At 44.3% G+C, this 124,006-nt stretch overlaps 3 protein-coding genes across 5 annotated transcripts in view; 1 reads left to right on the top strand and 2 right to left on the bottom strand.

The window, feature by feature from the left end:
* Window positions 1–14,301: 14,301 nt before the first annotated feature.
* Window positions 14,302–41,822, bottom strand: phf5a (PHD finger protein 5A). The gene is made up of 4 exons (XM_067974641.1): window positions 41,737–41,822; window positions 36,564–36,587; window positions 17,520–17,686; window positions 14,302–16,880 (listed from the first exon to the last, which is right to left on the bottom strand). Exons 1-4 carry the CDS (start codon window positions 41,786–41,788, stop codon window positions 16,791–16,793), a joined length of 333 nt encoding a protein of 110 aa, XP_067830742.1. The 5' UTR covers window positions 41,789–41,822; the 3' UTR covers window positions 14,302–16,790.
* Window positions 41,823–42,222: 400 nt separating this feature from the next.
* aco2 (aconitase 2, mitochondrial) lies at window positions 42,223–97,046 on the top strand. The gene is made up of 18 exons (XM_067974638.1): window positions 42,223–42,310; window positions 50,215–50,354; window positions 51,635–51,893; window positions 52,450–52,542; window positions 54,953–55,111; window positions 57,029–57,179; window positions 59,106–59,210; window positions 65,591–65,682; window positions 69,817–69,922; window positions 77,931–78,088; window positions 81,089–81,162; window positions 82,347–82,458; window positions 85,222–85,344; window positions 88,673–88,828; window positions 90,205–90,396; window positions 91,071–91,203; window positions 94,801–94,922; window positions 96,448–97,046. Exons 1-18 carry the CDS (start codon window positions 42,275–42,277, stop codon window positions 96,580–96,582), a joined length of 2,346 nt encoding a protein of 781 aa, XP_067830739.1. The 5' UTR covers window positions 42,223–42,274; the 3' UTR covers window positions 96,583–97,046.
* A 7,905-nt stretch (window positions 97,047–104,951) lies between these two features.
* Window positions 104,952–124,006, bottom strand: part of LOC137305711 (GATOR2 complex protein WDR24-like) — a 44,404-nt gene continuing 25,349 nt past the window's right edge. For all 3 annotated transcript variants that reach the window (XM_067974637.1, XM_067974636.1, XM_067974635.1), the window contains 6 exons: window positions 120,381–121,157; window positions 117,729–117,853; window positions 116,112–116,216; window positions 114,654–114,991; window positions 109,471–109,655; window positions 104,952–108,371 (listed from right to left, as the gene is read on the bottom strand). In XM_067974637.1, coding sequence (XP_067830738.1) covers window positions 108,203–108,371; window positions 109,471–109,655; window positions 114,654–114,991; window positions 116,112–116,216; window positions 117,729–117,853; window positions 120,381–121,157 — 1,699 coding nt within the window. In that variant the 3' untranslated portion in view covers window positions 104,952–108,202. The remainder of the gene's footprint in view (window positions 108,372–109,470; window positions 109,656–114,653; window positions 114,992–116,111; window positions 116,217–117,728; window positions 117,854–120,380; window positions 121,158–124,006) is intronic.

Here is a 124,006-nt window from a genome sequence, read left to right as displayed (position 1 = left end):
AGCCCCCGAACCCGTCATTGGGGGGGTCTAGGCACGGTTGCGATCGTACGGTCAGACCTGGGGGTGTTCGCTGATGATTGCACAGTGTTCAGCTCCATTCGCAACCCCTCAGATAATGAAGCAGTCCGAGCCCGCACGCAGCAAGACCTGGACAACATCCGGGTTTGGGCTGATAAATGGCAAGTAACATTCGTGCCAGACAAGTGCCAGGCAATGACCATCTCCAACAAGAGAGAGTCTAACCACCTCCCCTTGACATTCAACGGCATTACCATCGCCGAATCCCCCACCATCAACATCCTGGCGGTCACCATTGACCAGAAACTTAACTGGACCAGCCATATAAATACTGTGGCTACAAGAGCAGGTCAGAGGCTGGGTATTCTGCGGCGAGTGACTCACCTCCTGACTCCCCAAAGCCTCTCCACTATCTACAATGCACAAGTGTGATGGAATGCTCTCCACTTGCCTGGAAGAGTATAGCTCCAACAACACTCAAGAAGCTCGACATCATCTAGGGCAAAGCAGCCCGCTTGAATGGCACCCCATCCACCACCTTAAAAATTCACTCCCTTCACCACCGGCGCACTGTGGCTGCAGTGTGTACCACCTACAAGATGCACTGCAGCAACTCGCCAAGGCTTCTTCGACAGCACCTCCCAAACCGGTGACCTCCATCACCTAGAAGGACAAGGACAGCAGGTGCATGGGAACAACACCACCTGCACGTTCCCCTCCAAGTCACACACCATCCTGACTTGGGAATATATCACCTTTCCTTCATCGTCGCTGGGTCAAAATCCTGGAGCTCCCTAACAGCACTGTGGGAAACCTTCACCACATGGACTGCAGCGGTTCAAGAAGGCGGCTCACCACCACCTTCTTAAGGGCAATTAGGGATGGGCAATAAATGCTGGCCTTGCCAGCGATGCCCACATCCCATGAATGAATTTTTAAAAATGATGTTAATGCAATCATCCACAATAAGCTCATGGATGGCAAGGACCTTGTTCACCAGCGAATGGACATTCTGGAGGGACAGTGATAGTTGATCCGCTGGCAGAGTCCACAGGGTCAGCGCTGGGAGGGGGGATTGGGACAGGAATGAGATTGGCAAGAATAGCCCCCAGTTGGCGTGCTGGGCGGGAAAGTCAGTGAGAGAGTAGGATGGGGCATTTGGGGTTGCCGCTCGTAAGGAGGCAGCGACGAGTGCCTCGAAGGGCCCTTCGGAGGATGCCAAGAGAGGTACAGAAGGAAACTGTAGGCTTGTCTAAGAGGGAATCAAGCCTGGGACGGCGGCAGGAGAGTAGGAAGGTCAAGGATTGCTGAAGTGTTGGGGTAGAGATTTGGGGCGGCCGAGCACCCAATAGGGGAGAAATGAAATGAGGCATGATGACAGGGGAGAGGGGCCTAGGAGAAAAAAGAAAAAAGGGGGAAAAAGGGAATACAGAAGCGATGGGCTCGGGTCCAGAGTGGCAGCCAAAACGCACACATAAATGGACACAGGGAAACTCAAGTTACATAGGCGTGGTTACATAGCAAGATTAATATAGATATGTCCTGGTAATAAACAGGGAATAGAGAGGAGACAATAGGAGGGAGTCCAAAGTTAAAGTTAGAGTTCCCGTGGTGGGATAAAGTTGATGTAGATAAGATGGAGTCAGCTTGGAGCATCAACGAACTGATGTCTAGGTTCGGAGACAGGTGTGGAGCTCGAATGAGTCCAGAAGCTATTTGAAGGGTAGAGTATCGGAGGACACACTGCTGGAGGTATTTCTGTGGGAATGAAGAGCCAGGAGGTGTGGGGAATCAATTAAAGTGTTAAAGGTACTGTATAAATGCAAGTTGGCTACTTGAGTGAGGTGATGTTGAGGAAATGGTTTATCTGAAATCAGATCTGTCCCAAAATTAAGGATTACTCACAAATTGATACTATACTGTGAAGTAGCAAAATTAAACGGAAAAAAATCTTTATTTTAGAGAATAATAGTTACCTGGGACTGAGTTAGAGGATAGAATTTATTCAAGTGGTTCAGATGATTTATATATTTATGTATAGAATGTAATGAATATCCAGGAGTGAGTTACAAAGAATAATCTAACCAAGGTATTCAGATAAGTTATATACAGAAAGAATGATGCATATCCGTGAGCAAATAAAAAACAGTTCGCTAATTGTAGAGTTTGAGGATCTATAGAATAATCGTTATCTGGGAGTGACTAGACTGCGCTAATCTAATAGATGGTTTCAGGTACCATCACAAATCACAAAGCCAGAGATTGAACAAAGCCTTGTGATCACTCCCCGATATCTGTTAATTTTTATACTGCAGTATTAATGTTTCAATATGTGGGTTGTGCTGGATGTGGTTGGGAGATTACTGGGCCTCACAGCTTCTTGTTCCTCATGCAAAGTGAGTTTTTCTGCTTCTGTTTTCTCCATTTGTCTCGTCTCCTGAGTGCATGATCTCTTAGTGTGCTGGCTGTCCTCCAGTACCTCTCCATTCTTCATGTGAGCAATAAATGTGAACAAGCTAATCGACTGCAGAAGCATCTCAGCCAAGCCTGATCTGGACCTCACCGTACAACCATACACACACTTGCCAGCAGGTGTTAATGGGTGGCAATTGGGAATTGGGAACTCTGGTTCATTTCTCTCCTCTCTTTCCTATCCCAGGAGTTTTTACAATTGTAGCATTGCTACTACTGTTCCAGCTCAGCACAGACCAGGGGTTGGATCTTGTACCTTCCTAGCCTGTATAACTGTACAGCATATAAGCTGGTAAATGTACTCACCAAACCACCAGGGAGATTCTGATTGTATATAAATATTTAATATATATCCTAGTCTAACTCCCATAGCCTTGCATACAGGGAGTCGAGATCAAGCGCAGTCTCCAGGTGAAGCAGGGTCAGAGGCCAGGGGATAAATTGGACCAGACATAACTCAACCCTCATTTTACAGTCACACATTCTGTCCTTATTTTTATATATTTCCATTGTAAATTCCTATGTCCAAATTCATAATGGAAGCTGTCTATGTAAACTTGTCACGCTGTAATTACACCTTCCCACCAGTTGTGATGCTGCAGTGCTTCCACTGGGGCGGGTGCAATTACAGCATGACAAGTTTACATAGGCAGTTTCCATTATAAATGTGCACTTAGGAATTTATAATTGAAAGAAGTTGTCAGGAAGTACACAGACATAAGATTCTTAATGTAACTATCTATATAATTTGTTTTTAACATGAAAATTTATATCAAACGTGGTATAGTGACAACATGTGAATGGGACAGCCTGTATGATACTTGATTACGAAAAGAATATTTTGTTACAAAATCACACTGTCATTTTCTGTGACTTTGTGCATTTGGGGTGGGGAGGAACAGTGTGCACCTCTGCAGATAAAGCCCAAAATAGCAATAATTATCTTTTCCCAACTCCTTTTTCCAAATTCTTTTGAGTACGAGCTACAGGATTACAAGATGATAATGGATGAGGAAGGCCGTTCAGCCCATCCAACTGAAAGATCCCAGCGTCTCCCCCATTGCAGCAACCAATTGGTTCTTAAATGATTCAGGGTTTCTGCCTCCACTACTCTAACTGGAAGTCCATTTTTGTGTGTTGATCATTCTTAGTGTGAAGAAGAACTTCCTGATAGTAGACATAAATTTACCTTTTACAACTTTAAATCTGCACCCTCTTGTTCTACTCTTGCAATTTAATTTACATAGAATTACATAGAATCTACAGCACAGAAACAGGCCATTTGGCCCAACTGGTCTATACTGGTTCACACGAGCCTCGTCCCACCCCACTTCATCTAACCCTATGAGCATCACCTTCTATTCCTTTCTCCCTCATGTACTTATCTAGTTTCCCCTTAATTGCACCTATGCCATTCGCCTCAACTACTCCTTCTGGTAGCAAGTTCCACATTTTTACCACTCTTTGGATAAAGAAGTTTCTTTTGAATTCGCTAGTGGATTTATTGGTTACTATCTTATAGAAATGGGGATGTTCGCTGATGATTGCACAGTGTTCAGTTCCATTCGCAACCCCTCAAATAATGAAGCAGTCAGAGCCTGCATGCAGCAAGACCTAGACAACATCAAGGCTTGGGCTCATGAGTGGCAAGTAACATTCGCGCCAGACAAATGCCAGGCAATGACCATCTCCAACAAGAGAGAGTCTAACCACCTCCCCTTGACATTCAACGGCATTGCCATCGCCGAATCCCCCACCATCAACATCCTGGGGGTCACTATTGACCAGAAACTTAACTGGATCAGCCACATAAATACCGTGGCTACAAGAGCAGGTCAGAGGCTGGGTATTCTGCGGCGAGTGACTCACTCCCTGACTCCCCAAAGCCTTTCCACCATCTACAAGGCACAAGTCAGGAGTGTGATGGAATACTCTCCACTTGCCTGGATGAGTGCAGCTCCAACAACACTCAAGAAGCTCAACACCATCCAGGACAAAGCAGCCCGCTTGATTGGCACCCCATCCACCACCATTCACTCCCTTCACCACTGGTGCACAGCGGCTGCAGTGTGTACCATCCACAGGATGCACTGCAGCAACTCGCCAAGGCTTCTTCGACAGCACCTCCCAAACCCGCGACCTCTACCACCTAGAAGGACAAGAGCAGCAGGCACATGGGAACAACACCACCTGCACGTTCCCCTCACACACCATCCTGACTTGGAAATATATCGCCGTTCCTTCATTGTCGCTGGGTCAAAATCCTGGAATTCCCTTCCTAACAGCATTGTGGGAGAACCTTCACCACACGGACTGCAGCGGTTCAAGAAGGCGGCTCACCACCACCTTCTCAAGGCTAATTAGGGATGGGCAATAAATGCCGGCCTCGCCAGTGATGCCCACATCTCATGAACGAATAAAAAAATTTTTAAGGCCCCTAGTTTTGGATTCCCGCATAAGTGGAAACATCTTCTCTGTGTCCACTCTATCAAACCCCTTCATAATTTTAAAGACCTCTATAAGGTCACCCCTCAGCCTTCTCTTTTCTCGAGAAAAGAGCCCCAGCCTGTTCAGTCTTTCCTGATAAGTATATCCTCTCTGTTCTAAATAAATAATAAGTAAAGTAATATTTATATTTTCCATTCCATTAACTATCTTATGTAAGTTCACCTCTCAGATGCTTCCTTTGCAGTCTGAAAAAGATATGTTTCTCCAGTCTTTTCAGGCCTTTGATACTGTGAATCAGCCTCATGGTTCTTCTCTGCACTGCCTTCATGATGATTTGCTGCACCTTGTATTTTACTTGGCTTTGTGTTTTATTGAACACAATCTAAACAATTCAATTGAATGTGTCCTGGTTTGAGTATTGTAATGTTTTTCAAGGCCTATTATAATAGGATTAGCTAAATGCTGACTGCAATGTTAAATTTCTTTAAATGACTAAACAGTACCACAGAGGTTTGCTTAGTTGATAAAACGGTTCAGCACGACTGCCCCCAATGGTTCTGTGGGCACATGCAGTGCCCAGCTACACACTTGGCAAAGATCGCAGCTATAAGTACAGATGACAAAGCCTATTTGGCTCAACTAGCTCATCCTTTCATAGAAACCCAATGTCCCCATCATAGCGTTTAACTGTCTCTTGAATGATTTCAGACTGTTTGCCTGCATTACCCTACCTGGGAAATCTTTCCAGTTATTGATCACTTTTTGTATAAAGTGCTTCCTGACATCAGTTCTGAACTTTCCTTTTAACAACTTGTACCTGCAATCCCTGGCCCTGGAATAACTTAACTAAAAGTGCTACGGATTAACCCCTAGTATCTTACAGACCTCTATAGGGTCCTCCCTCATTTTCCTCCTTTCAAGGGTAAAGAGACTGAGTTCTTTTAATCAATCCTCAAGTCTCAGCTTTGTGGACATTCTCTGCACCACTTCCAGGGCTTTGATGATTCCCTTGGTGACTACAAGTGAACACAATACTCAGGAAGGACTTCAATTCTCCATCTGTGCTGAGTTTATGAATTTCAATGAACACAGAATTGGTGGTGGGGGTGGGGGGGACAATAATTGGCTTCAGCTCCCCCTGGGTTACGGATGGCCTAGGCCTAATTTTAAGATTATGTTTCTTTGTTCTTGATTCCCCCGCCAGAGGAAATAGTTTCTCTCTATCTTCCCTATCGAGTTCCTTTAATTTAAAACATCCCGATTAGATCACCCCTCAACCTTCTAAAGTCGAGCGAATACAAACCAAGTTTATGCAACCTGTCCTCATATCTTAACCCTTTAGGCCCTAGTATCATTCTGAATCTGCGCTGTACCCCCCTACAAGGCCAATATATCCTTCCTGAGGTCTGGTGCCCAAAACTGACCAAAGGTTCTGTACAACTGAAGCATCACTTCTTTATTTTTGTATTCCAACTCCCTTGATATAAAGGCCACATTCCATTAGCCTTTTTGACTACTTTTTGTACCAGCGTACTAGTGTTTACTAATTTGCGTACATGGACGGCTAAATCCCTTTACTCATCCACAGTTCCTAGCCTCTCACCATTAAGAAAATATTCTGATTTGTTCTTCTCTGATCCAAAGCTAATGACCTCACACTTCCCCACGTTGAACTCCATCTGCAATAGTTTTACCCTCTCACTTAGTTTGTCTATGTCCATTTGTACTTCCTGCTCCCACCCACACAACTTAATGTGCCTCCTGACATAGTGTCATCTGCAAACTTGGATATACAACTCTCTATTCCTACATCCAAGTTAGTAATATATACAGTAAAAACCTGAGGCCCCAGTACAGATCCCTGGGGAATCCCACTTGCCACATCCCGCCAATGTTCCATTCTCTGTCTCCTACCACCCAACCAATTATCACTCATGTCACAAAGTTGCCTCCAACTCTGAGCGCTTTCATTTTTGCTAATAATCTGTTGTGCGGAACCTTATCAAATGCCTTCTGGTAGTCCATATAGACAATGTCCATAGACACTTCCCTAATGACTGTGTCAGTGACCTCCCCAAAACATTCAACAAGATTAGTCAGACATGACCTACCCTTCACAAATCCATGCTGACTCTCTTTGATTAGTTCATATTTGTCCAAGTACTTGGTCACTCTATCCCTGATGATAGATTCTAGTAACTTCACCACAATTGATGTTAAACTGACAGGCCTGTAGTTACCTAGTTTCTTCCTCCCTCCCCTCAGTAACATTTATAACTTCATTGACAACTTTCCAATCCAAAGGCATAATTCTTGAATATCAAGAGCTTTGGAAAATTATGACTAACACATCTGCAACTTCCTCTGGTATTTCTTTTAATACCTTTGGGTCCTGGAGATTCGTCTATCTTAAGTCCCATTATTTTCTGCATTATCATTTAAAAATTTATAATAAATCTACTAAGTTCCTCCCCTTAACTTATTTTTAGGTTAGTGACCGTGAAGCTGTTGGATTGTCGTAAAAACCCAGCTGGTTCACTATTGTACTTTCGGGAAGGAAACCTGCTGCCATCGCCCGGTTTGACCTATGTGTGATTCCAATCCCACACCAATGCGGTTGATTCTTAACCGCCCTCTGAAGTGGCCTAGCAAGCCACTCAGTTGCATTGAAACAGCTACCAGTGGTTCAAGAAGAAGGTCCACCATCACCTTCTCAGGGCAACTAGGAGTGGGCAATAAAGTCCGGACTAGCCAGCGACGCCCACATGCCAAGAATTAATAAATAAAAAGAGTGATTAACACGTGAAATGGAATCCCGGATAGAGTACTGGAGGCAAAAACCTTGGAATCGTTTAAACACCAATTGGATGCTGCAATGAATGGGGTGGGGGATGGGGAACAACACTAAGAACTTTAGGTTGGATGAATTAAGATGAGCCAAATGGCCTTCCATAATTATTTTGTGATCTTGTATGGCTTAAAGGACACCTTGCAGTGCATTTAGGAGTGGAATCATTGAGGAGCCTCTGATCTAACCCAGTGTATGATTTATTATTTGCCCATTACCAACCTTAGCTGCAAAAATATTGCTGATCGCAGAATGCAAGACAGAGAGCCAAATGTTAATTCATGGTGTTGATCAGCTCAGTGTATTTTATAATTCAAGGTAAAGAATATTCCTGTAATTCATCATAAAAATGACCTGGGAATACTGCAGGTCTTAATCAACAAATCCAGTACACTTTCAGCGCCTACGCCATAAAATTGATATACCTTCAGGTCCAAGATTATGCAGCACCACAGTAATAAGAAAAAGAATTTTGAAGACAATTCACAATCCTCTACACATCTATCTATAATTTTGTAGATAATATTGTACTCATTTCCTATCCATTTTTAAGACATCATACGTTGTTTAAGGCACCATCGCATATTGTCAAATGTCACATTGGCATGGTGTCAGAGTTTGACTGATAACACTCCTTGGGACATTTTTACTACGTTAAAGGCACATATAAATGCAAGTGGTTGTTGTTGTCTATTGCAAATGTATAAAGAAATAAAAGCAGTCATTCAGAATGTGCAGAGAAATTCCAGCTAGAAAATACTGCAGCCAAAATGTCTGCAGCCTCTCAACTGAGCTGTGTGTGGACTTTGTGTTTAGGTATCAATTAGGCTGTGTAACCTTAAAGGGACACACAGCTACATTTTATCAGCAGAATAATACATTGTGTTTTACATGGTATAACGTTCCTGTCCTTATATAACATAATCTAGGCCGACAGTGTAGCACTTGAGGGAGTGCTGCACTGTTGGAGGTGCCGACTTTCAGAAGAGACATTGAACACTCTGTCCCTTCAGGTGGACGTAAATGATCCCATGGCACTATTGGAAGCTGTGCAGGAGAATTCTCCTGGTTTCCTGGTCCAATATTTACTCCTCAACAAACATCACTAAGACAGATTACTTGGTCACTTGCTTCATTGCTGTGCGCAAATTGGTGGCCACGTTTCTTACATTACATCAGTGACTACACTTCAAAAGGTACTTAATTGGCTGTACAGCGCTTTGGGACGTCCTCAGGTAGTGAAAGGCGCTATATAAATGCAAGTTCTTTCTTAGTGTACCACGAGCTGCATCACAGGAGATTTGCTATTATATGAATAAAGCACATTGAATGTCACTGAGTGAGCTGGTTGATCAATGGGACACAAAAGAAGCATTGACCAGTCTGGGAGTCAGGAGTGGTGTCACTCACTTTCCTGAGGGAGGCATTCAACAAGTAAAAGTAATTAAACCAGTGGTTTTCCAGCTTTCCTGTTAGGAGATTTCTGCAAAGATTGATACAATCCGAAGGACCCCTCCCCCACCCCCCCAGTCCTAACTTCTGAAAGTCAGCGTCAGCCATCTAAAGAGAAACAGTGTTAACATTGCAGATTTTTATATATTAGTATACAGCAACAGAAATAATGTTCTAAGATAACAAATAAGGAAAGATAAAGTAACCTGATGATCGAGGCATGGTAATCTGGTGCCCTTGTGGACCCTTAAGATCTGAGGAGCCCAGTTTGAAAATCAAAATATTATTACATATATCAGATTTTACCGGTCTAGAAATGACTCTGCTTCCAATCAGTTTCAGTTCTCGATCAGTGGATGTAGCTTGTCAGCAACCCATCCTCTTACCTTTCAATGTCCCTCTTCCATTATGATACCACGGCACCATATCGTATCATTCAAGGCAATCCAGCTTTTGCTGCAACACCTTTAATTCTTGTGAGAATATGTCTAGTCTGTACCCTAATCATCCAGAAGGTCAAGGGCAACAATGTTGTGGGAACACCATCACCTCTAAGACACACACCATCCTGTTCCTTCGTCAGCGCTGGGTCAATATCCTGGAATTCTTAGGAGCGCCATCAACACAAGGACAGCAGCAGTTCTGAGGGCAACAAATGTGGCCTTGCCAGCAGGGCCCACATCACTGGAACAAACAAAAAGTGTTTTAAAAACGCTTTCCAAGTTGCTTCAGTGTGGTGAGGCCATCCCATTAACATATATCGGTGTTTTGTTCCGAATGAACTGGACCACTCGTAACTCATAATGCTGCCAGGGGCGGGGTCATTTGGGGCTCAGCTCCCCTTCGCCTGAGTATAGAAAGAAAGAATTTGCATTTATATAGTGCCTTTCATGACCTCAGGACGTCCCAAAGCGCTTTACAGCCAATGAAGTACTTTTTGAAGTGTAATCACTGTTGTAATGTAGGAAGCGCGGCAGCCAATTTGCGCACAGCGAGGTCCCACAAACAGCAATGTGATAATGATCAGATAATCTGTTTTAGTGATGTTGGTTGAAGGATAAATATTGGCCAGCACATTGGGAAAAACTCTACTGCTTTTCTCCCAATTGTGGGATCTTTTATGTCCGCCTGTGACAGCAGACGGAATCTCAGTTTAATGTCTCATCTGAGAGTACTCTTGCTAGTCCATGTGCCCCAGGGCTCAACACTCATGGTCTGGCTGGCTGGCCAAGCTTTGATTCCCTTTACGCTTGTAGGAAAACGCAAGAGAATGCTAGCCGGAGGTACCTTCCATACAGCAAGAGAGCAGACCACATTAAAGTAGAACTTGTCTAAAGAAACTGGTTTCCGTTAGTATGGTGAAATGCAAGGCAGTTATTTGGCAACTACCGACGATGGTATGACTGCAATCAGGAACTAACTGCGTGGGGAATCAGAGGTTCAAATTTGTATCCCATTACTCCAAGGATGCTGCAACTCAGCATCGTGAGAGTGGCCATTGAAAAAGATGTGAATTGGAATTGTGGCCCTCAATTCAATGTTAGTGAGTAATACTCAGCGACAGAGTTGCATCTGGAGAAAATTCAAGTAAAACATCGAGCTCATAATGCAGCCTTCAGTCTGTCAGCTCCTTATTTATTTTAGTTTGTGAACAAAAACACTGTCAACATAATGCAATTCTTGACTGTACCTGGCAAAAGTCACTGACGTTCGTTCGCAGCTCTCAAGAGCAGAGTTGCTTTCAGCATTATGTACTAGGCCAAAGACAATGAAGTACATTGTGACGCTTTATGCAATAGGTCACATAAAGTTACAACTACAAGGCTTTGTAGCATTATTTGTCTTGGCACAAGGAAAGGGGGACATTACAAAATTGCACTGCAGAGCTGAAGGAACGTTTGAAGTTAATTGGTATCAGGCATACACGGGTTATTGTGACATCACTGCGACCAGCAAAACAAAACAGAACTTATTAATTTTGTAACTTCAGTTAAAGGATTGCGTAGAATCTATACTTTAAATGTAAAATTACTCCCCTATCCATGGGAGTTAAAGAAGGTTTTCAAGCTGTGAGGTTATACCTATTAGGAAAGATTGAACAGGCTGGGGCTCCTTCCTCTAGAAAAGAGAAGGCTGAGGGGTGACCTGATATAGATCTTTAAAGATTACGAAAGGGTTTGATAGGATAGACGTAGAGATGTTTCCACTTGTGGGGGAGACCAAAACTGGGGGGGGGGGGGGGCGGGGGGAAGGCAAAAATATAAGATAGTCACCAATAAATCCAATAGGGAATTCAGGAGAAACGTCTTTACCCAGAGAGTGGTTAGAATGTGGAGCTCGCTACAAGGAGCTGAAGCGGATAACATAGAAAGGAGTAAAAGGTTACGCTGATAGGGTGAGATGAAGTAGGTGGGAGGAGGCTCGTGTGGAGCATAAACACTGGCATTGACCAGTTGGGCCGAGGGGTCTGTTTCTGTGCTGTAAATTTTATGTTAAACTCAGGGGTTGAATTGGGGACAGTAGACAATCCCAGGAGGTCTGCGAGATTGTATTTTTTGACTTATGCTAATAAATAAATAAATGTTTTCTGCAATTATGGAACTGTTTTTCTGGTGGGGGGTGGGGGGGTTTATCCCCAGCAGTCCAGGAATATTTGCAAAGCATCACTCAGACAGAAAAGTTTGAAAAACAATGATGCAGGAGATCTACAAAAATTTAGTGCACTGTTTCCTTCTCCTTGATTTCCTGGTTTGAACATCTCCAGATTCTGCATTATCTTCTGCTGACAGGGCCTGCCCTACTTGACATCAATTGAGCAGCTCCCTGATAAATAAAATGGTGGAGAATAGAGGAGAAATTACACTAATTTTAAGTAGCTCCAGCAAGTCGGGTTACCAACCCTCCAGGAATTGAAGATTGATCTCCAAGGCACTGCTATAAGCATTCGTGAAGAAAAATTATGAAGACATTAAAAAAATTGTTCTTTTAATTTTCTTTTAACAACTTTTGCTGATCAGTTATTAAAAAAACTTTGAATTTGGGGAAAAAAGAGCTGTTTGACTGAGAATCATCCAGTTGGGTAATGAAGAGTCTGTTCACTTCTCAATTGGCCGTGGGAAGGCAATGTGCTGAGGACTGATGCCTTGATGGACCAACGATGGAGGCCGGTGCACTGGGAGACAGGAGGTCATGTGATGAAAGCTCCAGGAATACCTTCAACCACAGTTGGCAACCCTACCAGTAAGGTGGGAACAAGGCCACTGGATTACCTGGGATTCTGGAATCTTTACTGGTGTTTTGGGGATCATATACTGTGATGTCATCTGTCTTGCTATGAAAACCATAAACCAATGGCCTTGGGCTGGAGTTTAAAAAAACATACAGGGAGGCCTCCACATCAACTATACCTCCCCACACCTCTTTCCCCTTAAATATGCAATCTGTATCCCCACTCCTTTGGTCACCTTTTCCCCTTTGCCATGATGGTGCAGAATTCATCAGTGCTCAGCTAATTGACTGGGAAGTACACACCCATGGACAAACCTGATTAACAATGAGCTTCTGGCTTAGCAAATTATCCAGCCAGTAGCTGAGCCACAGACCAGGAAAGTCCCAGGTTCAGTTTTTGGCCTGTGCTGAGGTAATTGCTATTCGGTGAGGTGTTAGGGGTGCTACAACTGACCTCAACACCCCTTGGGTTAGGTTGGGGCAAAATGATAGAGCCAAATGCACCACCAAGCAATCAGGCTATTAACCTTCCTGGCTGGCACCTCGAGCAGAAACTGGTTGTATGCAACTTCGGTGCCCGGTCAACCCTGAGCTGACCGTTTATCCTACATCTGGTCAGTCGGTCAAAAGGTCCATATTCCAGAACATTTGCCTATTTGTGCTCTTACCTCTCTCCCAGTGGTATTGAAATTCTTAAATCAACACATTTAGCGCCTTGAGAATTGCATTCTGAAATGTTTACCACCCTTCACAAACTTCAGCTAATTCAGACCTCGGTAGTAAAGTTCTCTCCCACATAATGAACTGGATACCCAATTCCATTACCCTTTGATTTCACTCCTAAATTTTAAGGTTATGCCCCCTTATTCTGGATTCTTCCACCAGTGGAAATAGATCCTTTTTATTCACCCCATCAACTCCTTTCATCATTTTAAACCTTGATTAGATCACCCATCAATCTTCTGTACTCAAGGAAATACAAGCCAAGTTTATGCAACCTATCTGTATAATTTAACCCTTTAAGCCCTGATATCATTTTGGTGAATCTGTGCAGCACCACCTCCAAGGCCAATCTATCCTTTCAGGAGCGGTGCCCAAAACTGAACGCAGTACTTCAGATGTGGTCTGGCCAAGGCTCTATACAACTGAAGCATAACTTCCTCCCTATTTGTATTCCAGCTGCCTTGAAATAAAGGCCTATATTACATTAGTCCTTTTGACTGCTTCTTGTACCTGTCCATTAGCCTTTAGTGGTTTGTACATAGACACCAAATCTCTCCACTCCTCCAGTTTCTTACCATTTAGAAAATACTCCAATTTGTTTTTCTTGGATCTAAAGTGGATGAACTCACAATTCCCCGCACTGAACTCCATTTGCCAGTTTTGCCAACTCATTTAATCTGTCTATGTCCCATTGTAACTTCCTGCTACCATCTCCACTACTTACTGTGTCCCCCAACTTAGTGTCATCTTCAAACTTGGATATATACAAACTCTCTATTCCTTCATTCAAGCCATTGATAAATATGGTGAAATGCCAAAGCCCCAATATCGATCACTTGGGACTACCATTTGTCTCATCCCACCAATCAACTACTCTCTCTCTTACCTCCCAACCAAATACTAATCCATGTCACAAGGTTACCTCAGATTCATTTTTGCTAATAATCTCTTGTGCAGAACCTTAATAAAATGCCTTCTGGAAGCCCATGTAGACATCATCCATAGACACTCCCATATCCACCATGCTAGTGATGTAACCTCTTAACAGTCAACGTATGCCTTACATTCAATGTTCTAAAGTCATGATGACATTTGGAGAGTACAAGCAGACATGTAGAAAAAAAATTGGTTTATTTAAAAAAAACATATCTTGAAGAAATGGGAACAATCATAGCTCAATAATTGAAGTATTCAAACACAATCTTCAACTACAAGTGAAGGTGGAGACACTTCATTCAAAACGGCTGCTCATGCAGTCAATCTTTCAGGCTGGCATATAATCTCATTACTTTCCATCCAACAATCGAAACCTGTTTTTGGAAGGAGGCACGCTTACATTTATTTTTATTTGGTGATACAAACCAGTTACAATGAGGGGCAGTGTAATAGAATCAAACAACAACGATCTCCCGATCCCCAAAACCTCCTGGATATGGGCAATACAAGTATATTCTAAAAGGAACTCCTATGAAAAGATGAGTTTCCATTCTGGAATGATTTTGTACTGAGACGCACTTTTACTGTGGGTCAAACTCCCTTGAATTGAACCATTGGTTTTAATTACTCTTATTTCCTTGCACTAAAAACAGTACAAATGAGGCACAAGCTTAAATGGAGACAAAGTTACAATTAGCTTCTAATAAATTCCCAATCTATTTAAAAGGAATACTCCAGGATAAGGCCCCATGCTGGCCTCGTTTAAATATTTCAATAACCCTCCACCCCCTGGATAATTTATAAACTCGATCTGCTGAAAGGTCTCTACTGTGGCCCCACCTTAACTGGACCCTTGGTGCTGAAACAGGAGGTGACTTGTCCAAGCTTGGTTGCCAGTGCCTTCAGGATGAGGGACATGCTGGGATCAAATGCACATCATGTTTTAGCACCGAACTTTGGATCTATGACGCAGAGAAACCCTTCCTTCCTCCGGTTCCCTCGTTAAACAAGCTTTTTAACAAGTTAAATATTACATATGGTGAGGGATTAATAAGCCTTAACTCTGCCAAATCCTTCAACCAAGTAGAGCACAAAATAAGAAACCACAATTAACTGTCAGGAAGGCTGTTTCAAGAAACAAACACAGTTTGCTTACAGTGCTTAAAGATGGAGAGATCCAGCCCACACTGAGTCACCTCTGCAACGTGAGGAGTGATGGTTTCCCCAGGGTTAGTTCCCACACTGCACTGAATTTGATTCATTCCTTCAATTCTGGTTTGAAAGATGGGAACTATTTCCAACTGGTTTTGGGGCTGTGTTTTGCAACATCACCCGGCATTGCAACAGGCCAACGCCTGAATCACTTGGACTTAGCACCATCGCTCCTCCTCCCTCATAGGTGCTGACTCATGCTGTGCAAAGGTCATAAGAACTAAAAAAAAGCCCACCAAAGCTCATCAATCTGCTACTCCAACTCTTCCATAATAGCATCCAGCTGCATTTGGAATGTCCCAAGCATTTTTGTACCTACTGCCGTGCAGAATAGTCCATAATGCACTGGAAGCCCTTCAGCACCTCATTTAAGCCACCGTGATTTAGATGTAAGCCTAGACATCAAGTCTTGGAATGCTACTTGACCACTGTGGGTGGGTGAAAAAAGAATCACAGCGAAGTGTGATTCTGCCCCCACTCATCCACACACACACATGCAAACTTCCAGCAGGCATTACTGCATAGCAATCAGGAGTAGGAATACTAGCTGGTTTTCCCAATGTGTTCTGGCCAACTGTAGCACCCTAACCAAGGTTAGTTAATTCAGCACAGACTGGAAATCAACCTGGACTTTGTACAGCTCTGTACTGAAGTATGGTTACCCGCTGAGCCATTGGGGGAAACAGATGTTTTCAAAATACATGCGTCGTGCCACTTCTCAATGAGAATATCTTCTTATTACAAGTGAAAAGTAAAATGCATTTGTAGAACATTGTCAGCTAAACTGTCAGGAATTGTGTTGGAGGATCTGCATGAAAGATAGGTATCAGACAGCTCTCGCCTTATGAACACAGCTTTAGTGTCACTCACAAATAGTATTCAAACATGAAACCCAAAATAAAAATTAAACACCCAATCTTCTGCAAGAGTGAATCATCAGTACGCGGCAGGGCAAGGAGTCATCTGCATCCAGTGCTTAAATGTGAAATACACAGGATTTTGCAGACATGGTAAAAATGCAGTTATCAACACTAACTGACTCACTGAACAATAAATCCCTGGTTGCTGGGGATTGAACTCATAACCAACTAACAGTAGGTCCCACAATTCTTTTTAAAGGCTGCAAATAAACCAATGGATTCTGGACTTGTTCCTGTCCAGAAGGAGATCACTGGGGTTGTTGCTGCAGAAAGTTCTGGTCTTAGTTCCATTCCCAGAAGTACGTTACTTCAATTCCAAAATCACTTTGCTGGGAGAAAAAGAAAATATGCTAGCCACTAAAAAAATTGAACTCATGTGTACCCATCGCCCTCCTCCACATGCTGCCTGAATTGTGCCATCAAATACCATATTCCATACTGTGAAGCAGCAACGTTAAACATCCTATGCAAGGCCACTCCAGTGTCCCCACATTCAGTTGGAACATGAAAGATTCCCCGTAGCCATCCTGGGATCACCTCTTCTTAAAGCCGTACTTTTTCCTTTCGTAGAACAGGTCAGTTTTTGAGCTCCCAAGATTGACAATTTTCGGGCATCCATCTCTCTAGGAGGCAAAAAAAAAGCTATGTTAGCTATGCTGGAAAAAATCATCACCACAATTACTTCAGTAATCAGACAATCTCATTGCCAAATGTGCCATATATGGACCAGATTTGATCCCCAGTCTGTGTTGAGTTAGATACATCAGTTAGGGAAGCAGGTGGGACACTTCAACAAAGCTGGGCTAGGTTAGGAAATTAGGTAGAGCTCCTGTTTCTCATCATCTAATGACTGCTACTAGAAAGTGAAAACTGGGTGGGGACATAAGAAGGCTGTCTGCCAGCATTCTCCAGCTAAGCTCACTCATCACCCCTTGGGCAAGGCACCCGAGGCTGCTGGTGCCTGTACAACTGTACGCTTTTCAAAAGAATAAAGTTTCAAAAACAAAGATAAACTAAAAATTTGTTTCATAGATAAGAATGTATGACTCGAGTGGCCCTTCAGTTAATCAGATCCTAGAATTGGGGACTATTATCTGTAGTTGCATTTCTGATTGGTTGTCACATTCTACCGAAAACATTTTGTGTTTGTATACACACCATGGAAGTTCCACACATCCTGGCTACTACTGAACAGGTAGATCACAACACTATTTGATAGCTACGTTTCATTAGCTTCAGAAGAAAATTCTCTTCCAACTTACATCTTTTTCCTGGATAGTGCACTCTTTGCAGTAATAGGCATCAGATACACCTGGACCACCACAGATCACACAACGACCCTGGTAGGACCCATAGTTACACTCGTCACAGATACGGACTAGTGTGCACGGCCTGACATAGGAGTCACAGATCACACATTTACCATCACCTGAAAAGGAAGTCAATAAATAAATTCAAAAGAAATAACAGCAACACAAATAACAAACATGAATTTATGCAGGACATCCTCAGGACATTTCAAAGCGCTTTATAGCTAATGAATTGCTTTTGTAGTACAATCACTTATGTAGATAAACATGGCAGCCCATTTGCACACAGTAAGGTCCTCCAAACAGCGAATGAGATAAATGATCAGTTTTAGTGATGTTGGTTGAGGGATAAACATTCACCAGGAAACCAGAACTACCTGTTCTTCTTTAAATAGTACCGTGATGCAGGTTGGCATACGGGCAGCAGAGTTTTGGATGAGCTCAAGTTTATGGAAGATGGGAGGCCAGCCAGGATAGCATTGGAATAGCTGAGTCCGGAGGTAACAAAGGCATGGATGAGGGTTTCAGCAGCAGACGAGCTAAGGCAGGGGTGGAGACGGGCGATGTTACAGAGGTGGAAGTAGGTGGTCTTCATGATGGAGAGGATTATGGGGTTGGAAGCTCAGATCATGGACAAATAGGACGCCGAGGTTGCGAACAGTTTGGTTCAGCCTGAGTCAGTGGCCAGGGAGGAGGGATGGAGTTGGTGGCGAGGGAACGGAGTCTGTGGCGGGGGCCGAAGACAATAGCTTTGGTCTTCCCAATGTTTAATTGGAGGAAATTGCGGTTCATCCAAGACTGGATGACTGACAAGCAGTCTGACACAAAGCCAGCGGAGGGCAAGTTCCACTCACCCATTACCCCTGTGGTTGCTGATCTACATTTTAGAATTATCATCCTCGTGTTCAAATCCCTCCACCGACTTGCCTCTCCCTATCTCTAATCTCCTCCAGCCCAACAACTCTGGCCTTGTGCATCCCCCATTCTCTTCGCTCCCCCCCAACCCCACCATTGGCGGCTGTGCCCTCAGCCATCTAGGCCCTAAAGTTCTGGAATTCTGTCCCTAAACCTCTCCAACTCTCCTCCTTAAAACCTACCTCTTTGACCGAGCTTTATCACCCACCCTAGGCTCGGTGTCAATTTTTGTCTGATGACATTCCTGTGAAGCGTCTTGGGATGTTTTCCCACCTTAAAGGGCACTATATAAATGCAAGTTGTTGTTGTCATTGTAGACTACATGCTCAAGTCCTGCAGTGGGGCGTGAACCCAAGGCCTTTTGATCCAGAGGTGAATGCCATCAGTGCGCCAAGCTGACTCTTATAATCAAGGATTTGATGCTGAAAATAGAATTTAAGGTGGAAAACAGATGGAGCTACAGGTCCCATACCTGTATGAATTCTTCTCAGCATGTTTCTATAACACTAGACCAGTGTTGTCCAAATATGTTAGTTGCTCGCCACATGTGGCTAATTGGGAATCCAGATGTGGCTAATTCTATTTCTGATTGGTAAACAAAAACTTAACAATATTCACCATTGTTGGGCATGTGATCTCAATATTTAGTTTTGCACGGTGAAGGCATGCGTACGTTACCATTTTAAAATGTGTGAAAAGGATAAGATGAAACGCAGAGTGCGCGAGTGTTTTACTTCCTTGGTTATTAAACGGTGGTCGATGTTTGTTAAATAAATATACACGTGAAGTATATTTACCGGTATAGTGTGCAAGGCATTTTCTACTAAAATTAGGTTAAAATGTTATCACCATGGCCTCACCTGTGGCTCGTCAGCAATTTCTATTGGACAAAACTGCACTAGGCTATTTATGGAAAGGAAATCTGCTATTTCACTTACTGAGGATGAACACAAAATAGTAAATATTCCGAATGATTACTTCCTCCAAGTATTCACAAGGGAAGACATGAGCAACTTGTGCTCCCCAGTCACAGATAACTAAAGCATAATTAATGACTAATATAAATCAGCTGTAAGTTCTGGACAGGCTTGAAGGGTTCAAAACTAATAAATCGGCAAGGACAGATGGTATTTATCCCAGTGAGTGGCTGTGAGCATATTCGTAAAACACTGAATAATTTTGAGGGAATCACTTGACACTGGGAAGGTACCAGTAGATTGGAAACAGGCTAATGTGGTGCCCATATTCAAAAAGGGGAACAAAACAGACACAAGCAATTACAGACCCATTAGAAACGAAAACAGAAAATGCTGGAAATAATCAGGTCAGTCAACATCTGTGCAGAGAACAGATGAGTCAGCGCTGTGCAGAAGCTTTGTCAGGACTGGAAGAAATTACAGATCAACAACATTTTAAAAAGGAATACAACCAAGGGGAAGGGGAGGAAAAAAAAAATCACACACTCTTGTCTACAATTGGATTAAAAGAAACACAAGAGATAGTCAGATGGCCGAGATGATTTTTACATCAGACGACGGGAAGAAGTATGAAAGAAATAAGAGAAACAAAGATTGTGTGAATAGCTGAGGCAGCGAGAAGTAAATCAGGTCTGAACTGAAACTGGAGAATGTGACAAAACAAGGCGGGGTCCAATAGCCCAAGGAGAAAAGCAAGACAACAAGGGCACAAACTCCTCTGCAACGAGGTATTCTGACGAAAGGTCCTCAATCCAAGTGTCAACCCAGATCCCCCAGTTTCATTCCACATCACCAGCTTCCCCATATCAAAGAAAGTGGATGCTCTCGTTAAGGTCTGAAGTTATTAAAGATGTTTTTAAGGCCAGAGGGCTACAGATTTCTCAGTGGAAAGGTATGGTGCTGTTCCTTGAGCTTGTGTTGAGCTTAACTGGAACAGCATAGAATGCCAAAGACAGAGTGGGAGTTGAACAGGGAAGTAAAGTGGGAGCTCAGGTCACACTTGCAGACAGAATGGAGGCATTCAACAAAGTGACCAGCTCTAAGTATTCGCCAAGGAAGACAGGTATCTGCTTTCTTGAACACCGATGGCCTGTTGCTTGCCACTTCAATTCCCATTCTGACCTCTCCATCTTTGGCCATATAAATTAATTGAACTGAATACCTTCTAGTCATTAAACTCAAAGCTGCAGGGACCCAGGATAAATCTTGGTAACAGATAAGAAATTGGCTTAAGGATAGAAACCAGCAGGTACTTATGCTAGAGTGAGGCGGGGGGGGGGGGGGGGGGGGAGATTTGCATCAGTGACTTGGATTCAGAAACTCAATGCGAAGAAATCAAATTTGCAGATACCACCAATCTAGTAGAGGCAGTGGAATCAAAGGGTGCAGCTCAAACTACAGAATGATCTGGATAAAATATGTACATGGGCAGAAAATGGCAGATGAAATTGAATGTAGACGAGCGTAAAATGCTGCACACAAGGAAAAATGGCCGACATGTATTCCATGAATGGTGTTGAAATAACTGAGTGTGAAATTGAAAGAAACCTAGGATTAGAGAACTGTGTCCAGTTTTGGTTGCCAAGAAACATGCCATTATGACACATCCACTGGGTACCTCTGCAGAGACCTGGGGGAAGAGAGAGGAGGAAGAAAGCTACATTCTATTATTGCCGTGCTGCTCTGAGTTATTGCTCCAAAGCAGCACTCTAAAGGATGATATTCTCCCTCCCAATAGACTACATAACAATTTGTTAAATGCATGTCAGGGCAGTCGAACATTTGAGACCTAATTCCAAAAAGGCAGCATGGCAACTTTAGGAGAAGATATGGTAAATGAAGGGGATAAAATACTTGAAATTCCTCATCATTCTCAGAAACGTCCCTCTTCACCCATCCAATTTTCCTTCTCTTGCACAGTGCTTTGAGACCGAGTGCGCCTCTGCAGCTATCTCCTTTTTCCACATCAAGATTTGCTTCCAAAATCGGGAATAAGACGCCAAACCCTGCCCACTACACTCTCTGGAAACTTCAACACAGCAACTAGCCTAGGGCAAATTTCTTACTGGCTCTGTTGATCTGAAAGACAAAGCAATTCTTATGAAATTTAAAAGGCTGCTAACATTAATGCATTTTTCCCACCCACACTAGCAATGGGAACATAAGTTTTTTTTTATTCGCTCATGGGATGTGGGCGTCGCTGGCGAGGCAGGCATTTATTGCCCATCCCTAATTGCCCTTGAGAAGGTGGTGGTGAGCTGCCTTCTTGAACTACTGCAGTTCGTGTGGTGAAGGTTCTCCCACAGTGCTGTTAGGAAGGGAGTTCCAGGATTTTGACCCAGCGACAACGAAGGAACGGCGATATATTTCCAAGTCGGGATGGTGTGTGACTTGGAGGGGAACGTGCAGGTGATGTTGTTCCCATGTACCTGCTGCTCTGGTCCTTCTAGGTGGTAGAGGTTGTGGGTTTGGGAGGTGCTGTCAAAGAAGCCTTGGCGAGCTGCTGCAGTGCATCCTGTGGATGGTACACACTGCAGCCACTGTGCGCCGGTGGTGAAGGGAGTGAACGTTTAGGGTGGTGGATGGGGCGCCAATCAAGCGGGCTGCTTTGTCCTGGATGGTGTCGAGCTTCTTGAGTGTTGTTGGAGCTGCACTCATCCAGGCAAGTGGAGAGTATCCCATCACACTCCTGACTTGTGCCTTGTAGATGGTGGAAAGGCTTTGGGGAGTCAGGAGGTGAGTCACTCGCCGCAGAATACCCAGCCTCTGACCTGCTCTTGTAGCCACAGTATTTACATGGCTGGTCCAGTTAAGTTTCTGGTCAATGGTGACCCCCAGGATGTTGATGGTGGGGGATTCGGTGATGGTACTGCCATTGAACGTCAATAAAAAAAAACTTATGTTCCCATTGTTAGTGTGGGTGGGAAAAATGCATTAATGTTAGCAGCCTTTTAAATTTCATAAGAATTGCTTTGTCTTTCAGCTCAACCACCTCTCTTGTTGGAGATGGTCATTGCCTGGCACGAATGTTACTTGCCACTTATCAGCCCAAGCCTGGATGTTGTCCAGGTCTTGCTGCATGCTGCCTTGGACTGCTTCATTATTTGAGAGGTTGCGAATGGAACTGAACACTGTGCAATCATCAGCGAACATCCCCATTTCTGACCTTATGATGGAGGGAAGGTCATTGATGAAGCAGCTGAAGATGGTTGGGCCAAGGACACTGCCCTGAGGAACTCTTGCAGCAATACCCTGGGGCTGAGATGATTGGCCTCCAACAACCACTACCATCTTCCTTTGTGCTAGGTATAACTCCAGCCACTGGAGAGTTTTCCCCAATTCCCACTGACTTCAATTCTACTCTGGCTCCTTGGCGCCACACTCGGTCAAATGCTGCCTTGCTGTCAAGGGCAGTCACTCTCACCTCACCTCTGGAATTCAGCTCTTTTGTCCGTGTTTGGACCAAGGCTGTAATGAGGTCTGGAGCAGAGTGGTCCTGTGGAACCCAAACTGAGCATATGTGAGCAGGTTATTGGTGAGTAAGTGTCGCTTGATAGCACTGTCGACGACACCTTCCATCACTTTGCTGATGATTGAGAGTGGACTGATGGGGCGGTAATTGGCCGGATTGGATTTGTCCTGCTTTTTGTGGACAGGACATACCTGGGCAATTTTCCACATAGTCGGGTAGATGCCAGTGTTGTAGCTGTACTGGAACAGCTTGGCTAGAGGCGCAGCTAGTTCTGGAGCACAAGTCTGCAGCACTACAGCCGGGATGTTGTCGGGGCCCATAGCCTTTGCTGTATCCAGTGCACTCAGACGTTTCTTGATATCATGTGGGGTGAATCGAATTGGCTGAAGACCGGCTTCTGTGATGGAGGGGATAGCGGGAGGAGGTCGAGATGGATAAACCACTCGGCACTTCTGGCTGAAGATGGTTGCAAACGCTTCAGCCTCGTCTTTTGCACTCACGTGCTGGACTCCGCCATCATTGAGGATGGGGATGTTTACAGAACCTTCTCCTCCCGTTAGTTGTTTAATTGTCCACCACCATTCACGACTGGATGTGGCAGCACTGCAGAGCACTGATCTGACCAGTTGGTTGTGGAATCGCTTAGCTCTGTCTATAGCATGTTGCTTCCGCTGTTTAGCATGCATGTAGTCCTGAGTTGTAGCTTCACCAGGTTGGCACCTCATTTTTAGGTACACCTGGTGCTGCTCCTGGCATGCTCTTCTACACTCCTCATTGAACTAGGGTTGATCCCCTGGCTTGTTGGTAATGGTAGAGTGAGGAATATGCCGGGCCAGGAGGTTACAGATTGTGCTGGAATAGAATTCTGTTGCTGCTGATGGCCCACAGCGCCTCATGGATGCCCAGTTTTGAGCTGCTAGATCTGTTCTGAATCTGGTGGATTAACAAGAACAGAAAATGGTGGACACTTAGCAAGTCAGTCAGCATCTATGGAGAAAACAGACGAGTTAACCTTTAAGTGTAGACCCATCATTAGTTCGGACAAAGGATCTACATCTAAACGTCAACTCATCTTACTCCACAGAGGCTGACTGCCCTGCTGAGTGTTTCCAGCCTTTTCTGTTTTTGTTTGGGATTTTCAGCATCTGCAGTTTTTAAATTTTTGTTTAGGTTGATTCTAACAGTCGATTATTTTAATCTCAGATCTTTCAATTTCGAGCAAAGTTCACAGAGACTGGAAACCATTCACTCTCATTCAATAACACAAGTCCATTCAGGCAAATTCGAAAGGAGTCCGAAGTAGTGGCTAACTTGCTCCTTGAACTTTCTTCTTTTCTTCCTCTTAAGTTCCAAAAGTGCAGTTCTAAATTGCTCTTCCTGCCATGGGTTCATAGAATCTTATGGCACAGGAGGTGGTCTTTGAAAGAGCTATCCAGTTAGTCCTACTCCCCTGCTCTTTCCCCATAGCCCTGCAAATTTTTCCTTTTCAAGTGTATATCCAATTTCCCATAGAAAGTTACTATTGACTCTGCTTTCACCACCTTTCAGGTTGTACATTCCAGATCATAACAACTCGCTGTGAAATCAAAATAAATCTTGGTTAAATCAAGACACACTCCACCCTCTTGTATTTCTCAGGACCTCAAAACTGTGGCACTCCTTGCAGCCTTCATACTTACTTTCCTCCTCAATCTAGAAACTCTTAAAACCCAATCTCAGTGTCACCTAATCATTACTTGTACCTCATTTTTTCTCCTATTCTTTGCAACCTTGGTGCTGCCTTGCATAGCGGGCCTTGGCCCTTCACTTAGGTTTCTTAATTTTGTTTTGCTGTACTGAGTGCAATAGACGGTGGGTTATATGTGGCTGTGACATTTGTGGAAACCGCTGATCAGATTGACATTCCAGTTTCTAACCTGCCTGACTGGACCACTGCTATTGGGCTTCTGCCTCGGGCTGTTTGCAAGCTGCACAAGCATGCAGGAGCAAGTGTGCTAAAAGAACAGAAAGGACTAGCACTTAGATAACATATTTCACATCTTCAGGATGTCCCAAATTTCTTCAAAGGTAATTCATTGGCTGTGAAGTGTAGTCACTGTTATGTAGGCAAACAAGGGAGTCGATTTCCATACAGCAAGATCCCATGAACAGCAATGAGATGAATGACCAGCTAATAGGTTTATGGTCATGTTGGTTAAGGGGTGAATGTTAATGTCTTTATAATCTTTCTCCCCTTTATTCTATGGATAAGGGGACAAGCAGGTGATCTGCTCCAAAGCCTCTGCTGCTCAGAAATGTTCACAGCTAACCTAGAGTTACTTTTTTTTCCCCTCAGTAGCTGAATATTGGGAGAACACCCTGCTCTTCTTTGAATACTACCATGGGGTCTTTTACTTTGGCCTGAAAGCACAGATGGGACCTTGGTTTAATACCTCATCTGAATAACAGCACCTCCGACAATGTAGCACTCCCCCATTACTGCACTGAAGTGTCAGCCTCGATTATGTATTAAAGTTCTGGACCCACGACTTTCTAACTCAAAGGCAATAGTGCTACCACTGAACAAAGTAGACATTTGGAGTGAGAGGATGCAGGTTTATGCTGGTAATTCTCTACATGGTGAATTCTCAGTCCCAACTGTGTTACCAGGATGACACTGTCTGCAGGTCAGAGCTACTGAGAGAGAAAAAAACTCTAGGTTAGGTGCGAACATTTCTGAGCAGCAGAGACTTTGGTGCAGATCACCTGCTTGCCTCCTTATCCAGAGAATAAAGGGGAGAAAGATTATAAAGACATTAACAGAGATCAAACACTAACAATAGTTTCCTGATGTTCTGAGAGTCAGCTGGACAGTGTTTCTGAAAACATTGATGATAATAAAAAAAACATCAGCTCCTCCACCTAAAGATGAGTGGAATTTTCCATTACTGCATTCCAAGGATTTCCACAGATGGCCCCAGTAAGCAGAGTACTGCTCTTTCAATCACCGGCATCGCTGTTTAAACAGAACACTTCAGAACTCATGGGCACATCCTGCACAGAATTAGAGCTGTGGCAGTTTGTGTTTTTATTTTAAAAAACAAATGTTCCTTTCATTATGAATAAGAGCCAATTCTTCTGAAGAGGCACGTCCCCCTTCCTTGAGTATTTCAAATGAAAGTTAGCCCCAAGATCACGTAGCTTTGTACAAGCCCTCAATCAGAACACTGTGCTAGCAAGGCGGTCTGCTCCCTTGGTGTTAACCTGCTTTTTTTCCTCCTCCAAGGCTCCTAAAGCCTGTAACAGCTTTTTGTGCTTACATTTCTACCTGCCTCATCCGTCACCTACTTCAGCTATTCAGACGTTCTCCGCCTCAGATGCCTTTTATTTCTCTCTCTCCTCCTATGGTCTCACGCAAATATCATTTCTGCCATTTAACTATCTCCTGTTATCCACTTAAGCACTTTAGAGGTCATTCTATTTCTTTGTGCTCATGCGCGAGAGACGGAGACACAGAGTGAGAGTGCACGTATGTCTGCGCGCTCACGTGCATGTGTTTTCCCCTCACTTTTCCCCCTTGTTCTGTTCCTTCTTAAATGCTCTGCATCTGTAATATCCTCTAATTTCAATGAAGGGTCCACACCACACATTAAGTCATCTGTTCTTTCTGTAAGTGCTGCCTGACCTGCTGATTGTTTCCAGCATTTTGTTTTTCAGATTTCCAGCATCCGCAGTCTTCTGCTTTTTCCCTCTACAAGCCTTTTTTTCTTCCCCTCCTCCCATTGCTGCATTGTCAGATGTGTTGCCTTTTGGATGAGAGGTTAAACTGAGGCCCTGCCTGCCCGTTCAGGCGAACATAAAAGAACAAATGGCACTATTCGAAGAGAAGTAGGGGAGTTCGCCTGGTGTCCTGGCCAACATTCCTCCCTCAACCAAAACAACTGAAATGGGTCGTTCATCTCATGATGTTTGTGGGGCCTTGCCGTGTGCAAAGTGGCTGCCACATTTATCTATGTAATAGTTCAAAAAGCAATTCATTAGCTGTGAAGACATGAAAAGCACTATATAAATGCAATTTTTTTTTCTTTCTTCAATATAATCGGCCCTGGAGGGATCAACATCTGACTGCATTTGTGCTCTAATTTCCGTATACCTTATTTTAGTGAGTTGTGCTTCCAGAAATCCGCAATGTGTGCATTATGAAAATCCTCAAAAGTTTAAGAAATTTAAAACCACTGCTTCTCTGTTCAGTGCACAATTAGCACAAACAAGGAACCAGAGAAACTGCTGACTCCACCTATGACCCGCACCACTCAAATTCCACACAATGGTGGTGGTGCACCTGTTGCTCCAAGTCTCTTGTAATGGAATCTCATAAAAGCAAGTGACTCCACCCCAGTAGTGTGCTTCTGGACGTTTCCCTCCCATTTTGAAGTAATTTTCTTCAAATTTAGGCCCTTCACCCGACAAAAAATACCATAAAAGGTGACAGATATGCAAGGAGGCACATGATGATTTGCCCTCCAATTTTCGTTTTGCTTGTAAACTTGCCTCTGCTGTGAACCACTGCTTACAGAGAAAGCTGCGATCAGGGAGGTTAACTACTCCTACATTGAGCAGAAGGTTGCAGCAGACCTGTTCTGCCTCATTTGCCAGGGATTGCTGCATTGAAGTCGCATCTACAATATTTCTTACTCATGTGAAAACACTTGGGTTTGTAGAGCTGTTTTCCCTACACTAGAGAGCATGCGTAATGGTTAACTGCTAGGGGATAAAAAATAAAAACAGTTGATGAATACAGTCAGTGTGAGGGAAAAGATTAAGAGGGATAAGAGAGAGTCAGGAGAACGGGGTGTGGCGGTGCAGTCTCCAAAAATGAAAATGACCTTGAGCTCGACAGGCAGAAAGCTGTATCTGCATCAGTAGTTTGAGAGGTCAGGGGGTTGCAGCACGAGATGGGAGAGGAGCCAATGGTTGATAGAAGATAAAAGGGATGCAGAGGAAACGCTACAGTCTGATCTAACTAAGGTCAGCTCTTTTCTTTTGCATCTTTAAAAAGAGAAAAGCCTGCCTGTATCCTCTGCCCGTGAGACCGTCTTTATAGCCTGGATTCCCATGGTGCAGATACCGTCAGTGCCAGGCAGCCTGCATGCCAACCAATGCTTATTTCTAAAAGGAACATTTACTCAGGGACAGACTCAATCCCCACAGATTTATGTTTCAACAGTGGAATGCAGCCCAGTTTTTCCACAAAGTCAGCCTGAGCTTCAATTGCATCTTTAGAGGAAAATGGTAATCTATCTGGCTGTGGTACAGGAAGCAGTGAATCGAGCTTTCTGTGTAGTAATTAGATGAAGGAACTTGGAAAAATAAGAACATTGCTGGCTTAAATGAAGTTTTGTTTTCATTCACTGAACTCTAGTGACTGTAATACCTCACAAAAAGGTGACTTTTTTGGTCCAATTTTCAATATGTTTCCCTCCCTCTCTGCTCCACACAATAAGGAAACTGGAACACTCAATCACCATCGAATAGTCAAATACAGGTTGCCAGTCTATTTCTTTAAACAATGGGAGGAGGGAGGGAGGGAGGGAGGGAGGGAGGGAGGGAGGAAGAACAAACTTGCAGTTATACAAAAGAACTTAAGAAATAGGAACAGGAGTAGGCCATACGGCCCCTTGAGCCTACTCCGCCATTCAATAAGATTATGGCTGATCCTCGACCTCAACTTCACTTTCCCGCCCGATCCTTATACCCCTTAAAGTCCAAACATCCATTGATCTCAGCCTTGAACATACTCAACGACTGAGCATCCACAGTTCTCTGGGGTAGAGAATTCCAAATATTCACGACTCTGAGTGAAGAAATTTCTCCTAAATGTCCGACCCCTTATCCTGAGACTATGTCCCCTAGTTCTAGACAGCACCTTTCGCATCCTCATGACGTCCCAAAGTGCCTCATAGCCAATAATTACTTTTAAAGTGCAGTAATTGTTGTAATGTAGACAAACGTAAGGTACAACAAACAGCAATAAGATAAAAAAATAATAATCACCTGGTCATTTCAGTGGTGTTGACTGAGGCATAAATTTTGTCCAGGAACCGAAAGAACTGTCCTGTAGTCGAATAGTGCCATGGGATCTTATGTCCATCCGAAAGGACAGGTGGGATCTCAGTTTTAAAAAGTTTCATCTCTCAGCACTGCCCTGAAAATTCAGCCTAGATTACGTGCTCAAGAGTAGAGTTCGAATGCAGACCCTATAAAGGGTTACTCGGATAGTTGGTAAAAAGGAATGTCTCGGTTACTACCGATCATCCACACTAGAGCACTGAACAGGAGAGCCATGCAGAACAGAAGGTTCCATGCTAGGTCCCTGTATTGGATTAGCTGGGGTAGTGGGTGTGGCGCTACAACTGGGATCAATGCTGGGATGGGATAAAAAGAGAAACAAATAAACCAGTCATGGCTCTCGCTCTTAAATCACGATCCAGTGACTTCAACTTAAGTCAGGATTGAGTACCGCTGCAACGGCAGCCGTGGCTCAGTCGGTAGCTCACTCGTTTGAGTCAGAAGACTGTGGGTTCAAGTCCCGCTCCGGTGACTTGAGCACAAAAATCTAGGCTCCACTGCACTACTAAGGGAGTGATGCAATGTCAGAGGTGCCGTCCTTCGGATGAGACATTAAACCGAGGCCCCGTCTGCCCCCTCAGGTGGACGTAGAAGATCCTACGGCAGTATTTCAAAGAGCAGGGGAGTTCTCCCCGGTGTTCTGGCCAATATTTATCCCTCAACTGAGATCACTGAACGGATTAACTGGTCATTATCACATTGCTGTTTGTGGGATCTTGCGGTGTGCAAATTAGCTGCTGCATTTCCTACACTGCAACAGAGACTACACTTCAAAAAAGTAATTAATTGGCTGTAAAACATTTTGGGACATCCTGAGGTTGTGAAAGGGGCTATATAAATACAAGTCTGCCTGTGTTTGTTTCTTTCTTTAATGCCTTCTACAGGCTATCAAAACTCATCATCTAGGCTCACAGTTGAAGAATGTGCACTTGGGCGAGGCACTGGAGAGTGGCCAGTGTGTCCTAGTGGGCGTCAGTGTCTTCGAGAGAGCAAATTAGAGACACAAAAAAAAGAAAGCTTCCATTCAAACTATTTCAGACCTGTGGTTACCCGAGTTTCACTAGTCCTCTTATGTGACAAAGCTCACACTATCGAGTAGTACATGTGCAGAGAATAACTATATAAACACAAGCCAATTCACACAAAACAATCACTAAAGCAGATTAAACCTCATTTCCCCAAACAATTTAAAAAGTGTTGATTCCCTCCATTTAGGCTTGGACCCCTGCCATTCCCCAATTGGACAACCTGATTCCAGATCCTTTCCCATCACCATGGAACCAGTTGCTAACAAGTGTGAGGCAAATGAGGGCGGTCCAGTGTGCCAATTCTTCCGTCTACAGTCACAGAAAGCGCAGGAGGGATCAGGCCATTGTTACCGTTTTCTGTTCAGTATGCAATGAGTGTTTGGGATGGTCTGTCCAGGGAGTATAAGGCTGCTAACACCAGTAAGTCTAGGAGGAAGTTGGATAGGCATTTAGCAAGAAAATCAGTTGAGAGATATAGGGAGTGAATGGTTTATCCTGTTTTTGAACTCTGTGACCAGTCGGATGTACCAAAATGTTCATTTCTGACCCTATCCATTCCTATAAGAAGGAAAATGAGCAGGGACAGGAAAGAAAGGAAACAACAAAAAGAAAAAACTATGAAAGTTTCATGAACAGTTCTTTTACATTCTTGAGAGATTATATTGTAGGTACTGGGAATGTCCTTGGCTGTTTTTTTCTCTAACAGCAGAACAGTGCTGTGAAAATGTGGCAGTAGTTAAATAAAATTACATTTCTGTATAGACCAAATCCACTGTATAAATCAATGCTGTTACTAGGAATTTAGTAAAACTCCAAGCTTGTGGGAAGTGTTCATACGATATCTACCTGAACTGTGAAAAATAGCAGTACAATTAGATTACAGATATTTTCCTTCCAATCTCAGGTTGTATTTTTGAACTCGGGTGAGGCACTGGTGCTTATAGGTCTAGGGCTTTCACCGTTGGTGACAGCAACTGATCATGAATTAAGAGTGCTACACAAGAACCACATGTTTGACTTTTCCTACAGCATATTGGTATCAATCTATAAAATATTAAATATCAAGGCGTCAGTACTGCGCCCACTGGTATTTTTGATATATATTAATGACCTGGACTTGGGTGTGCAGGGCACAATTTCAAAATTTGCAGAGGATACAAAACTTGGAAAGGTAGTGAACAGTGAGGAGGATAGCGATAGACTTCAAGAGGATATAGACAAGCTGGTGGAATGGGCGGACACATGGCAGATGAAATTTGACACAGAGAAGCGTGAAGGATGCATTTTGACAGGAAGAACGAGGATAGGCAATATAAACTAAATGATACAATTCTAAAGGGGGTGCAGGAACAGAGACACCTGGGGGTGTATGTGCACAAATCTTTAAAGGTGGCAGGGCAAGTTGAGAAAGTGGTTAAAAAAGCATATGGGATCCTGGACTTTATAAAGAGAGGCATAGAGTACAAAAGCAAGGAAGTTATTTTGAACCTTTATAAAACACTGGTTCGGCCACAACTGGAGTATTGTGTCCAATTCTGGGCACCGCACTTTAGGAAGGATGTCAAGGCCTTAGAGAGGGTGCAGAAAAGATTTACTAGAATGGCTCCAGGGATGAGGGACTTTAGTTACGTGGATAGACTGGAAAAGATGGGATTGTTCTCCACAGAGCAGAGAAGGTTGAGAAAAATTTGATATGTGTTCAAAATCATGAAGGGTTTAGATAAAGTAAACAAAGGGAAACTGTTCCCATTGGTGGAAGTGTTGAGAACCAGAAGGAACAGGTTTAAGGTGATTGGCAAAAGAACCAAAAGGCAACATGAGGAAAAACTTTTTTTAAAAAACACAGCAAGTAGTTACAATCTGGAATGTGCTGCCTGAAAGGGTGGTGGAAACAGATTCAATCTGTTAAGAACATAAGAAATAGGAGCAGGAGTAGGCCATATGTCCCCTTGAGCCTGCTCCGGCATTCAATAAGATCATGGCTGGTCGTCAAACTTAACTCCACTTTCCCGCCCGATCCCCATATCCCTTGATACGCTTAGAGTCCAAAAATCTATTGATCTGAGTCTTGAATATACTCAATGACTGAGCATCCACAGCCCTCTGGGGTAGAGAATTCCAAAGATTCACCACCCCGAGTGAAGAAATTCCTCTTCTTCTCAGTCCTAAATCACCCACCCCTTATCCTGAGACTACGCCCCCTCGTTCTAGACTCTCCAGCCAGGAGTAACAGCCTCTCCGCACCTACCCTGTCAAGCCCTCAAAAAAGGAACTGGTTAAACACTTTAAGGGAAAAAATTTGCAGGGCTACGGGGAAAGAGCAGGGGAATGGGACTAACTGGATTGCTCTTACAAAGAGCTGGCACGGGCTCGATGGGCCGAATGACCTCCTATGCTGTAACCATTCCATGTACTCCTGTCAACTTTTTGCCATTATAAATGGCTGCTTATGTAAACTTGTCATGCTGGCAACACACCCTTCCCCACTGTGGAGGTGCTGCAGCGCCACCACTGGCAGGAGGGTGTCATTACCAGTTTACACAGACAATTTCCAATATAAATGTGGACATAGGAATTTATAACAGAAATACAAAATCAATGGTAGAATGCATGACTTGCTTCATCTGTGTGCAACACCACAGGAGATTGGCCAGTATATTAAATAAATCCAATGACAATACTGTAATTATCTTCTCTAGTCAGTGACAGCATCAACAAGAATGCTAACCCCTGATCACAATCCAGAGAACCTGACTGGAAAGCATGCATCTGTGTATACTGATAAGGGAGCAGGGAGAAGGAGAGGGTTGTCCCCCACTGTGGTTGATGAACCTGCCAACTGTCAGGATTCAGCTGTGGACAACAATCACTTCAGTGAGGTACCATCCGACTGCCACTACCTGTGGAACTGTACCCTGCCAGTGCAGTCAGATGACATTTTTTCTTTTAGTAAAATGCAATGCAGGATTAGGTTCAAAGAAGAAAGGCTTGCATTTATACGGCACCTTCTCACATTTCTCAGAAACTTCCCGAAGTGCCACACAGTGAATTATTTAGCAGTACAGTCACTGTTACATAGGTGAATGTAGCAGTCGTATGGTGCACAGCAGATTTAATAAAGTTAATCTGTTTTCGGCAGTTTCTGATTGATGGAATTTGGCCAGCACGTCAGGAGAGCACTCTGCTCTTCTACAAATGGTGCCATAAAATAGTCAACATTCACCTAAACAACTGGAACAGGCAGATTGAGCCTCTGATTAACATCTCATTGAAGAACAGCACCTCCAATAGTACACTACTACTGAAGTACTGCACCGAAACATCAGGATAAATTATTTGCTCTAGTCCTGGAGTGGGGATCTAACTCAGAGACGAGAGTGTTGCTAACTCTCAGTACCCAACCCTCACCCCCCCAGCTCATTGGAACAAGGAGAAGGCCATTTAGCTCCTCAAGACGACTCCACCATTTAATTAGATCGTGGCTGATCCGAACCTCCGTATCCCTTGATATCTTTAGCTAACAAAAATCTATCTATCTATCGCAATCATGAAAGGGCCAACTGTTCCAGCGTTCACAGCCTTTTGAGGGAGAAAATTCCAGATGTCTACTACCCTTTGTGTGAAAAGTGCTTCCTGATTTCCCTCCTAAATGGCTTAGCTCTAACTTTATTATGTCCCCTTGTTCTTGATTTCCCCACTAGAGGAAATAGTTTCCCTATATATACCCTTCTGAATCCTTTCAACATTTTAATTACCTCAATCAGATTACCAAACCTTCAATACTCAAGGGAATACAAGCCAATGTCATAATTTAACCCTCTAAGCCTTGGTGTCATTCTGTTGAATCTGCACTGTACCCCCTCGAAGGCCAATATATCCTTCCTGAGGCGCGATGCCCAAAACTGAACACAGTCTCCAGATGGGGTCTGACCAAGGCCCTATACAACTGAAGCATAACTTCGTCCCCTTTGTAACCCACCCCTCGAGATAAAGGCCAATGTTTCATTAGCCTTTTTAATTGTTTTTTGTACCTGTCTACTGGTTTAAACGATGTGTACTTGGACTCCCAAACCTCTTTGCTCCTTTACAGTTCCTAGTCTCTCACCATTTAGAGAGACTCTAAATATTGCTCAATATCTATCGCCTTATTTCTTCCCCGAAGAATACTCCTATTTATCTTTCTTAGGTCCAAAGTGGATGACCTCACACTTGCCCACATTAAACTCCACTAATTAAATGACATGGCCCTGATTGCAAAAAGGTGGTAGGCAGGCCAACCAGGGCTGAAAGGAACCAATACTGAAGCCTCATGAAACGGCTAAAAAAAAGTCAAGAAAAATGACAAATAAGCAAGCTGTCCCACAGAGTTTGAAGTGCTGGTAGTAAATAAGCAACCATCGTCCCGTGCTCCAACGGTGCTTTTTTTTAAAAAAAAGACATTAAAACAGTGCAACCCTGGTCATAATTTTTCCTCCTGAAAAATAGAAAGGGACTTGATAAATACTTCAAAAAATTAATTAAAGCCAGAGATTCAGCCAGAGCTACAACTCACCGTGGAAAAAAAGACAAGCTCAGCAAAGTCAGCTCTTTGCAGCTCCAGTTAAAACGACGTGCGTACATTATACAAATGTAATTAACACCGTAAACAAAGAACTATTGCAATAAACAACCTTTATAGGACTCTTCATTAAAACAGAGAAGGTTAAGAAGAGATCTGACTGAGGTGCTAAAAAATCTGGAATGGTTTTGATAAAGTAAATCAGGAAAATTTATTTCCATTGCTTGGTGAGTCTGTATTGAGGCATAAATTTAAAATCATCTAAAAGAATGACGCTACTTAAAAAATAGATTTGAGTGAAAGCTCCCAAGTTGCTTTACCTGGATGGAAGAGAAAGGGAAAGAAAGAAGGTGACAGAAATTGAGCAATATTAGGAAGAGTTGGGAGAGGTGACTGAAGGACGATTGAGTGGGTAGGTTTTGAAGAAGTTTTTGAAGGTGGTGAAAGATGTAACAAAGTGGAGGGGTTTAGGAAGAGAATTCCAGAGTGCTGGGGCCTAACGGCTGTAGGCACTGTCACCAATGGTACAGCGGAAGGAAGGCCATGGGGGATGTACAGCCGACCAGCAATGGATGAGCAGAGTAAATCAAGGAGGATACAGAAATCAGGTGGAGCAAAGCCATGGGAGGGGAGAAAAAAAAAGTTTGTAAACAAGGATGAGAATTTTGATGTCATTGTGCAGGAGCATAGAGAGCCAATGGATGGTGAGCAAAGGGGAGAAAGGTGAGCAGGGCTTGGTGTGGGCAGTAAAGCTCCGGATTACTTGGCGTTTGTAAAAGGCAGAACTCAAGAAGCTAGCAAGCAAAGTGCTGAAAAAGGCAAAGACTTAGAGGAGAGTTTCAGCCAGCCACACTTGGTTGTAGGTGGGGGGGGGGGGGGGGGGGGGCGGTGGGGTGGAGAAGATCACGAAGGTTATAACACTGAGGTAGAAATAGGTAGTCTTGGTAATGGCTCTCTTCCTGTAACTGTTTCTTGCCACGTCCCAATTCTTTTGGTGCTGTACTGTCCATCTTTGTTTGTATTGACTCCCCCCCTCTCTCATTATATCGGGGGTGTGGTGGGGTGCAAGAAGAGGGAACAGGAACAGAGGACAAGAAAATCAAGTCACTAAGGGGCACTAAGTGGTTGGCTTTGGGTTAGGAAAATTGTGCATCCACAGTGACCTCAAACAGTCAACGACAGGAGCTCTGAGAACAAAATACAAGGCTGAAGCTGGTAAGGATGACAGGGTTATGGGGCAGCTCGGAGAATGAAGGTTTGCAAACCAAATTTCCTAAAATGGCAGGAGCAGAAGACTCAAGAGAGAATTAAAAGAGGGGACACTTAAAACTGTCATGGTGTTCAAAGGCATTCTGTCCTGTTTTTTTTAAACAGAGAGAATGGGAAATTTGAGAGTTAATTAAAGACATTATGTATCTGAGAGTGTTTAAGTGTTTCTTTGATTGTAAAATTTGAGCCAGTCACTAAAAAGCAACATATCAGCACATTTCACTCCCTAACATCACGTTGGAAACTTTCCCACACCCCACAGACCTATGCCACATTCAAAAATCTACATATCGCACATTTTTCTAAAAGGGATATAGACCAATAATGAGACTTTATGTGGCTGTTTTCTATACCTCCCTTCCCTTTAATGCACAGTAAAACCTCACATTTTAGAACAAACTGAACTGTTACAGCTCAATAGTTGGGTCACCAATGGCTGTAATAAACTTTCCAGCAGGCTTATGCCAGATCAGGGACCTTGAACACTGAGCTGTGCCTTGTGCTTTAATCAGCACTTTGTCCTCTACTGCAGCTTGAAAAATACTCATTAGAACCATAAAGATCCAGTGACCCAGTTGCCAACTCTTCTAATTAGGAGAAAATATGCAGAGAAGTAACAGACTGCAAAAGAGATGGTTACGAAAATAATCAAGGCACAAAAATACTTACATTTCTCACACAATCGCCCAATAGCTGTAAAATAAAAAAAAGAACTCAAGTCAGATGAGGATTGATGCTTTGCAATAAAGTTTTTTTTGAGATACAAGCTGTGTTAGTGAAATGCACCAGAGACACTTTCTAACGTACGGGCACAGGTTCAGCCAGACAACCGGGGGTGCTGGGGGAGTAGAGAAAGAACGATTTCTGCTATTCACTTATTTACAGCATTACTAGTGAACAGTGGGAATTTTCCACTGGGTGAGGAGACCTATTTGCATTTCACACTCTCTTGAAACAGCATGATAGCACAGCATTCTGGAGTATTAACAGACCATATCTAACAGCAGCAGAATGAGGCTTTAACCAATGAACTTTTGCATACTAGGTGCCACTCTCAACTACATAACTGAATAGACACAAGGCACTCCCCAAGAGGGAAAGGAAAAAAAAAGTTCAGACAGAGCGACCCATATGAGGCTGTCCTTCAAAAGGTCCCAGGGGCCAGTTCAGAACAGAGCTGATGACAATATGGGAGCAAGATGGTACTTCAGGGAAGGAAAGGAATTGAAAATAGCAGGAATTTTAGTTTCAGAAACAAGCCAGAGTGGCATGGGTAGGGACATGGAGTCAGGCCAGCTGTTGAGCTCTCAGGAAAACAGCAGTTACCTTCAGGTGAGCTTCTGGTTCCTTAACCTTGTTCGATAACATACAGCCTTAAAACTTAGCACTTTCCAATGCAGACTGAATATAGTCTGACACATTTTCCACAATAATTCTGCAGCTCATCACGTGCTCACCATAACCACATAGCAGTCAGCATTCTGCAGTTATAGAACACAGACACAGCAGTTATATTACCAGCAACCTGCAGACAAACCCAGGTTATCATGTAGAACTGTTTAAAATATGTTGTATACCAGTGGTAGGACACAGCTTCATGAGACCACAGTTGAAGTACTGTGTTCATTTTTGGGCTCCACACTACAGGAGACAAGAGAGAGGGTAAGTGCAGATTCACTAGGATGCTGCCTGGTATAAAGAAATACATATACGAAGAAAGATTTGAAAAGCTGGGCTTGTTTTCAATAGAACAGAGGAGATTGAGGGGTAATTTGATTGAGGTGTTTAAATTTGTGATGGGATGGAGCAGAGTAGATAGAACTGTTTCCACTAATTAAATCCCTTCATGACCTTGCCCCTCCCTATCTCTGTTACTTCTTCCAGCCCTACAATCCCCAGACCCCTCTATTCCTGACTCTTGCACAGCCCCTTCCCTATGCCCCATTAGCAGTTGTGCCTTCAGCTGTCTATTCCCCGGTTTCTGGAATTCCCTGCTTCTCCATCCCTAATTCCTTAAAACCCATCTCTTGGAACTAGCTTTTAGTTTCCCCTCTTAATATCTCCTTCTTTGGCTTGATATCCATTTTTCGTCTGATTATGCCTCCGTGAAACACCTGCGATGTTTCTCTACATTAAAAAGGCACTATATAAATGCAAGTTGTTGTTACTGTTGATTTAGGGGTCAAGAATAAGGGGACATAAATACAAGATTAAATGCAAAAGATTTAGGACAGAGAGCGGAATAAACTTAAAGAAGAGGGATGTGAGGCTGTGGAATTCACTGCCAAGCTTAGTGATTGAAGCAGCGACCAAGCCAACATTTGAGAATAAGTTAGACAAGTGCTGAAGGAAAGGAGAATAAACAGATATGGGAACAGAGCTGGCATGGGGGATGAAAACTATTGCTTACAGGGAAAGAAGTTAGTGGAGACTTGGCACTTTCCAGCGAGAGAAAAAAACCTGGAGGAAAAGTGCATCTCCTGAAACCCCACTTGTTTGCCTCCTTGCACAAGCTCGAGCAGCCCCGAGAAAAGGTCTTGGCCAACGAATGGTCTTTGATATTTAAGCACACCAGGGTTAATTTACCGACTAAGCTACTACCTGATAGCCTTTCAAAAAGGAAAAGGACCTTTTATGATAATGTCAAAATGAACAGGTGTGTCCAAATTGTAGCCCAAGCCCTGGCAATCCAGCCCCTGAAGCCCAAGCAACTATGGCCTATTTGTGCTTACATATCTTATTCATTGATTTGTCCTGTTTGAATTTCACGGCTGTTCTTAGCATTGTCGCATTGGTGAATAAATCCAAAATCAGAACATCGAGATCCGTTACTTTCACCGACTTGACATCTATGCAAATTAATGGAAACGCTGGCCTAGATTTTCCTGGACCGGTGACCTACACTGTGAATTTAGCCGCCTGGCACGTGACCTCGAGAAGCTCCTCCATATTTTCTTGCATTACTAATTAGAATACGGTGCAGTGAAAATGGCAGCAAATCGGAAGTGGCGCGGACATTTGTTCCCAATATATAAACAGGGTGCCAACGTAAAGTCAAGACTGGCATTTGTGCAAAACTGAAATTGGCACTCATCAAAAGCGCTCTCACCAGGCAGGTCTCCTCTCAGTGGAATCGGTCAGGCCCGCTTCCGTTTGGACAACATTGTTAAAGTGTCGTGAACTTGAGTACGGAGATTCCAAGGGTGTGCTGAGCCTGATCTCCAGCCTCAGAACTGCTCATGTTTAATCGTGCAAGTAATAAAAAAAGATCAGCTATAAATCAGGCCACAAGTGTCATCAGCGGTGTGAAAACCAGCGATAATCCAGCAAAATTGTGATCGCTGTTGTTTATAGTGGGTGGGGTGGGGGGGTGCTTAGCTATGAAAATTTGCTTCCAATTGATTTCGGCAAGTCGAGTGGTGCAAAAGACCGAGGAAAACGTGGAGCGCCGTAACTGATGGCGTAAGTCACTTACTCCATAATTTCCTCTTTCTTTTGCACTATTCAAGGCTCTTGATGACGTAGATGCACCACTATAATGGCGCAAGTCCCCAGGAAAATCTGAGCCACTGATTTAAACTTGATACGTAGCCCCTGAAGCGCCACTGTTTACACCTATGCGGCGAAAGACAGAAACCTTGGACACCCCTGAACTAGAGAATGATAGTGATACAAGAGTTGTGAATTGGGACAAAACTGATCACAATTTTCGACAGAGGCTAATTCCAGTACTTATATACTCAACAAAAACACTAACTTCTGTTATTTTTAGAGCCATAAATAAAATACTGATGAATTCTAATGATGGTTACAGCTAAAACAGTAACTTTCCTTTCAGATGTTGATGAGCATTTCCAGCATTCTCTCTGTTTTATTGCCAACATTTAATATTTTTCTTTCTACATAGAATTTACAGCACAGAAACAGGCCACTCAGCCCAAATGGTCTACGCTGCCGTTTATGCCCCATAAATTATTTTCTACATTCGCCCCCCCCCCCCCATATGGTTTTAGAGCTACTACTTTAAATGGTGCAGCAGAACAATCTCTTAACGCCACTGTCCCCTGCACCATAACCCAGAAGCACACATTCATGGTGTGTCTCATCCCAAGAAAAATGTGATGGCAGCGACGACTCAGCCAAGAGTCAAAGGAGTAGCCCAAGAGCGGCTGTGGGCTCAGACACTGCTTTAGACCCACAGAAGTTGTGGGTGGTTATAAGTCATTAATTTATTTTCTTTGACATAAAATATATCAGTAAATTAAATGATAGCAACATAAGACTATTAACATTGGGAATAGGAGATGACCATTCAATCCCTCAAGCCTGCTCAGCCATTCATTTAGATCACGGCTGATCTGCACCTCAACTCCATTTTCCCACATCCCTTGATACCTTTACTTGACCAAAATCTATCTATCTGTCTAAGTCTTGAAAGCTCCAGTTGTTCTGGCATCCACAGCCTTTTGGGGGGGGGAGTTCCAGATTTCTACTTAGTGTCATCTGAGAACTTGGATACACAACTCACTATTCCTTCATCCAAGTTATTAATAACTAGGGTGAAAAGTTGAGGCCCAACAGATCCCTGGGAAACACTACTTGTCACACACATCCTGCTAATCAGAGTATCCACCCTTTACCCCCATTCTCTGAGTCCTACCTCCCAACCAATTTCCAATTCCAAGTCAAAAGGCTACCTCAAATTCTTTTGCGCTCTCAGTTTTGCCAATAACCTCTTATGTGGAACCTTAATGAATGCCTTCTGGAAGTCCATATAGATAACATCCATAGATGCTCCCTTATCAACCTTATTAGGTGATGTCCTCAAAAAATTCAACTAGATTAGTCAGACATGACTTGCCCATAACAAAGCCACATTGGCTCTCTGATCAGCTCATACTTGTTGAAGTGCTCAGTTACTATCCCTAATGACTCTAGTAGCTCGCCCACAACTGACGTTAAATTGACAGATCTGTAGTCTTCTTAAATGATGGAGTGACATTAGCAATTTTCCAATCTAACGACACAATTCTCAAATCAAGAAAGCTTTGAAAGATTACGACTAACGTATACCGGTACGCTTGAGGCCTTCCGCGACAGGTGGGCAATGTTGGGACTGGAGGGCACAGCAGATACTGATAATATTGTGATTTAAATTGCTAATTGATCCATGAAGATGACATGGGTCACCCCAGCACATCAAATTTACACCTGGCATCCTCCCGTTTATTAAAAAAAACTTTTAAAAAAGACTAATGTACAGATAGATACTTACAGAAATGTAGTGGGTATCTACCTTACACTTCCTGTCAACTGTAGTGCTTCCACCAGTGGGAGGGGTTGTAATTAGTATGATAAGTTTACATAGGCAGTTTTCATTATAAATGTGGAGAGAGGAATCTAAAAGTAAAAATGCAACGTGTGACTATAAAATTACACCTGCACACCCTGGTCCAATTATTTCCCCCCCCCCCCTCACACACCCACCACGCTTCAACTCCACTTCACTTGAAGACTGAACTTAACTCCTTGTGTGCAGGGCAACTTCACACGTGCAAAAAAAAACTGGCCTCAGTCAAGCGCCAAACCGGGTTGAGTGGGGAAGGGATTATGGATCGCTTTGGGGAGATGCATGTGGGGCCCTCCTGGTGATTCCCGTGGGATCGGCCATGAAGGCCCCCCCCCCCCCTCTCTGGTTGAGTATTATCCCAGTCAAGAACTTCCACACGCTTCTCCCAGCCCAGCACAAAGGGCAGCTTCCACAGCGTTCGGTGTTTCTCCCCTCCCCGACCCCGCTGCTGCCGGCGGGTTTTCTCTCGCTCGCTCCCGCTCACTCACTCACCCACTCCGGCCTGTTTCCGACAGAAAATCAAGTCAGGATGATGCTTCGCCATCACGACTCCAACCGCCACCAGCAGCCGGAAGCACTATCCGCTCAACCTTTGACCTCTGCTCCATCGAATCAGTCTCTCCCCCCCCCCCGCAAAAAAATAGCATCCCAAGAGGAGAGGGAGCAAACAAAATATGAAATTATAGTTTTAAAGAACAAACTCCACATCTTAAAATACAAGCCGAAAGTGATTTTATACCTCAAAAGACGCAGAAAACCAGACAACAGGCACTTCCGGTTGAAGGTCCTACAGCTCTCAGGTTTAAAGAAAATATAATTGCCACCGTAATTTTTTTATAAAATACTCGATATGAATGCTAAATTTAATTTATTAAAAATTCAGGCTCACAAATATTATTTTGGTCGATCTTTGATTGTCGAAGATCAGCGGTTTCAATGATCGTTGTGACTCAGCGGATAGGACCCGGAGCGGGTTTAAAAGCCGGCTCTGTGACGTCATATCCATGCGGCATCTTTGTCAGTGAACAAAATGGCGACGTACGTCCTGACCGCCCGCAGAATGCAGGTAAAGAGCACGGCCGAATGGCGTTTAAAAGGGGGACAGAATGAGCGGCAGAGTCGGCGGGAGACATCCCGCAGCCGCCGCCACTTTCCAAGGGTCAGGCGGACGAGCCCTGCGTGTTTTACCTTTTTATTAAAGCCGCCGCCGCCCGGTCACTGCGTGTCCCTTGAATAACCCGTGTTAGAGCCCGCTGAATTTCCATGGCAACCGGTTCATTGGCGCGCACACCCGGTTGGGATTTCGGCGCTTGGGGCAAGATTTAAGTTTCAAATCAAGAATAAAGGTTATTAAAATGGGGGAAATCCAAGGGCACTAGTATGCTCCAAGGTGACAGCAAGGTGACACCAGTCCTACTCTGTTCCGGCGCAGGCCGTTGGATAATTAGCGGGCGCAGCACTCAGTGATCAGCTGTGGGCTCATCTTAAGAACGTATTTTCGCCCCATTTGCTTATAGTTACTTCAACAACAAGCGGTGTAATGATAAAAAATAAAACTGCAAATGCTGACATGCATGACTGGAAATCCATCAACACCCGAAAGGTTTTGGGTAGAAGCCCTTTACCAGGACTGGGAAGGGGGTGGCAAGACTGATTTGTCGAAGGTGTTGTGCAGGACAGATTGAGTCCCTGGTGTGCAAAGGCTTTTCCTGTATAAACCTGATCGAATTTAAAAAAAAAAGGTTTGATTAACTACAGAATCTTCTGTCTGCATTTTGCAGTAGTATTTCTAGAGATAGATAAGTATGAAGTACTCTGGCTAGGTACAATACACTATCCATGTTGATTGTTTGGCAACTAGGGCAAAGCTGCCGTACAATATCAGTCTCAAGACTATACTGATATCAACAGTCCTGAGCTAACAGACTCTTGTTGAAACAGGCAATGTACACTGCTGGAGCTTAGATCTGTTGGTAGTGCAAGCATCTTTTTAAAAAAAAAAACTTCCCAACCAAGAGGGCAACCTGGGAACTGCCTCACTCGCTTGCTATCTCTTATCTAGTTTCCGAGCTACTTCACAGATTATAAGAGCAGCTTGTAGGTCCTTTTCCCTCTTGATTTATTTTATTCCTTTTTGGAGTTTTGCCAAACTTTTACTTGCTTTCTATACCCCCCCCCCTCCCAGTTGATGGCAAGTTCGAGTGTGGGAGGGTGGGGAGTCATTGGGGCGGGTGGGGGGGTGGAAAGAGTAATCCCAGTGCTCATTACATTGGAGTAACTTTTGAGATGCACTTGGTACAACTTGTGGACAAGGTACCTAAAGCCTACAGTACCTTCAACCTGATTAGTATTTTATCAGTATGATGCAGAACTCTGAACATGTGCAAAGGGGTGTTTGACTAAATGCCATGGTGTCTCTTTACAAATGCATGACTTGCTTTGTAGTTAAGAAAGTTGGCAAATTTCCAAACTGAGCATGAGACTGAAAATCAGAAACTAAGGTGATACCAAGGACAGAGTGCAGTGTAAAGTTTTTCTCTCTCTTACTCAACCCACCCATACTGCAGTGTTACAGGTTGAGAAGGCTGAGCAGCCTATAGCTCAGACGCACTGGTCAAAATTAGGTGCGTTTCCCCGAACTTTGGCAGAAATGGCCAACATGTCATGTTTCAATCATCTGCCCCCTCATCTGAGAGGATGGTGATGATCATGGAATATAGGCCACAGACTAGATCACAGCTTCTGCTTGGATGGCTCAGACTGGGAGTTAAACAGTCTCGCATGTAATTTCATTTTAACCTATATACTATACATCATTATTGAGGCTTGTGAGAGTACCACTTTAATTGATTTCTTTGGACTTGGCTTTTCTGTGTTGGGAGTGAATCCAAATTTGAGTTTAGACCGTTTCAAATGTGAAAGCTGGCTGGCTCAAGTTATACAAAAAAGGGCTTTGAAAGGTTAGGTGTTAGATGTTCGATTAGTATCAATGCCCTTTGACTCTTATTTGATCCAGGAAGTTGTCATTCTTTCAGATCCTGTTTACAGAAGCAGTGCTGGGCACCATCTTAGAACCATTTCCTCAGCAATGAGGCATAACAGCACTGACCCTCTCTGTAGCTCCTTGCTTGGGGAAGGGTGGGTGGGGGGCGGTGATTCCACCAACCCTGAACATCCATCTTGACTCAGTGATGGAGAGTTGTTTCCACCAGTGCTGAGCACTCTCTGGTACCTTGCCTAATTGGCCACTGTTAATGTGTCAGCCAAGATACTGAGTGTTGTATTGCTGTTTGGCCGAGAGGACGTCAAAATGCTGTTCTTGCCGCTCATCAGGTGCACTGTTCAGCTGGGGTTACTGGATTGTGCCTATTTTGTTAATTCTCAGGATGAGGGTGTCATTGGCAAGGCTGGCACCTATTGCCCATCCCTAGATGCCCTACAAAGGTGGTGGTGGTGGAACTGAGTGGCTTGCTAAGGCTTCATGGTCACTTTTACTGATACCAGCTTTTATTTCCCAGATTTTTTTTACTTGAATTTAAATTCTCAAACTGCTGTGGTGGGATTTGAACACGTTCTCTGGAATAGTCCAAGCCTCTGGATTATTAGCCTAGTAACATAACCAGCACACTACTGTACTGCTGCTTAGGAGTAGGAACCCTGACTGATTTTTTTTTTTTCCACGCCCTAGCCGATGGATGCTGATCCCAATTGTAGCTCCTAATGCCTCGCTGGCATCAGTTAATTCATAGCAGATGGGGGGTTGAAAGGGGTGACGATTCTGTGTCTGTTTGCCTCAGTTATACAAACTCACTGAGGCATTACAAAGATGCAGAGAAAGTTTTAACCAGCAAAAGACAAGCAGTCACCAAAAATATTTATGGTTTAGTTATTTACTGTACAGCCTGCACACTCAAATGGGCAGTATGCCAAAATTAATTTCTTGCACAGTCCCCACCACTTGCACCGTTCCTGCTTATCCCAGACAGCCGCCTACATCGGGCAAATGGCGCTGACCATTTGCCATTGCCATAGGTGTCAATTACAAAGGCGCCGCTTAAACCGTATTATGTGCGCTGGCTATTTTGGGCAACAGCTGTTGACACCTCGCAATTGCCAGTCATTAAAAGTCGTCACTCGCCCCACCCCATTCCTCCAGCAGCGATAGCTTGTTCGGGAAGTTGCCGACTCCCTGTGGCTCGCACTGAACCTGCCAGTGGCCACGTTCAGATGATCCGATCCTTCTCCAGGAGAAGAGATGCGCTTTCCAACGGCAGGCTCCCTTTCCCAGAGCCAACAACCTCCCAACTGGGATCCTCAAACCAGTTCCGAATTACATCCTCCACCTGTACTTGAGCCGGGAGCCAGGATTTGTGGTCAAATTCCAGCCTGTGGAGAAACTCCGAGCTGGCCAGTTTTAGGACCGTGGTGAATCTGGCCTCTGTATGTTGATCCTCGGCGATCCAGGGTGAGTTCAGGTGCCCAACGCAAGGCCTCAGGTTCATGTCTGTGCTTTTTTAAAAAAGAAATGTTGGTTACCCCGGCCACTGTGTATAGCGGGCAAATTGCGTTGACACCAATGCGCCCGCTATAAGCGGCGGGGACTGCATTGCTGTCTGAATACTGTCTGTAGGGAACAAATAAAATATTTTTTTTAAATCACTTTTTTAGGCCTGCACGCTTTCCGAGAATTAACTTTTCAGAGATGGAAAGTGGTTTTAGAAGGAGATAATTTTAACTCCTGTGCTTTCTGACAGTTCACCCAAAAGTTTCTAAACTATTAGACGACAAAGAATACTATTTAGCACTTTAACAAATAGTAGCTAGACATTTGCGCTTTTATTTAAGCTAACTAGTTTGAACATTTAATGTTTAATGCATTGTATTTAGGTATGGCACTGCTACATTATTTACATATTTTTGTTACTGGCATTTTATTTCAATTAGGTAAATGTTTGCTTGACTCATCAAGCCAGCTGGTATGGGCATGGTATGATGCACACAATTGTTTTGTTTAACTCCTGTTCCAAAGAAGACTGGGTAATATGCCCCCTTCCAGTATAATAGTTGCAGACAGGAGGCTATTTATAATTCAAGAGGCATTCTGAGTCACCTGTCGTTTGATTATTGTTTTAAACTCCAACTGCTTTGTGACATCATCTATTGAATTCTCAAAATGCACCTGCAAGTTTGATGAAAAGATAATCACGTTGACTAATTTCTGAGACTGGAATTTAGTCCAGTGGATTTCAAGTTATATAGAATTTTTCAGTACAGAAACAGGCCATTCGGCCCAACAGGTCTGTGCCTGTGTTTATGCTCCATCTGAGCTTCCACCCAACGTATTCCATCTCACCCCATCAGTACACCCTTCTATTCCTTTCTCCCTCATGTATGTATCTTGCTTGGCCTGCTGAAATGGATAACCCCTAATGTCACTGTTTTTCGAGATAAAAAGCTATAATTATTGAAATAAACCAGATGCACCATTTTTAATGTACAAATACAAACTGTTGTTGGGAGCATGCCCCCAGACCACTCCGAAATTCCTTACGCTATCAGGTATTGGGGTGGGGGATATAGCAGTTGAAAGTATTGTGTATGATTCTAAATTTGCTGACCGTGTCCCCCTGTGTCTCTCCTTGCATCCAAACATGCAGTTTCCAGCAGAGTTACTGGTTTGCAATCAAGTTGGAATCCTTACTTTTTTTTCTCTCTTTCCCACCACCGAGCCCCCCCGCCGCCCCGGTTCAGGAATCCTGAGTCCAATTGCTGACACAGCCAACTCAGCACGGACCTAGAATTAGGTGATAAGAGCAGGAGTACGCCATTCGGCCCCTCGAGCCTGCTCCGCCATTTAACAAGATCATGGCTGATCTGATTTTTACTTCAACTCCACTTTCCCACCCTTTCCCCATATCCTTTGACTCCCTTGCTGATCAAAAATTTGTCTAACTAAGCCTTGAATGTATTCAATGACTCAGCCTCCACAGCTTTTTGGGGTAAAGAATTCCAAAGATTCACGACCCTCTGGGAGAAGAAATTCCTCCTCATTTCCGTCTTAAACGGGCGACCCCTTATTCTGAGACTATGCCCCCTAGTTTTAGATTTCCCCATGAGGGGTAACATCTTCTCAGCAGCTACCCGATCGAGTCCCCTCAGAATCAATAAGATCTCCTGTCATTCTTCTAAACTCCAATGAGTATAGACCCAACCTGTTCAATCTTTCCTCATAAGACAACCCTTCCATACCCGGAATCAACCCAGTGAACCTTCTCTGAACTGCCTCCAATGCAAGTATGTCCTTCCTTAAATAAGGGCACCATAACTTTACGCAGTACTCCAGGTGTGGTCTCACCAGCCCCTGTACAGTTGTGGCATGACTTCCCTGCTTTTATACTCCATCCCCCTAGAAATAAAGGCCAACATTCCGTTTGCCTTTTGGATTACCTGCTGCACCTGTATATTGACTTTTTGTGATTCTTGTACGAGGACACCCAGATCCCTCTGTACCGCAGCATTTTGTAGTATTTCTCCATTCAAATAATTTTGCTTTTTTATTTTTCTTCCCAAAGTGGACGGCTTCACATTTTCCCACATTATATTCCATCTGCCAAATTTTTGCCGGTTCGCTTAACCTGTCATTATCCCTTTGCAGACACTTTGTCCTCATCACAACTTGCTTTTCCACCTATCTTTGTATCATCAGCAAATTTGGCCACAAGACACTCTGTTCTTTCATCCAAGTCATTGATATATATTGTAAATAGTTGAGGCCCCAGCACTGAGCCCTGTGGCACCCCACTAGTTACAGATTGCCATTCTGAAAATGACCCTTTTATCTCAACTCTTTGTTTTCTGTTAGTTAGCCAATCCTCTATCCATGCCTGTATATTACCCCCAACACCATGAGCTCTTATCTTGTGCAGTAATCTTTTATGTGGCACCTTATCGAATGCCTTTTGGAAATCCAAATATACTGCATCCATTGGTTCCCCTTTATCCACCCTGCCCGTTACTTCCTCAAAGAACTCTAATTAATTTGTCAGACATGATTTTCCTTTCATAAAACCATGTTGACTCTCCTTGTTTGTGTTATGAGTCTCCAAATGTCCTGCTACTACTTCCTTAATAATGGATTGAAGCATTTTCCCAATGACAGATGTTAGGCTAACTGGTCTATAGTTACCTGCTTTCTGTCTCACTCCCTTCTTGAATAGGGGCATTATGTTTGCGGTTTTCCAATCCGCTGGGACCTTTCCAGAATCTAGTGAATTCTGGAAGATTACAACCAATGCATCCACTATCTCTGTAGCCACTTCCTTTAAGACCCTCGGATGCAAGCCATCAGGTCCAGGGGACTTGCCAGCTTTTAGACCCATTAGTTTACCTAGTACTTTTTCTCTAGTGATTGTTTTTAGTTCCTCCCTTCCCTTTGCCCCTTGATTTTCTACTATTATTGGTATGTTATTAGTGTCTTCTACTGTGAAGATAGATACAAAATATCTGTTCAATTCCTCTGCCATTTCCTCGTTTTCCATTATTATTTCCCCAGTCTCATTCTCTAAGGGACCAATGTTTACTTTCGCTACCTAGATGGAATATAATGTGGGAAAATGTGAAGACATCCACTTTGGGAGGAAAAATAAAAAAGCAAAATATTATTTGAATGGAGAAATAATACAAAACGCTGCGGTACAGAGGGATCTGGGTGTCCTCGTACATGAAATACAAAAACTCAACATACAGCTGCAGCAGGTATTCCGGAAGGCAAAAGGAATATTGGCCTTTATTTCTAGGGGGATGGAGTATAAAAGCAGGGAAGTCATGCTACAACTGTACAGGGTGCTGGTGAGACCACACCTGGAGTAAGGCGTACAGTTCTGGTGCCCTTATTTAAGGGAGGACGTACTTGCATTGGAGGCAGTTCAGAGAAGGTTCACTAGGTTGATTCCGGGTATGGAAGGGTTGTCTTATGAGGAAAGATTGAACAGGTTGGGTCTATACTCATTGGAGTTTAGAAGAATGACAGGAGATCTTATTGAAACATACAAGATTCTGAGGGGACTCGATAGGGTAGATTCTGAGAGGATGTTACCCCTCATGGGGGAATCTAAAACTTGGGGGCATAGTCTCAGAATAAGGGGTTGCCCGTTTTAGACGGAAATGAGGAGGAATTTCTTCTCCCAGAGGGTCGTGAATCTTTGGAATTCTTTACCCCAAAAAGCTGCGGAGGCTGAGTCATTGAATACATTCAAGGCTGAGTTAGACAAATTGTTGATCAGCAAGGGAGTCAAAGGATATGGGGAAAGGGCAGGAAAGTGGAGTTGAAGTAAAAATCAGATCAGCCATGATCTCATTAAATGGCAGAGCAGGCTCGAGGGGCCAAATGGCCTACTCCTGCTCCTATCTCTTATGGTCTTACACCCTCTTCCTTTTTATACAACTTGTAGAAGCTTTTACTGTCAGTTTTTATATTTCTTGCTTGTTTACTCTCATAATTTATTTTGTCCCTCTTTATTATTCTTTTAGTCATCCTTTGCTGGTTTTTAAAGTTTTTCCAATCTTCGGACTTACCAATAATCTTTGCCATGTTGTATGCTTTTTCTTTTAACCTGATACCATCCTTGACTTCCTCAGTTAGGCATGGTTGGTTCACCCTTTTTGTGGAGTCTTTCCTCCTCACAGGGATAAATTTAAAAAAATATATAAATAAAAATAACATGATCTTGTATAGTTTGACTGCATTCCACAACCTCTAGAGGCCTGCAGTGATGAATACTGTTCTAACCCTAATTGACCTTGGCTCCTGACTTTTTTTTGTCCCTGTGCAGTGGCACATTTGCTATGGCTTCTATGGAACATGCATCACCAGGGTGGAATGCATCTGCAACCGCCTGGCCCTTGCAGTTCAAATTAAAAATGCCTTATTTTGTGTGCTTTTCATCATCTGTGTTTTTCCATTTATTGCAGCAAGTCCTGGGCCACGGCGCCCGGAGGTACCATCTCTCCGCCGTGTGCCGGCGAGCCAAAGTATCCATGAGCCGCTTCGAGCCCCATGAGTACGTCAATTATGAGATGCTGAGGAAGAACATCGACATCGTTCACAAAAGGTATATGGAAAGGAACTTCAGAGATTTGAGGAGACTGGTTAGAATGTGGAACTCGCTACCACAGGGAGTAGTTGAGGCGACTAGCAGAGATGCATTTAAGGGGAAGCTGGATAAACATGCGAGGGAGAAAGGAATAGAAGGTTATGTTATGGGGTGAGATGAAATAAGGTGGGAGGAGGCTTGTGTGGAGCATAAGCACCGGCACAGACCTGTTGGGCCGAATGGCCTGTTTCTATGCTGTAAATACAAACATAAGAACCAAGAGCAGGAGTAGGCCATTCGAGCCTGCTTCACCATTCAATAAAATCATGGGAACCTAGCCTTTCCTCAGTGCCTTGCCATTTCGATGTCAGGAAGTCTCCACTGGGACAGTCACAGGGAAGATTCCCAGTCCTCCCTCGCTATGGAGAGTGGCCTCCTCAATGCCAAACTTGCACCCCTTTAACCTTCTTCCTGTCAATGTTGCTTGACTCTTAGGAGTTGGTCGCAGACTGCCATTGGCAAGAAACTTTATCACATTGCTGACACGTCTCAGTGCCTCACATACAATGAACTACTTTGTAGTGCATTGATCATTGTTGCGTAGGCAAATACAGCAGCCCTTTTTCACACAGCAAGATCTCACAAACAGCGAGTCAAATGGCCAGTTAGTCTATTTTGGTGGTGATAGTTGAGGGAGGAATGTTGATTAGGACAAGAGGAGGACTTCCTGCTCTTCAAATATAGCCACAAGATCTTTACTATCCACCTGAGCCACTGGAAGAGGCATTTGGTTTAACATCCATCTGTAGGACAGCCCCTTGAACAATTTAACACCCCCTTAGTACGTTTGATGTGTCGTCACTGTTGTAATGTAGGAAACTGTGTACATTTTGTGCATAGTAAGGTCCCACAGACAGCAATGTCATAGTGACGAGATAATCTGTTTTAGTGAAGCTGGTTGAAGGATAAATATTGGCTAGGATCCCAGGGAGAACTACCCTGTTCCCCTTTGAAATAGTGCCTTGGGATTCTTTTATGACCACCTAAGAGGGCAGAAGGGGCCTCGGTTTATCTCATCCGAAAGACAGCATCTCCGACAGTGCAGCACTCCCTGAGTACTGCCCTGGAGCGTGAGCCTAGATTTTATGCTCCAGTCTCTGGAGTGGGACTGGAACCCATGACCTTCTGACTGAGAGGTGAGAGGTGCTGCCCACTGAGCCACGGCTGACACCTACTTGGTTTTCATTTGCACATATTCACAGTCTATTTGTAACATTTAATTTTCTCTTCTATGACAGGTTGGACAAACCACTGACTTTGTCAGAAAAGATTGTATATGGTCACCTCGATGACCCTGTTAACCAGGAGATAGGTCGTGGGCAGACTTACTTGCGCCTGCGACCTGATCGGGTGGCCATGCAGGATGCCACGGCTCAGATGGCAATGCTTCAGTTCATCAGCAGTGGGTTGCCCAGAGTTGCTGTGCCATCTACAATCCACTGTGATCACTTAATCGAGGCTCAGGTTGGCGGAGACAAAGACCTGGCAAGAGCCAAGGTAATTTATTTCGTGAAGCACTTTGAGGCGGTTTTGAAGGTGTGGTGAGATGCTATTTAAATATAAATATTCTTCAAGCATACTAGTGGATGACCCTCGGCGTTGTGCACGGTTAGTCAGAGATTATGGTCTCACTTGCCTGTCTCTATTGTCTTCATGTTGCTGTTTCTCTCTGCCTCTCCTCTTCAACTGTTTCCCTATCTCCTTTACCTTCACTCTCTGTCTCTTCTGTTTCTCTGCCTTTTACTTCTGTTCTTCTTTTGGGTGGAAGTTGTGAGTAGCATAGTGGGTAAATGAGCCTCTTCCTGCCACCACCGTACTCCCATCACAACTCCTCTCTCGCCTGCTCTTCCTCTCTCTCCCCCACCCCCCCACCTCTGGCTCTTTTGTAATGACAAATTATAACTACAGATTACAAATGAACTAAAATGGGCCACATGTGTTAATATCTTGTGATTAAAATGCTTTCTGCCACTCGGTAAGAGGTCTACATTGAGCAACTGGTTTGTCTGATCTCAATAACTTGCTTTTTACCGTTGTCATTTTTACTTTGTAGGAAATGAATGAGGAAGTTTATAATTTCTTGGCTACGGCGGGAGCAAAGTATGGAGTCGGCTTCTGGAAACCCGGCTCTGGTATCATCCACCAGGTGAAGTGACATAAACCAATCCTCGCTCGCTCTTTAAAGTTTGTTCCACAGCCACTGCCTGTTAGCCTCTCTCTACCACTGCTTCCCCCCCATGAGTGACCAGATTAATTAACAGCTTCAATTTCCTATTGCGTATAACAAACAGCACTGAGCAGGCCTTGGAGATTCATCTTTTCCTTTTTATTCTTTCCAAACTCAACCAGGAGCAGAAGCAATTACCAAACGATTCTCACTTTGGATTAAATCCCCTGCAGCCATCGCCAAACTGCTAGCTCCGCACCACAAAGGGTTTTCATTGCCTCTTGGGGTACGCAAGCAATGAATAGCTCACACTTGATGTTTACTCAGTGCCATTTTACAAATGAGCATGTAGCTGTTACAAATTGGATCTCACCACTGGGAGGTGAGACTGAATAGGATGCACCGGTGGCAGCTTTGATCTCAGTGGGGTGAATGGAAGCACAGTCTCAGTGGCTTTGCCCTTACAGCCAGCTTTAATTAACAGCCTTCAATTTATTGCCCCCCCCCCCCAAGAGGAGCTGCCTTGCTGCCGCTTAGTGCCTCAGTGGGAAGTCACGACTGGGAAGTAGGGAACTGTAGGTGAGACTCCACAGTGCAGCATGTAAAGGCTGGATTCTCCAAAGCTTTAGACTACCAAGTTAAGGATTTCTAATTACAAACATTTCAGATGTACTCCAAATTCCATATGGTGCTGGGACCATTTGCTTCAAAGTGCTGTGACAGTGCACCTCTGAGTGTTCGAGTGGTTGGGCAATCAAGAATTTCAAACTTGCAAACCAAATAATCATGTATGTAAATATTCAAATGTGCAAAATCCCGTAGGTGTAAATGCACAGCCAGATCAAGTTCACAGTCTACTGATCATTTTCATTTGTAGAATTTTAGTTAATTTTTTTGGCCTTATGTGTTATACCCCCATCGGGTGTAGTGATCAGCTGTGTGTGTGTGTGTGTGTGTGTGTGTGTGTGTGAGTGAGCGCAATGACTGGCCTGTCTATTTAGTTTCTGTTACTTGTGGTGGTCTGCTTGACTTCTGCATGGTGTTCCCTCTACCTCCCAGGTGGCTTAACTGAAATGGGAACAGGAGTAGGCCATTCAGCCCCTCATGCCTGTTCCACCATTCAATTAGATCATGGCTGATTTGTATCTTAACTCCATCCACCTGCCTTGGTTCAGTAACCCTTAATACCCTTGCCTAACAAAAATCTATCAATCTCAGTTTTGATATTTTCAATTGACCCCCAGCCTCAACAGCTTGTTGGGGGAGATAGTTCCAGATTTCCACTGCCCTTTGTGCTTCCTGACATCACCCCTGAACGGTCCAGCTCTAATTTTTAAGGTTATTCCCCCTTATTCTGGCAATGAGGAGGAGGAGGACCGTAATAAAAAAAAAACTTCAGGAGGACATACGGATTGGGCAGACAGGTGGCAGAAGCAGTTTAATGTGGATAAGTGTAAAGTACATTTTTGGAGGGAAAACAAGGTATGTGTGTATATGTATGAGTATATACTGAAAGGAAAGATGCCGAAGGCTATGAAACCTAAAGATTCAAATGCATAATTCCCTGAAAATGTGAGTGCAGGTAGATAAACCATTTTAAAAAAAAAAGCCAACAATGTTTTGGGTTTTGTAAATGTGGTATAGGGTACCAGAGTAAAGCAGTAATAAATTCATGAGAAACACTGGTTAAGCCAAGGTTAGAATACTCTGTAATTTTGGGTACTGCATTATGGAAAGGATATTAAAGCCAAAGAGAGCGTAGAGCCTTGATTCACTGGGATAATACCAGCTGTGGGAAACTATAGTTATGAGGAGGGACTATTTCCATTTGAGCAGAGAAGGCTAAGAGAAGATTTAATAGAGGCGTTTAAATTTGAGGGGTTTTGATAGAATGAATATGGAAAGATTATTTCCTCTGGTTGGCGAGTCAGTGATTTAAAAGTATGAGGGTGAGGTCAGAAGCAATTTCTTGAATGGATTTCTCTGTTGCGGCGAATGGTTGAGGCAGAGTCCATTTCATCTTTTTAGGACAATTGGATAAATATTTGAAACAGTAAGAGATAGCCTATGGGAGAGAGCAGGGCAATGGGAATAGTTTTGCGTTGCCCTAGGAAAGAGCCAGCACAGATATGATGGGCCAAATGGCCACCTCCTATGCTGTACACTTCTGTGATTCCATGGATCAGGCTCGACAGCGATACTGTTAAATAATCTACCAGCACTCACTGATTAGGGGTTCATAAAGCAAGAGGTTAGTGGGTGATCAGCTCCCATGGAACTGAATTCCAGCAAGAAATTGGCACGGTGCGGAAAAGAGGGAGAAAAAAGTAAAAGTTGCACTGGGACAACGACCTCTGCTGTGCACTGATAAACGTGATCTTATTTGCAGATTATTTTGGAGAACTATGCTTACCCCGGTGTCCTGCTGATTGGCACAGACTCCCATACACCTAATGGTGGCGGCCTGGGTGGCATCTGTATTGGAGTTGGAGGAGCGGATGCTGTCGATGTGATGGCAGGAATCCCTTGGGAGCTGAAGTGTCCAAAGGTAAAATATCTACTTTGATTCGCTCAATTACAGTTGTCTTGACCAAGAAGCTCAGTCACCCATATCAGCCACAGTCATGAGTTGAGACCTGCCTACGATTGATGCTCATCTACAGAAGGGAATGAAATGTGGTCAGCCTGGTCTGGGTGATTTGTGTTTCACACCATGCCAGATGGAGGCAAAAACTGATGGGCCAACTTGCAAAGGCCCCTCTTAGAGTCATAGAGTTATACAGCACGGATAGAGGCCCTTCGGCCCATCGTGTCCGCGCCGGCCATCAGCCCTGTCTACTCTAATCCTATATTCCAGCATTTGGTCCGTAGCCTTGTATGCTATGGCATTTCAAGTGCTCATCCAAATGCTTCTTGAATGTTGAGGGTTCCTGCCTCCACAACCCTTTCAGGCAGTGAGTTCCAGACTCCAACCACCCTCTGGGTGAAAGAGTTCTTTCTCAAATCCCCTCTAAACCTCCCGCCCTTTTACCTTGAATCTATGTCCCCTTGTTATAGAACCCTCAACGAAGGGAAAAAGCTCCTTAGTATCCATCCTATCTATGCCCCTCATAATTTTGTACACCTCAATCATGTCCTCCCTCAGCCTCCTCTGCTCCAAGGAAAACAAACCCAATCTTCCCAGTCTCTCTTCATAGCTGAAGCGCTCCAGCCCTGGTAACATCCTGGTGAATCTCCTCTGCACCCTCTTATTGTCATTGACAGCATTGTGCCGCAACTGATGGTGTAAACTGTTCTATGTTGTCTGTTTAAGAAAACTGAAGTGGGTGGCGTGAAGCATGCAACAACAGCTTGCATTTATCTAGCGCCTTTTACATAGTAAAACATCCCATGGCGCTCCTCAGGAGTGTTACATTGAAATACCAGCACACAATTATATCACTGATGCAGCTTCCCACTCTGATGAGGTTCCCTATATGAATTACAATTCAATGGTGAAGAAAATCAAATTCTGTGTGTCTGATGGATATCTTTGGGCCCCTCATACCTCTATTTGTGCCTGGTGAGAGAGACTTTGGCAGAGACCAGGACTGGGGATATAATAGTGATTTTTTTTTTAATCACAAAAATTAGAGTATACTTCACAAAATGAGCAAGGCTGTTCATTTTTAAAAAAAAGCTACCTGGCTGCTCAGTGGGTAACTGGACTGCCTGGCGTGCTTCTGAGTCATATGTCAGGTCCCAGGTTCCATCCCAAGCCTGTGTTGGGGTCAGCTGATCTTAACCAGAATAGTGGCCACATTGCGTGGTTTCTGATCACTGTCCACTGGAAAGTTCACGTGTGTGGTCATTGAGTGAGGACAGAATTAGGCTCATCTGTGATGCCCTGATGGTCAAATTGATCACCCACTCTCGCTGTCTAAGCCAACTCACCAAGACCGGCCATTTAGCCAACACTATTGAAAGTTGCCGGTACTTTGACGGCTAAAGAGGCCACAGGTGCAGTAGTAGAATATCACGGGCCAGGTGTGGAATTCATATCCTGCACAGGTATATAAATGGACCTTAACTGTAATACAAGATCACTGTTGTTCATGGAACCATGCCACAGAAAGTCAGTGCTTTCAGAGGAAGTGGGGTGGAAGAGAGGAAGCACAGCTCTCTGTCTGTTTGAGGGAGTTTAGAATCTGTGTCACTTATTAATCATGTATTTCCCTGTGTGCTACATGCAAAATCCAAAAAGGGGTTAAAACTCCAGCCCTAAAGTGGATCTCATTTATACTAGCATTGAATCAGTGTGCAGAAATTGGATTGTTTTACAGTGGTAAACAAAGGTTGAATCAGACTGCTCCTAACTCTGTTTTCTGATATAAATGTGGTAATTCTGGTGGAAGCTGGTTTCTTCTTGGGTGTTGAGATTCTTGGAATATTGTGAAATAAATCACTTGTTTGTTTTGCTGTTTAGATTATCGGAGTAAAGCTAACGGGGCACCTGTCAGGCTGGACTTCACCAAAAGATGTCATCTTGAAAGTGGCTGGCATTTTGACAGTTAAAGGGGGCACTGGTGCAATAGTAGAATATCACGGGCCAGGCGTGGAGTCCATATCCTGCACAGGTACATAAGATAGGGCTTAACTGTAATGCAAGATCACTCTAGGCAATCGAAATGGTATGTTTACAATGTTGCCTCCCACTGTTTCCCCTCCTACAATCTACGGGCTTTTCAAACTCAAGTTTATCCTCACCTAATCATTGCCCTAATTTACCTTGTCTTCTGTCCTATTCTTTTCAACCTTGCACTGTCTTGCTGTGGCTTTTAAGCTTACCACAATTTTTAAAAAAAATTGTTTTGATCCTTGTGCTGAGTTAGCTGATAGTGTGGATTACCCTCAGCACCCCTCAGTAATAGGGAATAATCAGCCAGATATCCTGTTGCTCACCGCAATCCATTGACCTCTGCAGGAATTCGGTGCATGTGTGGCGACTGGTTTGGGTGAGTTATAATGCCCTCTCATGGTCCATTTCCTGTCACACATGGATAATGGCCACTTGGGTGAGTTACCAGAGGGTTACTGCCTGTGGACACATGCTCCAGCTAGGAGGCAATGTGTTCAGGAGGCAAAGGAAGAAAATTAACAAGGAGGAAAAGCTAATTGTGGTACCTGCAATTTCTCACACATTTGCACACATCTATCCGAAGGTGGGGAGGGCATATTGGATGCTAAACCCCCATGGCTTCTCATGCACCTTAATGTGGCCAATTGAGCAGAAGAGGCCTATGCTAACGGCACCACGCTGTGTAGCATTAATCTACACCAACCAGAAGGTCAGGTTTGACTTGCCTGAAATTTATGGCAAAGATAATTGCACGTGGAATTAAGGGGAGTGTGGCCATGTGGATAGAGAGCTGGGTCGAGGACGGAAAGCAAAGAGTAGGGGCAAGAGCAAGCTTCTCGGACTGGAAAGATGTGATGCATGGTGTTCCACAGGGTTCTGTATTGGGACTGTACCTATTTAAGATATATATGTGATCTAGACTTAGAAATTGAGGGAACAATATAAAAATGTCCTAATGACACTAAATTGGGAGTGTGGTAAATTGTGATAAGGACTGTGAAAGACTACAGAAGGACATAGATAGGCAAACAGGGTGGGCAGATGCAGTTCAATGTAAAGAAATGTGAAGTGTTGCATTTTGGAAATGATAGGGTATATAAAAGCAATGGAAAAGGTGCAGTGTAGATTTCCTCGGGTGTTAACCAGAGATGAGAGGCTTTGGTTATGAAGAGAGACTTGAGTGCTCTTTTGCCAGAACTGATGAAGTGGTAGGGTGATCTGATGGCCCTTCATAATCTTAAAGGCTTCTATCATAAAATAAATCGAGATAGATAGTTTCCATTGATTGTCGAGATGGTAATGAGAGACACAAATTTCAGATGATCAAGAAAAGAATTGAATTGAAGGGGAGCTTAGAAAAAGTTTCTTTACATGGAGAGAGGTTAGAATGTGGAATCCTATTCTGCAAACCATTGTTAAGCAAAGCCCATATGTATTTTTAAAAAGGAACTATTGTTATGTTGGCAAACATAGCATCCTTTTCACAATGGGATGAATGACCAGTTAATCTGGTTTTGGTGGTTAACGGACAAATGTTGATCAGGACACCAGGAAAGCTCCCTGCTCTTTGAATCGTGAAATGGATCTTTAATGTTTTCCTTATCCACAGATAGCAGCTATGCCAATTCCTGCACTCCCTCAGTAGGGCATTGGAATGTCAGCCAAGATTATGGGACTCCAAACCATTACCTTCTGATCAAGTGGCCCATGTGCTACCAAGTGAGCCAGTGTGGCACATAAGTCTTATCGATAAAATTGGGAACAAAGTAATTCTGATCTCCTCACCTTTATAGTTATTTAATATCCTCCCACTTCCTGCAGATTTTGTTTACCATCTTCCATCAACTGCTGGTTTTGTTACAAGAGGAAACTGGTCGAATGATAGTGCTACCTGAGCTATAACTGAAGCTCTTTCCCTTTCCAGGCATGGCTACTATCTGTAACATGGGTGCCGAGATTGGTGCAACCACTTCAGTTTTCCCGTACAATTCCAGGATGAAGACATACATGGACCATACCGGCAGAGGAGGTGGGTCCAAGGAGAATGGGTAACTTATTTTCTGTTTAAAAATCGCACCCAGAGGGTAATTGAGTTTTTGTTACATAGAATTTCAAAAGGAGTTTCAAAATAAACAAGTGATAGCATATGAGTTATGAGGAAAGACTGGAGAAAGTTGGTCTCTTCAGCTTGAAAAGAAGGTAACTGAGAAGGCACCTTATAGAGACATATAAGCTATATTAAAAACAATATATGAATGAGTACCAAAGTATATCTTCAAAGGGTGCAAGCTGAAAGGTCAGTACATCAGAAGGAGCTTTTTTATGTAACAGTGATGGAATGGCCTTCAGAGTAGGCTAATACAAGATTTGTGATGGGGAAGAGGAAGTTTTTTCCCTGATGAATGCACTAAGTTGGGGCAATGCCCGCCTCCTTAATTTACCACGTGCTCTCGTTATCGGTGTGATAGAGATTCTCTCTCATAATTAAAGACCATTAAGATTTCAAGTTACAGCGCTTTTGATGATTCTGTTGCTAAATTCACTGCCCAGGGTGAAGCTGAGCTAGACAAAGTAATAATGCTTTGGGTTTGGATCTCCGTCTGTGCTCAGCTAGCTGACTTAAGCCGAGAGCAACGGTTGGGATGCTGTAATTGGCCTCAGTGTGTGCTAAAGTGGTGAGTGGAAATTTCCATCATTTCAACTGTGTTATGTTAATTCAGTGCCCTCATACTGTTGAGCTCAGCAACTCCTCCAAGCCTGTTTCTGTGCTGCCCACTCTTCCTCCTGCCCCCAAAATGAGGGGAATCAGCATTCACCATTTATGGCAAAGTATTAAGGCAGTTGGAGAGACCAGTATTCCTTAATTGTGGGTGTGCTCCACCCTGCTTAGATGAACTGACTCTGTTTCTGACAGACGCATGCATCACAGACAATTGTAGCTCTAAGAGAGATCACCAATTTTAGGAAACATGAAAATAATTGTCTTTAAACATGCTTCTATCGGGCAAGAAGCAGCAATGAGTTATTGCTTCAGTTTTGTCCTCAGCTTTCGGATACCCGTTTAAATCTAGTAACACTACAGGTGCACTGCAGATTCCAAATTTCACATTTTATCTTTAGTATATACTGGGTGAATGCTTTTTGTGGGAGAGGGGGAGGGCAAGCCAGACAGGAACTGGTCATTGATATCACAGTCCTCAGGCAGCGAGGCATTTTTACATATGCAATTATTCAAAATATTTAATTATAAATTCAGTGGCGGGATTCCTCTGTGCACAGCCTGGAAGACCGTGACTCCGATCGAGTCTCTACCAATTCCATTTATACAATTCTTCTCCTTGACTCGTGTTTTCCCTGCGCCATTTACTGTTCTGGCACCATTTGGGAAGCTTGTTCAGGGACTTGTGCTGTTAAATCGCCACTGGGAGGAGTGCAAAAGCCGCCCATAATATTCTTGATTTCTCCTTCCTGAAAGAAGTGTCTCTCCTCTATCTTCATGTCCCCATTACGGTATGGACGGCACAGTTCCCTCTAAGCTGCGTGCACGCGCGGTCGCACAGCAGTCTGTTGTTTGCCGCACACTTACTCGTTCCATCCGCGCACCAAACCTGGGCCACGAGGTGTCATCATCGGTCACATCCGGGTGACTATAAATAAATGATCTTGTTGCGTCTGGTGGATCTTCATATCCGGCGGAGCGGATGCGCTGGAGTTTCGAATTGACGCTCGCCCTGGTCGTCCTCGTGCTTTGTGTCTGCAGCTGCTCCCGGACCTGCTGCCCGTGCTCGGATCCGGCTCTGAGCACACCCGTGACCGTGGTGAATCAGTTTGAAGTGGGTGTTTGGGGGTCGGGGGTGGGTGTCCCGGGTGTGTAAACAACCAGTTCCTGTAGATCAAGATCCTTTCAGGTTCAGTCCCCTCTCGGGCTGAGTTAGTCGAGGTGGGGACACTATATTTACCTTCTGTGTTACTGGACTAGGGAGGGGAGAAAGGTTCTGTATTTGCTCCAGGCTTAAATCCAGCAATCCGTCCTGGAAAGCTTGTGTGCATTCAGATGAGGTCATTTCTGAATTTCATCTGCGTTTCCCCCATGATCAAATAGCCATAGGCAAACACAGCATTGCACAGGCCAGACCTGGGACCTAGTATGCATAGTTTGATTCCACCACAGGAATGCAAATTAATAACTGAGCCATCACTATACCTCAGTTGTGCCATGTATCTACGGCACTGGCAAAGTTGGAAGCACCAACAAGGCAAATTTTTTCCATTGCGCTTCAGGTAGCAGGGCCACCTCTGCCTGCATTGTTAACAGAAGTACACAGCCTTCACTGTCCCGGCTCATGTGTAAAGAATGATCATTTGGATGAGCACAGCTAATACTGAGCTTTGCCTCAATATAAGTCACTAATTGAAGAGTAAAGGGAGAAAGGGGAAAAAGTGGCAGATTCCACAAGCAGGGGATCAGTGTGTATCTGCATGCCTCAGTAGTAAAAGTTTAGATTTTTGCAGTGGTGGTAGCAGTTGTTGTTTGCTTCCATCACCGTTGGGGGCACAATCACTGCTGAAACAATGGCATTTGAATATGTTGAAAAACATCAGTAACTTCTGTACTGTGGTCTCAATAGGCAGATTCTGAGGTCAATTGGAGACTAATGTTTGAGGCAAGTTTCTGTACATTAGCAGAAAATCCCAGGCTCCTATCCTTGGGAAGAGGCAAAGTAATGAAGGTCAGAAAAAGCAGAAGGAAATGACTGGCTTTTTTCTTTTACTTTTGACATAACAAACGTGATGTCTGAAGTGTGACATCTCATGCAAGATTCAAGACATATACTGTATATCAAGCACAAAATGATTACTGATCTCATGAGCTACAAGGCGCATGTATATCTGGGTAGCTAACATGCCAATAGCTGTTCTAATGGACAATTTCACCTTGTGCTTGAACAACCACAGCTTGGAAAAGCCCTTTACTTGTGCCTCATTATTTTTCAGATGTTTTATTTGCCAGTTCTGCCCCATTTAGACTGAGCTGAACCATCAAACCATATAGCTGCTCCACGTGTCTCTAACAGAGAGAGACAGCCTTTAATTACACAATAAAAACATCCAAACCAGAGACAGTCACCCTCTTCTCCATCATCTGGCCCGTCATCTTAAAAAAAGCTCTGGGTCTCAATCAGGATGTTCCCATTCCTCTGGTGGCAGTGTTTACTTCTGAAATTTCTATAATCAGTTTTGTTTAATTAAAAATCCTTGACAGCTCGCCCTGTTACAATTATCCATTATTTTGTATATTTGTTCTGTTTGTTATTTACCGTGAATAATGTTTTCCAAAAAGATGTTCTATTCAAAGTTGTGATTTTCTTTTGTATTTTTATGGTGGCGCACACAGCCTTTATATCAGTGTACAAACCCAAATTCATTCCGCACAGAAATTAGAGGGAACATTGATGGATGGGTCTGTTCCTTGCCTCCTATACCCATTATGGTAGGGACAGGTCTCTACTCCATTCCTCCTATACCCATTATGGTATGGACAGGTCTCTGGTTAGTGCCTGTTATCCTCCTTATGAGATGGGCAATGTTCTTTCAGGAGTGTCTGTTATTTGTGTCTGTGATTTATATCAATTAGTATTAATTGTATTCAGGTTGTGTGTATCAATTGGGGTTCTCTTGTATGCATATACAAGAGAGCTTATCTAGGGTGTGGTGTGAGTAAAGTGGAGCCCTGTGAATAAAGGCTTGGAAGCAACTGAAGACCAGGCTCTAGTATTCTATCCTTCACCATCGGGCTATCCAGCTTATAACATGTCATGAGTAGGATCCCATATTGCTCAGTTACGTGGCACACTGGAGCTCGAACTGTGCTAATTCCCAGCCGAAGATGAGCAGACCACCTATGGCCTTCCCAACTTTCAGATCAAGGGAAATAGCTCTGGCCTAGACTAAGTTTCACAGCTGATATACTGTGGGGGGTGAGGGTGTGGAGACAGAGAAGAAAAAAGCTTGCTGCTAACCTGTCTCTGCTGCTGATTTATTATACTGATGACGGCCCAACAGCGACAGCCACGTGGTGCTCCTGCTGTCGGCAGTACCGGAGTATTATAAATTATGCAAAGATCTCTGACCGCACCAAGGACCCATCTTTTCTTGAGAGCTGGTGGAAATGGCACAAAATGCAGGTGTCCATCTCTGTGGACCCGATGGGGAGTTGTGCAATAAAAATGGGAGAGGGGTTGTAGGTCTTTGCTTGAGCGCCGCTCTCCCAGAACCCTACCATAAAATTGCCCAACGTGACCATGCGATATGCCTGCTGTGTGCCTGGAATGCACTCACTGGGATTTTCCACACTGACACGTACCAGTGGGTCACTTCACAAGCTTCCATCTTCAATGAATGCCTGAAGCCCTACTCAGAGGAACGCTGTAGATTGTTAAATAAAAATGTTTAAAACTATCCAGGACAAAGGAGAGCCTCAGGTGAGTACTGATCAGTGATGTAATTTGTTTATAGGGTGCCACTGCTACCGTCTGTGCCCCATTCAGGGAGGACAAATCAGGGCAAATGCTCCTTCATTTCACTGAGTCCTCGGACTCACTCCATGAATGATGTTGCAATAGCTACAGTGAAATTGAAAGATCCTGAGGAGACTCAACACTTAACATGTGCAACCAATACAGAGCAGTGATCAACAAAGTCAATAAAATGTTAAATCGCATAGCCAAATAGTAGAATAAAGAGGAAGTCGTGATCCAAATGTGTTCTGGCCATTCCGCACCTCGTACAATGTCCAGCTCTGGTCATCGGGACACAAAGGAGCCTTCGAGCAGAAATTGATAGCCAAGTTCCGCACCCATGAGGACGGCCTCAACCGGGATCTTGGGTTCATGTCGCGCTACACGTAACCCCACCAGCGGAAAAAAAAGTTATCTGTTTTTAATACAACTGGTCATTCTCTCTCTTTCTCTTCTTTTCGGATGTTTCTCTCTCTCTCCCCCTCTCTGTCTTTGGTTCTGGTCGTTTGTATATTCAGTTGTCTGGTATCTAATGTTTCTCTGTCTGAACACTATTCAATTCATTTGATTGCCTTGATAACGGGCAGTTGGAAAGATTATCTGTAATCACCAGGCATTGTTCTATGACTATATATGCGGTCATTTTCAAGGAATCCGACACTCACCTGACGAAGGAGAAAGCCTCCGAAAGCTTGTGATTTTCAAATAAAACTGTTGGACTATCACCTGGTGTTGTAAGATTCCTTACATTTGTCCACCCCAGTCCATCACCGGCATCTCCACATCAATTTTTAAAGGCAGTGCAGAGAAGCGCCATAGTTTGGTCTCTAGCATCGAAGGTCTGAGTTGTAAAGAAAGACTGGAGAAACTTAGGCTCGGAGGCATCTGAGAGGTGATCTAGAGATACCTAAGATTGTAAATAACATGGAAAAGGTGAATTCAGAAAACTATTTAAATACATTTTGAGAATAGGACAAGGGGACACTGATTCAAACTAGTAAAAGGTAAATTTAGTACTGATATCAGAAGGTTTTTCTTCACACAGTGATCAACATATGGAAAAGACTGCTGGATAGAACCAGTTGGATGCTATACAACAACAACTTGCATTTATATAGCGCCTTTAACAAAGTAAAATGTCCCTAGGTGCTTCAAAGGAGCGATCAAACAAAATTTGACACCGAACTACATGAGATATTAGGACAGGTGACCAAAAGCTTGATCAAAGAGGTAGGTTTTAAGAAGCATCTTAAAGGAGGAGAGAGGCGGAGAGGTTTAGGGAGTGAATTCCAGAACTTAGGGCCTAGACAGCTGAAGGCAAGGCCGCCAATGGTGGAGCGATTAAAATCAGGGATGCGCATGAGGCCAGAATTGAAGGAGTGCAGAGATCTCGTAGGGCTGGAGGAGGTTAGAGAGAGAGGGAGGGGCGAGGCCACGGAGGGATTTAAAAACAAGGATGAGAATTTTAAAATCGAGGTGTTGCCGGACCGGGAGCCAATATAGGTTAGCGAGCACAGCTGAACAGGACCTGGTGCGTGTTAGGATACAGGCAGCAGAGTTTTGGATGTACTCAAGTTTATTGAGGGTGAAAGGTGGGAGGCCGGCCTGCAGAACGTTGGACTAGTCAAGTCTAGAGGTAACAAAGGCAGCGGATAAGGGTTTCAGCAGCAGATGATCTGAGGCAGGGGCGGAGACAGGCGGTGTTACGGAGGCGGAAGTAGGTTGTCTTGGTGATGGAGAGAATATGGGGTCGGGAGCTCATCTCGGGGTCAAATAGGATGCCAGGGGTAGGAACGGCCTGGTTCAGCCTCCAACAGTGGCCAGATACTAGGAGAGATGGAGTGTTACACAGGAGCAGTTCTTTAAATGTTTTCTCTTTCACAATTTTCAGAGATTGCTGCACTTTCTGAAGAGTTCCAAGACCTGCTGGTTCCTGACGAAGGCTGTGAATACGATCAGCTGATTGAAATCAACCTCAGTGAGGTAAGAAGTCTCGACAGCTTCTGCCAGGAACTTCCAGTCAAAACCTCATCATGTCCACGTTGTTCTAAAACTGGGTTCAACCTTTCCTCACCTTATTTCATGAGTAACTCACTAAGAACGAACCCATTTATTTTGCACTTTTCACAACCTCAGGGTGCCCCTAACCGCTTCACAGCCAATTAAGTACTTTTGAAGTATAGTTACTGTTGTAATGTAGGGAAATGCAGCAGCCAATTTGATCACACAGCAAGGTTCCACAAACAGCAGAGATAAATGACCAGATAATCCTTTTTAGTGATGTTGGTTGAGGGATAAATGTTGGCCAATACATCGGGAGAGCTCCCCACCTCCTCTTCAAATAGTGCCATGGGATCTTCTACGTCCACCAGAGGGCTGTGTGTCATTCAAAAGATAGCACTTCTGACAATGCCACACTCACTCAGTACTGCACTGGAGTGTCAGCCTTGATCATGTGCTAAAGTCTCTGGAGTGGGGCTTGAACCCACAACCTTCTGACTCGGAGGCGAGAGTGCTACCCACTGAACCAAGACTGACCGACCACATAATCTTTATTGTATGGTGTTCTGGCTTCCTCTGCCTAGTGCTGCATGTAATTTTAGAGCCAGCAGCTGGCAACTGCAAAGGTAAAAGCCACTAGTCTATCAATTTAATGATAACTAAGCCTGTGTGTGTTGGTGTGCTTTTATACACACGCTGATGCTGGTTTGGTTGTTTTTAGAAGTCAAGAGCTTCCTGATGGTACTTTCATGTGGTGGGGTCATGAGCCATGCAGATCTCATCAGTCCCAGGTTTGATTCCTGGTCTGGGCTCAGTTGTTGGAGCAATGGGGGAGTGCTATAGTTGGTCTAAGTCCCCCTCGGATAGGAAAAATCTTCCAGGGCTCCCGCTGCTGATTGTTCTTCAGTGATCTTGACCGGACGTCCGGGTGTTTGGATGCCCGATGAGGGTAAGATCAGGGCTTGTTAGGGTGCCCTCCTCTTTCTCCTCACTGAGAACGAACTGCCTGCTGAAATTCACTCTAGGCTCTGGTGAAAAATGGCAGCTGATGAGAGGGTGACCGACGGGTGTGGGTCTGTGTACTCCAGCAAGAGAGGGGGTGGAAATTAGCATAAATAGGAGTCTGAGATTACCTGATCCTTCGCTGGGTAAGTGCACTGTCCAACATGAAGCTGAGCCATGCAGGCTAGGAAGGTCATTAGTTCAGTCATTGGTTTGTGTTGAGTTCATTTTTAAAAATTATTCTTGGGATGTGGGTATCACTGGCAAGGCTGGCATTTATTGCCCATCCCTAGTTGCCCTGAGAAGGTGATGGCGGGCTACCTTCTTGAACTGCTATTTGTAACTACTTGAAACAACAGAGTGGCTTGCAAGCTGACTTCAGAGAGCAGTTAAGAGCCAACCCTCGACAGCTTGGTGTGGGACTGGAGTAACATATAGGCCAAACCAGGTAAGGACGGCAGGTTTCCTTCCCTGCAGGACATTTGTGAACCAGTTTTACAACATTCCGACAGCTTTATGGTCACTTTTACTGATACCAGCTTTTTAATTCCATATTTTTAAAATCTGAATTCGGATTCTCAAACTGGTGGGATTTGAACTCACGTCCAGGCCACTGCATTACTGGTCCAGTTAATATCAGACATGGCAACAGAGGCACTGCATTAGGCCTCAGCCCTTCTGTGTTAGGGGTAAAATTAGGATTGCTGCTTCCGATGGCTATCCAGCAACACCTGCTGAAAACACTTGGATGTCAGGTGGAACATAATCGGGTGTGGCCCTGCCCCGACCTTGAACACGAGCTGCTGACACTCGCTGCCTGGGCTGATGAGAAGAATTGCCATTTCTTCATTATATTACAACTGTGACTGCACTTCAAGAGTCCTTCCATTGGCTGTAAAGCACTTTGGGACGTCCTGAGGTTGTGAAAGGCACTATATAAATGCAAGTCTTTTTTTATTTGGGTGAGATAGTGGAGGACAGCTGGCACCCATGGAACTAGGCTCCAGTATGAGATGCTGCTTTTAGAAATGGAGACAATTGTGGATTTAGTTTTATTCAAATTTTTCTTGCACGTCTGAGCCTAGCGCAGTTTGTTTGTGTAGATATTTGAATACACTATTGTATTGACCGACATTCCCAGTCTTATTGATCCGCTGAAAAGTGTACTGGTCCTAGTCCAGTGAACTAATGTTAATTTCAAGCTGTATAATTTTGATTTATTTGGAAAAAATCTATTTAGATTTATTTTTAGCGACTTGGGACCGTTTGCACTCTGAGAACACAAACTGATTGTTTATCGCTCCTCTCCCTGCTGCTTGCATTCTGAGTAGGAGCGGTGAATTGATGTTGTTCCCATTTCCACAGAGCAATGTCTGTATTCTAAATCAGTCCACTGCACGCCAATCCCACAGGAGCTCCGAGCGCACAACAGTGTGTCGATCCCACAAACTGCAAACAGCCTCATTAATAACTTGACAGAATTCTGCATTTTCTTCTCCTCCTCTTGAAAATCAGCAGTTTGTTGCCAAGTGTGAGAGTTGCAGCATTACTTTCTGGCGTGCCTCTTGAGCTCCAGATTTTCCATTGTTGGACTTGGCAGGCTCTTTGTGACAACGGAATATTACAGTAAAAGTAACACTGACAATCTGATTTTTAAAAAAAACAGGAATTGCTGGAAATACAGAGGTCTACCTCCATCTGAAAAGACTGTTTTTCCCTTTTTCTGATGAAGACAGACCTGTGCACTTCCAGCATTTTCATTTTTTATTTAACAGAAATCTAAGCTCAAGTTCCACTTCTAAGCAAGCTTTTTGACGCCTGAATTTGGTAAATGCGGAATTGAGCCATGCGGAATAGGAAAGTCCCAGGTCTGATTCAGCTGATCTCAGCCAGGGTGGCAGTAGGGTAAGTTAAATTTGGCCTCACGCCCCCGGGCTAGGAGGGAGAAGGCCGGTTGAGCTTCCTGCTTTTGATTATTATCCTGTGACACGTGCATGTCAGGACAGAATTCGACTCTGCTGTGATGCCCTCCCCTGATTGAATCATGGACACTCGCTGTCTGAGCCACTGGGCCACTAAGTTAAATTGCAGCACCGTTACTGTTCAGTTGAGATCTGCAAACACAGCACAGACTGGGGTTGAGCCATGAATCTTCTGGGTTCTGTGGCTCAGGTCTACATCACTCAGTGGCTTCACCATCAATTGAGCTCTATGATGGCACTTATACTAACTCTTTGTAATGCTCTACAATTGTTACTATAAAAAGCATCTGTTCTGTCTTCCAACAAGCCCTCTCAAGAAAGGAAGTATGTTGGTTGAGAGGAATTTTTGAATACTTACACAGGATATTTCACATCGACCTGAACCACTGGTACAAGCAGAGAAGTCATGGTTTAACATCTGGAAGGATGGCACCTCTGTCAGTGCCGCATTCCTTCAGTCCAGGTGGTAATTAAGTGCCGTGCTAAGTACACAAGTTCTGGAGTGAGGCTTGAACCCACAATCTTCTGACTCCCAAGCAGGTATTCTACCAACTGAGCCAAACTGGCAGTATACAATGGATTAAATGGTTATAGATAAAGTAAACCCAGAATATTACTTCAAAATACGCCAGGAAATTAGACCAGAGCACGCAGTAGAAATGAGAGAAAAGTAAATTTAAGGCAAATAAATATGTTATGAGCTTCTTTACGCTGAGAGTAACAGCTGTTTGGAGTAAACTACCAGGCAATGCAATAGAGGCAAAAAAAAACCTGAGGTTATTTGAAATACAATTGGATGTCATGGTGGGATAGTTGATGTGCTGGAGGGGTGATCTTCAATGGGCAAAATTAACTTTTCCCATTTCTGAAATAGAAACAGAAAATACTGGAAACACACAGCAGGTCAGACACCATCTGCAAAGAGAAAAGGCCGCTGTGATGTTTTAATGGGGAGCATACAACCATAGATCTGCGTATTTTCTGTCTTTATTTCAGATTTATAGCATTTTTCCTCTTTTTTTCCTCTCCCATTCCTGACTTTTCTCGTCCTTATACATTGCAAAATAACTTTTGAAAGTGTTGCCCATTTTTTTCATTACATTGCTGGAGGCTTACTTTTTTTTCGTTTCAGCTTAAACCACATATTAATGGACCTTTCACCCCTGACCTTGCACACCCAGTGTCAGAGGTCGGGGCAGTGGCAGAGAAGAATGGTTGGCCTCTTGATATTCGAGTTGGTAAGTGACAGAAACTTTAAATTTAAGCAACTCTGCTTTGCTTTGCCTACCAGGAGGCGATTAATAGACAGTGATCCCTTGAGGTAGCAGCTAGGGACGCTTTTATGGAGTGTATGCAGTGAGTTGATGGGGATCGTTGTGTTCAAGTTTGGTTTTGTTTTTGTCTGTAGCTGACCCTATGACTAAGGTAAAGTCTCTGAGCCATACAAAAGAAGGGTCCCAGCTGCTGAGTTACCTGATCTCAACTGGGACAGCAATAAGGGCACTAAAATTGGCCGCAGTGCCCTTAGATTAGGGTAGAAAATCATCCAGGGTTCCTGCTCCTGATAGCTGTCCAACACCTCCTACTGGGAGAACGTGTGTGGACAGGAATTGGGTTTGGCTGTCTCATCCCCCATGTCAAATAGCCTGTTGATACTCACCGTTGAGGCGCTCTCATGGATAATGTCAGCCAACCCTTGCAGGCCTGCTCTAGTGAGAGATTCGATACCTTCAAGGGGAGGGGGAAGGAACAACCAAAAATAAAAGTCTGTTTTGTTACTGGAAACAGTTATCATGGCGATACCATTTGTCGCTGTATAACTGTACACTGAATGAATGAAGTAATCATTGTATGATTGAGTGCCAACAGCTGATGGGGCCTGTATGTATCATAGCAAAGGAAAGACTCGCATTTATATAGCGCCTTTCACAACCTCAGGACGTCCCAAAGCACTTTACAGCCAATGAAGTACTTTTGAAATGTATTCAGTATTGTAATGTAGGAAACGCGGCAGCCAATTTGCGCACAGCAAGGTCCCACAAACGTCATTGTGGTAATGACCAGGTCATCTGTTTTTTTTTTAAGTGATGTTGGTTGAGGGATAAATGTTGGGCCAGGACAGCGGGGAGGACTCCCCTGCTTTTCTTCGCAATAGTGCCATGGACTCTTACATCCACCTGAGGCGCCAGACGGGGCCTTGGTTAAACGTCTTATCCAAAAGACGGTACCTCTCATCGTTCAGAACACCCGCAATACTGCATTGAAGTCTAGATTTTGTGCTCAAGCCTCTGGAGTGGGGCTTGAACCCACAACCTTCTGACTCAGGCAAGCGTGCTACCCCTGAGCCACTGCTGACATCTCAGTAATAGTTTGGAGGCTAATTTATGTGGAATTTCACAACAAGGACCAAATAAACATTTTTTTCAAGATGTGGAATGGAGCATTTATTGCTATCATTTTTGGGTAACGCACCCTTGAAGTGCATTACAAGCCAGTTGAGATAATGGGCCAGAATTCGCTGTCAAAATAACGGTGAGGCTAATGGTGTTGTTTAGGCGCAAAAGGTACAGCAACTTCAGGTGAGGGGCAGATGGTCGGTTAAACCCATAACGAGATGCGCCACTCCGCCGTTAGCTTCGCGAAAATGGCATCTCGCTGTCAGCCTCACAGTTGAAATGCATTGAATGGCGTGAAGTTGCTGTATTTGTGCGGTAGATACGAACTAAACTCGCCTCGGAAAGTTAAGTTTTATCATTTCAAGCGTAAGTACCCATTTAACGACGTGATAAGTGTTAATTACTGGCACTGAAAATTAACTACTACAAAGTCTCATTCCTTCAGGTATTAATTGTTGTTGGAGATTTTAAACTTTTCCTTTCTGCCCTTTTTTCTCTCTCTTAATCCAATCTTTCTTTCTTACCCCCTCTATTTCTCTTTCTGTACCTGATTTGACATTGAATTCACCCACTCTAATTTACTTTTCCTTCTCAGCCCTTGCGTTGTTAATCTCACAATCCTTCAATCTGATCAGATTAGTTAAGGAGATACACAGTTAAGTCCAGCCATGTTCACTCGGGTCCCAGATGCCCTGATTCCCTCGCTGCGATGTTATCAGCTCGCACTTTCAGCAACTTGCCACGCAAAAAATGTTAAAACCTAAACGGACAAGTCTAACTAGCGGCAGACTCCAGCCACAGCAAATTATGGCCCTATGTCGTTATCCAGCAGTGGGCACCGTGGATGGCAAACTCCCCTACTCAGGACCAGTGATTCTTCTCACTCAAATCTCCTTAGAAACCGGCATTCTCACTTCCTCCGGGATTTTGTTTTGGGGTGTGCGTAAAACTAGAAGATCTCCCGTGGTTTACAGTATGTTGGGAGGATATGCTGTTTTATAACAAGAAGAGTGTTATCAGCAAGATGTGATGGGGAAATTGATACAGGAAGTGTAACACGGAGTATGTGCTGTACACAAAGCTTTTATGTAAATAGATAATAGAACCGCAAAATTTTCCTGCTCAGAAACTGCCATCAAGTATCAGTATTTTCCTCCGCGAGACACCTGGTCTAATGCCACTCTCCTGTTCGGTCCTATACCCTTTAATTTTCCTCTTTTTCGAGTAGCTACTTAATTCCCTTTATTTAAAAAAAAAATTTCAAAAATTGAGATGCTCAAGCTTAAATTGTAGTACATGGGCAGCAAATCGTTTTTGGACGTCATGCTGCACCAAATCACTTGCTTACTCATAAATGAATCATCTGTGTTGAATTGCAGACTCTTGGGTTTTATGTCACTGTTAGATAAGTAGCAGACCCTTTTATAGATTCTATGAGCAGCACTAATTTTTGCCTCTGAATTGCTCATCCACAATTTCTTGTCCCCAAAGCTTGACTACACTAATGCTCTGCTCCCCAGCTTCCCAAATTCCATTCTGCTTAAGCTGGGAACCATCCAAAACTCCACCTCCTGCAACCTATTCCACATGAACACTCACTCATCACCAGCCTCCAATGACTTTCCATCGCCACCAAGTCAAATACAAAATCCTTGCATTTCATCTGCACTGTTATGTACTGAGTATTATTCAAATAGTAACAAACGATTGTTGGACGCAGTTACACAGATGTGTGTCTAGCAAAGGAACCCTGTACTTAATAGATCCTTCCCTCTCACATGTGCAAAGCTAGTGACATGTTCAATGTGAAAAAAGAACAATTGGGAGTTTTGCTTGTGTGCCAGTACTCCAACAAGCAGCGCCAATTGGTGAGCTGCTGATCCTGGCTGTGCTGTGCGTGGGGCGGAGAAGGGGCTGAGCTGAGCTGCAGATATTTTCAGGCCACAGAAAAGGACATTTGAAAGATTACTTTTCCCCAAGGTGCTTTTGAACACATTTTCATGTCACCTGGCTCAAGAGGAGCCTCAAGATATGCTTCCAGGCAACATGTGTTCAGCCAGAAAATGGTCTGTAGCACTGGGAGAGCTGCAGAGGAGAACACCCAATATAACAGACACAATTACAGAATTCACAAGCCTCAAACAAAATTGGAGATTAGAGGAATTCCCCCCCCCCCCCGCCTTTACAATAGTGGACATGTGAAACAGACTACCAGAAAAAATAATTAATTCCGGATTAGTTAAAACCTCTAAAAGGGATCTGGACCAAGAATTTGCAAGAATGCCTTCTCATCGGGCTCTATCCCTTGCCCTTTAAGACTCCCATTGTTACACCTACCCGTCAAAAAAAACCAAGAAAAGCCTGTGGTCCTCTCCAACTTTTGTTTCCTCTCTAAGGTTCTTGAACACGTCATTGATATCTAGCTCCTTCACTCTATATTTGAATATTTGGCTTCTGCCCTACCCACAGCACTCAGACAATCCTGGCCACAGTCCACTGACGACATCCTTTGTGATTGCAAACATGGAACAATATTCCTCTTTGTTCCTCTCTGCACATTTGACATGATTGACTATTCCATCTTCCTCTGTTGTATCTCTGATCCACTTGCTTTGTTCTGCCCTTGCTTGGTTGTGCAACCTGTCCCAGTGCAATCGTTACGCCTGCAATGGTTTCTCATCACGTTCCTCTCCTGTCGCCTCAGGTGTACCTCAAGGATCCATCCTGAGTTGCTACTTCCCCTCATCCAGGAGCAGCATCATCTGTAGACATTGGATCACTTTTCATATGTACATTGATGGCATCTAACTCTAGAACCTCTCCACATTTGGTTCCATGGCTACCACTGTGCTTTCTGACTGCTTATCTGACATCAGTTGTGGAGAACAGTAACTTTCTCCTAGTCAATTTGGCAACACTGAAGCCGTGCTGTTCAGCTTCTGTCAAAACTCATTGAAATATATAAGATTCTGAGAGGGCTTGACAAGATTGATGCTGAGAGGTTGTTTCCCCTGGCTGGAGAGTCTAGGACTAGGGGGCATAATCTCAGACTGAGGTGAGGAGGAATTTCTTCACGCAGAGGGTTGTGAATCTTTGGAATTCTCTACCCCAGAGGGCTGTGGATGCTCAGTCGTTGAGTATATTCAAGGCCAAGATCGATAGATTTTTGGACACAAAGGGAATCAAGGGATATGGGGATTTGGCAGGAAAATGGAGTTGAGGTTGAAGATCAGCCATGATCTTATTGAATGGTGGAGCAGGCTCGAGGGGCCGCATGGCCTACTCCTGCTCCTATTTCTTATGCTTCCTGTGTTTCTTTTTAAAAAAAAAAAAAAAATCCCATCCCTTCCTCCTCCATGAGGCTGAAGCTGACCATGTGCAACTTCAGAGTCCTCTTTGACCCTGGGCTAAACTTCAAACCATATATTCTAGGCACCACCAAGGCGGCCATTTCTACTTCCACAGCATCACCTGTCTCTGCTCCTACCTCATCTCCAATACTTTTGAAATGCTCATCCACAATTATGTTGCCCCCGGACTCAATTACACCAATGTTCTCCTCCCTGGCTTCCAGAATTCCATTCTGCTTAAGCTGGAAACCATCCAAAACTTCACCTCCTGCAACCTATTCCACATGAACACCCGCTCATCGCCAGCCTTCAATGACCTTCCAGCCTTCCATCGCCACCACAACAAATGCAAAATCTTTGTCCTCGTCTAGTTTCTCCAGCTTTCTTAGGAGTGTGCCCTCTGCTTTTCCATCTCTGTCCTCCTTTACATTCTCCCCCTCCCCTCTCTTCATTCCATTTGTAACTGGAGAGCCTACAGCTGTCTTGGCTCTGCACTCTGGGCACACTCTTGCTAAGCCTCTCTGCCTTGCTACTGTATCTCTTTCTTTCAAAGCATCTTCAAAACCTGTCGCTTTGATTATGTCTTTGGTACTATCCTCTACAGCCTGGATTTTAACTCCGGGCGGGTGCAAACTGTCTGGCTTCATTTTCATGCCCTCGCCCTGAACACGCATCTTTCTCTAGTTTCTCTCCTATCTCCTTTCGTGCCCTCTCTGAGCTCATCTTGTCCATGAGACCCACCTCCTGCTCCCTCAACCTATTCCCACCAAACTGCCGACCACCCAACTTCCCTTCCTGGCCCCCATATTAGCTGATATTGTTAATGGCTCCCTCTCCTCCGGTACTGTCCCCCACCTCTTCAATTCTGCCGTCATCACTCTCCTCTCAAAAAAAAAAAACCCTTGACCCCTCTGTCCTTGCAAACTACAGCCCCATCTCCAGCCTTCCTTTCCTCTCCAAAGTCCTTGAACATGTTGTCGTCTCCAAAATCTGTGCCCATCTTTTCTGCCACTCCATATTTGAATCCCTCCAATCAGGTTACTGTCCCTGCCACAGCACTGAAACAGCACTTCTCAAAATCACAAATGACATCCTATGTGACTGCGACCGTGATAAACTATCCCTCCTCATCCTTCTCGACCTGTCTGCAGCCTTTGACACGGTTGACCACACCATCCTCCTCCAACACCCCGTATTTATGTAACCCCCCCACTACATCACTACTCTCAGGAGGTCTGTAGACAACTCCTACCAGAGTCTTGCACCCTTTGCTGTTCCTTAATCTACCCATACTCTTTCCACTGCCCGGTCACTCTTACTGAAATCCCTTCTTTCTACTGTGGTAATTGTGGTTTTTTAAAATCAATATGGCCGTGCACCCAAACACCCCATCTGCATCTCCATTCAGCTGGTCGCAGAGTGGCTTTCACAGAGGCTCGAGAGCAGTTTGCTGTTTTATTTTCTCTCCTACGTCAAGGCCAATGACTCCTTCCTGTGGTGGAGTTCCACAGGTGCCAGGTACCTCAACCAATTGGCTATTATTCAAGTGGCTCTACCTGTGAGTATTGGCGGATTATTTAAACGCAGCGAGCGTCCCGGCCAAGATTGACTCTACACTTGCCTGAGGTCTGCACACGGGCATTCCAGGCTGCTGGGGGTGGGAGGGGGAAGAGATAATGGTTGGTCACTGGATAGTGATCAGGAATGGCACCCACTAGCTGCCTTTCCTCTCCCGTGTGTGGAGGCACGTTGGCCAATTGTAACACCCTGGCATAGACCAGCAATCAAACGTTGGAGCTTCCCATTCTCTATGATTCAGCTATTCACTGGATATACTCGCTGAACCATTGAGGGAGCCCTGGAGCGCAAGTTGGTTGCCTGCCTTTTGGTGAAGATCGGGTTCTTTGGAAACCATTATTCAAGAAGGGGAGTAGGGAAAAACCGGGGAACTACAGGCCAGTGAGCCTAACATCAGTGGTAGGAAAATTATTGGAAAAAATTCTGAAGGACAAAATTAGTCTCCACTTGGAGAAGCAAGGATTAATCAGGGATAGTCAACATGGCTTTGTCAAGGGAAGATCATGTCTGACTAATTTGATTGAATTTTTTGAGGGGGTGACTAGGCGTGTGGATGAGGGTAACGCAGTGGATGTGGTATACATGGATTTCAGTAAGGCCTTCGATAAAGTCCCCCACAGGAGACTGGTCAAGAAGGTACGAGCCCATGGAATCCAGGGTGCCTTGGCACTTTGGATACAAAACTGGCTTAGTGGCAGAAGGCAGAGGGTGATGGTCAAAGGTTGTTTTTGTGACTGGAAGCCTGTGGCCAGTGGGGTACCACAGGGATCGGTGCTGGGTCCCTTGCTGTTTGTGGTCTACATTAATGACTTGGATATGAATGTAAAAGGTATGATCAGTAAGTTCGCTGATGATACAAAAATTGGTAGGGTGGTAAATAGCGAGGAGGATAGCCTCAGTCTGCAGGACGATATAGATGGGTTGGTCAGATGGGCGGAACAGTGGCAAATGGAATTTAACCCGGAAAAGTGCGAGGTGATGCACTTTGGAGGGACTAACAAGGCAAGGGAATACACAATGAATGGGAGGACCCTAGGCAAGACAGAGGGTCAGAGGGATCTTGGTGTGCAAGTTCACAGATCCCGGAAGGCGGCGGAACAGGTAGATAAGGTGGTAAAGAAGGCATATGGGATACTTGCCTTTATTAGCCGAGGCATAGAATATAAGAGCAAGGAGGTTATGATGGAGCTGTATAAAACACTGGTTAGGCCACAGCTGGAGTACTGTGTGCAGTTCTGGTCGCCACACTACAGGAAGGATGTGATCGCTTTGGAGAGGGTGCAGAGGAGATTCACCAGGATGTTGCCAGGGCTGGAGCGCTTCAGCTATGAAGAGAGACTGGCAAGATTGGGTTTGTTTTCCTTGGAGCAGAGGAGGCTGAGGGGGGACATGATTGAGGTGTACAAAATTATGAGGGGCACAGATAGGATGGATACTAAGGAGCTTTTTCCCTTCGTTGAGGGTTCTATAACAAGGGGACATAGATTCAAGGTAAAAGGCGGGAGGTTTAGAGGGGATTTGAGAAATAACTTTTTCACCCAGAGGGTGGTTGGAGTCTGGAACTCACTGCCTGAAAGGGTTGTGGAGGCAGGAACCCTCACAACATTCAAGAAGCATTTGGATGAGCACTTGAAATGCCATAGCATACAAGGCTACGGACCAAATGCTGGAATATGGGATTAGAGTAGACAGGGCTGATGGCCGGCGCGGACACGATGGGCCGAAGGGCCTCTATCCGTGCTGTATAACTCTATGACTCTATGAAACCTCTGAGCGACTGATGCTGATGATGGGTGACAAAAGTGGAAGATTACTTAATTTCTCAACAGTAGCACTTGTTTTTTTATAAATAGTGTGGGGGAAGAGAGGAACAGTTTCCTGGATGCCAGTGCTAAGTTGGAACAATGTTTTTGTGTCGGCAGGTCTGATTGGCAGCTGTACCAACAGCAGCTACGAAGATATGGGCCGTGCAGCTGCCGTGGCACAACAGGCACTCTCCCACGGTCTGAAGTGTAAGTCACAGTTCACTGTAACGCCAGGCTCAGAGCAGATCCGTGCTACCATCGAGAGAGATGGATATGTGAGTACACAACCGCAATTCTGTTCCCAGCGAACTTCAATGAAACCCATGATATGTGGCCTCCGAGATTTTGCCCACCTATCTACTTAAAGCAAATCTTTCTCTTGCCTCCTTCCCCCGCTGTCCTCAATTTTTTTTCCCCCGCACAAAGGCACAGACTCTTCTTGGTGTACAGTTCCACATTATTCTTCCAAGTATCAGCCTAGACGATGAGTGTTGGCCGAGTATTCATCCTATTGAGGGCTTCACAACAGAGTCTGATCCCATCCTCTCCTACACTCCCCAACAGTTGTTTCCCTCCCCCCCCCCCCCCCCCCCCCCCCTAAACTGATGGTGATGAAGTTAGTTGTAGTGTTGTAGTACCAGATTGGGCCTCCAACCCTGAGACTTAGTGCTACTCTTGGTAACTTTTCCCGCTAGGCCATTGGAGGAGCTCAGTTGAAATTTCTAATGGGTTCCTTCATAAATTTTGATGCAATAAATTCTGCATTAGGTTTAGTATAAGATTTAAATGTTGCACGTGTTCAGTAGGTTTATTTGTGAACGGTTAACCTGGCAGATGCACTCTGTGGTTGGTATAAAAATTGCAAAGTGTTGCATTTTATGCTGGTGAGATCACTGCCCTGGATCTTAATAGTTTTGTCTTTTGTTCTCAAAGGACTTGTCCATTGTAGTCACAAATTAAATCTCAGTTGTTCTTGTAAGGTTATTTGTTCAAATTACAGTGTTCAATGGATTGAGAGGATATTCATGCAGAAAGGGGGAGAGAATGTAATTTTGGTGAATTTAGAGTAGATTCGGGATTCTTCAACTCCCATTCCACAATTGGGTACTAAAGCACTCAACAGCCCTTTGGGTTTTTAAAGTGGGCTCTTGGATGTACCTCTCAAGGCTGAGGTATACTGACTCCAGATGACATAAGTTGGCAATTTACATAATAAATTATGATTTAGTCTCTAGACCCTGGGGAAGGGTGGGGGTGCGTCTGTGGTGGGATCCATGAGGTCGTCTAATTTCTATCCATTGGATTTCTACCTTTTTTCTGTATTTGTTGACTTACTAACTCATAATTTCTGCTTTATAGACTAAAGGTCTGCAGTGATATTGTAGCTTTCCTTTGAGTAGTTGACGCAGTCTTTTGAAAGTTAGCACGGGGAGGGGATGGGTAGTGGTGTCTGAGTATGTGTCAAGATTTATAGAGCTTTCCCCCTCCCCCACGCCCAACACACACAAGTTGGAAAAACACTTATCCAAATCCAACCACAATGACATTTGAAATGGTGATCCCAATTATGTTCATTGCTGTTCTGAATGCTCATCAGCAGCTGGAACTGATACAGTTGGTCTCAGCATCTCTGGGTAAGAATTACATTGCTGTACATTCAGAAACAGGCCATTCGGCCCAACAGGTCCATGCCGGTGTTTATGCTCCACAGGAGCCTCCTCCCACCCCTCTTGGTCTAACCCTAAGGCATAGCCTTCTGTTCCTTTCTCCCTCATGTACTTATCTAGCTTCCCTTTAAATGCATCTGTGTTGTTTGCCTCAACTACTCCTTGTGGTAGTGAATTCCATATTCTAACCACTCTCTGCAAAGAAGCTTCTCCTGAATTCCCTACAGGATTTATAAGTGACTATCTTATATTGATGGCCCCTATTTTTGGTCTCCCCCACATGTGGAAACATCTTCTCTATGACTAACCCATTGAACCCCATCATAGTCTTAAAGACCTCTATCAGGTCACCCCTCAGCCTTTTTTCTAGAGAAAAGAGCCCCAGCCTGTTCAGTCTTTCCTGATAGTTATAATCTCAGTTCTGGTGTTGGGGAATTGTACAATGGTCTTTACCGAGTAACCAATGGCGGAAAGTGCAGCTGTGCAAATGGAGGCTGAGAACAGACTCAGGCTCCGGTGTGGTGCCTTCCACAGTCCAGCAGCTTGTTGACGCTCACTATCCAGGCTCTTGCACGAATAATGGCCGTTTGGGGAAAGGTGCTGGATGACGTCTTGTCACCTGTGGAACTTGCCCCTCCCCGAGTCTGCACCTTCAGGAAAGGGGAGGTGAAAAAGTTGGAAAGAAAATTTAAAAATAGAATGCGAAAGAATTTTAATCCTAATTCTTTAGAACTTTTATTTTTAATCAGGGGGCTTGGCTCTTTTTAAAATGTTATAGGTAAATATTGATCCACAGTGGATGATTAGGGATAAACTGTGATTTTTGGTTTTGTAGGTGTGTGACAGCTATGACTAATTGAGCCCCAAACCTGCTCAGGACCGTGTGCATATTTCACCCCCTTACTGTCACTCTCACAGTCCAAGGCCTGTGTTTCCAGCCGCTGAACAGCTTCCTAAGCCTCCAATATGGCGAGCAGGAAGTGCGCACACATTTCCAGCTGGAAGTGCGCTGCCCGCCCTATTGGATAAGGTGCATGTGCTGGCGTTAAGAGCGTACTTCGGAAACGTTTAAAGGGGGAAATCATTTATTCAAATTAGGGTCCCGTGCGACTTGCAGGACCCATTCTCCGATTTTCGAACGCCCCAGTGCTTCACTCGCTGACCTCAATCAGCACAATTTGGCGCTAACCAGCAGGAAGGCCCACTTACCCGAGTGTGGAGTTGGGAGGAGCATGAGTGCTCCCTCCTGGTTCCACATTAAAAGTACGCAGGCTGGTCTCCCCAACCACCAATCCCCCCTCCCCGAGGCCCGATCTTCCTCCCTGGCCTCTTTATTGGAAACATAAAGAAAAGAATGGAAACAACCTTAACTCCCAGCTCGTTCAGTGTTCCTCAGTGGGACAGGTTGTGAATGGCGGTCGAGGTATGTGGAGCCACAAGCTTACTGAAAGAACAGTTGAGGGGCAATATTATGAACTCTGCTTTAGGGAAAGAATTGTTTCTGCATTGTGGAGCTTTACTCTGAGGAGGTGCAACAGGCTGATTGGATGATAAGACATAGATCTTCTCCCTGTTTTCCAGATTTAATATAACTTTTTGTCTTCACAGGCTAAAATCCTGAGAGACGTCGGTGGGATTGTTCTCGCTAATGCGTGTGGGCCCTGCATTGGACAGTGGGACAGGTAGAGGAGTTGCACTTCAATTTTCTACTCACTGCACTAAACATGAGGCCACATCAGAAACTAACTTATCTTCCCACCTATTGTGCTGACTGGTAAGCATTGTGTATAGTAAGTGCAAGGTGGGTCCAAGTTGGGGTTTACTCAACGAGACCCAAAAAAAACAGCCTCCAGCCTTCAAAGCACTGAGTCTGTGAGGTACTTGAGTGACATAATGTGCAATGTGGTTCCTTTGCACTGAATCGACCACCATTCTCTTGGTTTTCAATAATACTAAATGTCATTTTTTAGATTGGTAATATTTATGGGCTCTGTTGGCACGTCATACAGATCAGAAAAGTCCCAGGTTCAATCCTTGAACCATGCTTGATCTTAGCTGGGACAGCATTGGGCACTAAAATTGGCATAGGGGGAGGGAGGGGCAAATCACCTTGGGTTTTCAATGCTGATTACTGTCCAGCAACTCCTACTGGAAAGTATGTGTGTTGACATTGGGTTGGGCTTCACTAAGATGCCCCTCTTCACAGTTGAATAACCTGCCAACACTCACTGTCTAGACTCCCACATAAACAACCATTACTCAAGATTTCTTTGAAGTGTTGCCGGCAGCTGTACCTCAGCAAGAATTGGTGGCGTCAGGGGAGAAGAAAATATAAAGCAAAGCTCACCGAGATATAATCAGATGGCTGATGAATTTAGGAGTTGTCTCACTTAATCTATGATGATGGAGATAGGCAACACATGCCAGAAGGTGGCCAAATACCATTAATTTTAATGCTAACAGTGCTACTTTAATACTTCCTGTAAGTTAAGACTCTGCTAATGAAAGTAAGGCTGCAGCCAGTTAATGTGCTGTAAAGCAGAATTGCACACCACTTTGATTTGACTCTGGGTGAGCAGGGAGGAGCTATGGAGCTGAGACAAGGTGGGAGGGAATTGAGGGGCAACCCAATTGAGGCTATTGGTTCCACTTACCTGATTGTTGACAGAACAGAATTGGCAGAGGCCTGGGTGCAGGCTGTCTGCCTGGATGCTCAGTTTGAATTGGTGGTACTCTAATTAGATGACTTGATTGATCTGAGGTGAATATTTGAATAAAATCCCCTTTGACTAATGTCTTCAAACTGTCGTTTTGCCTATTCTTGACCGCAACTTACTTTTGTCTTTTTTGTTTATTTCCACTCAAGACGGGATGTTAAGAAAGGTGAAAAGAACACCATTGTGACCTCCTACAACAGAAACTTCACTGGCCGCAATGATGCTAATCCTGCCACACACGCCTTCGTCACGTCTCCCGAGGTAAAATCCACAGGACACCTCGCCGTATGTTTTAGTCTTTTGTGATGGAAGCACATCGCCCTCAATTCTCTCCCTTGCTCCACTTGGTTGTGACTGCGTGCTCTCAATCTCCCAATAAATGGGAGGATGCTGGTTTCTGCATTCCGTTCATGATGTGTTTCTCATTTCAAACACGCTCTACGGGCAAGCTGCTTCCTGAAAGGTGGGGTTGGGGGGAGGTGAGGGACAGGCAAGGGGGAGGCAGACCTGTGGACCGCCTAGCAGTTGGTGAGAAGATGGCATTGGCAAAAGATCCTGATAAGTCAGCCCATCAGGGGATGGTGAAAGCTATTGAGGCACCTAAAGCAGAGGAGTTAAAATGGAGAATGAAGTAAAATAAAAACACACAATGCTGGAAAACACTCAGCGGGTCAGGCAGCATCTGTGGAGAGAGAGAAAGAGACAGTTAACCCTTCAGGTTGATGACCTTTCATCAGAACTTTCATCTAGTTCTGATGAAAGGTCATCAACCCAAAACATTAACTCTGTTTCTCTCCCCACAGATGCTGCCTGATCTGCTGAGTATTTCCAGCACTTTCTGCTTTTATTTCAGATTTCCAGTATTTCTCTTTTTTGTTTAACTAAGTAAAATATTTTATCAGAGGTGATTAGATTTCTAAAATGAATTGCTTTTTCAATGAGTTTAATATGTTAACCATCTAACTATTACAAACTCGATAATGCTCCTTTTATGTTTAGGTCAGGAATTTTATGAATGGGAAGGAGTTTGGTCCATTAATATTTTATACTATGGGAGTGAATGGGAAGGAGTTTGGTCCATTAATATTTTATACTATGGGAGTGAATGGGAAGGAGTTTGGTCCGTTAATATTTTATACTATGGGAGTGAATGGGAAGGAGTTTGGTCCATTAATATTTTATACTATGGGAGTGAATGGGAAGGAGTTTGGTCCATTAATATTTTATACTATGGGAGTGAATGGGAAGGAGTTTGGTCCGTTAATATTTTATACTATGGGAGTGAATGGGAAGGAGTTTGGTCCGTTAATATTTTATACTATGGGAGTGAATGGGAAGGAGTTTGGTCCATTAATATTTTATACTATGGGAGTGAATGGGAAGGAGTTTGGTCCGTTAATATTTTATACTATGGGAGTGAATGGGAAGGAGTTTGGTCCATTAATATTTTATACTATGGGAGTGAATGGGAAGGAGTTTGGTCCTTTGGAATCATACGTTCCATTTATCTGGAGTCACTGAAAACATGTTAGGCTATCAGATCAAAGTGAGGTTCACATTACTGGAACATGGGAAGAACTGTATGCAATCTGGGCACATCCGTGGTCTTAAAACAAAGGAAAGCCCAAGGGAGCTGCATTTTGTTCAAAATACTCTTGCAAAGTCTATATTTTAAAAAATATATATTTTTTTTAAAAAGCCAGATTTCCAGCCCTAGCAAAGACCTGCAGTTTTGGGTCTCCATCCTGTCTCCACTAATGATGACTGGGAGCAGCCATCTGTTTCCAAGAGCTTCCACCCACTTTAACCATTTTAATTGGAGGTATAACTTTTGCTCTCAGACTGGTCCAGGCAGCAGCTGACCCACCCGTGGGAAAACGCACTCTCCCAGCAGAGTATTCAGTGCACCCAGTGGGTTGTGTGTTTTTTTTCCCCCCAAGGTCAGGCAGCTACAAGTTGGCTCCCAGGCAATCCACCTCCCTCTTAAAATTGATCCCCTCATCCCCCTTTAAGTCCCATTTATTGCAGAGCTGAAGTTCTTCAATACTGCTTTGTATTCTTGACACAGTGGCTTCAGTGATAATGTGATACAAAACATTGCAACATTTAAATGCAAACTCATTTAATCTACATAATTATTACAGCTCCTAGGGACCATTTATGGGCCTCACCAGTGGATGGTGACTCACTGTGTCTTGAAGGCTTTTTCTTGTAAACTGGTTTTCAGAATTCTATGGGGAGAGACCATGGATAGAATGTGGATAAGCAGAAAACTGGAGTGTGGAGCTGTGTTTTTCAGTGTCATTTCTTTCCATGAATGTTGCTAGACCATTTACATTGTTCATTAGCAGCACCTAGTGCCAATAATTGAGAACTGCAAGAAGTATAATGCTACGGTCAAACCATCCACCTCTTTTCTCTATGCTATTGATAAATCTCAGGCCAAGCGCTCCCAGTGAGTGAGAGCATGGTCAGTACAGTACTAAGCCATACAGCTCAGAAGGCCCCTGGTTTGGTCCTTGCTGTGTGCTGAGCTAGGTGATCTCACCCAGCAGTAGGACTCTGAAATTGGCCTTTGTTTTCCCCTGCTGAACTCATGGGGTACTATCAGCCAGAATTCCTGTCTTTGATCATTGTCTACAACAGCTGCTGGACGAGGATAGGATCGGGCTCAGCTGTGATGTCTCCCACAGGTTAGAGAGAAGAGGTGGAAGATTTGACCCTAACGATATACCGTTTGCAGTTCTCAATTATTGGCTTTGGGTACTGCTAAAGAACGATGTAAATGAACTAGCAATCAGAATTCTAACGAAAGGACATTGTACTGAAATATTAACACTACCTTCCTCTTCCCACAGACGCTGCCTGAACTGCTGAGTGTTTTTATTGCTGTAAATTACTGTTGTAGTACTGTTCAGGATTAATCCAGTGACCCGCCCCCCCAGTAGCACTAAAAACCAGTGGAGCGCTGTGGGGATAGTACAGCTAGCAGCAGTGCGGTTGATTATGATTCTGTGTTCTCAGATTGTCACAGCCATGGCCATCGCTGGCACCTTGCAATTTGACCCCGAGAGCGACTCGCTGACTGGAGCCGATGGGAAGACGTTCAAACTGACGGCACCCAATGCTGACGAGCTGCCTACCAAGGTAGGTGGCGCTTGCCGACAGGCAGGCTAGGAATCAAAATGGGGACTTTGTTTATCAAACTATTTTCTTTTAAAACTGCAACAGATTCTCTTGGTTACAAGATGGTCAATGTATGGTAATAAAATCTACCTCAATTTTATGAAACTGAAGCTTAACTAAAATGCACCTTCTGATTTTTATTGAAACCTTTCTGTTTACTCCTCTCTTCCTGGTTTGGGGGGAGAGCCTGGAGTGCTGAGATGTGGGGTTTTCCTCCCCATTTTTAAACACTTATTCCCTGTTTTACCCCCCCCCCCCCCCCCCGCCCCCATTCATTTTCTGACCTTAGCAAAGTTGATTAGTGGAGGCAAGGTTATTCCCCACAGAGAAGGAGGTAAAATTCCTCTCTTTTCCCCCCACACCCCCCCAGGCTCTGCTTCGTACACTTCAGAAGGAACGTGACAGAATCCTGGGAGCAGATGTGTTGGCTGCAGTTTGTGCACTGACAGGAGAGAAAAAGTTAGAGTCTAGCTTCATGTTCGTTTTATTTTTTAAAACTTAATTCCATTTCTCAATGGCTTTGTTGGTAAAGGCAGCATTGTGACTGAGTCATACAGGCCAGAAGGTCTAGGTTCACTGAGTGAGCTGATCAAAGCCAAGGTCCTATAAATTTGGCTTCAGCACCTGTGGGCTAAGTAGGGGGGGAAAAAATCAGCTCGAGTTCCTGCTCCTAATCATTAGTGCTGGAAAGTGCATGGATGTGGCTGTGGCTTTGAGGAGAGGATCAGACTCTCTGATTCCCTCCTCAGTCCAACAGCCACTATTTAGGTTCACATGTGAAGAGTTGCATTTGGGGAGGTGTCAGAGGGCAGTCCAGCACCTGGACTGGAACTGTACCCGTCATAATGCTTTGAAGAGAGAATGGAGAAAAATGGCAAAAAGATGTTTTAAAACTTCTCACTGTGACATTGATGGAGGTTATGAAGATGCCTGTGGTTATTCCAGTCGTCATCTCACGCAGACTCCCAGGTGCCTGCACTGCTATTATAAGCTGCATAAAATGGGTCATGCGCCATTTGCTGACAGAGAGCAGACAAACCACTATGTTGCCTAATCTCCTTCTGTGATGCTCTTAGTGTCTTTGATGAGGCTTGAGAGTGTGGATAGGAGGATGAAGAGAGGTGGAGCAGAGTGGTAAATGTGCCCGATGGCCTGTTACTGTGTATTTCTATGTAGAACTGGGCATTCTGTACATAGGATCGGGGGGTGTGGGGGAGCGGAGCCTGCAATTTATTACTGCATAACAAGCAGTGCACGAACAGCGACTCGGCATGGCTCGGTCAATAGCAGTCTCGACTCTGACTCGGAAGGTTTGGTTTCAAGCCACGTTCCAGGCCTTGAACAAATAATCTAGGCTAATGGTTCAGTGCAGTGCTGAGGGAGTGAAGCATTGTCAGAAATGCTGTCCTTCAGAAGTGATGTCCTATACAAGTGGACATTAAAATCCCATGACGTTACTTGGAGGGACAGAGTGTTATCTGGTGCTCTGGACAACCATCCCCCCTCGACCAACACCACCATAAACAACCTTGGTTAGACCACACTTGGAGTACTGAGCACAGTTCTGTCTCCATATTACAAAAAGGATATAGAGGTACTGGAGAAAGTGCAAAAAACGTTTACAAGGATGATGCCAGAATTGAGAGGTTATACCTATCAGGAAAGAATGAACCGGCTGGGGCTCTTTTCTTTAGAAGAGAGAAGACTGAGAGGTGACCTGACTGAAGTCTTTAAAATTATGAAAGGGTTTGATAGGCTAGATGGAGAGAAGATGTTTCCACCTGTGGAGGAGTCCAAAATTAGGGGCTCCAAGTTAGGGGCCATAAATATAAGACAGTCACTAATAAATCCAATAGGGAATTCAGAAGAAACTTCTTTACCCAGAGAGTGGTGAGAATGTGGAAACAGGAGTAGTTGCGGTGAATAGCATAGATGCATTTAAGGGGAAGCTAGATAAGTACATGAGGGAGAAAGGAATAAAAAGGATATGATGATAGGTTGAGATGAAGTAAGGTGAGAGGAGGCGGGTGTGGAGCATAAACACCGGCATGGACCTGTTGGGCCGAATGGCCTGTTTCTGTGCTGTAAATTCTATGTAACTGTATGTAACAGATTAACTGGTCATTTATCCAACAGCTGTTTGAGACTTTGCTGTGTGCAAAATGGCTGCCACATTTGCCTAAATAACAACAATCACTCACTTCAAAGTAATTCATTTATGTGAAGCACTTTGATACGTGATGTGATAAGGTGCTTATCTAAATGGAAGTTCTTCCTTTCACTCTTGTCATCATTGCAAATATCAAACAGTTTGTCTGTGAAGTCTTGAACAATTGTATGCATTCCAAAAACTTATTTGCCAGACGTTTCACAATAAAATCTCATGGCACAGCTTTTGCTTTTTGTATTTCACCTCCTTTGTGAATAAAACTACATATTTCTTTTGTTTTTATTGTACTTGTTTTCATTCCCATGTGTCTGCAACATAGGTAAAATATCAAAGTTTGTGGACCCACAATTATTCACCGGTTTCCATTATCCATCAAGGCCCTTCAACTGTGGTGGAAGATGCAGATTCTGCTATCATTGTGTATAATTTACTAAAAGTTTTACAGGGAGCTGATTATAAGTCATACAGAATTGCACACCGTCTAGACATCACAAAATGAGCATTCACTGAACATAACATCACTCGCCCTCCCAATGATCAGTTTAAATCTGGATACTTATGATAGATTAAGGTTTTATCGGTTTTGACTACAATATTAAGTTGGTAATTGCCATGACAACAGTCTCTGGTTACTCAGTTGGTGATTCTGCTTCTCATTTGAAACTCGGCAAAGATCAAACATCCTAATCTTATTGCTGAGTTACCTGACCTCTCTTGGGGAGGTAGTAGGAATGCTACAATTGCCTCGATGATCCTGAGCTAGGGAATGGGAAAATCAGCCAGGATTCTCACCTTTGATTGCTGAGCAGTGACCCTTGCTGGAGAACGGAAAGTGTAGATCTCAGTCAAGGAAAGGAGCGGCCTCAGTTGTGATGCTCCTCTGTTTGAATAGCTGGTTGGCCTTCGCTATCTTAAGCTTAACCATAAAAGTAAGGGTGCTTGGATGGAGTAGGTACCAGTATCTGCCTGGTGCCTGTGGAACCATACCCAACAAGATCAGCACCTTCAGGGAAGGAGGGGAAAAATTGGTGGGATGGGGTGGGGGGGGGGGGCAAGAAGGAGGAATTGCTGTGACAAACACTGAGAGGTCGCTGTAAGTTCTTTATTTCCATCTCGAAGGGCTTTGATCCTGGTCAGGACACCTACCAGTACCCACCGAAAGACTCCAAGGACATTACTGTAAATGTGAACGCCAACAGCAATCGGCTGCAGCTATTGGAGCCATTTGATACATGGAACAAGAAAGACTTGGAGGACATGCAAGTACTGATTAAGGTCAGTTGCAAATTGTGAGATGGATTACTCAGACCAATCTAATTTTTAAAAAATAAACACACTGAAAGCTTTGTGTTTTTGGAAAAAACACTCTGGTTTGTCCCTACATCAAATTTAGGTAAGTGGGTCTGATGCGCTGTGCTTTGGATATCTGATATGTAATTGGCAGGTCTGACATGAGTGGCTTATATCAAGTTAGGACATCCTGCTGCAGAATGAGACTGGGTCAAACAGACCAGCCTGGTTCTAGGGTCTATTCCTACTCTCTGCTGAGTTAGTTGGTCTCCGCCAGAGCAGTGCTGTAGGCACTCAAAAGGTTAAGCTTTCCAATATAGGGTGTATCTCGCGCAGGTCTTCTGCCTGTCACGGAGATGCCCTCGTGATCACAGCCAACTCTCCAGCCCCGTGGTCTGGAGACAGGCCGAAATTATTGCAGCAGGCCTCGCGTTGAGTGTGCTTGCACAAGCCCCTCGGAGGGAAAAGAAAACATCTGAGGCCCCTTTCACCAACCTTTGAACACTGGGCACCAGGGTCTAACAAGCAGACTAGATGTCCAGTGTTCAAACAGAGCCTGCATTCCCCTCATTGTAATCAGATTTGTGTCTCCCTCAGTGCATTTCTAGCCCCAGATATGCCAGAAAACTGGTGGGAGGGACCTGGAAAGTTCCAGGCACGTTAAGGACAAATGGCCACTTGGGTAGGTACCAGTGGGTTACTGCCACCCATGCAACTGTATTGCAGCAAGTTGGCATCATCCAGGATCGGAAGCTATATATGTATGAATGTACATCTATTTATTCTAGCTTGCTGATCATACAGGGTTTTTTTTCAGTCAGATCATTGTGTAATTTGAATATATTTGAGTAATTTTGCCTAGCCTTTGGGACCAGCTCAGCCCAATGGAATGAAAGTCGGCGCTCGCTCGCGCTGGTTGTAAACTTCCCTATTGAAGTTTTGGACAGAGTTGACACAGTTCTTGATGAATATGAGTCCATAGCACAAACACTGCATATAAGTTGACATTAATTGGTGTAAAGTTTCATAAGGACAGTTCTGTGGGATGTGGAGGGAAAAAAATGGTTCACTTTGGTGCATGAGAGGATGCAATTCTAAGGCTGCAGTAAAAGTGGAGCAGAGCAGATGGAGTCTCTCTATACTACATGTGGGAGTGATTGATGCTGACACTGCAAAAAGTGGAGGAAATGTTCCATTCTTCAGCTCTGATATCCTTCCCCTTGATGACAAAGATGTGGTCTCTAGCCCTCTAATTGGAAATCTAGTGCACAGCTGCTAGAACAGCCCTGGCTTTTAGCTATTGAACCATGGGTTAGTTGTACTATATTTTTCCCTATTGTGATCATTTCTTTTTATTTTAGGTGAAGGGCAAATGTACCACTGATCACATATCTGCGGCTGGACCTTGGCTGAAGTTCCGTGGCCACCTTGACAACATTTCAAATAACCTGCTAATCGGTGCCGTTAACATTGAGAATGACAAAGTAAATGAGGTTAAAAACCAGCTGTCCAGCCAGTATGGGTCTGTGCCAGACACTGCACGTGCTTACAAGGTGAGTGAGTCTGCGAAAGGAGAGAAAGCGGGGAGAGTATTGGGCCGATCACTTAGTGGGTGAATCGACCATGACTGGTTTCCCTGTCTTCAGCCAGTCAATGTCGGGTAGCAGTAAGAGCTGTTGCAATTGGCCTTGGTGCCCCTGGGCTAGAGAAGGAAAATTGAGTGACCTTTGCTAGAAAGTGCTAGCCTGGTGGCGACAGGATTGGGCTTAACTGTGATATCAACCACAGTCACTTGCCAGCATTCCATACCTAGGCTCCCACATGACCCAAGCAAGGTATCAGAGAGCTATTCCACCCCAGTAAGAGCCATTGCCTCCAGGAAAACGGGATGGGAAGTTAAAAGGAGAGAATTGGTCGTGTGTATGTTCTAGGGTTGCCAACCCTCGAGGATTGTCCTAGAGTCTCCACGAATGAAAGATTAATCTCCTGGAAGCAACCAGGGTGAAAAATCATAGCATTTAAGAAAAAAGTATTTTTCGCATTTTGAACACTCTTGTTTATTAGTTATGAGAGTATTGGAGATGGGAGAAAAAAGGGCTGTTTGATCGAGTAAAGGTGGGAGGTCATTTGATAAAACCGCCAGGAATACGTCCAACCAGAGTTGGCAACCCTAGTTTATTCCCCTAGAACAGAGTGGGAAAAAAAAGTTGTTTTTCCCTTCCCCCAGAAAGAAGGCGTCAACTGGGTGGTGGTTGGTGATGAGAACTATGGAGAGGGCTCCAGCAGAGAGCACGCTGCCCTTGAGCCTCGGCATCTGGGAGGTCGAGCCATCATTGTCAAGAGCTTTGCTCGAATTCACGGTAGGTGATCCAGTAAGAGGCACTGAAGTCAATTTAACAACGGCATTTTCAATTTTTTAAAAAACTACATTATGACACTTCGTTTATCAAATTTTGTCTGATAACGCTCCTCTGAAGCGCCTTGGGATGTTTTACTATGCTAAAGATGCTATATAAATGCAAGTTGCTGTTTGTTCATTCATCCATAAGAATATTAAATACACGACAGACTGTTTTGCCATACACCATGGCAGTTACTAGGATAAAATGTGGGAGCAATGCACTGTTTCAGCTTATGGGTGTTCCCTGGAACAGGCTCTTAAGAATTCAGTGTACAGAGGAGCCTAAAAACAGCACTCCTGTTACAATGAAACAGTTACCCATTTATAGTGAAATTCTGAGTGCTACGTTTGGCTGGTTGGGAGTATTGTAATTCAGCTTGGTCAGTGGGATACCACTGCCCCTACAAGTCATGAAACACTTCATCTCAGTCTCTGTACTGTCTGACTCTCTTAAAACCTCAATTCCAGCTACAGGCAATTGTCTCCAAGTCTCAGGTTTTGATGAAGTTCTGCTTTTAACTCAAATTAATTGGGCACTTCTTCCAAATTTGCAATTCTGAAGCCAGCGGTCTGCCTTGAGTGAGGTTGTTTTTTCAATGAATTGTCCATAAACACCAGTGGAGTGCCTGCCACAGGGCCGTGGTTGTTTATAATTCTTACAAATTATTTAAAGGAAGGAATTGTGTCCAAATTTGCTGACAATACCAGTTTGGGAGCAAATGATGACTGTCAGTGCGCACAAATTCAAAAGGATGTTGACAAGCTCTATCAGTGGGCAGAGAAATTGCCGATTACGGAGAATTGTAAGGTTGTGAGATTTGGCAGAGGGAAGGTTGATGTGGAATATGTGCTTAATGGGAATGTACATGAGATATCTGAACAGGAGAGTGCGCTTGGAATTTTAGTGGACAGGTCAGTAAAGCACAGACTGTTGGAATGCGTAGTAAAGAGTATAACATGTATAAATCCAGAGAGGTCATTTTAAAACCATATTTTCTCCTGTGAGACCACATCTAGAGTACTGCATACATTTTTGGGTGTCTGTTTCAAAAAGAATATTCAGTTATGGGAGGAGGTACAGAGAATGGCTGTCTGGTCGATCTCAGAATTTAAGGAATGACGTGTGAGGAAAGATTGACTACTCTGGGTCTTTTCTCTCTTGGAGAAGACTGAGGTGATATGATAGTGTTTAAAATTCTGAAAGGTTTGGACAAATTGGACCCAAGTAAGCTTTTCTGCTGTGTAGCTTTTAGCTGTACAAAACCCTGGTTAGACCGCACCTGGAGTACTGTGAGCAGTTCTGGGCACCGCACCTTCGGAAGGACGTATTGGCCTTGGAGGAAGTGCAGCATAGGTTTACTAGAATGATACCCGGACTTCAACGGTTAAGTTACGAGGAGCGATTACACAAATTGGGGTTGTATTCTCTAGAGTTTCGAAGGTTAAGGGGTGATCTGATCAAAGTTTATAAGATATTAAGGGGAACCGATAGGGTGGATAGAGAGAAACTATTTCCACTGGTTGGGGATTCTAGGAGTAGGGGGCACAGTCTAAAAATTAGAGCCAGACCTTTCAGGAGCGAGATTAGAAAACATTTCTACACACAAAGGGTTGTAGAAGTTTGGAACTCTCTTCCGCAAACGGCAATTGATACTAGCTCAATTGCTAAAGTTAAATCTGAGATAGATAGCTTTTTGGCAATCAAAGGTATTAAGGGATATGGGCCAAAGGTGTATATATATGGAATTAGATCACAGATCAGCCATTATCTTATCAATTATCTTATTCAGGCACGAGGGCTGAATGGCCTACTCCTGCTCCTATGTTCCTATTGTACAGAATTTAAGCACAAAGGGTCATATTTGCAAATTAAGGACAGCAAAAGAGACTAGGAAACTCCAGAAGGATTTTTTTTAACTAAAAGGGTGGTAGGTATGTGGAACAGATTACCCTCAGGGGGGGGTTGGGGGGGGGTGGATGGATGGAAAACGAAACTTTAATGGGTTTCAAGTATTCCCTTGGTGCTTACCTAATAACCCTGAATCCCATTTGGTGACAAGAACCTGGTTTCCAGAAGGAACTAGGCAGGTTCTTGTCACGAATGGGATTCAGGGTTATTAGCAATGCACCAAGGGAATACTGTGGATAGGTGGGCTAGATGGACAGACGGTCTTCTCCTGCCGAAAACTGTTACTGTGTTCTGTGTAACGGCGAATCAGCTGGCTCTCAGCATGGTTTATATTGTGAAAAATGAAATTTCATATCGGGGATACAGACTACTGATTAAGCTGTTTTTGCACTAATAAAAATTGAATTATACCATAATTTGAATTAAGTAGTGTAAATAACAACAAAGGGGGAATTTAGTGCTGGACAAATTGAATTATCCGATGATTTGAATTAAGTGACTTTGAGTTAAGAGGGGTGATTTAGTTAGGTTGGTGGGGTACTCCCAAATGAATCTGGCACTGTGGCCCACCACACTTTCCCTGTTTGGAATCGTAATGCATCTGGTTGCTTCAATAGTCTCTGCAACTGCAGGTATATCAGAAATTGCTGAATCGCAGGGCTCTGCTCATTCTTCTGCTACTTTTGCATTTCTAAGTTAACTATCCTTGTATTGGGAGGACTGTGTTCTGAGGGCCTTTCAAAACCAAGGCACCTGCTGTTCCTAACCCGAACCCTAGAGTGACTCTAACTAGTAGACTCATTGTCTGTGGACCCTCTGATCTGTGTCCAGGATGCTCAGTTACAAAGTAAAGGGGATCCCAATTTATCTGTAACTAATAGCCTTGTTAGACGAGATTTTCTTTTTTGTCAGCTGGATATAGGATCACCGTACCTTAAAGTCCATGCACTAATTTCTGTTTGGCTGATGTAAAGCGCACATCCTCTTGGGGTCACATCCCACTTGCCTGACTAAGAGAGGTTAGGCACATTGGCAAAAGCCAAGGCATAGGTGGCCCCCAAGGGTGCATGAGGTACTGTTGGAGTTTAACTGTACAACTTATCAGCGCGGTTTCCCTCTGCTTGTCCAGCTAGGACAACCCTACCCATTAGGATATTGGCTTGTACAGTTGCATGGAGCTGAGTGAGAAGAATTCCAGTCCACAGAATCTGAAGGGTCAATCAGTCACAATCATTGAGTCAAACGGGGCTAAAAGGGTTAAATCCTGAGGACAGGTTGCATAGACTAAGCTTGTATTCCCTTGAGTATAGAAGATTAAGGGGTGATCTAATTGAGATGTTTAAGATGATCAAAGAATTTGAAAGGGTAGATAGATAGAAACTGTTTCCTCTGGTGGGGGAGACCAGAACGAGGGGGCATAACCTTAGAATTAGAGTATTTCACAATAGTATCAACCTAGATTATGAGCTTAGAGTGGGACATGGAACCCACAAACTCCTGATTGAGGGGGAGAGTGTTACCGACTGAGCCAAGTCCACACTTGTCTTCCCTGTAGCCCAATTCATGTACTATTGGTGAGCTACACTCCTCAATGTACATAAAAGAAAAAATCACGGGTGTAATCTGTACTTTGTGGTTTATTTGCAGAAACCAACCTCAAGAAGCAAGGCCTGCTGCCTCTGACCTTCGAGAATCCTGCCGATTACGACAAAGTGCGACCAGATGATAAAGTCTCCATCATTGGGCTAAAGGAATTTGCACCTGGAAAGGTACTAAGATGGAGTTGTGCTTCTTTCTGCCTGGAACTCACTCTGGAGATATTTATGCACTGCTGTATTGTAAATTTCTTAAGACCATATAAGTTGAGGATGAGAAAAGACCATTCATCCCATGGATGTCCATCCCTTTGGTACCCGCTCTTTATAGCATCCAGCTGCATTTTGAACAACCCTAAAGTTAGTCCTACCTTCTCCAGGAGGTTGTTCCAAACATTTATCGATTATTCAGGAAAGCAGTTCCTCTTAATATCTGTTTTAAACTTACTTTCTCCTAATTTAAATTCAAGTCCTAAGGCCTTACTTTCCCAGTTTACTTTTAATATTCTGGCTTTACCGTACCAATACCATTTCACATTTCCCAACTAATGAACTTCACAAAACCAAGCACATTTGTCTGTCCTGCAAGATCAGGAGCCCGGGCTGGAAAGCTGAGCCGGAACCCTCCCGGTTAGATTTGGAGACTTGTAAGATAATACACTTCCTCTGTCCTGCGTAACACCCGAGCCATCTCTTCACTGGTTAGTTTTCTCCTGCCGAGTGAGAAAGGGCTTTTGGGCTCCAAGGACACTTGCTCGCTGTTAGGACTATAGGTCTTGTTAACACGTAGCCTGAATTTAAGGGGACCTGGGAACTAGTTGTTGTGACCCCAGAAGCAGTTTGGACTCTTCACTTTCTTATTGGAAAGAAAGCTTAAGTGTACTCCCAGTTCAAATCAGACATTACAAATAAAGCACCATGTACGGATGCTGCAAATATCCTTGCTATTTGTTTCCGTTAGTAGTTCTAAGTTAAAGAAACATCGCCCTAGAAATTGGGCTGCATAGCGCCTGTTTTCAGGCTCTACAAGGCCTATTGAGGCCTGAATTTCTAGGCCATTAGAGCCACATTTGTTCATGTTAGAAATGAAAAGCCTAGTTTATTTTTTAATTGGAAGAGATTTCAGCTTAGGAATTTTTCACTATCATTTTTTAAATTGAGAGGCCTAGGTGAAGGGCCCAGACCTTTAGACACTATCAATGTTGAAAAGTGTTGGAGAGAAGATGAGAGAAATCAAGTAGTAGGGGTTAGGTGAAGTCAGACTTGGATTTTAAAACCCTGCAAATTGTAGGAGGAAGAGGAGACTGAATTACATAGAAATTACAGCACAGAAAAAGGCCATTCGGCCCAACTCGTCTATGCCAGCGTTTATGCTCGACAAGAGCCTCCTCCCACCCTACTTCATCTCACCCTATCGGCATAAGGAGGTAGTAGTTCTACAGTTTTGAGGTCCTGGGGACTAAGTTACAGTGGGAGATGGTGGAACATGTGCCTGAGGTTGCAGGAAAGAGTGAGCAGGAAGGAGGGAGAGGAAAGATCAGAAGCACATGACCTTAAAGTAATGATGATAGTAGCTGCACAGTCATCGGGCACATTGCTGGGCATCTTCAGCGAGTTCTCCATTCCTACCTCTTAATTCGGTACTGGTATTTTCTGCAGTCAGATCTCATTTTTGTTCTTTCTCCTCGTCCTCTTTCAGCCTCTCAAATGTACCCTTAAGCACAAGGACGGCAGCCAGGAAACAATTCTGCTCAACCACAGCTTCAACGAGGGCCAAATTCAATGGTTCGAAGCTGGCAGCGCACTCAACAAAATGAAACAAATGCAGAAGTAAAGCGACCTGTTCCCGAAAGGGAAGGGGACTCTGCCCACGGACTTGATTGTAATAATGTAGCTATTGCTCACCCTTGACCGCCGCCTCCTCCTCCTCCTCCTCCAGTAATCAATATCGTGAGATTCAGCAGCCGTGCTCAGTCCAGTCCGATGTTAAGACACCTTCTTTGGACAATCAAGAGTTAATCCTGTGTTGGTGGTTGTTTTTAACACGGTGATTGGTTTTAAAATAATTTGTTCATCGTCTCCTACCTCAGCATGAAATGAATGGAGCCTAATTTTCTGTGGACCTCTTAGATGCTATTTATTTTTATTTTCTGTAAATTTTCTTTTGCCCCTCTGCCAGGAGAAACCAGAACACTGAGTTTGCTTCCTTTCAACGTTTCAAGGTGTCGCCAATCAAGTAACATTTGGTTCATGTGGTTTTCAAAAAACAACTGACCTAATAAAATCCGGAAACTGAAACTTGTTCTTGCGAGGCCTGGTAAATGACTGCTGGTCTGTATAGGTGGTGTGTATGGTGGTGATGTATAACAGGGTATCTAGCCCAGGAGCCTGTAAGGACTGGCGGTCTCTAAAGGAGGTGTGTGCAGTAATGCTGTCTAACGGTATTTTTTTTCCATTCTTGGAACGAGTATTTATTGCCCATCCCTAATTGTCCTTGAGAAGGTGGTGAGCCGCCGCCTTGAACCGCTGCAGTTCATGTGGTGAAGGGGCTCCCACAGCGCTGTTAGAAAAGGAGTTCCAGGATTTTGACCCAGTAATGGTGAAGGATCGGAGATATATGTCCAAATCAGGATGGTGTGTGACTGGATGTTGTCTAGGTCTTGCTGAATGTGGGCGTAGACTGCTTCATTATCTGAGGAATTGCAAATTATTGGTGAGTACGTGCTGTTTGATAGCACTGTTGATTACTCCTTCCATTGCTTTATTGAGAATTGAGAGTAGGCTGATAGAACGGTATCAGCTGTCCTGAAAAAAATTGATATTTTATGCATTTCTGAGACATGACTAGATGAAAGTGATGGGTCAGAAATTCACCTAAGAGGCTACAAAGGATTCAGAAATGAGTGAGTCAAAGAGGAGGTGGTGTTGCTATTTTTTATCAGTGAGAAACTTACCACTCGAGAGACTTGATTTTGCCTCATTAGGTACAGCTGAGGCTATCTGGGTTCAAGTGGACCAAGCTCATGGGCAAGGACTAATTATTGGTCATTGTTATAGACCCCCAGGTCAGACACCTGAGTTACTATGGAAACAGATTTCTTAAAGCCTCAAAAGTCGGTCACCTTTGTTTGACGGGTGACTTTAATTTTCCTGTAATTCAGTGGCATGATGGTTTACCCTCTTGTGGTGGGAGGTGCAGCTAAAAAATTTGTTGAAAATATACATGACTGTTTCCTGACTCAACATGTCAGTGAAGTGACCAGGGATGATGATGATATTAGATCTAGTGTTTAGTAGTGAGCCTGACCTCGTATCAGGCCTCCACTTGGGGGAGCACCTGGGCAACAGTGACCACAACATTATATGGTTTCAATTGGCTGGTAGAACCAAAGGTACGGAAATTCTACAACTCGTACCAGATTTCAGAAGGTGCAAACTTTGCTAAAATGGCAGACAGTTTGGAACGGGTTGATTGGCTGACCCTACTGCGCAGTCAAACGCAGAAATCCAGAACTTGCTCTTACTGGTTCGCCAGCGATGTGACCGCTTCGCCTTAAACGGATATCGCCGACTGCAATCAGTGGATCAGCGCCAACCTGCTCTCCTGCTCAGCTGGAAACTAACTAATATCGCCACAAAACAGGTACAATTGATTTTTTAAGTCTAAATTAAGTTTTAACAGCGTGATAAGTCTTAATGACTGCCAAACAAACTTTTAAAAATATGGAGTCTTGTTGCTCCTGATTTTAATATTTTTTAGAGATTAAATTTTTTTAAAACATTTTCCTTCCGTCTCATTTTGCTCAGCCTTTTAATCTTATCCTCTCTTTATTTCACTTTCCCTGTCATTTTATAAAGAACGCGGTAACTTAGTGGATGAATTTAAATCGAACGAGCGGCGAGCGCTGCTGGTTTGCCACTGGGAGCAATTCACGGGCCATTAAATGAGTATTTTGCATCGGACTTCAATCTTGAAGACGATGCTCGACTTACAATTTAATGATAAAACTAGTAATATTAACATAGGTGAACATGTTGTTTTAGATAGAATTAAGAACCTGAAAATAGATGGAGAAGCCGGGCCAGATGATATCCACCTGAGGGTCATCAGGGAGATGGGACACATGCTATGCGAGCCCCTTGCCTATATTTTTAATAGTTCACTGCACTCTGTAGACCAGAAGGAGACTAATGTAGTTCACATCTTTTTTAAAAAAGGAGACAAGACGGACCTGGGTAACTAGGCCCATTAGGTTGATATCAGTAATAGGAAAGATGCTTGAGGGGATCATTAGGGATGTAATATATGATTACTTGGATAGAGAGGGATATATTAGGGACACCCAACATGACTTCAAAAAAGATAATTTCTAACAAATTTGATTATATTTTTTGAAAAAGCCACCAAGATGGTGGATGAGGGAAGCCCAGTAGACATTGTCTACTTAGACTTCCAAAAAGCTTTCGACAAGGTACTGCACAAGAGGCTTCTCTACAATACCAAAGCCTCTGATATAAGTGGGTAATATCATCATTAGCTAAATTAGCTACATCATTAGATAAATTTAAAACAGAAATAGACAGTTTCCTAGAAGTAAAGGGAATTAGGGGTTATGGGGAGCGGGCAGGAAATTGGACATGAAGCTGAGTTCGGATCGGTCAATGCCCTGTGGGTGGCGGAGAGGGCCCAGGGGCTATGTGGCCGGGTCCTGCTCCGACTTCTTGTGTTCTTTAGATTTGTGGTTGGGATCAGATCAGCCATGATCTTATTGAATGGCGGAGCAGGCTCGAGGGGCCGATTGGCCTACTCCTGCTCCAATTTCTTATGTTCTTATGTTCTTATGTTCTAATATATTGAGTTGGATTGTGAACTGGGTGGAAGGCCGTAGACAGAAAATAGTTAGATAGATTTGGATCTGTTTGGAGACCTGTCACCAGTGGTGTCCCGCAGGGATTGGTGTTGGGACCGTTACTCTTTACTATTTTTGTTAATGATCTAGTTGTAGGTGTTGGGGGCACGATCTGTAAATTTGCAGATGATACCAAAATCTGTGCGAGTGTCAGGACTGTAGACAATGCTCGACTGCTTCAAGTGGATCTCGATGTGTTGGGGGACTGGGCTCGTGACTGACTAATGTTTAATTTGGAGAAGTGCAGTGTTATGCATATAGGCAGGGCAAATGCTCAACATACAAACACCCTTCAGGGAAAAGCATTAAAGCAGTTGGAGAAAGAAAGAGATCTGGGCGTTCTAGTGCACAGATCTCTAAGGGTCTATGAGCAATGCCTTGAAGGGATAGCTAGAGCAAATAGGGTGTTGGAGTACATTTGTAGGACAATTGACTATAAGACAAAGTATACTATTTTGTCCTTGTACAATGCGTTGGTCAGGCCTCATTTGGAATACTATGTCCAGTTTTGGTCCCCTAACACGCTGGGTGATCTTGAGACTTTGGAAAGGGTGTAGAAGAGGGCCACTAGATTAATTCCCAGCTTAAAGCACTTCAGTTATCATGATAGGCTAAAAGAGCTGGGACTCTACACTTTAGAGAAGCGTAGGCTATGGGGTGATCTGATTGAGGTTTATAAGATGATGAAAGGAATAGATTGTGTTCCAGTTGATAATTTGTTCCAATTAAATACATTAGGGAGGACCAGGGATCATAATTTTAAGTTGTACAAGGCCAGATCTTGGTTAGATGTCAGGAGGTGGTTCTTTTCCCAGAGAATAGTAGACCACAGGAACAGGCTGCCGGTTCGTGCGGTGAACGCCAATTCACTGAATTCCTTCAAGCGAGAGATGGACCTGTTCCTGGTAGGTAGGTAATGTAATGCATAGAATTCTCAGGGCCAGAGTGATCTCCTGGACCAGTTTCGATTGCCTAAGCAGGGTCGGACAGGAAATTTCACAGATTTTTTTCCCCCAAGTTGGCCTGGGGTTTTTATTTGGTTTTTCGCCTCTCCCAGGAGATCACATGGTGTGGGATGGGGAGTGTATATATTGTGATACACAAGGTATCGCATCGTGTGGCACGGGTTGGAATGGACCAGGGAGTCTTTTCCTGTCCGTCATTGTTCATATTTTCGTAATTGGCCAGATTGGATTTGCTCTTTTTTTATGGACAGGACATACCTGGGCAATTTTCCACATTGTCGGGTAGATGCCGGTGTTGTAGCTGTACTGGAACAGTTTATCTAGGGGCCCGGCTAGTTCAGGAGCACAAGTCTTGAGCACTACAGCAGGGATGTTGTCGTGTCCGTCGCCTTTGCTGTGTCCAGTGCGTTCAGCCATTTCTTGATATCACGTGGAATGAATCGAATTGGCTGAAGACTGGCATCTGTGATGGTGGGGATATCGGGAGGAGGCCGAGATGGATCATCCACTCGACACTTCCGGCTGAAGATGGTTACAAACACTTCAGCCTGGGCTCTGCCATCATTGAGAATGATGTGGAGATGCCGGTGATGGACTGGGGTTGACAATTGTAAACAATTTTACAACACCAAGTTATAGTCCAGCAATTTTATTTTAAATTTACCTGAGGAAGGAGGAAGTCTCCGAAAGCTTGTGAATTTAAAATAAAATTGCTGGACTATAACTTGGTGTTGTAAAATTGTTTACAATCATTGAGAATGGGGATGTTTGTGGAGCCTCCTCCTCCCATTAGTTGCTTAGCCCAGGAGACTGTGAGGGCTCTTAGTGACTGTTGGTCTTTATAAGGAAGTTTGTGCAGTAAATCTATAATGATAGATAGTTCAGGAGTGGCTACATTCTCAATAACCTGATTTTGATAAATTGTTTCTTTACAAAGCAGCTGATCAAAATTGAAAAACTTTACAAACTTGCTGAGGTTGGAGGGGTGAGAGAAATCATCCCAGGAATTAATCTAGTGGACCTTTGCCTCTAAGGCAAGAATATCCTTCCTTAGATAAGGAGACCAAAACTGTACGCAGTACTCCAGGTGAGGTCTCACCAAAGCCTTGTACAGTTATAGTAAGAATTCCCTACTCTTGTACTCCAACCCCCTTGCAATAAAGGCCAACAAGCCATTTGCCTTCCTAATTGCTTGCTTTACCTGTATGCTAACTTTTTGTGTTTCTTGTACCAGGACACACACACCCCTCTGAACACCAACATTTAATTGTTTCTCACCATTTTAAAAAAAATTGTTTTTCTGTTCTTCCTACCACATTTCCCCACATTATACTCCATCTGCCACTTTCTCGCCCACTCACTTAACCTGTCTATATCCCTTCACAGACTCTTTGTGTCCTCCTCACAACTTACTTTCCCACCTAGCTTTGTAACATCAGCAAACTTGGATACATTACACTTGCTCCCTTCATCTAAGTCATTAGTATAGATTGTAAATAGCTGAGGCCCAAGCACCGGTCCTTATAGCACCACACCAGTTACAGCCCACCAACCTGAAAATGACCTGATTATCCCTACTCTCTGTTTTCTGTCCATTAACCAATCCTCTATCCATGCTAATATATTACTCCCAATCCCATGAGCCGTTATCTTGCGTAACAACCATTATGTGGCACCTTATCGAATGCTTTTTGAAAATCCAAATATACTACATCCACTAGTTCCTCTTTATCTACACTGCTAGTTACACCCTCAAAAATGTCTCTTAAATTTGTCAAACACGATTTTCCTTTCATAAAACCGTGTTGACTCTGCCTAATCATATTATGATTTTCTAAGTGCCCTGTTACCACTTCCTTAATAATGGATTCTGGCATTTTCCTGACGACTGATGTGAGACTAACTGGCCTGTAGTTCCCTGTTTTCTCTCTCCCTCATTTCTTGAATAGCAGGGTTATATTTGCTACCTTCCAATCCGCTGGGACCATTCTAGAATCTAGGGAATTTTGGAATATCATAACCAATGCATCCACTATCTCTGCAGCTATCGCTTTTAGAACCCTTGGATGTAGGCCATCAGGACCAGGGGATTAATTGACTTTTAGTCCTATTAGTTTCTCAAGTACTTTTTCTCTACTGATAGTAATTACTTTAAGGTCCTTACTCTCATTAGCCCCTTGGTTCCCCAATATTTTTGGTATGCTTTTTGTGTCTTTTACTGTGAAGACAGATACAAAATATTTGTTTAACGCATCTGCCATTTCCTGATTTCCCCATTATAATTTCCCCTGTCTCAGCCTGTAAGGGACCAACATTTACTTTTGCTACTCTCTTCCTTTTTACATACTTGTCGAAGCTCTTACAATCTGTTTTTATATTCCTTGCTAGTTTACTTTCATATTCTATTTTCTCCCTTTTTAATCAATTTTTGGTCATCCTTTGCTAGTTTCTAAAACTCTCCCAATCCTCAGGCTTACTACTCTTGGCAACATTATAGGCCTCTGCTTTTAATCTAATACCATCCTTAACTTGTTTGGTTAGCCAGGGACGGATCACTTTTCCCATGGAGTTTTTATTTCTCAATGGAATGTATATTTGTTGAGAATATTGAAATATTTCTTTAAATGTTTGCCATTGCTTTTCAACCGTCATACCCTTTAATTTAATTTCCCAATCTACCTTGGTCAACTCGCCCATCATACCTATGTAATTGGTTTTATTTAAGTTTAAGACTCTAGTTTCGGACTTAAGTACGTCACTCTCAAACTCAATGTGAAATTTTGTCATATTATGATCGCTCTACCCCAGAGGATCCTTTACTGAGAGATTACTAATTAACCCTGTATCATTACACAATACAAGATCTAAAATAGCCTGTTCCCTGGTTGGTTCCATGACACACTGCTCTAGAAAACTGTCTCGAATGCATCCCATGAACTCATCCTCCAAACTACCTTTGCCAATTTGATTTGCCCAGTCTATATGAAGATTAAAGTCGCCCATGATTACTGCATTACTTTTGTTACAAGCTCCTATTATTTCATGATTAATACTCTATCCAACGGTATAGCTACTATTAGGGGGCCTATAAACTACTCCCACCAGTGTTTTCTGCCCCTTGTTATTTATTTCCTGTTGGCTGTAAGTGGCGTTGGAGATGAAGAAAGACATGGTGGCTCTTCCAATGGCTCAGTAATTCAGTGAGTAAATGAGCCCCAAGAACCAAGAAGGTCCGAGCTCTGATCCCTCCGCTGTGCTGAGTTGGATGATTTGGGGTGCAACAACTCGATCAGCACCTTTTGGATTGGGGAAGGAAAAATTGGTCAGGGTTCCTACTCTGGATCGCTATCGTCAATGCCTGCACGTTCGCTGCTGTCAGGTGATGACAACAGTGGGTTCGGCCATGATTATATAGCCCAGTATCAGCCGTGGCTCAGTGGGCAGCACTCTCGCCTCTGAGTCAGAAGGTTATGGGTTCAATTCCCACTCCAGAGACTTGAGGACATAAGCTAGGCTGACACTCCAGTGCAGTTCTGAGGGAGTGCTGTATTGTCGGAGGTGCCATCTTTCGAATGAGATGTTAAAGCGAGGTCCCGTCTGCCCTCAGGTGAACATAAAAGATCCTATGGCACTATTTAAAGAAGAGCAGGAGAGTTCTCCCCAGTGTCCTGGCCAGTATTCATTCCTCAACCAACATCACTAAAAAACTGATTATCTGGTCATTATCTCTTTGCTCTTTGTGGGACCTTTCTGTGTGCAAACTGGCACCTTGTACTACGTTAAAGGTGCTATATAAATGCAAGTTGTTGTTGCATTCCCTACATTACAACAATGACTACACTTCAAAAGCATTTCATTGGCTGTAAAGTACTTTGGGATGTCCTCACGCTACGAAAGGTGCTATATAAATGCAAGTTCTTTTCCTGGCTTTCATCATCAAGGCTCACACTTGTGAACTGGCCATTTAGGTGAGCTACTAGAACTCGACTTGTACCTCCGCAAGAAATCAACACCGTGAGGAGGGGAGAAAATTGGCAAGAATGCAAGAGTTGACGCAACTTGGAATCACTGAATTTTCAAATGAACCCCTTCACAGTGCTCTTTTTGCTCCATATTAACTTGCAGTGAATTCTATTCCCAAGGTGCCACCTCCCAGTATATTAAGAATGTCTGCAATGCCAGTGTAGGCTTCGATGTTTCTGGATCCTAAATCAACCCGCAGTTACCTCCTGAAAGATTAAGCTAAATAACTCTGCCTTTGGGTTAGAATTGAGTAAATTCAGCAGCTGTCGCAATTATTTCCAAGAGAAACACCATTCCACACCTAGTCAGTTGCAAGCCTGCAGTTTGCAAGATCACTTTAAATTAAAACATTGCATTAGTTAAAACATTACAGACATAAAAGCTTTCCCTTCTTGGCTTCAAGGAAAATGCCAGTGAGACTTGTGTTTTTAAATGAGTTATTAATTTAGTAAATGGGTTATTTGTTAATTTAGTGAAGTGTTGTTGTGGGGGCAGAGGCTGTGCTGAGCAGTCTTCTGAGATACCAACAGAGGTAGCACAGACCTGGAAAACCAGCCTGGGATGTTCCTCATCTTCCCCACCCCCCCATTCCCCAGTTTTTTGGCCTGCTCTGCTGATGGCTGAGCCACAGTTTGTTTTTGTTCTGGCCGTTCCCCAGCACCTCGTTCATGTGTCAATTCTTCATGTTCTGCTCTAGAAAATTAAGAGTGCGTCAAGAAGCTGTCGACTCTCGGAAGCGCATTGCAGCTGAGCCTAATGCCCTCCGCTGATTTTAGGGGTTGCCAACCCTCTAGGATTGTCCTGGAGTCTGTGGGAATTCAAGATTAATCTCCTGGACACTGTTGCGAGCAATACCCAGGAGAAAGTATCAGAGGAGCATTTTAAAAAATAGCTTTTTCATTTTCTTTTGAACACTTTTTGTTCATTAGTTATAAAAAAAAATATTGGAGATGGGGGACTAAAGGCTGTTTGACCGGGCGGGGCAGATACAGGCCGGAGGTGGTGTGATGATATCTTCATGGGTACATCCAACCAGAGTTGGCAACCCTAAGCTGATTTCACAGGATAGCGATCGGACATGGGAACCCTGGCTGTTTTGTTTTCCCCCTAGCCCCTGGTGCTGAGGCCACCTTCCCCTGCCGTCCTGAGATCAACCAAGTCAGCACAGACTGGGGTAAGAACCAGGGACATCCTGGTCTGTATGACTTAGCACCACAATGGGTCCTCCCATTGTTTTCAATGGGTGAAGGAAGCCTTGATTCAAGCCTTTGGCCCATTTATCTAATGTACAAACCAGTTTTGTGTGTGTGTGTGTGTGTGTGTATATATAATCATGTGCATTTTATACAAAAGCATACTTCATGTAAAATGTACAGCCCCAACAATCCACCGTACCATCTATAATAAAAAAAAATCTTACAGGTATGTGAATTTCCTGTCAACTTCTCCATTATAAATTTTTACCTCCACATTCATAATGGGAACTTTATGTACACTCGTCATGTAATTGCATTCTCCTACCAGTGGAGGTGCTGCAGCACCACTATAGGCAGTTACAGGAATTTATAATGTTAATGACAGAATATCTGACTTTAAAAGGGGGAATGAATTACATTTGCACACTCTAACCATATTATTTCCTGCTCTGCTCAGTGCTAGCACTCGTGCCTCTGAGTCAGAAGGGCATGGGTTCGAGTCCCACCCTGGAGACTTGGGCTCCAGTGCAGCACTGAGGGAGTGCTGCGCTGTCGGAGGTGCCGTCTTTCGGATGAGACATTGAACCGAGGCCCTGTCTGCCCTCAGGTGGACGTAAAAGGATCCCACTGCACTATTCTGAAGAACAGCAGGGGAGTTCTCCCCCAGCGTCCTTGCGGATATTTATCCTTCAACCAACAACACTAAAGAAACAGATTATCTGGTCATTTATCTCATTCCAGTATGTGGGATCTTGCTGTGCGCAAATTGGCTGCCTTGTTTCCTACGTTACAACAGTGACTACACTTCATTGGTTGTAGAGCACTTTGGAACATCCTGAGGTCATGAAAGGCGCTATATAAATGCAAGTCTTTCTTTCTATAACCGTGCGTCTAAACCGCCTGCTCTGCTTCTAATCTGGAGGCACCTTGAATTTTTTTTTCCCCGCTCCAAGAAATAAGCTTTGTGTAGACCAATGCTGTAGATTAATAATGCACATCCCCACCACCACATTGTGGGCTGGTGATATCACAATGTTGGAAACACGACTTTGATAAGTCAAATTCCACGATCGTCTTCCTAAAGCTCTATAACAACTGTGAAACCTTTAAGGGTAATGGTCATCAGCCGTTTCAATATCTTTTCCCCCCTTCCCCCCCCCCCCCCGCCCAACTTTTTCGCCTAAAGGTGCTGACCCTTAATGGGTACAGTGCCATTAAATGGCAGTAGTCTCTGCTATCTTGCCCAATGGAGGAGTTTTTCCATGAGTGTCAGCAAGCTGTTTGACTTGGAGAGGCATCACAATTGAGACCATTCCTGCCTTCGCCTGATGTCCAAATGTTTTCCAGCCGGAGTCACTGGCTGACAATTGAGAACTGGCCGGTTTTTCTCTGACTTTAACTTGAGTGCTCGATGATCGTACACGCCTCTGAACCAGGGGTTATAGGTTCATGCACCATTGCAGAGACTTCAATCAATCCAGGTTGCTGCGTAAGGCAGTTCTGAGGGAGCATTGCCTTTTAGATGGGAAGTTAATCTGAGGCTCAGTGGACACCGAGACACTTGTGGGGGAGACCAGAACTAGGGGCCATAAATATAAGATAGTCACTAATAAATCCAATAGGGAATTCTGGAGAATCTTATTCACCCAGAGAGTGGTGAGAATGTGGAACTTGCTACCACATGGAGTAGGAGGTTCGTGTGGAGCATAAACACCGGTATAGACCAGTTGGGCTGAATGGCCTGTGTCTGTGCTGTAAATTCGATGTAAACTGAGGCTCAGTGGATATAAGAGATCCCATGGCTCTATTTAAAGAGGATAGCGATTGGGTGCAGGGACATTGGTTGACTTCTTTCCCTAGCCCAGGGACACTGGAGCCCATGGAAGCACCCGAGCTGCTATACTGACCGAGATCAGCATCAGGGCAAGGACTGAACCGGAGTCTTTCCGCCTCTGGGGCTCAGAAACCATAAGAAGGTGCTGCATAAATACAAATCTGTTTCTTTTCTTAGTTGCCTCTTCAACGCATTTATATTATCCCTTTTAGTGGTGCTCTTTGTGAACTTACTCTACCACCACAATGATTCGTACTGGGTGCGCAGTGTCTGAAATCTGCTCGTGTGTGTGTGTGTGTGTCCACAGTCTTTACTGCCGTGTGCTTGTGCAACAAACTGTCTCCATTGCAATGGCTCTCACTCCCCAGATAAACAGTCAGTCATGTTTCTGATCCAGAGAGAAACTTGCTGTGGGGCCTGTGTAACTGAGTTCCTCCCGCTCTGCATCTCCACAGTGGAGCCAGGCACCTGGTGCACTAATGTCGCGGAGCGCGCCTGGTGTTCCGCGAGGTCGCAAGAGTTTACGTCATGTGTATTCGCAGAGATGCCCACATCCCGTCGGGCAGTGCGTGTGGAGCTGAAACCAGTCCATGACGTGTTGGAGGTGTCCTCCATGAGTACATCCCTGGCACCAGACGAACAGACCCTTCACTGCGTGGTGGCAAACAGCACATGTGCTCGCTCCACGGCGACACCTAGCAACAAAAAAAAAACAGGAATCATAAAAAGTATATATATTTGAAATTTCAGGGGATCAATAGTCCTGCAGCCCTTGCCTCTCCTGCAGAGCGTCACTAAACTAACCACTTTGAGGGGTTCTGATAGAGTGAATGGGGAGAAACCGTTTCCACTGGCAGGAGGGTCGGTATCCAGAGGACACAGATTTAAGGTAATTAGCAAAAGAACCAGAGGGGAGATGAGGAGAATATTTTTTACACAGTGAGTTGTTATGATCTGGAATGCGCTGCCTGAAAGGGCGGTGGAAGCAGATTCAATAGTAACCTTCAAAACGGAATTGGATAAACAGGAATAGCAGTAGGCCATTGAGTCCCTCGTGCCTTTTCCACCGGTCAATTGGTGGAACAGGCACTATCTGTATCTTAACTCCATTTACCCACCTTGGTTCAGTAACCCTTAATACCCTTGCCTAACAAAGATCTATCACTCTCAGTTCTGAAATTTTCAATTGACCCCCAGCCTCAACAGCTTTTTGGGGGAAGAGAGTTCCAGATTTCCACTTCCCTTTGTGTGAAGAAGTGCTTCCTGACTTCACCCCTGAATGGACTAGCTCTAATTTTAAGGTTATGCCCCCTTATTCTAGAAGAAATAGTTTCTCTCCATCTACCCTAACAATTCCTTTAATCATCTTAAACACTTCAATTAGATCACCCCTTAATCTTCTATATTCAAGGGAATACAAGCCTAGTCTAACCTAATTTAACATTGAAAGGGAAAAATTTGCAGGGCTATGGGGACAGAGCATGGGAGTGGGACTAATGGGAAAGCTATTTCAAAGAGCTGGCATAGGCACAATGGGCCGAATGGCCTCCTTCTGTGATGTATTCTATGATTCAACTCTCCTTTTTAATAACACTGGGGAATAGGATGCTTCCCCATTTCAAGTAATCTAACTCTGGGGTACAGTTCCACAATACCATGCCCCAAGTAACCCATTCAAGTCTGTACAGGCTCACACTGCCATCACCAGCTGAACGACCGTGGGGCCAAACTCCCCGTAGTCCGCCACCGAACGCAGCCAGTGCCCACGGGTGACCCGCCACGTATTTCACTCGCCTCTCGCAGATCCAGCCTCGGGTGTTCATCGGCCGCTTGCAGTTGTTGCAGTTCACGTGCAGGGTCGTCGACGCCTGGTTCAGGCAGTTGATGGATCTGCACGTGCTCAGTTTGATCACCTCGTTGGCCACGTTCCAAAGTCGGAAGCGCTGGAGCAGGTCGATGTAGGACGTGTACCAGTGCTCCTGTTGGGTTTAAAGACATCAAGAGGTGTAATTCCTGCTGCTGCACCCATTGTTGCTCAAAATAGCTACAACAATCCCCATTAAAGAACTGGGCACTGCTGGTACTCCCAAGGAGCTAGGGACATAGGAACAGGAGTAGGCCATTCAGCCCCTCGAGCCTGTTCCGTCATTCAATTAGATCATGGCTGATCTGTATCCATGCACAAAACCACCTAACTACAGCCAGGGTAACATTGGGGCTGCTGCCACTGGCTTCAGTGTCCCAGACAGGGGCGAAAGCGACAGGTTGATTTCCTCCCACCCAACATAAGAAATAGGAGCAGGAGTAGGCCATACGGCCCCTCGAGCCTGCTCCGCCATTCAGTAAGATCATGGCCGATCTTCGACCTCAACTTCACTTTCCCGCCCGAACCCCATATCCCTTGATTTCCCCTAGAGTCCAAAAATCTATCGATCTCAGTTTTGAATATACTCGACATCCACTGCCCTCGGGTAGAGAATTCCAAATATTCAGGAGAAGAAATTCCTCCTCATCTCAGCCCTAAATGTCCGACCCCTTATCCTGAGACTATGTCCCCTAGTTCGAGACTCTCCAGCCAGGGAAAACATCCTTTCAGCATCTACCCTGTCAAGTCCTCTTAGAATCTTATGTTTCAATGAGATCACCTCTCGATCGTCCAAACTCCAGAGTGTATAGACCCAATCTACTCAATCTTTCTTCATAGGACAACCCTCTCATCCCAGGAATCAATCTAGTGAACCTCCATCAAGAGGCTAAATGTAGCTCTGTCCTCTGCTTTTACACCTGAGCCATGCGTGTGTTTGATTACCTGTCTGTACTGAGATCTCGCCAAGGGTTAAATTACGAGAGATTCCCTGGAATATAGAAGACTAAGGGGTGATCTGATTGAGGTTTTTAGGATCTTGAAAGGAATTGATCAGATAGATACAGAGAAACTTTTTCTGCCGGTGGGGGAGTCTAGGATAAGGGGACATAACCTTATAATCAGAGCTAGGTCATTCAGGAGAGAAGTTAGGAAACACTTCACTGGTACATGTCCTAAATAGTGGGGGACTTTAATCTTCATAAAGGCTGGGCAAACCAAATTGGCAGAAGTAGTTTGGAGGACAAGTTCATGGAATGCATTTGAGACAGTTTTTTTAGAACAATATGTCAAGGAACCAACTAGGAACAGGCTATTTTAGATTTAGTATTGTGTAATAAGACAGGGTTAATTAGTATTCTTATAGTTAAGGATCCTCTGGGGAAGAGTGATCATAATATGATAGAATTTCATATTGAGTTTGAGAATGATGTAGTTCAGTCCGAAACTAGGATCTTAAACTTAAACAAAGCCAATTACGTAGGTATGAGAGACGAGTTGGCTAAGATTGGGAAATTAGATTAAAAGATATGACGGTAGACAAGCAATCCTATACATTCCCTTGAGGAATAAAAACTTTGCGGGAAAAGTGATCCAACAGTGGCTAACTAGAGAAGTTAAGGGTAGTATTAGATTAAAAGAAGAGGCTTACAGTGTTGCCAAAAAGAGTAGTAAACCTGAGGATTGGAAGGGTCTGAGAAATCAGCAAAGGATGACCAAGAAATTGATAGAGGGAGAAAATTGAATTTAAGAGTAACTAGCAAGAAATATAAAAACAGATTATAAGAGCTTCTACATAATGTAAAAGGGAAGAGATTAGCAAAAGTAAATGTTGGTCCCTTAGAGGCAGAGACAGGAGAAATTATAATGGGGAATAAGGAAATGGCAGAGAGGTTAAACAAATATTTTGTATCTGACTTCACAGTAGAAGACACAAAAAACATACCGGAAATTGTGCGGAACCAAGTGTCTAATGAGAGTGAGGAACTTAAAGTAATTAAGATTAGTAAAGAAAAAAGTACTGGAGAAATTAATGAGACTAAAAGCCGACAAATCTATTCTGTGTAAATCCCCTGGGCCAATGGCCTAGATCCTAGTGTTTTAAAAGAGGTGGCTGCAGAGATAGTGGATGCATTGGTTTTGATCTTCCAGAATTCCCTAGATTCTAGAACGGTCCCCATGGATTGGAAGGTAGCAAATATCACCCCGCTATTCAAGAAAGGAGGGAGAGAGAAAACAGGGAACTATATGCCGGTGAGCTTGATATCAGTAGTAGGGAAAATGCTAGAATCTATTATTATGGACGTAGTTACAGGGCACTTAGAAAATCATAATATGATTAGGCAGAGTCAACACAGTTTTCTGAAAGGGAAATCATGTTTGACAAATCTATTAGAATTTTTTGAGGGTGTAACTAGTAGGGTAGATAAGGGGGAACCAGTGGATATAGTATATTTGGATTTTCAAAAGGCATTCGATAAGGTGCTACACAAGAGGTTGCTACACAAGATTAGGGCTCATGGGATTGGGGGTAATATATTAGCATGGATTGAGGATTGGTTAATGGACAGAAAACAGAGAGTAGGAATAAATGGGTCATTTTCGGGTTGGCAGGCTGTAACTAGTGGGGTGCCACAAGGATCAGTGCTTTGGCCTCAGCTGTTTACAATCTATACCAAAGACTTAGATGAGGAGTCCGAGTGTAATGTATCCAAGTTTGCTGACAATACAAAGTAAGCTGTGAAGAGGACAAAGGGATATAGACAGGTTAAGTGATTGGGTGAGAAGGTGGCAGATGGAGTATAATGTGGGGAAATGTGAAATTATCCACTTTGGGAAGAATAGAAAAGCAGAATATTTTTTAAAAGGTGGGAGACAAAGAAATGTTGGTATTCAGAGGGATTTGGGTGTCCTTGTACACGAAAGTTAACATGCAGGTACAGCAAGCAATTAGGAAGGCAAATGGTATGTTAGCCTTTATTGCAAGGGGGTTCGAGTATAAGAGTAAGGAAGTCTTGCTGCAATTAAATAGGGCCCTGATGTGACGACACCTGGAGTATCGTGTACAGTTTTGGTCTCCTTATCTAAGGAAGGATATACTTGCCTTAGAGGGGGTGCAGTGAAGGTTCACTAGATTGATTCCTGGGATGAGAGGCTTGTCCTATGAGGAGAGATTGAGTAGAATGGGCCTATATTCTCTGGAGTTTAGAAGAATGAGAGGTGTATAAAATTCTTAGAGGACTTAATAGGGTAGATGCTGAGAGGCTGTTTCCCCTGGCTGCAGAGTCTAGAACTAGGGGTCATAATCTCAAGATAAGGGATCAGCCATTTAGGACCGAGATGAGGAAAAATGTCTTCACTCAGAGGGTTGGGAATCTTTGGAATTCTCTACCCCAGAGGGCTGTGGATGCTCAGTCGTTGAGTATATTCAAGGCTGCGATCGATAGATTTTTAGACACTAAGGGAATCAAGGGACATGGGGATAGGACGGGAAAGTGGAGTTGAGGTAGAAGATCAGCCACGATCTGATTGAATGGCAGAGCAGGCTCGAGGGGCCGTATGGCCTACACCTGCTCCTATTTCTTCACTCAAAGGATGGTACGAGTGTGGAACTCTCTCCCACAAAAAGCAGTAGCTGCTAGCTCAATTAATAATTTTAAATCTGAGATCGATAGATTTTTGCTAGTCCAAGGCATTTGGGGCCAAGGCGGGTAAATAGAGTTAGGATACAGATCAGTCATGATCTCACTGAATGGCGGAACGGGCTCAAGGGGCTGAATGGCCTCTCCCTGTTCCTATCTGACTACAAGAACAACATTTATGTAGTACCTTTAACGTAGTAAAATGTCCCAAGGCGCTTCACAGGAGCGTAATCAGACAAAAACTGAAACCAAGCCACATAAGGAGGTAATAGGACAGGTGACCAAAAGCTTGTTCAAAGAGTTAGGCTTTAAGGAGCGTCTTAAAGGAGGAGAGAGGGGTGGAGAGGTTTAGGGAGGGAATTCCAGAGGCTTAGGGATAAAATAAATGAGTGGGTGGTGCAAGGGCTACACACTGACCTTTGACCTCAGCGCAGACTGATGGGATGAGTTGGTGTATTCATCTGATGGAACGACACAGATTACGGGGTGATAGAATTTTAAAATTATGAAAGGATGGGACAGGGTAAACAGAAACAGACTGCTCCCAGTTGTTGATGGATCAAGAGTGAGGGGCCATGGATACAAGATTAAATGTTAAACATTTAGAAGGAAAAATGAGGACAGGCAATATAAATTAAATGGTACAATTTTAAAGGGGGGTGCAGGAACAGTGAGAGCTGGGGGTGTATGTACTCAAATCTTTGAGGGCAGGACAAGTTGATAAGGCTGTTAAAAAAGCATAAAGGATCCTTGGCTTTATTAATAGAGGCAGAGAGTAAAAAGCAAGAAAGTTATGGTAAACTTTTATAAATCATTGGTTAGGCCTCAGATATTGTGTCCAATTCAGGGCACGACATTTTAGGAAAGATGTCAAGGCCTTGGAGAGGGTGCAGAGGAGATTTACCAGAACGACAATCTGAGAGCTTCATGGTCACTTTTCCTGATACCAGCTTTGTATTTCCAGTTTTAATAAACTGAATTCTGATTTAAAAATTGAGGGGTTTTGGTAGAGTAGATGGGGAGGGTCAGTAACCAGAGGACAGAGATTTAAAATAATTGGCAAAAAAATCTAGGGGGGAAATGAGTAGAAATCTTTTTACGCAGCGAGTTACACAGAATTAACAGCACAGACACAGGCCATTCGGCCCAACAGGTCTGTGCCGGTGTTTATGCTCCACACGAGCCTCCTATCACCATATCCTTCCATTCCTTTCTCCCCCATGTGCTTATCCAGCTTCCCTTTAAATGCATCTATGCTATTCGCCTCAACTACTCCTTGTGGTGGTGAGTTCCACATTCTAACCGCTCTCTGGGTTGTTATTATCCGGAATGCGCTGCCTGAAAGGGTGGTGGAAGCAGATTCAATAGTTGCCTCTGTTAAAGGCAACTTGTTGTTGTAGTAGTAAGGATCATTTCATTGAGTAGAGATGAGAAAGTTGGGGGATTTTATCCCTGCTTTTGTTTGGCCGTACCTGCGTCTGTTCATCGATTTCTTTTTTAATCCGGTCTCCGAGTACAATCAGGACAGATATCGCCATCTGTACGTCTCCCTGCTCAGCGTAGAAGCACATCATGTCCCTGACGATGGGGTTGAAGTAATCGGTGGAAAAGCCATGCTCAAACGGCGGCTGCGAGACAGAGACGAGAGAAATGCCCTCGGTCGGAGTCAGTGAGACAGAATCCGCCTCGTTGCCGCTGATGTGGGGAGAGTCTGTCTTGTCCTGCAGGTGGTCAAGGGTTGTTGGGTGATCTAAGATTTCATGTCGTAGTGGGAAGCCCTCCTGCGGGAGAATGAACTCATGGTCTTCTCCTGAAGAGAGAGAAAACGAGCAACTTAGTCAATCGTGAAGGAAGTTCTCCTCTACCAAAGGAGGCTCCCCCTGTAGTTCGCTGGGTAGACACTTCCTGGTCCGGTACACTGAGCCACACAGAGCCAGATCTAATTCCTGTTGTGGCTAAATTAGCCGAGCTCAGCCACAGCAGCCCTCGTAGCCCTGGATTGACTTCAGCTCATCCTGGGCTGCACAGTGGTAAAACAGCCAAGGTTCCTGCTTCTGATTGCTATCTAGTGATCCCTGCATAGGATCAGGCTTGGCTGTAAGGTCTCCCCCACCCCATTGTCAGTTAGCCCTCTACCCGACACACACTACCTAGGCTCGCACATGAACAATGGTCACTCGGAGGAGATGGTGGAGAGCTGGTGGCATCGTGGAACCGCGTCCCAGTGTGGAGCAGCACCTTCAGGAGAGGAGGGGAGAACGTTCTCTATCTCACAGCTTCCCTACAAGTAAGGGAGAAAAAAAAGAGCCAACTGAAGCTGGTGGCCGTCTAGAACCCCGCCTGATTTTTCCCTTTCCAAGGCCGAGGCCAATAGTGATGCCCCTTACTGTCACCCTGACTTAGCACAGCCCAAGGATTGACCCCAGGACCCCTTGGAATCTACAGCACAGAAACAGGCCATTCGGCCCAACAGGTCTATGCTGGTGTTTGTGCTCCACACGCGCCTCCTCCCACCCTACTTCATCTCACCCTATCAGAATAAAATTCTACTCCTTTCTCCTTCATGCATTTATCTAGCTTCCTCTTAAATGCATCTATGCTATTTGCCTCAACTACTCCATGTGGTAGCAAGTTCCACACTCTCACCACTCTCTGGGCAAAGAAATTTCTCCTGAATTCCCTTTTGGATTTTTTAGTGACTTATATTTATGACCCTTAGTTTTGGTCTCCCCAACAAGTGGAAACATCTTCTCCATGTCTACCCTATCAAACCCCTTCATAATTTTAAAGACCTCTATTAGGTCACCCCTCACCCTTCTCTTTTCCAGAGAAAAGAACCCCAGCCCATTCAGTCTTTCCTGATAGTTAGAACTTTCTGGTAGCAGCTGGAGTAAAGGGGCTGTTTCCTCGACACTCACTCACTCACTCACCTGGCGCAGTTTCATGGTCAACAATGAAGAAGTCGTCTTCATCACCTTCTCCGTCACCAAACAGATAATCTGCCGGGGCATCGCTGCCCTCCGTCTCCTCGTTTTCTGAAAGAACGGGAAATGCAGAGGGACTTTACTGGGATAATTAATCACTTCCATTCAGGCCGCAAAATGTTAAAAGGATTCGATGGGGTAGATACGGAGAAACTATTACCTCTGAACGGGAATCCAGAACAAGAGGGCAGAATCTTAAAATTAGAGCCGGGCCATGCAGGAGTGAAATCAGGAAGCATTTCTTCACATACAGTGTAGTGGAGATCAGGAATTCTCTCCCCCAAAAGGCTGTGGATGCTGGGGGTTAATTGAAGCTTTCAAGACTGAGATCGATAGATTTTTATTAGGTAAAGAATCTCGGGGTTAGGAGCAAAGGCTCCCTGTCTCTTGATGGGATTGAGGTACAGATCAGCCATGATCTAACTGAATGGTGGAACAGGCCCTGAGGCGCTGTATGACCTCCTCCTGTTCCTGTGTCCTATGTAGGTACACAGTGGGAAAAGGCAAGTTCAGGGCTGACGTCAGGAAGACTTCACAGAAAATGTGATCAGCACCTGGCATAGTCTCTGGCTAAGGGATGGAGACAAAGTCATTGAAGAGGTCGTTAGGTGCTGTATGGGGGACTAGGTGTCTATAGAAAGAGGGGCTGAATGGCCTACCTCATGTTTTTGATCTTTGATGATGACAGCACAGATTACAAAACATCCAGTTTTGGCAGCGCCAATACGAGATATGGAAAAAAGCAACAAACAGACACAGGGTGACAATGAAACAAAATGTGTGCAAGTCATAGAGAGAGAAAGGGAGGCGGAAAGAATAATGAACAGAGTGACCGTTCCTAGAGGACAATTTCTTTTGTCTGTGAGGAAAGCAACAAGAGATCAAGTATGTTATTAGAAAGATAGCACCTTTCACAACCTCAGGGCGTTCCAAAGTGCTTTACAGACAATGAAATACTTTTGAAGTGTAGTCACTGCTGTAATGTAGGAAATGTGGCAGCCAATTTGCGCACAGCAAGATCCCACAAACAGCAATGTGATCATGACCAGGTAATCTGTTTCAGTGATGTTGGTTGAGGGATAAATATTGGGCGAGGACACTGGGGAGAACTCCCCTGCTCTTCTTCAAAATAGTGCAGTGGGATCTTTTATGTCCACCTGAGAGGGCCTTGTTTTAATGTCTCATCCGAAAGACGGCACCTCCGACAGTGCAGCGTTCCCTCAGTACTGCAACTGGAGTGTCAGCCTAGATCAAGTCTCTGCCCCTCATCATATCCTCAGGACGTCCCAAAACTCTTCACAGCCAGTGGATTACTTTTGAAGTGTAATCAGTGCTGTTTTGTAGATGGCTGGGACAGCCAGTTTGCACACAGCAAGATCCCACAGGCAGCCAATGAAGGAATACACTGTGCAATGCATTGTACGAGTCTCCTGGATTATAAAACAACGCGAGCAATGCCACGGGAGGTCCGCCAGTTCGTTAGAAAGACACAAAGTCATTTTGAAACAAGCAAGAGACATGGATATAAAATTGGGGAAATAAAGCCAGCACGTTACTTGGTACCTTCGTTGTTTTGCAGTAAGGTGATGGTTGAATCCAGGGGGAGGCTGTCCTGTCGGTTCTCCATTCGGGACCTCTCCAGTTTGACTTCACCTCCTAATGCAGTCGTACCGTCTTTTAAAGTGAAGCTGCGGAGGGGGGAGAGGAGAGAATAAGCGGAGAATCCTTCACCACCAGGACCAATGCGCTACACGGCAGAAGGTGCTAAAGGAGAGGCTGGGTCGTGCAGTGGGTGAGGGCCAAGTCCTGGAATCTGTGTCCAAATACGGCCCAAACTGACGGGACAAAAGGCTCCTCGATACTCGCATTTATCATGTTGAATCATTGAATCATAGAAAGTTACGGCACAGAAGGAGGCCATTCGGCCCATTGTGTCCGTGCCGGCCGAAAAAGAGCTATCCGGCTTAATCCCACTTTCCAGCACTTGGTCCGTAGCCCTGTAGGTTACAGCACTTCAAGTGCACATCCAAGTACTTTTTAAATGAGTTGAGGGTTTCTGCCTCTACCTTTCAGGCAGTGAGTTCCAGACCCCCACCACCCTCTGGGTGAAAATTTTTTTCCTCAGCTCCCCTCTAATCCTTCTACCAAATACTTTAAATCTATGCCCCCTGGTTATTGACCTCTCTGCTAAGGGAACTAGGTCCTTCCTATTCACTCTATCTAGGCCCCTCATAATTTTATACACCTCAATTAAATCTCCCCTCAGCCTCCTGTGTTCCAATGAAAACAACCCCAGCCTGTCCAATCTTTCCTCACAGCTAAAATTCTCCAGTCCTGGCAACATCCTTGTAAATCTCCTCTGTACCCTCTCTAGTGCAATCACATCGTTCCTGTAATGTGGTGACCAGAACTGTACACAGTACTCAAGCTGTGGCCTAACCAGTGTTTTATACAGTTCCAGCATAACCTCCCTGCTCTTATATTCCATGCCTCGGCTAATAAAGGAAAGTATCCCATATGCCTTTTTAACCACCTTATCTACCTGTCCTGCTACCTTCAGGGATCTGTGGACATGCACTCCACACCTGTTCCTCTACACCTCTCAGTATCCTCCCATTTATTGTGTATTCCCTTGCCTTGTTTGCCCTCCCCAACGTCTCAAACACCTCATGCAATGAGCTCCTTTTTGAAGTACAGGTAAATGCAGCAGCCATTCGGAACCTGCAACTCCAATAAACAGCAATTAGACAAATGAGCCAGTTAATCAGTTTTGACAATGTTGGTTTTGGGATGAATGTTGGCCAAGACATTGGGAGATCTGCCTACTCTCCAAATACGCCACGGGATCTTAAACCTCCACATGAATCACCTGAACGGGGAGACGGGACCTCAGTCTCATCTGAAGAACAGCATATCTGGCAGTGCGGCACTCCCTCAGCGCTGCACTGTCCAGATTATGTGCTCAAGTCCTGGTGTGGGGCTCGAACGTACAACCTTCTGACCCAGATGCAAGATCCTCCCATCTCCTGCTGTGCTGAGTGAAGCATGTCGGGGGCGGGGGGTTTCAACCAGTGGCTCTGAGTCCACAGTACAAAACTGCGGCAGCAAATCACAGTCACTGCACTTTACTGAATGTCTGGAGGAGCATCATCATCCCGTCTGGCGCCATGACAACTGATATCAGGAGGAGCGTCATCATCCCGTCTGGCGCCATGACAACTGATATCAGGAGGAGCGTCATCATCCCGTCTGGCGCCATGACAACTGATATCAGGAGGAGCGTCATCATCCCGTCTGGCGCCATGACAACTGATATCAGGAGGAGCGTCATCATCCCGTCTGGCGCCATGACAACTGATATCAGGAGGAGCGTCATCATCCCGTCTGGCGCCATGACAACTGATATCAGGAGGAGCGTCATCATCCCGTCTGGCGCCATGACAACTGATATCAGGAGGAGCGTCATCATCCCGTCTGGCGCCATGACAATGGACACTGTGTTTCCACACAAACACCTGGAAAAGTAGCATTTTCCTTGTCCAGTTTACATTTTAGAAATTTAAAATAATGCTTTTCAAGCCATGATGACTATTAGTTATTGCTTGGACTTAACCCCAGAATGGGAAATCAGTGTGAGTAAAATATACTGTATTATCTGTTGAATGTGATAAAGAAAGAATTTGCATTTATATAGCACCTTTCGTGACCTCAGGACGTCCCTAAGCGCTTTACAGACACCAAAGTACTTTTTGAAGTGTAGTCACTGTTGTAATATATGAAACGTGGCAGCCAATTTGCGCACAGCAAGATCCCACAAACAGCAATGAGATAAATGACCAGGTAATTTGTTTTAATGATGTTGGTTGAGGGATAAAGGAGTGTAGGCCTAGATTATGTGCTCAAGTTTCTGGAGTGGGGTTTCAACCCACGACCTTCTGACTCAGATACGAGAGTGATACCCACTGAGCCACACTGATTCGAGGCTGACGTGCATGTTGTATGCATGTGCGTGTTGCACTGTGCTGTGTTTATTCTATGTTGTATGTTGTGCTTTGTAATGTATGCTGTATCAATGTTGTATGTTATACAGGGTATGCATGTTGCATGTATGTGCACACTGTGTTTGGTGTGACTGTGTTGCATGTGATGTGTGTGTGCTGTATGTGGGACAGTATGTTGCATGTCTGAGGGCGCACTGAAGGTGGGACACTGTACCTGCTGAGGGGGTGACCCGCCTTGCCAGCGCCCTGCACCATGTTCCCCGCAGCACCCGCACAAGCCCCTGCGTAGATGATCTTCAGCATCGTCCAGATCTGCGCCACCTGGTAGCGTTTCAGCTCGCGAGCGACGGCTGCATTGTGGTCGCACAGCTCCGTCAGCGGCCCCCCGCTCAGGCAGTACCTCCTGGCCGTCTCCGCGAACCACTCCATGGAGGCCGCGCCGGGCCGCGTCTCAAAGACGTTGAGGGCGCTCGACACGTTGGTGAACTGCTCGGTGGGGTCTTGCCTCCGGATGAAGAAGAAGGGATAGCGGCGGTCGGTGCCGTAGGACTTGCGGCTGGACTCGGCCGAGCACAGGCTTTCCTTGACGGCAAAGGCCACGTCGCCAAACAAGCCAACGCAGAGCCCTTCCGGGATGGCGCGGCTGGCCGGCCGCTGGGCGTCCTTGAAGAAATGATGGTAGAGGGTGCTGTCCTTCGACCCGGAGAGAAGGAAGTGGGGATCGTGGGCATGGCGCCAGGCGATGCCGGTGGTGACGTCCTTGTGCTCCTCGAACATCGCAAAGGGGACGTAAGGTCTCCGAACGTCCCAGACGTAAATGTTGTGGTCGACCATCATGGAGCAGGTGGCAATGTGGTACTTTCTGTCCGGGCGCCACAGCACGTGTGCCACAGAGGCGATGGTCTGAACGCAGTGGGTCTCCCTGGCCTTATAACCAGTCAGGTCCCACACTTTGACCATTTTGTCTCGGCCACCAGTTACCAAACAGCCCCTACGTGAGAAATATAAAGCAATCAAAACCGACCCGACAAGCACCGGTCCCATGACCGGTTACTGTATTTGTGCACAACACACTAACTCCACACGGTGCTATCGCCAACTCAGAAAGGTCCCCCGGAATTCCCCACGTCCACTCGGTGAATGATCTTTGTTGGGGAGTTCTGTGTGGCGTGATACCAACCCATGTTGGATGGAAAGGCCTCGGGTTCTGAGCTGGTTTAGCTGAACACACCGGGCACACTAATAGTGTCCCTGGGCTAGGGAGGTGAAAACTCAGCCATAGGCCCCACTCGCGATTCCTGACTAATGAGCCCTCCTCTGTAAGTGTGAGGGCTCAGCTGTCCTGACCCGTACTGACCGCTCGCACCCTACACTTGCCACCGTCGTGAAGGCGAGCCCAGGCAGTCATTGTCAGGGGGCTGTCACACCATGGGGTGAATGTCACATCTTGTTCTAACCTAGTGCCCACACTTACCAGCAGATCAGGAGCGGAGACTTTGGCTAATTTTATTTATTTATTTATTTACTCTCAGGATGGGGCCATCGTTGGCAAGGCCGGCGTTTATTGCCCATCCCTCGTTGCTCTGAGTAGCGGTTTGATATAACTGAGTGTCTTGCTGGGCCACTTCAGGGGGCAGTTAAGAGTCAACCACGTTGGTGTGGGACTGGAGTCACATATAGGCCCAGACTGTTAATTGTATCCATATGATTTATATCAATTGGTGTTAATTGTATTCAGGTGGTGCGTATTAATTGGGAACTCTCTTGTATCCATTTATATGACAGCTGATCCGGGGTGTGGAGTGGGTAATGTGGATCCCTGTGAATAAAGGCTTGGAAGCAACTGAAGACCAGGCTGTAATATTCAACCCTTCACCACCGGGCTATCCAGTTTATTACACAGACCGGGTAAGGTCGGCAGGTTTCCTTCCCTAAAGGACATTAGTGAAGTAGTTGGGTTTGTACCAAAATCCGACAGCTTCATGATCACTTTTACTGATGCCAGCTTTTAATCTCCAGTTTTAATAAACTGAATTCTGATTTAATAAGGGATGAGGGCCCGGCACGGACTCGATGGGCCGAATGGCCTCCTTCCGTGCTGTAACCTTTCTATGATTCAGTTATGCGGAGAAACTAGAGAAGCTGGGATTGTTCTCCTTAGAGCAGAGAAGGTCAAGGGGAGATTTGATAGAGATGTTCAAAATTATGAGGGATTTTGATAGAGTGAATGGGGAGAAACTGTTTCCACTGGCAGGAGGGTCAGTAACCAGAGGACACAGGTTTAAGGTAATTGGCAAAAGAACCAGAGGGGAGATGAGAATTTTTTTACGGTCTGGAATTCACTGCCTGAAAGAGTGGGGGAAGCAGATTCAATTGTAATTTTCAAAAGGGAATTGGATAAATATTTGAAGGGGAAAAATTGCAGGGCTACAGGGAAAGAGCAGAGGACTAATTGGATAGCTCTTTCAAAGAGCCAGCACAGACATAATGGGCTGAATGGCCTGTGTGGTATGGTTCAACGATTCTAATTCAAATTCTCAAACTGCCACGGTGGGATTTGAACTCACATTCCCTGGATTACCAGTCAGGTGATCATGGATTACTAGTCTAGTAACATAACCGCTACACCACTGGACCCAGTCATCTGCTCGGAGGCACGGTGACCGGTTGTAACTCTGCCCTAGCTTTGGCCCGCTAACTCAACACAAAGAAAGCTTTTTGTGAAAAATTAATATTTAATTTGCTTTGGCACCAGGGCGATGAGGGTGGGGGTTTGCGGCCTGACCCCCAGGCCACTGGTTGACCGAGCTGCTGACCTTGCCTCCTCACACGGTGGGTATAATTAGAAACTCACTAGTCCACGAGCAGCCCCCAGAACCCCCGGCCCCTCAGGAGCTGCCATTTATAACATCGCTGTTCAGAGTGACCGAGATCAGTTATCGCAGCAAAGACCAGGGATTGACCTTCCAGGAATCTATGGATCAGCTGCTGAGTGAATAAACTCTCTGAGCTGTTGGGGAGCTTCTGTAGCTATGCAACCTTGGAAGAATCACAGCCAAACCAATCTGGCCCTCACCCAGCATCCACACACCCCACACCTTTCAATGGGCGTCTTTATACAGCAAATAGGAGCTGGCTGATTTTCCCCTCGATCAGCGAACTCAGGCAGAGAACCAGGAATCAAACACTGGGCCCCTCCTGGTCGGTATGGCTGTTGCTCACACCTGCCGGAACATTTACCCACTGAGCCTTGGGGGGGTGGGGGGAGGCATTGATTAACCGTTTTTAAGCGAAAATGAAAACATAAATATTGCATATTTATTTCATGTGATCTTCACAAAGATGCTTTGAAGGTCAATGTGCATTAGCCATGTGTATCTGTGCATGCACGTGTATCTGTGTGCATACATGTGTATCTGTGTGCATACATGTGTATCTGTGTGCATGCACGTGTATCTGTGTGCATACATGTGTATCTGTGTGCATACATGTGTATCTGTGCATGCACGTGTATCTGTGTGCATACATGTGTATCTGTGTGCATACATGTGTATCTGTGTGCGTGCATGTGTATCTGTGTGCGTGCATGTGTATCTATGTCCGTGCATGTGTATCTGTGTGCATACATGTGTATCTGTGTGCATACATGTATATCTGTGTGCATACATGTGTATCTGTGTGCGTGCATGTGTATCTGTGTGCATACATGTGTATCTGTGTGCATACATGTGTATCTGTGTGCGTGCATGTGTATCTATGTCCGTGCATGTGTATCTGTGTGCATACATGTGTATCTGTGTGCATACATGTATATCTGTGTGCGTGCATGTGTATCTGTGT

Source organism: Heptranchias perlo, chromosome 40, assembly GCF_035084215.1.
Source record: "Heptranchias perlo isolate sHepPer1 chromosome 40, sHepPer1.hap1, whole genome shotgun sequence".
Taxonomy (NCBI): Eukaryota; Metazoa; Chordata; class Chondrichthyes; order Hexanchiformes; family Hexanchidae; genus Heptranchias; species Heptranchias perlo.
The sequence above is the reverse complement of the archived record's forward strand: the minus strand, read 5'-3'. Positions and strand labels throughout refer to the sequence as shown.

Excerpts from the sequence above, each read along its gene's own strand:
- aco2 (XM_067974638.1), top strand. The coding sequence starts at position 42,275 with ATGGCGACGTACGTCCTGACCGCCCGCAGAATGCAG. Across the intron at positions 85,345-88,672 it reads CTGACGAGCTGCCTACCAAG|GGCTTTGATCCTGGTCAGGA; the intron begins GTAGGTGGCGCT and ends TCCATCTCGAAG. Across the intron at positions 91,204-94,800 it reads GAGCTTTGCTCGAATTCACG|AAACCAACCTCAAGAAGCAA; the intron begins GTAGGTGATCCA and ends GTTTATTTGCAG.
- phf5a (XM_067974641.1), bottom strand. The coding sequence starts at position 41,788 with ATGGCGAAGCATCATCCTGACTTGATTTTCTGTCGGAAACAGGCCGGA. Across the intron at positions 17,687-36,563 it reads TGGGCGATTGTGTGAGAAAT|GTGATGGTAAATGTGTGATC; the intron begins GTAAGTATTTTT and ends CTTCCTTTTCAG. Across the intron at positions 16,881-17,519 it reads GCACTATCCAGGAAAAAGAT|AGAGATGGATGCCCGAAAAT; the intron begins GTAAGTTGGAAG and ends TTTGCCTCCTAG.